General features: G+C 45.0%; 4 protein-coding genes across 12 annotated transcripts in view; 2 read left to right on the forward strand and 2 right to left on the reverse strand.

The window, feature by feature from the left end:
• LOC110535773 (heterogeneous nuclear ribonucleoprotein K) overlaps positions 1 to 2,364 on the reverse strand; it is a 17,023-nt gene extending 14,659 nt beyond the window's left edge. For 4 of the 7 annotated variants that reach the window (XM_021621027.2, XM_021621026.2, XM_021621025.2 and 1 more), the window contains exons 1-3: positions 2,247 to 2,364; positions 573 to 641; positions 307 to 460 (exon numbers count right to left, since the gene is read on the reverse strand). In XM_021621027.2, the coding sequence (XP_021476702.1) occupies positions 307 to 367 (61 nt within the window). In that variant the 5' untranslated portion in view covers positions 368 to 460; positions 573 to 641; positions 2,247 to 2,364. Of the gene's footprint in view, positions 1 to 306; positions 461 to 572; positions 645 to 2,246 lie in introns of all 7 variants that reach the window. The other 3 variants (XM_021621024.2, XM_036935572.1, XM_036935573.1) reach the window with 3 other exon arrangements.
• Positions 2,365 to 22,961: 20,597 nt separating this feature from the next.
• On the reverse strand, positions 22,962 to 53,398 carry LOC110535775 (solute carrier family 28 member 3). 2 transcript variants are annotated; one of them, XM_036935574.1, is made up of 17 exons: positions 53,255 to 53,398; positions 52,088 to 52,146; positions 51,892 to 51,983; positions 42,660 to 42,849; positions 42,371 to 42,515; positions 41,943 to 42,056; positions 41,594 to 41,671; positions 41,397 to 41,477; positions 41,076 to 41,156; positions 40,821 to 40,946; positions 38,500 to 38,630; positions 38,232 to 38,400; positions 37,899 to 38,096; positions 37,357 to 37,438; positions 36,944 to 37,042; positions 36,733 to 36,847; positions 22,962 to 23,327 (listed from the first exon to the last, which is right to left on the reverse strand). In XM_036935574.1, exons 1-17 carry the CDS (start codon positions 53,321 to 53,323, stop codon positions 23,213 to 23,215), a joined length of 1,944 nt encoding a protein of 647 aa, XP_036791469.1. In that variant the 5' UTR covers positions 53,324 to 53,398; the 3' UTR covers positions 22,962 to 23,212. The 2 variants fall into 2 exon arrangements, with proteins under 2 accessions (XP_036791469.1, XP_036791470.1); XM_036935575.1 differs by lacking the exon at positions 52,088 to 52,146 and having other exon boundaries at positions 53,255 to 53,357.
• Positions 53,399 to 62,924: 9,526 nt separating this feature from the next.
• Positions 62,925 to 73,184, forward strand: LOC110535777 (solute carrier family 28 member 3). The gene is made up of 7 exons (XM_036935576.1): positions 62,925 to 63,310; positions 63,410 to 63,578; positions 63,714 to 63,911; positions 64,372 to 64,453; positions 64,767 to 64,865; positions 64,962 to 65,076; positions 72,336 to 73,184. The coding sequence occupies exons 1-7, from the start codon at positions 63,213 to 63,215 to the stop codon at positions 72,379 to 72,381; spliced, it is 807 nt and encodes a 268-aa protein (XP_036791471.1). The 5' UTR covers positions 62,925 to 63,212; the 3' UTR covers positions 72,382 to 73,184.
• Positions 73,185 to 117,175: 43,991 nt separating this feature from the next.
• LOC110535778 (BDNF/NT-3 growth factors receptor) overlaps positions 117,176 to 133,538 on the forward strand; it is an 88,624-nt gene continuing 72,261 nt past the window's right edge. For both annotated transcript variants that reach the window (XM_036935577.1, XM_036935579.1), the window contains exons 1-12: positions 117,176 to 118,034; positions 125,333 to 125,407; positions 125,513 to 125,584; positions 126,082 to 126,150; positions 126,471 to 126,619; positions 128,326 to 128,462; positions 129,783 to 129,915; positions 130,107 to 130,409; positions 131,569 to 131,595; positions 131,827 to 131,838; positions 132,171 to 132,208; positions 132,551 to 132,650. In XM_036935577.1, coding sequence (XP_036791472.1) covers positions 117,820 to 118,034; positions 125,333 to 125,407; positions 125,513 to 125,584; positions 126,082 to 126,150; positions 126,471 to 126,619; positions 128,326 to 128,462; positions 129,783 to 129,915; positions 130,107 to 130,409; positions 131,569 to 131,595; positions 131,827 to 131,838; positions 132,171 to 132,208; positions 132,551 to 132,650 — 1,330 coding nt within the window. In that variant the 5' untranslated portion in view covers positions 117,176 to 117,819. The remainder of the gene's footprint in view (positions 118,035 to 125,332; positions 125,408 to 125,512; positions 125,585 to 126,081; positions 126,151 to 126,470; positions 126,620 to 128,325; positions 128,463 to 129,782; positions 129,916 to 130,106; positions 130,410 to 131,568; positions 131,596 to 131,826; positions 131,839 to 132,170; positions 132,209 to 132,550; positions 132,651 to 133,538) is intronic.

Raw genomic sequence — 133,538 nt, forward strand, 5'->3', positions numbered from 1 at the left:
GAAGCACTGCACACACTGACTGGTTCTCTGGATCTGCATTCAGTTGATGTAGAAATGATATACATGTAATACTAATAGCCCACTCATTGTCCTTACATATTAAAACTGCTCTGCACATATCTGGCAGCCTCAATTTAGGAATTGAAATGTTTATATTTTCGACCAGACTTTGATTATTAGTAAGTCTTAAACACAGGAGGGCATAAATCTTGCACCACGCCGCTTAAAAAATAACTACACTGTTCTTATTCATTTTCTAGATCAGTTACAATTATTTAATGAATACACAAAAGGATTACAACTCACCGTTTGTCTCTGTGTTGCTGAATGAGGTCTCTTTTTCTTGTTGTTCAATTTCTGTCTCCATTGTCGGCTAACACCGGGCAGGGTAGGGCAGGCACCTCGGTCCTGGGAGCAGGTAACAGCGGGGAGAGAGGAACGGGCACCTCTGTCTGACTGGCTGCGGATGGACATGGTCGAGAGAAAGAGATGAGATCAGGGTTTGGGGTTTTCAGAACTGACGAAACAAAGTACGACAGAGGAGAGAGACTAGACTGGTGACCAACACTTACCACTATTTATGGTGAGAAGATGGGCGTGTTATGGGCGGAACGAAACAAAGTCTCAGAGCTGCTGCGAACCTACTGAAAAAAGACAAAGGTTGATTAGCGGCATAAAAAAAACCTACTCAAGAATAATCGTATAACACACTGCTACGATTATAAAATTGTAATAAATTGTTCATAAACATTTGGCAATGAATGACAACATTCATAAAATTAAAAGGTGTGATGAGGAACAGCATTGATTCAAATGAATGTATTATCTTGAACTGGCCATATTCATTACAAAAAAAACATTTAAGAAGCAAACAGAGCAAAATTTGAATTTCTATTTGACATATTTAGGTAGGTTCCCTCCCTGTCTCGTTTAACAAACATTTTGCAGTAGAATTGGCTTAATGAATATGCCCCTGGCCTTTAATACAATTCTGAAGGCGACCAGAAGACACACGTACTGAATTGATGAGAAATAATGCACATTTAATATATTATTCTAAAGAAAGTCAATGCATGAGTGAAGTTACAAAACAGATTTATTTGATAATACGACGTGGCACAATGATATCGGAGTCGGGACAAAATGACAATGCAACGAGGGCTCATCTCAGAATCACCTCGCGCCGATAATTATCTTGATCGTAATTAAACAAATAGCTAGCTACAATCATACATTTGCTCATCTGGCATTATTTTTGGATTAATTGTGCGAGCTAGCCTACAGCGTTGATCCAATAATAGTCTAGGTGTGCATTCCCGTTAATACACTCGTGTCCCCCGTGGACCGGCTCGTACATAAAACATCCTCCATTCAAGCTGCAAGGCATCACATCCCTCCTTACCATTTTTAATAGCGAGCCGCCGGGAAAAATATGTGTAGTCTTACTGTAATCAAATACGTTTCGTTTAGGACGTTGCACACCACCATGGGTGTACCACATCCTAAATGGTCAGAAAATGGTGGTGGAAAATCTAGTTTTATTAAGACTACACATTCCCCCCCGGCGGCTCTCCTAGTTGAGGGAAATTATGCCTTTCCAAACTGAATGGAGGATGCTTTGTCTACGGGATGGTCCACCGGGGACAAGAGCATATACAGGGAATGCAATCAGTCCTAGACGACAGTGCCGTGGCGAATTATGGCGCCCACTATCGGCTGCCTAGGCCATACGTGCGCATACGGTTTGAGAAAACAACGTTTAGCTATTTATTAGTTCTCTGGTGTATACGAGAAAAACATAGCTCGCTAGCATATTGGGGAGCTACTTAGTTAATTCAGCTGGTGAAAGTATTTAGTAAAGGTGGCTAGCTAGTTAAGGTAACTAGCTAATGTTAACGTTACCTAACGACGTTAGCGGTTGGACTGCTACAGTAATATGTAGCTACTGTAGTTAACGTTAGTTAGGGACAAGAAACACAATCGTATAACTTAAGGATAAAGCTCTGAAAGCCATATCTAATTACACTTGATACATTTCTAAATTTAGCTGTGTAAGCTATGCTAGCTAGCCTGCTACACTGGATCGCTAACTACAATAATTAACCAGCTACTTTAGTTGTCTTAGTTGGAAATGGTATAGCTAGATACACGAATGCTTTCAAATGTGTTTGCTTATACCATCGCATCAACATGTAATTACGGACTTAGTCGTTGCAGAGATACATCGAAATGTGTGTAAAACAGACCTGCGCTACACCGTGTATCGTTGCTACTCCTTTTCGACCCTTCGCTGAGGAAGAACGCAAGAACAAAAATGGCTAAGTAATCATGTGTATCTGAAGAAAGAGGTAGCTGCTTCTATTGGTGGAAAGAGACATTGAATTGTAAATAAATAGCAATCATTGGATAACTCATTTGTCACTCACATAATGGAGGCGGGTCTGAAGAGAGTGTGAGTTCCCACCAATCTTCCGTACCGAAATAGTTTGGTTGACTTGCAGCAGTCCTTTACTTTCAGTCTTGATCATAATGTAAATACTTACTAGTTGTGTTCATATAGGGTTGTAGCTAGCTAATGCTATTATCGTTCTAACATGTAGATATATCACATATTTAGTGTGTTTCGCGCGAAGTCCAAAAATGATTATGGGAACCTTAGCACCACAAACATTTTGACTCTCCATGCCTCCAACTTTTGGCGCCTTGGCGATTCGCCAAAAAGCAGCTGCACTTGTACTTTGGGGCAGATAGCTACAATCATACAGAACTAACCCAAACCATTGTTACGTAAATTAAGGTTTATGACTATCACTCAATGAGTACGGTTACATGCACACAAAATATTTCGATTAAAAAGTATATATGCTTTCCAAGAAGAACAATGTCCCTAATAATACTGGTATATGGACACAAATGAAATCAGCCTACTACCTGATGGCACTGATAAATGCAGAAAATCTGCCAATCAAAATAAACGTTCAACACAGCAACCGTGTTATCTTTGGGAAGCATATTAGATTCTGAGTTCAGACTTTTAAAGTTTGCATGTGAAAAGTACTTATTAAGCAATGGTGTGTATTCATGGATGCCAAGGGAAGCCAGTCTTACACCAAAAATGACACACAAAAAACATAAAATAATGTATATTTCATCTCTGTGTTTTTGGAATTTTCCTTCAATTCACAAGAGGCTGAATGTATCTCACTGGAGACAGCATCCGAGCGAAACAGTGCCTTACGGTCTCTGTATGTCATGTGTAAGGCCATTTATCTGATTCTATCTGGTCATGAAGAGTATGACATTGTTGCCGCCCATAGCATTGAATGCAAGGGAAGCCAGCAAACATTTGGCCTCACTTGATTAAAAAAAGTAGAAAACAATAGCCAATCAGCATTGAGCTAAACTGAGCGAGCTCAACTGTGAATGGTCCTGGAGCCCAACTTAGCCATAGATGGGGATAGGGGTTTGGACTTGTGGTTTTACTTAATTCTCTGTACTGGCCAATGATTGTAATGGCGATTCTGATCTCACCATAAATTCCTACGGTACATTGTGCCCCTGGACTGAGAGGATGAAAGGTTAATATGTAGCTAGATGTAGAACGCTAACGTTAACTAGCTAACGTTGGCCATCAAAGAAGTTAGGCTAGCGAGCAAGCATTTTAGCCAGGTAGCCTAGGACAACAAAAAAATGAAAGCTTGTACTGTATGAGTCATAGACCGTTTCGTCAACATGAAAGATGGGAGTATGGGATTGGCATTTCTCTATAAGTAGGGTGAGTTTTTTTTTTCCTACTTGCACAAACACACAAATCAGAATGTGGACAGCATAGGTGATTTGATGATGTTGATGTTGAAAAGGTGCTGGAATAGTGGAGGCAGCTCCTGTTTTCTTTGCGACTTGCGGTAAATCTCCATGGTTCTAAATCAATAGTTGTTTAGTAGTCCAAAAATATCTGAAACATTAACTTGCTTGGGGTGGGTATAATTTGTGGAACGTTCTAACAACAATCTGTTCCAAAAACGTTAAAGTACAAGGATGTCAACAAACGCATACAAAGTAACATGATCAAGTCACCTAACGTTAGCTAAATAGCTGCCGAATAGGCAACAACTCACCACAAAGCTTATTCTTAATGTTTGCCAATAGGCTACCAGAGTGAGGACAGACATTTTTCGGAACCCGGTATCGTATTCTGCCGCTATACAACTTTGTATGCATTATTTGTTGGCAACCTTGTTATTTACAACGTTTTTGGAACAGATTCCTGTTGATTCGTTCCACAAATTATACCCGGGTTAGGGTTAAGTGCCAGCCATGCTGCTCTATTCTCGGTCAACTGTAATTAGCCTATTTCCCTCTTTGTGGCACTTGACCAAATGATTGGGCAGAAGTCCAGCACATCCCTACCAGGTAAAAAGGAGGCTGACAACCAGGAACCAGACGGAACCGCAGTGAGGCATCCTCCGCCTCTTACATAATTGCCTTGCTGCAGAGCCTGTGCTTTGAAAGCCTTGCAGATTCTGCACTCGGGTGCCCTTCATGCCACAAGGCCCTTGAGCTGGACATGGTGGACATCCCAGATGAGGACTGATTACCTTCCTCTGGATGAGCTTGACAATGTGATTTTCCAGGAGAGCCCATTCCAACAGCCAAACAACAGGAAGGACAATCAAAGGGACAACCTTTAGACGATGACATGGACTGCTTCTTTCCACCTGAGCCAAAAGCTTCTAGACAGGAGCCTAGACTGGATAGTACCTGAGTCAGAGAACAGGGAACAAGTCGACCCTTTGCGGAGAGTGTGACGATTGTGATGCTTGCTTCACCTCCATTTACCTACCTGTGTTTGCTGGAATAGAGTGTGAGCCCCTTGGGTGTGCTGGAGTGAGTGAGCGACGTGCATGTGAAAGCCTTCATTGTCACCCTGCAAGGGAACCTCAAATACAGTAAGGTGGAGTGGCGGGTCAGTGCTTCCATTTCGGACGGAACGGGTTACATGGATGTGGACCTCTCAGACCAGGTTCTGACGGGCCTGCTGGGGTTCTCAGTGACCAAGAAGCTGAAGCTGGACCTGGCCCAGATAAACGCACGGATGAAGGCGTGTTAGCAGGGCCTGGTGGACATGTGCTGTGTAATGACTCTGAGGTTGGACCCTGCTGACGTGAAGGCTGTGGTCCTCAAGGTTAATGCAGTCACAGAGGAGAGCTGCTGAGCCCTGGATGAGCGAGTGAAAGGTAGGCACGGGCGGGAGGACTCTGGGATGTGGACTGTGGAGGACTTTGATGACTGGGCTCTGGGGAATTTGGTGTTGTGACTGCCTTAGCTGTAAGTGGGTTTAAAGCTCTGTCTGGCCCTGAATCCACTGTCAAGTGTGCTTTACGATACCTCTGTTGTTAAGTTAATTCCTGCAGCCATTCGGCTACTCTTGATTAAAAGATTTTTGTTAAAATTATTCTGAATTCTGAAATGATCTTTTTGTGTGCGTAAAGAAACAAGCTTTATTACAGTATGAAAATACAGTATGTTTAAGAAGGAAGTTTTTGATAGTAGGTCTACTTTTGTATATTGTCTCTCACTGATGATAGATTATAATAACTTTTGCTAATGTATGACAGTATTTTATTCTACAATTTTGAAGTAATCAAATCTGAGTTAATGATTTTCTTTGTATCCTCTGTACTCAGAATTACTTTTCACAGTTCGGCCTTTACTGCAGTTTAGTCCATGTGGGCTACTACACAATGACACATTTTCAGTCATTTACAATACCTGCATTAATTTATGTGAGTAGTGGAGTGATGCTCAGGCCATGGGGAATCCGCTCTGTTCCCCGTAAAAAAAAACAACGGAGTAATAGTCGGCCTTTGCTTATTGCTATTCCGTGTTGTCCACACGCATTCATCTGACTTCATTAAGCCCTAATCAGGTTCAGCATTTGAAATTAGGAACCTGCATTGCATGTCATTAGCCTGTTATGAGTTAATGACTGTGCCCACTGTGGAAAGCGTGTTGTGCAGGGTAGTGAGAACCTATAGGCCTGGTGAATTATCTGCATAAGTAGGAGACGGGTTTGGTTGGGTGGGTGCATTACATGGCTGAAATTGTAGGCTGAAAAGTGGATACATATACAGTAGCACTCATTCAAGGGTTTTTCTTCATTTGTACTATTTTCGACATAGACTAATAGTGAAGACATAAAAACTATGAAATAACACATATGGAATCATGTTGTAACCAAAAAAGTGTTAAAGAAATCAAAATATATTTTAGAATTTAGATTCTTACAAGTATCCACCATTTGCATTGATGACAGCTTTGCACCCTCTTGGAAGACCCAGAGTTACCTCTGCTGCAGAGGATAAGTTCATTAGAGTTACCAGCCTCAGAAATTGCAGACGAAATAAATGCTTCACAGACACATCTCAACATCAACTGTTCAGAGGAGACTGTGTGAATCAGGCCTTCCTGGTCGAATTGCTGCAAAGAAACCAGTACACAAGGACACAAATAAGAAGGGTCTCGCTTGGTCCATGAGCAATGGATATTAGACTGGTGGAAATGTGTCCTTTGGTCTGATGTGTCCAAATTTGAGATTTTTGGTTCCAACTGCCGTGTCTTCGTGATAGGCAGAATAGGTGAACGGATGATCTCTGCATGTGTTGTTCCCATCGTGAAGCGTGGTGTGATGGTGTGGGGGTGCTTTGCTGGTGACACTGTCTGTGATTTATTTAGAATTCAAGGCACACTTAACCAGCATGGCTACCACAGCGTTCTGAAGCGTTACGCTATCCCATCTGGTTTGAGCTTAGTGGGACTACCATTTGTTTTTCAACAGGGCAATGACCCAACACAGCTCCAGGATGTGTAAGGGCTATTTGACCAAGAAGGAGAGTGATGGAGTGCTGCATCAGATGACCTGGCATCCACAATCACCTGACCTCAACCCAATTGAGATGGTTTGATATGGGTTTAACCGCAGAGGGATGGAAAAGCATCCAACAAGTGCTCACCATATGTGGGAACTTCTTCAAGACTGTTGGAAAAGCATTCCAGGTGAAGCTGGTTGAGCGATTGCCAAGAGCGTGCAAAGCTGTCATCAAGGCAAAGGGTGGCTACTTTGAAGAATCTCAAATGTAATATATATTTTGATTTGTTTAACACTTTTTTGCTTACTACACGATTCCATATGTTATTTCATAGTTTTGATGTCGTCACTATTATTCTACAATGTATAAAATAGTTCAAATAAAGAAAAACCCTTGAATGAGAAGGTGTGTCCAAACTTTTGACTGGTACTGTATGTCGATACATACTGTAAAGTGGATACATAGATGGTTGGCATGTGGTGCTTGCAAGAACATGGTGGTGGGTTTGTATCCCGCACAGGCCTTGTCTAGGCTATACTATGTGTCGACTGTTCGTCACTTTAATAGAATGTCTGCTAAATAACAATACCATATTAATGCATAAATACCTTGGTCTACAGAGCTTTTTCATGCCCTACTCTCTTCTTATTCATAATACATAAACTCTCTGGTACTATAACAGGTCATATTCAATAAATAGTCTGAACTTCAGAAAATAAAGACTTATGTCCTAGCAAGGCATCTTTCTCCTGTTTTAGGAAAAGAGTATGAGTTATTTGAGAAGAAACATGAGAAAATGTTTGACTGTGCTAATAGAGGCCATTTGCAATGTTTTTTTCCTTGATTTTACACCACCCCCTGCCCCACCCCCTCTTTCTGTTGCAGTCTGAAGGGGATAATCAAGGTAGGAGTTAAAAAGTGCCTTTTCGTTCTCCAGCGAGTTTGTATGTTCCCAAATTACAGGTGAGTGGTGGTGGGCGCCTGGGGAGACATTGTGCTCATTTCTCTAATGCTCGTGCCACGTGTAGTATACCCTTTTGGTCCTTTCGTTTTAGAGGAAAAATGTCCATCAGCAAACCAAACTAATACTCGCAGCTGTAATTTTCCTTCCCCTTATTAGACATGGGTAATGAAAAATCCACTTAGCTTTGTCTGAGTTCCATGAAGATCAGTAAATGGGTTTTTCTGCCGGAGCTGGCCCTGTTTGTGTTTTGTGTGTTCCCAAGTTAAAGATGCGTGCCAGTAGGGAATAGAAATGACCAGAAAATTGGTCTCACAAAACATTTGGTACATTATTTTATCCCGAGGTTGGATGGGATTGGTATTATTATGATCTAGCAGAGAGGGGGTTCAGGCAGAGGCAGAGCCATATCTCTCTATATGACTGACTCTGGGTTCAAGAGGTCAAGTTCCGTGATGCTTGTTCCTGGCCTCCGTTGGTCACATAATACAGTATTAGTCATGCTAATGATTAGGCCATCATGGGATTAGTTTGTAGTCACACTAAAAATCTGTATAATGTTTTATCTAATTGAAGGCGGAGGGTTTTGAGTTTGTTTTTGTTTACTATCATTGGACCTGAATAGTTTTTTTTTGTATTTACTATTTAAAGCTCAATGCAAACAGCTGACGATTTACAAATGTAGGACCAAAGGACACTTCCCACTGGCACACATTGGTTGAATCAACGTTGTGTCCACATAATTTCCAAGAGAATTACGTTCAACATCGTAGAATAGGCGTTGTGGTGTTTCATTATATAATTATTCTTGGCAAGGGCATAACTTATTTGTTGCAGTAAAGCACAGTAGGATGAAGTATATTGTATGTGTATTATTGCCATAGAAGATGATTGAAGTAGAACTGCCCAATGAATGGTGTACATGGAAAACTTCTGACGTTTTGTAGTAGCCCTCTACACTGTAACATTTTATTCAACATGCAACTGGCTGTAAAGGATGGTTTGTAATTTACAGAACGGTTACCTGGAGGAAAATTGGGGAGGGTCATGCTTTTTCAAGTTCAGTCAAGGCAAGGGTTTAGTGTTTTTTAAATATAGTCCAGGAAAGGGTCATGTAATTTATAATTAATTGATTTCATTTCTATATTTCACCGTTTTAGAATTAGTTGCTTGTTAAGCTATACAGTGCATTCAGAAAGTATTCAGACCCTTTAACCTTTTCCACATTTTGTTATGTTACAGCCTTATTCTAAAATGGATTAAGTAAAACATTTTCCTCGTCAATCTACACACAATACCTCATAATGATAAAGTGAAAAACAGATTTTCAGAAATGTTTGCAAACTGTTTGAAAATGAAAAATACAGAAAATAGTATTCAGACCAGTGGCGTACTTCAGCCGGGGTGGTCGCACCAGGGCTCGCTACGTACATGGGCCCGGTGACAGGCCCGGACCTGCGGCCCCCTATATAATTTGAATACCGCCCCACCATGCCCAAGTATCAATTGTTGAGGAGAATTTGAGGAGAAGATCTTTAAGGTAGGCTATATGATAAATGATCCCACTGATGGTTTCACCAACAAAATGTTTTTTTTTTTACACTACATAAGTTAGCATGATATTTTAGTGCATTGATGACAATAAATCAAATTAATTTGCTAAATAAATCATATTATTTCATAGTTTCAATACCGTGTTAAGATAATGAAATGCATTCTGGGATTCATTGTGCAAATACTCTCTAAAGTGTCGTTGTTTCTATCATCGTTTTAAGCAACAGTTGAGCTAGCTATCAAGAGACAATGGCCGGAAAAAAAAATAGAGTCGAGAATAGAAAATTATGGATTTAAAAATCAGCAACGTATCAACACAAAAGTGGAGCCCAAAAGAGGAAGGCCAAAAATGAGAAAGCAAAGGATGTATCAAAATTAGTTAAATTAGATTCCCTTTTCAAATGCAGTTCAAGTGCAGCCATTGCTGGCACAAGCAATCTAACGGGACCAGAAGTGGATGTAGGTTTATCAGCGCCAGCAGCAGCTTTTAGTGGGTCAAGTGAGCCAAGGTCAAGCTGTTCCATCCTGCCAGAAGAAGCAACTTTGACAGAGGAGGATACAGGTTGTCAGGTATCGGAGGATACGACCCTGAGCACAAGCCAGGCTGGACAAGCTGTCCCCAGGCTGGGCAGGGAGGAAGAGGAGCAGGGCGAGGCTAGAATCGTGACGGCTGAGGAAACAGGTGGAAGTGGGACAGACGGCCTTTTAACCTGTCCAACCTGTCCATTACGCAACAAATGTGGATGCAAAAGTTAAACTGCATGTTATTGCATTAGGATCGTAAGACTACTGACCCATTCCCAAGAGATGAAGAAAGGCGATGTTTTTCCATGTCGTATTACACCATTACAACTAAGGCTGGAATCAAATTACTACGTACATGGCTATGTTATTCGGCCAAACTAGATTGCGGGTATTGTGAGCCTTGCTGGCTGTTCGGAGATCGGAGTGCCCCTTTCTTCTCTGATGCGTGGGTGAATGGGGTGAGAGATTGGCGCCATCTAACATCTAAAATAGTGTGTCATGAGACATCCCAGATTCACATGGGTGCCTGTTTGGTATATGAAAAATGGAAGCTCAATGGCACTATTGACGAAGAAATGGAGAGAGGCGTGCAGTAACGCAGCAAATTTATGGCAACAGGTGTTGGAGCGCATAGTTAATGTAACTCTCACACTTGCACCATGTAATTTGGCATTCAGAGGGCACCGTGAAAAGCTGGGGCAGGCCAACAGTGGAATTTTCTCAGTATAATTGAACTTCTGGCATTTGCAGAATCTCAGTCCTCAAATCCAAAATGAGCTGATTTATATCTTAGGGAGAGATGCAGGAAGCCCCATTTTTTTTCTTTCTATTATTATGGACGCCACACCGGATGTATCCAAAGTAGACCTGTTAAGCCAAGTTTATTGCTATGTGCGAGTGATAAGGGATGCAAATAATGTCGCCACAGATCTGACCATCACAGAATCGTTTTGGAGCTTTCTAGAGACAGCTGACACATCAACAGCTGAGCTTCAACATACAATCCTAGGCAGCATAGAGGAAAATGGGCTGGATATTTCAAAATGTGGTGGGCAGGGATATGATGGAGCTGCTAACATCAGCGGGGTCTATTCGGGTGTACCGGACAGAATATCCGAAAAAGAGCAGCTTGCTGTTTATGTGCGAGTACAATTTTAGCCTGGATTTAAAAAAAATCTGAACCTGGCTTCAACAGTTTTATGATACTGCTGAACTGTTATACACCTTCTTCGGCCATAGCATAAAGAGGTCAATGCACAGGGCAGTCAGCCACCTCAAGGACATGATAGAGGTCCTGTCCGGAATCCGACAGGATTTTTGAGAAGGCCAAAGTCACCGCAGAGACCCTTGCCGACAAAATGGGGAGCTCAGAACGCATTTGAAGAAGGCGAGGCGTCATTTTGATGAGCTGTGCGAGGACGAGCGACTGTCTGATGGGTCGTTTTTAGTCAACGTCTTTAATGCAAACCTTGACATCGTTATCCACCAGCTGTCAAACAGATTTAATAGTCTGCGGGAAACAGTCTTTTTAACTCCATCCATCCCACTACCCTGGCCAATGCAGATGACGATGTGCTCTATGAGACCGCCAACCGGCTGGTTGAACATTACAGCAAAGATATATCAGCAAGCTTCCCTGGCCAATTACTCTATTTCAGGGCCTGTTTTAAGAAGGAAAAAGCATACTACAGTGAGAGAACTGGCCAAGATGCTCATTGTGGATTACAATTCAGTCACTGCTACATTTGGGCAAGTAGTTACAGCTAGTGCTCCTTTAATTAAATCATACCTGAGGAGCAGGATGGGACAGGAGAGACTGAGTGGGTTGGCCATTCTGTCCATTGAAAACATCAGGGCCAGAACCATGGATTTGAATGCCATAGTCAACGACTTCACAGAGCGCAAGGCCCGTCGAATGCCAATCAAATGAGTGAGTAAGCTTATATTTATACAGGGCAGGCCACCCAGACAGCCTATATAAATCAAGCTTTATTGAGATGAATTTACATTGCTTGTCAATCTACGACTATGCTCGTAATGTCTTTGGAACCATGTTCTGGTGCACGGCCGCTAAGCCATTTCATTGTCATCATAGCCTATACGTTTAACTAGGCTATAAATATAATAGTAAGCATATACACATCATATACTGTTAAAAGAGCATGCTGCCATTTACTCCAATACCTTGACTTTGTTGTCCTCAAGCCATTTTATCACAACTTTGGAAGTATGCTTGGGGGCATTGTCCATTTGGAAGACCCATTTGCAACCAAGTTTTAACTTCCTGACTGATGTCTTGAGATGTTGCTTCAATATATCCACATAATTGTCCTGCCTCATGATGCCATCTATTTTGTGAAGTGCACCAGTCTTTCCTGCAGCAAAGCACCCCCACAACATGATGCTGCCACCCCCGTGATTCACAGTTGGGATGGTGTGCTTCACGGTTGGGATGGTATTCTTCGGCTTGCAAAGCCTCCCCCTTTCCTCCAAACATAACGATGGTCATTATGGCCAAACAATTCTATTTTTGTTTCATCAGACCAGAGGACATGTGCAGTTGCAAACCGTAGTCTGGCTTTTTGATGGCGGTTTTGGAGCAGTGGCTTCTTCCTTGTTGAGCGGTCTTTCAGGTTATGTCGATATAATACTAGTTTTTACTATGGATATAGATAATTTTGTACCTGTTTCCTCCAGCATCTTCACAAGGTCCTTTGCTGTTGTTCTGGGATTGATTTGCACTTTTCGCACCAAAGCACGTTCATCTCTAGGAGACAGAACTTGTCTCCTTCCTGAGTGGTATGACGGCTGCGTGGTCCCATGGTGTTCATACTTGCGTACTATTGTTTGTACAGATGAACGTGGTACCTTCAGGCATTTGGAAAATTCTCCCAAGGATGAACCAGACTTGTGCAGGTCTACAATTGTTTTGAGGTCTTGGCTGATTTCTTTTGATTTTCCCATGATTTCAAGCAGAGGCACGGTGTTTGAAGGAAGGCCTTGAAATACATACACAGATTTGCCTCCAATTGACTCAAATTATGTAAATGCCAATTGTGCACCGACCTAAGAGACTCCCAATCACAGCGGGTTGTGATACAGACTGGAATCGAACCAGGGTCTGTTGTGAGACCTCTAGCACTAAGATGCAGTGCCTTGGACCACTGCGCCACTTGGGAGCACTTAAAGTGGTGTGTTATTGCTATTGGAATCCAGCTATAGTGAGGATACCCATCTTTTGGAAATTTCAATCACCCACAACCTGCATTGAGAATTACTGCCCGGGTAGGGAAGATTGATTATTGAGACTACCTAAATCATATGAACTGGAACAGCCATCTCAATAATGGGTGTGGTAATTCCAACTACTAACATATTGTTTAGTTTAGAAAAATGTATGTTATGTGTGTATGTGGCATAAGATTCATTAACCAATCAATGTACATACAAAAAAAACAGGTATTGGAACAAACAAATCTGAAAAACAACCTACAATAGAGCAAGCTGGGAAATATGAGGACGGGCATGGTTTTGAGTGCTTTCGAGCAAACATGAATTTGTCATTTTACTCAACAAGCTTATTAAAATTCAGCTCACTTCAAAGCAGAGTTTGTTGAGTAAACAAACTTGAACACATTAGCTAAAATTCTTGTCCTTCTGAAGTCCACTCAACTCACAGAATGGCGCTGATTAAGCAATTGGTTACGTTGGCTTTTTTACAGTGTAGTAACTAAGGCTTCAACCAGAAAAGCCATACAATCCATAATATGGTTTTCACCCACAATCTGAATTTCAGTCTTGAAACTCACTGGAATATAGCAGTCCAAACCAAACAATCTTACCTTAATCTCTCTCTCTTTCTCTCTTTATTTCTCTAAGATGGAGCCGACAGAGATGGTCACCTCTCTTCGGAGTCCTTAGGAAACTATGCAGTATTTTTTTAAATGTATTATTTGTTACATTGTTACCCCAGGAAGTCTTACGTCTTATTACATACAGCCAGGAAGAACTATTGGATATAGTTCAGGAATACGATTTTCCCGAAGCGGATCCTCTGTGGACAGTGGACAGTGGATCTAATCACAGAAGCCAACCCAAACAAACAACGGAGCCACAGAATGGGCAGACAGAGTGGCCTCCTGGTCAGGCTCTGTAGACGTGCACATCGCCCACCACTCCTGAGTATACTACTCACCAATGTCCAGTCTCCTGACAACAAGGTAGATGAAATTCGAGCAAGGGTTGCCTTCCAGAGAGACATCAGAGATTGTAATATCCTCAGTTTCACGGAAACATGTCTCTCTTGGGACATGTTGTCGGAATCAGTTCAGTGTCTCTTGAGGTTGAAGAGGCTGAATAAATTTGGCTTGTCACCCAAAACCCTGACAAACTTTTACAGATGCACAATTTTTGGCAAGGCCAAAAAGATCATCAAGGGCAACATCCACCTGAGCCACTGCCTGTTTACACCACTACCATCCAGAAGGCGAGGTCAGTTCAGGTGCATCAAAGCTGGGACCGAGAGACTGAAAAACAGCTTCTATCTCAAGGCCATCAGACTGCTAAACAGCAATCACTAACTCAGAGAGGCTGCTGCCTACATTGAGACCCAATCACTGGCCATTTTAATACATGGATCACTGGTCACTTTAAACAATACCACTTTAAATAATGCCACTTTAATAATGTTTACATATCTTACATTACTCATATCATATGTATATACTGTATTTTATACCATATATTGCACCTTGCCTATGCTGTTCGACCATCCATATATTTTTATGTACATATTTTCGAACTCCCCATTAGATTTGTGTGTATTAGATAGTTGTTGGGGAATTATTAGATTACTTGTTAGATATTACTGCACTGTCATAACTAGAAGCACAAGCATTTCGCTACAATCGTATTAACATCTGCTAATCATGTGTATGTGACCAATAAAATGTGATTTCACTCTCTCACTCTCTCTCTCCCTCCCTCCCTCCCTATCTCTCTCTCTCTCACGTGCGCTCTTGCTCTCTCTCTCTTTTTTGCTTCCATTCAGTGTTGCAGCTATGCGTAGTTAACCTTACCCAACTAATGGGAAAGCCTATTAGCCTCGGTGCGCTGAAAGAGCTACTATGACAGAGCCATGACAGCGCTACAATACAGACAGACAAAAACGTCTTCTTCTCCCTGACCCACTTCCAAGGCACAGTCAGTCCATTCTTTCACCATATGAAATAATTACGTCCATTTGAATATGTGCTATACGGGAAAGAAAAGATTTAGAGAATGGGTAATTAAGCATAAAAAAAGACAGAGAATACATTGGCCTCCACTTGTCCTTTCTTTAAATGGGAGAGGTCTGTCAAGCTCGTTAATTGGAAGGTAATGAAAATGGTATAAATCATGTTCATGTTGACCTGACACCACCTCAACCCCCCCCCCTTGCCTTCCCCATTCTGTGTTCACGTGCCTATGCGTGTTTATTGGTACTTTTTTATGTTTATTGGTTTAGATATTGCCTTTTATTTATGAGGCAGGATATGAATGAAAAGTAATCACCAGGAAACCATTGAGAAAACGATGAATTAAGGGAAATGAGGCCTCAAACTGAATAGTATGTGCGCATGTGAGTGCGTTAAAGAGCGAGAAAGCTATAGGAGATGGCGAAATAAAGGCCACATGAAAGGTTGAGGCGACAGAGCTCTAATCAGCGTCAATCAAGATGTCTTCCCATCTCTGACTTGCTGTATCCGAAACAATGAATGAAAGGTTGTTTGGCAGTTTTTTTCTGTCACCACAGCGATTAGCAGAGGATTAGGACAGATGTTCTCTAATTTGAAGGATATTTTTTGAGCTCACATTTTACCCAAGCCCTTCACAATAACACGTTGCCCATCTTTAAGAGTTCTCAGATTGACCGAAGTATGGCTGTGCAATGAAATAGTTTTTGATGTTAATTTTGGGATGCTTTGTTGCCCATGACATCCATACCTATGTGTGTTTGTGTCAGTGTGTTTAATTAACTGCATCCGTCTGCTTGTAACTTATTGTTTTCTGCTCACTCTAGCTGTTAAACCGCTTCATCTTCACCTGCTACTTTAACAATTGTAGATTGGTGATCTTCGGGTAGCTTGAAAAAGTATTTTGATGGTATTTACACTTTTTAAAATATATTTGCGTAAAATGTCAATGGTCATTTCACTGGTAAAAATAAATTAGCCTTGAACAATTTAAGCTAGACACACCAAACCGATTTTAAATGTGCTCTGACTAAACTTTTAGAATAACCCTGCTAATACTACTACAATAACATATTCCACTACCATCCACAAACTTTTAGTTTTATTTATTTAACTAGGCAAGTCAGTTAAGAACAAATTCTTATTTTCAATGACAGCCTAGGAACAGTGGGTTCAGTGGCTGTTCAGTGGCAGAACGACAGATTTGTCGTTCTGTCAGCTCAGGGGTTTGAACTTGCAACCTTCCGGTTACTAGTCCAACGCTCTAAACACTAGGCCACCCTGCCGCCCCAGTTAGAGACCTATCTGAGACCTTGCGATATTGTCTCCTTTGACCTTGAGTAGCCTACCATAAACATGCAATTTCCATAGTCTGTTCCTAGCAGAATAGGTCAACAAGGCTTTGCTGTGTCTCTGCTGATTTACACCATACCAGAGCTCTAGTTATTATGCATCCATGTTCTGTACTGTAATGCTACCAATGTGAATGAACCTTCAAGAAGATACCGGATGGTCGATCTCGTCTCTTGACTATAGACTGAAAAGGAAAACCTGCACAGTGTACAAGTGCCTTCCTTATTTTGAATCTCCTGATTTAATGGAATTGATCTAACCGTCTTCTAATTCAGTCACCTTTCCCCCCCCATGGTCCCTCTATCTATGGTCCTTCCAGTCTGGACTATAGCAGGTGTGGTTGTTAACAATGTTCTTAACAGCGAGGTACAAGGAGAAAGAACATAATGTCTACGAGTGTCGCACAGCTTTAACGACACAAGCCACCAGAGAGCCCCGCTGCTAATCACTAAATTGTCACCACACACCAGCACTCTTGTAAACAGCCAGCGCTCCGGCAACAGAGGTTAGGCTAGAGCGGCTAAATTATACCAACATAATTATGATCATCAGCATCTCCCTCTGTCAGAAACACAGTCACTCTGTCTAGAGACTTGATCCAGTTTTATTAATCTATTAAAATCGAAAATGTAACAGCTGGCAGCCAATAGTCTATCAATTATAATACATTATCATGCGCTTGCAAGTTCACTACCTGAGTTTTTTTTTATTAATAGGAAACGTTGGCACGTCTTGTTTAGGAAGTAGTCCCTTCTGCTGCGAGTACTTTTGTGTTTTAATATTTACACCATTTAACACCACTTTTTTTTATTACATATAAGGGGCAGCTTCCCAGACACAAGGCAAGCCTTGACATGGAATCCACAGGGGAAAAGGAAGGGAGGACTACCAAAAATGTCACTGGAGAAGTGACATCGAAGTAGAGCAGAAAGATTGGCTACCTCTGGAATGACTTGGTTTTTAATCCAGGACTGTGCCCTCTATGAATCTCTATGCTTTTTACCAAAACGGAATATATTTACTTATAAGTGATAGGTGAAAATTGCTTACAGTACCTAATTCACATATAAGCAATGGTATTTAACCTTATATTTTGGGTTATGACAGGGTAAGACAGTCAGTTATACTGAGCTCATACAATCTGTTATTCAAGAATCAATGGGGATTTAATTACCATTTTGAAGAACTGAAAATATCCCAGATTGTGCCTTTAAATGACACGTTTACATCCCTTACATTCAGACATGTGAGGCAGCAGGAGACTTAGAGCTGGATGCTGCATGGACTTGGTTAGAGCATTAGAGCCTACAGAGGCTTTTCGAAACAAACAAAATAGCAAGAGCACATGTCCTTCCAGAGGCACCAGATGCTCTTTACCAAGGCCTCAGAAACTAACATCTCTGATTTGAGGGAAACCTTTTTGAGAAATGTTCCTTTGCCGTAATTGAGATGCCTTTCAGACTGAAATCCAATTAATAAACCCGCACAAAATACAACCCCACAGTCATGGAGTAGGAGGGGGGAAGAAAATGAACTGGCTAATTGAATGGTTCTCCGCACGTGTTCCCTGAAAAGACTAGTGTCCACCCCCCCACCCCCACCCCACCCCCCATATACACACACACAAGCACAGAAACACACACATGGTCAGGCTTTGTACCTGCGTCAGAGCCTTCTACTATTCCAATACTCCTGAAAACAATTAGTTTCCTCTCTTATAGCCGTGTAGTGTAGTGTGGGGGAAGGACAGGCCACATTAACCTCCATCACTTCCTGGAGTTTGCGTGTGTGTGTGTGTGTGTGTGTGTGTATAGAGTACACACACACTACGGTGACTTTGTCCAAGGGCTGAGCGGAGGCAGAGGCAGTACAAGGCCGGAAGTAGTGGCTGCTGTATAACACCAGATTCAATAAGGAGTCTGAATTGACAATCAAACGCAAAAAAACGTAGAGAATGACGCACAAAATGGAGATGTGTATGTCCTGCTCCCCAAAAGGTTTCATGAGTAGAAACAAGAACAACAATACATGTTGCTACTTTACTAGCACATAGACCCAGTGGACCAACCTTAATCCCCAGACCTTTTTAGAGGTTTTAATATCCAATCTCTATTAAGATGTGCATTGAACAGGACGGATACAATAGATTGTTACCAGGTCCTAGACCCACATCCCCTCTCAAGTTAAGACATTGTTCTCCCTAGCCGAAAGCATCCTAATGCATCTTCAAGGGCTCTCGTCTCTCTCTTATGGACACCAGTTGCCATGGTGACGTTAGTAATTCAGCAGGAATATGGTTATATAGGTGCATTTTCACATTTGAACGCGTGGAAACATCTGGAATTACAGAATGCACTCCTTGTGCACTTTGAAATGCTTTTAAAATCATTAAACTGACTTTGCTCCAACCAATACTTTATAGCCTAAAATAAATGATATTTTTAGACAACTTGACCTGTAGCGCCCTTTGTAAAAATGTATACACAAAAACAACAACAAAAACCAGAGGCGTCCATAGAAGGGAACAGGGGCACGTACCCCCTCAGATTTGTCCTGTTTAAAAATGTGTTTTATTTATTAATTAAATATAAATTATTTCTGTGTCATAATACTAGCCACTTAGTAATTTTATGAAGTTGGCTTTAGCTAGCCCAGATAGATGCCCCTTCTCCCAACCTCATAACTAGCTACCAAGAAGCCATTTCAGGCTATCGATCAAGTTAGAGAAGCTAGCTTGTCTAACTCAGGGCTCTCCAACCCTGTTCTTGGAGAGCTACCGTCCTGTAGGTTTTTTCGCTCCAACTCTAACGTAGCGCACCTGATTCAAATAAAAAGCTGGTTGGTAAGCTGAATCAGGTTAGGTACAACTGGGGTTGGACTAAATACCTACAGGAGGGTAGCTCTCCAGGAACAGGTTTGGAGACCCCTGGTCTAACTATCTTAGCTGCCTGTAGGCAAGGTTGGTAGACTTGGTAGAAAAGCAAGCAATGACTAAATGTACTGAATAAGACTCAAATGTATTTCAGTCTTTTACACAGATTTTAGCAGGCATGCCGAACGCATATTTTGTATCTTTAAAAAAAGAACCACCAGTTCGGAGGATACAGACAGCTCAAGAGGTATGCTTTGATATGCATATAATATATATATATATATATATATATATATATATATATATATATATATATATATATGTTTTACATAGTGAAACATAATGATTATAGGGGGGCTTGCCTAACCTTACAGTAGAAAGCTGAGTGCCGGTGCATTTATAGGCAGTCAGACACGCCGTAACCCGGGCTTTGGAATACACACATCTAATCAAACTAAGGTGATACAGGGAATTGCAAATGCCATGCAGTAGGCAGAACAAACACACAGCAGTATCTACATGGGGCAAATAAATGTAAATAATTAACATTTCATATTTATTTTTATGCCGCTATATTGGCTGTCCAATGCATTTCCCCCGTGGGGACAATAAAGTATATCTTATCTTAAAATCATAATGAATAAAAACATACATTTATCTGAAATGTGGCATAGAGATGAGAGACAATCTTGACACTGAACTAACTAGACTCTTGTGTTTTGAATTACATCCATCCTTCTGTTTAGGCACATGGGATTCTCCAATATAATTTTGTATCAAGCTCCAATGCCACTGAACACGGCCATGCAATTAAGTGTCAACAACCTCTTATACATCAATTAAGGTTGGTTCAGGATAATTATGAAGTAGTAGGCACTACACAAATCATTGTGTTGTTTATCAATATTTTAATTGCCTGTTTGACAAATACAAACAAAAGTGAATAGAACACAAAAAAAAAGAAGGTATTTAGCCTACAATATGGTGCATAAATGTCTCTTTGCATTTGTCACCTTACCTGCACACATCACTTTGTAATGCAGCAGTATTAAAGGCCAAGTGCAGTCAAAATGCTGTTTTTTGTGTCTCTATCATATTGTACAACAGTGGATGAAACTAGCACTGTAGAAGTGTGATAAAAATGTCATCCGTGTTATTTCCTGATAGTTGCTGCTGGTTACAAATCCAAACTACACAGGACCTTCCAATCAGCAGGTTAAAAGACCAATAACAAAGAGAGTTCCTAATCTCGCTGCCAAAAACAGCTCGTTTTCAGTTTCCCCCTCCACACTCAAAACACTCCCAGACAGTCCTAGCAAAATTCTTGCTTGAGAAAGTTTTTTTTTTTGCTATAAAAGCCATTTTTGCACATTTTAATGGAAATCTATTACAGTAAGGTTAATTGTTGCCCAGAAATGATTTAATAGTGATATAAAAATGGCTGCATTTGGGCCTTTAACAAAGAAAAAAACAGTATACTTATTTAACCGCATGCTGCATTTGTAATAATAGGTAAAACCAATCAGCCAAGCAGTTTGGTAAAACATTGAAATGGTAGGCCACCCATGGCTTTACACTTTGCAATAATGGCACCAAGAGCTTAATTGGCTTAGTTATACACTTATTATAATCCAAAATATTCAACCCCAGATACTTAGACAATAACTCATGTGGCAGGTCGCAAGTAAAAACCATGCTAAACAGTACACAACAAAATAGCCTATACAGCAAAGGTCGGATGATACCATGAGAATGTAGTGTAACTACTGGCCTACCTAGACCATGTACATCTGTACCATTAGACCTCAGTCTTTTTCCTACTTCCCAAAATACACACACTGAACACAAAACTGTTGTTGCCATTTTTTTTCATCAGCTGAAATAAAATATCCCAGAAGTTTTCCATACACACAAAACCATATTTCTCTCAAATTTTGTGCACAATTTTTTTTATAGACTTGTTTCTGAGCATTTCTCCTTTGTCTATATAATCCCGCCACCTGAAAGGTGTGACATATCAAGAAGCTGCTTAAACAGCATGATCATTACACAGGTGCACCTTGTACTGGGGACAATAAAAGGCCACTCTAAAATGTGCAGTTTTGTCACACAACACAATTCTACAGATGTCTCGGCCGCACAACCACAGACCATGTGTAACCACACCAGCACAGGACCTCCACATCCATGTGGCCACTGGCATGCTGGAGAAGTGTGCTCTTTACAGATGAATCCTGGTTTCAACTGTACCTGGCAGATAGCGTGTATGGGGTCGTGTGGGCGAGCCGTTTGCTGATGTCAACGTTGTGAACAGAGTGCCCCATGGTGGCGGTGGGGTTATGGTATGGGCATGCATAAACTACGGACAACGAGCACAATTGCATTTTATTGATGCCAATTTGAATGCACCGAAATACCGTGACGACATCCTGAGGCCCATTGTCGTGCCATTCATCTGTTGCCATCACCTCATGTTTCAGCATGATAATGCACGGACCCATGTCGTAAGGATCTGTACACAATTCCTAGAACCTGAAAATGGCCTAGTTCTTCAATGGCCTGCATACTTACCAGACATGTCACTCAATGAGCATGTTTTGGATGCTCTGGATTGATGTGTACGACAGCCTGTTCCAGTTCCCGCCAATATCCAGCAACTTCGCACAGCCATTGAAGAGGAGTGGGACAGCATTCCACAGGCCACAATCAACAGCCTGATCAACTCTATGCGAAGGAGACGTGTCGCACTGCATGAGGCAAATGGTGTTCACACCAGATACGGACTGGTTATCTGATCCATGCCCCTACCTTTTCTTAAGGTTGCTTTTATATTTTTGTTCAGTGTAAGTGGCTTCTCTCTGTTCTCTGTGACTATCTTTCTTTGTCCCCGTTTCCCTCCCATCCTATTTCCTTCCCTCAACTCCCTAAACTATTTGTACTATTCTGTTTGTCTGCATGTCCACTCACACACGTTTGTTTTACTCTCCTTGTAGGGACCAAACAATTGATTCCTATTCAAAATATCCTATTTTTCCCTAACCTCTAAACCTAACTTTCACCATAACCTTAATGGTAAACCTAACCCTGAATCTAACCCCTAAGCCTAGAATAGCCTTTTTCCTAGAGGGGCAGCACCAAAATGTCCCCACTTGTCTGAATTGTCCTTGATTTACTATCCTTGTGAATAGTTCTGGTCCCCACAAGGATAACAAAACACAAAAAACACACACACACACAAAATGCACACAAACAAATCCAATAACTTCAGGAAGTTATGGAGGTCAGTGTGGCCTGTCCTTCCCCCACACTACACCACACAGCTATGGGAGGGGGAACTAATTGTTTTCTGGAGAATTTCAATAGTAGAACCATATTAGGAATTAGAATACATGGGTACAAAGCCTGGCCATGGGGAACAAACAGACAGACTGACCCCTGGTCAGCTGACTTGGTCCAAAAACACACATGTATACCAAAAGAGATTGCTGTAGTGCCACCATGTGGTCACAAGCTATATAGGTCTCAGGAATGAATGAATAAAATATAGTATTACAAATAATTCATCTAAAAATAGCAGCACTCTAATGACATCAATATGAAACACACTTTCAATGCTCTGAAATATCTTTAATATCTTTACATTTAGAAAAAACATGTAATTGTAAATGTCATGTAATTTCATTACAAACGTTCTCAAAATGGACAACTTAAACTGTATCAGGATCTTTACACTTGACTTGTGACAAGAAAGAGGTCAGGGTGCTTCCATTCGCCATGCTCCTCTTTCCATCCTTTTCTGTCCATCCTCTGCTCTCCATTCTTTTCTCTGTCCTCCTCCTGCCTCTCAGGGGACCAGGCTGCAGTTGAAGAGTGGGGAGGACAGGATGGTGCAACAGCCATTGAGAGAAGCCATACTGAATCTTCCTTCCAGAGTCATGTTAGAAGGGCTAACTAGCACACTGGGACACACACACACACACACACACACACACACACACACACACACACACACACACACACACACACACACACACACACACACACACACACACACACACACACACACACACACACACACACACACACACACACACACACACCCACACACAGTGGTTTAGCAAGGTTGATAGTACATGGACACACACACACACACACACAGTGGTTTCGCAAGGTTGATAGTACATGGACACACATACAGTGCCTTGCGAAAGTATTCGGCCCCCTTGAACTTTGCGACCTTTTGCTACATTTCAGGCTTCAAACATGAAGATATAAAACTGTATTTTTTTGTGAAGAATCAACAACAAGTGGGACACAATCATGAAGTGGAACGACATTTATTGGATATTTCAAACTTTTTTAACAAATCAAAAACTGAAAAATTGGGCGTGCAAAATTATTCAGCCCCTTTACTTTCAGTGCAGCAAACTCTCTCCATAAGTTCAGTGAGGATCTCTGAATGATCCAATGTTGACCTAAATGACTAATGATGATGAATACAATCCACCTGTGTGTAATCAAGTCTCCGTATAAATGCACCTGCACTGTGATAGTCTCAGAGGTCCGTCAAAAGCGCAGAGAGCATCATGAAGAACAAGGAACACACCAGGCAGGTCCGAGATACTGTTGTGAAGAAGTTTAAAGCCGGATTTGGATACAAAAAGATTTCCCAAGCTTTAAACATCCCAAGGAGCACTGTGCAAGCGATAATATTGAAATGGAAGGAGTATCAGACCACTGCAAATCTACCAAGACCTGGCCGTCCCTCTAAACTTTCAGCTCATACAAGGAGAAGACTGATCAGAGATGCAGCCAAGAGGCCCATGATCACTCTGGATGAACTGCAGAGATCTACAGCTGAGGTGGGAGACTCTGTCCATAGGACAACAATCAGTCGTATATTGCACAAATCTGGCCTTTATGGAAGAGTGGCAAGAAGAAAGCCATTTCTTAAAGATATCCATAAAAAGTGTTGTTTAAAGTTTGCCACAAGCCACCTGGGAGACACACCAAACATGTGGAAGAAGGTGCTCTGGTCAGATGAAACCAAAATTGAACTTTTTGGCAACAATGCAAAACGTTATGTTTGGCGTAAAAGCAACACAGCTGAACACACCATCCCCACTGTCAAACATGGTGGTGGCAGCATCATGGTTTGGGCCTGCTTTTCTTCAGCAGGGACAGGGAAGATGGTTAAAATTGATGGGAAGATGGATGGAGCCAAATACAGGACCATTCTGAAAGAAAACCTGATGGAGTCTGCAAAAGACCTGAGACTGGGACGGAGATTTTTCTTCCAACAAGACAATGATCCAAAACATAAAGCAAAATCTACAATGGAATGGTTCAAAAATAAACATATCCAGGTGTTAGAATGGCCAAGTCAAAGTCCAGACCTGAATCCAATCGAGAATCTGTGGAAAGAACTGAAAACTGCTGTTCACAAATGCTCTCCATCCAACCTCACTGAGCTCGAGCTGTTTTGCAAGGAGGAATGGGAAAAAATGTCAGTCTCTCGATGTGCAAAACTGATAGAGACATACCCCAAGCGACTTACAGCTGTAATCACAGCAAAAGGTGGCGCTACAAAGTATTAACTTAAGGGGGCTGAATAATTTTGCACGCCCAATTTTTCAGTTTTTGATTTGTTAAAAAAGTTTGAAATATCCAATAAATGTCGTTCCACTTCATGATTGTGTCCCACTTGTTGTTGATTCTTCACAAAAAAATACAGTTTTATATCTTCATGTTTGAAGCCTGAAATGTAGCAAAAGGTCGCAAAGTTCAAGGGGGCCGAATACTTTCGCAAGGCACTGTACATACAGCACATGCCCTTTTGCACCTTGCAGCCCTCCTTTTATTTAACACGAACATTCCATTCCATTAGTTTTAGCTACACTTTCTGAATTGACCTTGTGGCAGCTTCCACAATATTGGATGATTTTTTAGATCCCGATCCCGTCCGGATGTCACAGAGTGGCTACAGATTATAGTGGGTGTATCGACAACGAAAAGTGAGCAGCTGATTGGCAGAGTGTCATGTTCGTTAGCATAAATATCGGACCAAGGTATGTTGAGTTCCACATTATTTTAATGATAAAGTGAAACTTAACAAAGACAAAAAACAAATAAACAATAAACTAACAACGAACCGTGACTACAGAGATGCTACGTGCAATAACTCAAACAATATCCCATAACACACAGGTGGACAAAATGCTACTTAAGTATGATCCCCAATTAGAGACAATGATAGCCAGCTACCTCTAATTGGGAATCATACTAAAACACCAACATAGAAAAAACAAACTAGAACCCCACATAGAAAAATTTAACTAGACTTAACCCCTAGTCACGCCCTGACCTACTCTGCCATAGAAAACAAAGGCTTTCTATGGTCATGACGTGACACAGAGTCGAGTGTTATGTGCAGGAAGTTATCCCCTTTCTGTTAAATTTTCGGATGAGCCGAGGAACCTTTCAGGTAATTTGCATGTCTAAACAGCCTCTGTGTGTTGATTAAAGTAGCCTAAATAAAGTTTATCTCAAATGATGTAGCTAACTATCTAGGGGCGCAACTTTCACTGGGGTCGGGGGGACATTACCCCCCCGCACATTCAGAAATTGCAATAAGCCCCCCCCCCCCCCCCCAGTTTTATAATTGCGCTGTGATACAAAACATGACTCCGATGTGCTTTAGGACCATGTGGACGCCTAAGAGCAGTCAAGTAGGCTGTTTTCCGCCTTCAGCCATCTGGATTTAGGACCGCACAGACACCACGGAGTATGTAGACATGCTATATGAATGGCTGGCATATAGGAAAGCACAGGAGAGATGAACAGAGGCAGCTGCTGTCCGTGTTGCACTTTTTCTCTGATTTGTAAAGCAAGCAGAGCAGAAACTGGCTACTCTTTAGTTGATCAATCTAGCTGGCAAGGTAACTGCTGTTTGACAGAAAAGTACAGCTTGTACTGTAACTGACATACTACGTTAGTTAATGTTTCATACCATCTCGACTGATGTGAATTAACTACTAGCAGCTAGTTAGTAGCAACCACAGCCAGTTCAGCTCTAGCTAGCCTCTTGGTATTTGTCAGGTAGCAGTATCTATCAGCTGTTGTGTGTATGGAAATGTTTTGTAGCCTTTGTTTTGTCCTGTTTCAACAGAAGTACATTTGATTATGTATCATGGTACCATTAGTTAGCAGAGCTAGTCAAAAGTTAGCTAAGGTTAGCTAGCTAGCTCACTAACTTAAGCTATTATTTTTGCCTCAATCACACGAGACCTGAATCAAACAATGAAATCAGCAGCCAATTGACTGAAGACTGATGTTTTCTGTTGTTTTTTTCAGCTCAATGTGAGTTTTTAGTAGTCAGTATAGCAATGTAACGTTAGTGATCTGTTAGTTTCTCTAGCTAATTCCCTACATTTCACACAGACACAGTATAAACAGCTCTACAGGCGTCACTGTCATGGTGCACATGTCTTAGCAGGATGAGATGGTGTCCCTGCAGGGTCAGACAGACAGGGATGACCACTCTACAGAGCTCAGTGTCACGCCCTGGTCTTAGTATTTTGTGTTTTCTTTATTATTTTGGTCAGGCCAGGGTGTGACATGGGTTTATTATGTGGTGTGTTTTGTCTTGTTTTTTTTGTAGGTATTGGGATTGTGATATAGTAGGGTTATCTAGAATAGTCTATGGCTGTCTGGAGTGGTTCTCAATCAGAGGCAGGTGTTTATCGTTGTCTCTGATTGGGAAACCATATTTAGGCAGCCATATTCTTTGAGTGTTTCGTGGGTGATTGTTCCTGTCTTTGTGTTTGTTTGCACCAGATAGGCTCAGTCACACTGGTTTTTTCTTTTTTCCTTGTTTTGGAAGAGAAGAGAACGTGAGCCGGGTGCGCCATTCTCCTTGCGGAGATGGTGCAAAATACATCAACACGGTCGGTCCCTGGGATTGGGCTGGCCAACACGATTCGGTTTGCTTGGAAGGAAAAGGAGTTGGAGCCTTTAGGACGGGAAACTTTTGGAAGGACAATATTGATGGGGATTCTAAAGCTGACGGTGAAGGACGTGTTTTGTTTCCAAGGCAACTCGTTGGAGGGTCCATACGACGTGGCACTACATACAGAGGAGAAACACGATGATATCCTGAGAAGGGCAAGAGCAGTGGGAGGTGAGAGGCCGATGAGCCACTATGAAATAACAAGCCTGGCGAGGAACAACTTTAGGGTTGTAACTGTCAACATTTACAACCCATACGTTAAGGACGAAGAGGTGAGGGCCTTTCTGGGGAGATACATGGATAACGTCTCCTCAGCAAGGCACCTTAAAGACTCCCTTGGGTTTTGGAATGGGAGGAGAGGCTTCCAGGCCCTCCTCAGGGAGGACCCAAAGGGACATGGTGGCTACCTCCATCCTCCTGCTATGTTCTCCCTGGGGGCTGACAGGGGGACGTTGTTTTATGCACGTCAGCCTCCATTTTTGCAGGCGCTGTATGGCCTATGGCGAAGGATTGTGACGAGCCTAAGGCGTGCCACGGGTGTGGCTCGTTAGCACACCTGTGGCGGGGGTGCCCGGCTCGTCAGAGGTCATACGCATCTGTGGCTGGGGGGGGGAGCAGGAGCGGAGGATGGGGGAAGAAGAGGAGGGGAAGGAAGAATGCCTCATGACCAGAGTACAGGTCCAGAGGGGATGGTCGCAAGGAAGGAGGAGGAGCAAGAAGTGGCGGATGGAAGAGAGAAGGAAACGGAAGGCACGGGAGTAGGAGAACCAGGAAAAGCGGCAGAAGAAGGCAAGCGAGTGGAGGAGCATGAGAGAGAAGAAAGCGAGGGAGGAGTGGTGGAGAAGGAGATGGTGGAAGAGCAAGTGGAGTGGGGGGAAAGTGCCCTGGTGGAAGAGATGAGGGGTATGGTGGAGGAACTGGCGGGGGGGGGGAGGGTGGTATCTCTCCACTGCCGCCATCACCAAAGAAGAGAATGAAGAGGAGGGTGCGATTGGCCGACAGTGAGAGGGAGAGGATGGTCAAGAGAGTGATGGGGGTGGGAGAAACCTCTGGGTTGTTGCTGGTTTCCCCAGGCCCTCAACTTCTGTTGGGTGGGGACACACCTAACAAGTCTCAGGACTGGGTGCAGGAGGAGGTGGGGAGTTTTTTGTTTGGGGACTCAGCCTCCCCTATTTTTTTCCAAAACAGCTGCAGCGCTGGGGAGGGGGAGGAGTGTGGGGGTAGACCCAGGGTGCAGGGCACCCCGGAGCCAAACACTATTCCTGCATCCTGGGTTGGTGAGATGGAGGAAGAGGGGGGGACGTCGGGAGTACGGATGGTGTTATCACCGGTAGACATGGAGCAGGGGAGCATCGGGTGAGTCTCCTGTTTTTGTTTTTTTCTGTCTGCGTTTAGAATTTGAGTGTATTACATGTTTTTATTTTATTCTTTCATGGGGTCTAATTTTACTTTTGTTAGTTTAAATGTAAGGGGTTTAAGGGATTATGTTAAGAGGAGGGCGGTTTTTAGTTATTTGGAGGGTGTGGGGTTTGATTTTTGTTTTTTACAGGAGGTTCACCTGAGGGATGGAGGGGATGTTAGTAGGTTTAAGAAGGAGTGGGACAAAGGGGAGTCGGTTTGGGGTATTGGGGGGGTGCACTCATTGGGGGTAGGGATTTTGTGTGGGCACAGGGAGGTAAAAGTGGAGGGTTCTTTTGTGGTGATGCAGGGGAGGGTTATAGGGGTGGATGTCACGATAAGGGATTGTAAATTTAGATTAGTGGTGGTGTATGGCAGACATGAGGGAGATGGTGGACTGTCTGGCGCCCCTGTGTGTCACAAATAGGAAATTAGTGATAGGGGGGGATTTTAATACAGATTTAGGAATAGGGGGGGATAGCAGTGCAGGCGCCATCACCGGGCTAATGGCTTGCCATGGTCTGGTTGATGGTGGTCTGCACACTACTCCGAAAATGGCCGGTCCTACATGGCGCAACTCCAGGGGGGGGTAAGTTGTCTGGGCGGCTGTTGCCTGTTTTCTTTTCGGATCACGACGGGGTGCTCCTGCAGGTGGGGTTGCCAGTCTGCCTCTTTGGTAGGGGGTACTGGAAGTTAGATCGGGATGTGCTGGAGGAGCAGGCTTTTGTTGACGGGTTTTTTGGTTTCTTTTGGAGGCTTGAAGGCCTCCGGTCCATGTGCGAGGGGGTGTTAGAGTGGTGGGAATTAGTTAAGGTGAGGATTAGGGCTTTTATAATAGGTTATTGCAAGAGGAAAAAAAGGGAGGAGAGGAGGGAGGTGGATCGTATCCAAAGGTTAATTGAACTCAAGTACGAGGCAGGCAACCTCGGCGGGTCGTTTGACTGGGAGAGATCCACAACCCTAAAGGCGCAGCTCAGGGAGTTGCAGGAGCGGAAGGCTTGAGCTTTCCTGGAGCGTGCGCATAGTGGCTTTCTAGAACACAATGAGACTTGTTCTGCTATGTTCTTTAAGTCGGTTAGGGCCAGACAGAGTAGGAAGGTAATGCATGGTGTTAGGGAAGAAAATGGTAGTATAGTTAGAGAACCAGAGGATATGGTCAGGGTGACAACTGATCATTTCCAAGGTTTATTTAAGGAAAGGGAAATAGATGTAGAGCAGGGAAATGTGTTTTTAGAACACTTGTCCAGGCGGTTGCCGGAGGACATTAGAGAAGTGATGGAGGCCCAGATTTCACTAGAAGAGGTTGAGAGCGCTCTTAGGAGGATGGGAAAAGGGAAGGTGCCTGGGATGGATGTGCTGCGGCTGAGTTTTATCTCAAGTTTTGGGGTATACTTGGACCAGTGGTCCTCGAAGTCTTGAAGGCCATCCTTGAGACGGGGGTCCCGGGGGGATCAATGGCTGTTGGTGTGCTGTCACTTTTATATAAGAAGGGGGAAGTAACAGACCTTGGCAACTGGCGGCCGTTGACCATGCTGTGTGTAGATTACAAGCTACTTGCAAAGGTTTTAGCAGACCGGTTGCGCACAGCCCTTCCCTACGCCGTCCATGAGGATCAGACGTGCGGGGTAGAGGGCCGCTCTGTTAGATGGAACCTACAGTTAATCAGGGACTCCATCGCTTGGTTTGAAGATAGAGGACTGCCTTTAATGGTAGCAGCGCTAGATCAGGCGAAAGCCTTTGATCGCGTGAATAGATCCTTTTTATTCAGAGTGTTAGGTCGATTAGGATTTGGGGAGAAGTTCATAGGATGGATTCGTACATTATATGTCGGAGCGGGGTGCCGAGTTAGTGTAAATAGTCACTTGGGTGACGTTTTTGACCTCTCGTCTGGGGTCAGGCAGGGGTGCCCACTCTCGGCTCTCCTCTTCGTTCTGTACATGGAGCCTCTGGGGGCTGCCATTAGGTCAGACACAGGGGTGGAAGTCTTGTTGATCCCTGGAAGTGATGGGCTGCGTGTTAAGATGACGCAGTACGCCGACGACACTTCCTTGCTGCTGTCCAAGGACTCGTGCCTGACAAGGTCCCTTGCCATCTTTGGGGATTTCACCCGAGCGTCGGGAGCAGTTCTGAACCATGCAAAGTCTTCCGTCTTTCGGACGGAAGTTTTTCGGAAGATGGCGCGGTAGAACTGATGTGCCCGGGGGGTTATCTCTCTGTGAGGGGGCCCTGAGGATTCTCTGGGTCCATTTTGAGACCTCCGGCTCAGCGACGCTAAACTGGAACATGCGTATCGCAGTGGTACAGAGGAAGCTAGCAATGTGGAAGGCTAGGTATTTGTCTTTTATGGGCAAAGTCCTGGTCCTAAAGGTGGATGTGTTGCCGTCTCTTTTGTATTTGGCGTACATCTACCCATTGCCGGCTTGTCTGAGGAGGCCTCTAGTGAGGCTTGTGTTTCAGTTCATGTGGAGTGGCAGGTGCGAGTGGGTCGCCAGGGCACGCATGCTCTGTCCCATCGGGGAGGGAGGTAGGGGGGTACCACATTTCCCCCTCAAGCTGGAAGCAATTTTTGTTTCTTGTTAACGGAGCTTGCTCATCCAGTGATACACCCGTCCGGTTACCTCCTGCGGGTGTTCTTCTCGTATCAGGCGAGAAGCGTAATGGTGTGGTCTAACACGGGTCCTCGGGCGGAACAGCTGCCGTGGCACTTTGGTCATGCGGCCAAGTGGCTGCGTGCGCACCCTGAGGTTGAAGTTGCCCGAGTAGGTTTAGATCACAGGCACCTGTACGAGGAGGTCAGAAAGGCAGGGAGTCCGGCGCCTGTAGTGGGCATCTCGAAAGTGATCTGGGAGGGAGTGCAGGCGCGGATTGTGACAACAGGCTCAAGGTCCTGAATTGGTTGAGCCTCCATAAGTGCTTGCCGGTACGTTCCATCATGTACCGATATAGTTTGGTGCAATCCCCCACCTGTCCAAGATCCTCTTGTGGCAGGGAGGAGACTGTGCGCCATGTCTTTTGGAACTGTGCCTTTGCCGGAGTGGTATGGGCTAGGGCACGGGTGTTGTTAGGTTTGGCAAGGGGGGATTTTGTATTGACGTGGGCCAGGTTAGCGAGAGGTGTACTGAGAGCGAGAGGGACGGATAGGGACAGGTTTCTGCTCTGGCTTCTCATGAGTCTCTTTAAACGGGGGCTGTGGGAAGCCAGGCAGAACATGGTGAAGAGAGGGAGAGATTGGGGGGTGGAAGGGATAGTGAGGAGGGTGGAAGGAGATTTGAGGGGGAGGATGAAGAGGGAGGAGAGGAAGTGGGGGCAGCATGCTGCCCGGGAGAGGTGGAAGGGGGATTTAGGGCTGGGTGTCATTTAGATTTGTAAGGGGATAGATTAGGGACGGGGAGATAGGGAAAGGTAGTTTGTAGGATGACGGGGAGGGAAGATGCTCCCCTGAGGTTTTGTTTTGGGTTTTTGTTTAGTTAAATTAAAACACCATTATTGAAGTATGAATGAAAATTATGAGTTGTAAAGAATGAATGGTATCGAATGTAATTAATTATTTTTTCTAAAAAAAATAAAAAATAAAAAAATAGGTTGTTTCGGTTTTCACGTTACGTTTATTGTTTTTGTAATGTTCGTGTTTATTCGTTTATTAAACATGTATCAAAATTACCATGCAGCATTTTGGTCCGATCCTTGCTACACCCCCTCTTCAGAGGAGGAGATACAAGAAAACCGTAACAGAATCACCCACTACAACAGGACCAAGTGGCGTGGTGACAGGCAGGAGCAGCGAAATCCGGATTTCTGGACATGGGAGGAGATATTGGATGGAAAAGGACCCTGGGCACAACCTGGAGAATATCAAAAGAAGAGGCGGCGAAGGCAGAGAGGCGCTGGTATGAGGAGGCAGCACGGCGACGCGGATGGAAGCCCCAAAAATGTATTGGGGGGGAGGGCTCACAGGGAGTATGGCTACGCCAGGTAGGAGACCTGCGCAAACTTCCTGTGCTTACCGGGGGGCTAGAGAGACCAGGCAGGCACCGTGTTATGCTGTGGTGCGCACGGTGTCTCCAGTGCGGGTACATAGCCCGGTGCGGTACATACCAGCTCCTCGTATCGGCCGGGCTAGAGTGGGCATCGAGCCAGGTAAGGTTGGGCAGACTCGGTGCTCAAGAGCTCCAGTGCGCCTGCACGGTCCGGTCTTCCAGTACCACCTCCACGCACCAGCCCTCCGGTGGCAGCTCCCTGCACCAGGCTTCCTGTGCGTGTTCTCGGCCCAGTACCACCAGTGCCAGCACCACGCACCAGGCCTTCAGTGCGCTTCACCTGTCCAGCGCTGTCAGAGCCTTCCTCCTCTACAGCGCTGCCGGAGTCTCCCGCCTGTGTAGCGCTGCCAGAGCCTTCCTCCTCTACAGCGCTGACGGAGTCTCCCGCCTGTCCAGCGCTACCAGAGCCTTCCTCCTCTCCAGCGCTGCCGGAGTCTCCTGCCTGTCTAGCGCTGCCAGAGCCTTCCTCCTCTCCAGCGCTGCCGGAGTCTCCCGCCTGTCTAGCGCTGCCAGAGCCTTCCCCCTCTACAGCGCTGCCGGAGTCTCCCGCCTGTTCAGCGCATGGAGCATGGAGCAGCCAGAGATGCCAGTCCGCATGGAGCAGCCAGAGATGCCAGTCCGCATGGAGCAGCCAGAGATGCCAGTCCGCATGGAGCAGCCAGAGCCGCCAGTCCGCATGGAGCAGCCAGAGCCGCCAGTCCGCATGGAGCAGCCAGAGCCGCCAGTCCGCATGGAGCAGCCAGAGCCGCCAGTCAGCATGGAGCAGCCAGAGCCGCCAGTCTGCCAGGATCCGCCAGATCCGCCAGTCAGCCAGGATCCGCTATTCAGCCAGGATCTGCCAGAACTGCCAGTCAGCCAGGATCTGCCAGAGCCGCCAGTCAGCCAGGATCTGCCAGAACCACCAGTCAACCTGGATCTGCCAGTTCCATTAACCTGCCTGAGCTTCCCCTCAGTGCTGTGCTTCCCCTCAGTGCCGAGCTACCCCTCAGTCCCGAGCTACCCCTCAATCCCGAGCTACCGCTCAGTCCCGAGCTGCCCCTCAGTCCCGAGCTGCCCCTCAGTCCAGTGGGGTCCTTGGTGAGGGTTACTAGGCCAAGGTTGGTGGCGAGGGTCGCCAATCAAAGGACGCGATACAAGGGGACTAAGACTTTGTTGGAGTGGGGTCCACGTCCCGTGCCGGAGCCGCCACCGTGGACAGACGCCCACCCGGACCCTCCCCTATGGGTTTAGGTGTGCGGCCGGGAGTCCGCACCTTGGGGGGGGGAATGCAAGGAATACAGTGTAGCTTGTATTAAAGGGGCTTGAAAACCTGTTGTGTGTGTGTGTGTGTGGCTGGCTGAGAAATGCGCTGTAGACCTTGTTTGATTTATTAGACCATGCATATTAATTTTCTTTTCTGGTCTTAGTTTTGGTCTTGGTCTTGTGTTTTCTTTATTATTTTGGTCAGGCCAAGGTGTGACATGGGTTTATTATGTGGTGTGTTTTGTCTTGTTTTTTTTTTAAGGTATTGGGATTGTGATATAGTAGGGTTATCTAGAATAGTCTATGGCTGTCTGGAGTGGTTCTCAATCAGAGGCAGGTGTTTATCGTTGTCTTTGATTGGGAACCATATTTAGGCAGCCATATTCTTTGAGTGTTTTGTGGGTGATTGTTCCTGTCTCTGTGTTTCTTTGCACCAGTATAGGTTGTTTCAGTTTTCACGTTTATTGATTTTGTATTGTTCGTATTTATTAGTTTATTAAACATGTATCAAAATTACCACGCTGCATTTTGGTCCTCCTCTCTTTCACCGCAAGAAAACCGTAACACTCAGGTACATTTTGGAGTATATTATAACAATCCGTGAATGGATACAAAGTTCCATCTTGAGTTGATGGTGACAGGAGTCTCATCAGGGTCAGGCAGCCAGGGAAGACCAGTCAGTGATGGAGCTGAGGTGAATTTTTGTAGATACAACACTTTATTTTCTCTGTGCAGCAAACACCGGACAAGCAAGAAGCTTCAAACTATTTTAAGGCAGTCTGACAAACCTCTAAAGTTGATTTCCAAACTGTAACAAGGGTTGATATAGGCTTTTCCTGATGACACACAACAAGTAAAACAAAAATGTGAGGAAGACCTGGGAGACGCTATTGATGATAATGAATGGATGGATGAATGGATATGTTTGAATTCCCAGTCATGAATGGATATGTTTGAATTCCCAGTCATGTTTATATCATCCCAGACATAAATGACTGCTGTTTAAGACCATCCATAGAACGTACTATATGCCAGGGAAACTGAATATCATGCACACAAATGTAACTATTCTGCTGGAGGTGTAAAACACAAACACGGGACCTGTTTGCAGACAGTGCATTTGGAAAGTATTCAGACACCTTGACTTTTTCCACATTTTGTTACGTTACAGCCTTATTCTAAAATTGATTGAATTGTTTTTTTTTCTTCTCCTCATCAATCTACACACAATACCCCATAATGACGAAGCAAAAACTGTTTTTGAAATTTGTGCAAATATATAAAAAATATTACATATGTATTCAGACCCTTTACTCAGTACCATAAACAATTAATGAACATGCACCTGTGGAATGGTTGTTAAGACACGAACAGCTCACTGACAGTAGGCAATTAAGGTCACAGTTATGAAAACGTATTACACTAAAGAGGCCTTTCTACTGACTCTGAAAAACACCAAAAAAAGATGCCCAGGGTCCCTGCTCATCTGCGTGGATGTGCCTTAGGCATGCTGCAAGGAGGCATGAGGACTGCAGATGTGGCCAGGGAAATAAATTGCAATGTCTGTACTGTGAGACGCCTAGACAGTGAGATGTCTTTTTTTACTGAGTTTATATTATTCAGAAGGCCCCTTATCTAGCAACAGTTACCACAAAGGGAAAATAATCAAAATGTAAAAATGTGAAAGTATGATGTAAAAGCACAATGTAGTCATTGTGAACAGTAAGCCCATGATGAACAATACACAACTGTATCGTTGCTAATTGCCTCTGTGTAACAGTGGTGAAGGGCAAACCTGTAAGATGACAGAATCCAATATTTCTTTGTTTTTCAGATATTGTGTGAGGAACTCAACCCTCTGGTTCCCTGCAGAGGAGAACGCCTGAGGGATCACGTGTTGGCCTCTCTGTGGCTGTTGGCAAACCAGGAGAGTTTTTGTGGTGTGGCCTACCGCTTTGGCCCAAACGCAGGACAACAGGCTGATTTCGTGAGACATTTGAAGGACAGTGTGGCACAGCCATCAACTGATGGGCCAAACCGGCCGGATGCTACAGATGATTTTGTGAGAAGGCAAAAAAAAAAACGTACATAGTTTTTCGCTGGGATTTTTTACATTATTATGCTAATTAGATTTCTGCGGGCCGCAGACATCGACTCTAGGGTATATTATTAAGGCAGACTTCTAAAACGGAATTGAGTGAAGTAGCAGCGAATAGGGCTGTGTTGAATGATGAACAACTAATGAGCACGGAGAGCTTTTGAAGTTTGAAGAAATTAACTTATAGCCTTTCTTTCAGTCTAATAAGGGCCATTCACTTAATTTTTTAGCTTTTCGCTAGCTTTTTGTAAGTAGTTAACTGCTCTCCTCCATGTTCAGCTGGAATTTAGCCCGAAAGGATATGATTAACGTCATTGGTTAAAGATATGACATTGAATATCAGATCTCAACAACAATTGAAGTGTTTAACCCCACCAGTACCACATCTGTATGTTGTCATGACTGCAAAAAAGACAGTGACTGAAATACTGGACATATCCATTTTGTTGTTTTAATTTGATAAAATGCGGGACATAATTGTTTGGTAGTGGGACGTGGGACAAAGGGCCAAAATGCGGTACTGTAACACACAATCTGATGGTCACCCTACCCCCGCCAACAAACATGCACACTGGTCGTACCTGTGGTAGAGCTCAGTACAGCAGGTGAGGAGCTGAGTGCTGTTAATGACTAATGTGGAGTTGAACTCTTCCTTCAGGAAGTCTTCACACAGCAGCTCTGGGATATACAACATACCTGGGAAGACACACAAACACACATACAACCATGACGTCACCACCGAGGATAATGCATGGTGACAAGTTTATAACGCACAATGTTTTTGGGGTTTACCTGCGATGCACGCTGTCATGAAGCATGCCACCGTGCCTGAGATAAGAGCTCTGATGGCACACCTGGAAATATCACCCCTCCGCTCTGGGGCCATAGCCGCTATAGCAGGTAACGTTACAAAAACGTTTGAAGAAACACTACATCAACCATTCTGCCACAGTACAGCCACAACACTCCAATGAACAGAGACCGTGTTACAGCAGGACAACATTGCAATGGTTTAACATACAGTAAAATCTTTGAGAGAACCTCACAAATGAAACCTAATTCTTTCAAAATCAAAGTGGTGTCTCAACAATACTATAATATCAATAGGGACAAAAACACACTGCATTTGGAGTGCCCAGGGGCGAGGGGCGAGGGGCTAGAGGTTGATTTGAGATCCAGGATAGGACAGATGTGGCTTGACTCACAGAGGCCTCCGATCATCACACCCACAGAGCTGATGTTCGCGAAGCCACATAGAGCATACGTCACTATGGTTTCAGAGTGGACCTGGGGAACAGAAAACAACCTGGGTCTAAGTCTTTAGATATATATTCAATATGCAACAGCCAATCGTCATCCATGCAATACGCAACAAGCCATTAACATTACACGTGCAAAAGTGAAATTACCATAAATGATATGCACAAAATGTATCTGTTACTGAAGCACACAATGTTTCTTCACCAAATACAAGCAAATGCAACGATAAATCCTTGATACAGAGAGCACTCGTAATATCAGATCGGACTTGATAATATCAGAACTGATTTAGTGATTTAGTGGTCCAAAAATATTTCCACCATTTATGGAGAGTTTGATGTAGACCAATCATATTTGAAAACTTGAATAAAGAAAGTAGTCTCTGTGTGTTTGTCTGTCCGTCCGTCTGTCTATCTAGGAAAAAACAGATAGCCAAATATCAATTCAGTGCCCGTATTACCACTTAGTGACCCCTGACATCACTCACAGATAGGTACTGCTTAACGTCATCCACGTACTCTGGGCCTCTGTCCTCTCTCCTCTTGATGAGTTTTGCCAACCTCTCATAGGCCACAAACTCATTGAAGAAGGTCTTGTAGCCAATCAGCTCACCCACCATGAAGCTGTCCTCCCAGGCCACACCCATCAGGAAGGAGAAAGGCATGAATACGTACGAGCAGATGATCTGTCAATCAGAGAGAGAGAGAGAAAGAGAGAGGGACAGAGTGTCTTAGAGAATCATTGATTTCTATCCAGCTTGTATTTAGTGTGTCTCTGTGTCTGAGTGCTTCTATGTACATGCACACTTGTGTGTCCTCACAGAGAAGCTGAGCTGGGGGTAGTTGAACATGTTGCCCAGCCATGACAGAGCGGCATTGAGGAAAGCGAGCAGGGCCAGGAAGGCAATGAGGTTGACAGCGATGTTGGCCACCAGGACAATAGAGGAGGACGCTCCGCGAGACGCTGCCTCCAGCAGGTTACTGCCCTCCCTATACAAAACCAGAAAAGACACTCAGGCTCATATTCATTAGGCAGACATTGGTTCTTGTGTGCATACATGCGTGTATGTAGGTGTGTCAGTGTCTCACCCTGTCTCCAGTTTGAGGCCTTTCTTGGCTGTGACTTTGGGGGTCTCTGTCTCTGGCCAGAAGGTTTTGGCGATAGCCAGGGAGGCCGGGGCTGACATTACGGAGGCTGTCAGCAAGTGGGATGCTTCAATCTGTATGTGTGTGTGTGTGTGTGTGTGTGTGTGTGTGTGTGTGTGTGTGTGTGTGTGTGTGTGTGTGTGTGTGTGTGTGTGTGTGTGTGTGTGTGTGTGTGTGTGTGTGTGTATGTATGTATGTGTGTGTGTGTGTGTGTGTGTGTGTTGGGGGGTATATGTGTCGAATGTGAGGGGTAAGGAAGAGGTGGAGCTCAACATTTTAAAGGCCCAGTGCAGTCAAAAACATGAATTCCCTGTGTTTCATATACAGTGCATTGGGAAAGTATTTAGACCCCTAGAATTTTTCCACATTTTGTTAGGTGACAGCGTTATTCTAAAATTGATGATAAAATAAACAATTTAATAATCAATCTACACGCAATACCCCATAATAACAAAAACAGGTTTTTAGAAATATCACTTTTACATAAGTATTCAGACTGTTTACTTCTGAAGCACCTTTTGCAGCAGTTACAGACTCATATCTTCTTGGGTATGACACTACAAGCTTAGCACCCCTGTATTTGGTGAGCTTCTCCAATTATTCTCTGCAGATCCTCTCAAGCTCTGTCAGGTTGGATAGGGAGCGTTGTTGCAAAACTATTTTCAGGTCTCTCCAGAGATGTTAGATCGGGTTCAAGTCCGGGCTCTGGCTCTGGGCCACTCAAGGACATTCAGAGACTTGTCCTGAAGCTACTCCTGCATTGCCTTGGCTGTGTGCTTAGGGTTGTTGTCCTGTTGGAAGGTAAACCTTCTCCCCAGCCTGAGGTTCTGAGCGCTCTGGAGCAGGTTTTCACCATGGATCTCTCTGTACTTTGCTCTGTTCATCATTCTCCCAGTCCCTGCCGTTGAAAAACATTCCCTCAGCATGATGCCGCCACCACCATGCTTCACCGTAGGGATGGTGCCAGGTTTCCTCCAGACGTGACGCTTGACATTCAGGCCAAAGAGTTGGTTTCATCAAAGAATCTTGGTTTCATCAGACCAGAGAATCTTGTTTCTCATGGTCTGAGAGTCCTTTAGATGCCTTTTTGGCAAACTCCAAGCGGGCTGCCATGTTAATTTTACGTCTGGTCACTCTACCATAAAGTCCTTATTGGTGGAGTGACCATCGGGTTCTTGGTCACCTCCCTGACCAAGGCCCTTCTTCCCTAATTGCTCAGTATGGCCAGGCTGCCATCTCTAGGAAGAGTCTTGGTGGTTCCAAACTTCTTCCATTTAAAAATTATGGAGTCCAGTGTGTTCTTGGGGACCTTCAATGCTGCAGAAATATTTGGTTACCCATCCCTAGATCCCAGAGACAATCCTGTCTCGGAGCTCTACGGACAATTCCTTCAACCTCAAGCCTTGGTTTTTGCTCTGACATGCAGTGTCAACTGTGGGACCTTATATAGACAGGTGTGTGCCTTTCTAAATCATGTCCAATCCATTGAATTTACCACAGGTGAACTCCAATCAAATTGTAGAAACATCTGAAGGATGATCAATGGAATCTCATTTTGATCAATGGAAACTCAAGCTCAATTTCGAGTCACATAGCAAAGGGTCTGAATACTTAGGTAAATAAGTTATTTCTGTTTTTAATTTTTAATTAATTTGCTAAAGTGTAAAAAAAAATGTTTTTTGCTTTGTCATTATTGGGTATAGTGTGTAGATTGCTGAGGATTTTATTGTATCCATTTTCTATTAAGGCTATAATGTAACAAAATGTCAAAAAAGTCAAGTGGTCCGAATACTTTCCGAAGGCACTGTATTTCACAGCTATAAGGAAGGTGAAATCTTAGTGAGTCATTATATAAGTGGATTATTCTACATTTAGAAAAAAATATAAGTAATTTCAAGCCTTATTCATACAGTTCTGTTGATTTGGAAATGTCAAATTTGAAATTGTATTTCCTATTTTTACTGTGTACATGAGCTTGTTTGACTACACCAGAAAGGTGAGATTTTAACCTTTCTTGGAGTATGCAGCCTTACTAATGATTGTTTATGGCCCTCTCCTGATAAATATTTACTTTTGGGGATTACATAGATTACATTTAGTTACATTTAAGAGACACACAGTATGGATAAGCAAAAGGTCAATTGGGTGAGAGTTCAGTTGTGTCTTTGGTAGAAAACAAAGGTTTGAAATTGTTTATTGACTTTCCTCCTCTTCTCTCTCCTCCTGCCTCCCCTCCTCCCCTCCTCACCCCTCTTCCACCTCACCCCAAAAGAGATGAAGGCTCCCAGTACACTGCCAGCGATGGTGGAGAACCCTCCTGTCATCACGGCATGGATCTCTGACAAGGTCAGCTGGGAGATGTACGGACGAATCAAGAGTGGAGATTCTGTCTGTGTGTGAGAGAGAGAGAGAGAGAGAGAGAGAGAGAGAGAGAGAGAGAGAGAGAAATACTCCTTTGCTTGACTGTCATGGATTTCTCTTTTGCTGCCTAGCACATCTGTCACTCATACTATTCTCACCTGTCCCACAAATATGTTGCCAGCGGCGACCATTGACTCTGTGGGAGAAGTTCCCATAGTAATCTGCATTATGAAGCCCACCTGGAGGTATGCACAGACAAACATAAACAATGGTGCGAACGTTTCTGTGCCAAAATGATACTAAGGTATGAAATAATAATGCTGGTTACATGAGCAGATATCGGGGGGAACGTGTCCCCCTGTCCCCCGGTAAATTACAACCTTGATACAGTACTATGTGGAGGCTGGATCATCCTTGTCTAATTTAGTCACTTGTATGATGGCTGAACACGATTTTAACGTATGTGATGTTATGAATACCTTGAGGATGAGCCACTGCATGAAGCCAAGGTGGTAGAGCATAGAGATGACAGTGCTGAAGAACACTACAATAGGCAGAACCTGAAAGCAGAGAATAAAAAAATAACGACAGTGTTGGGTTTCTGTCTTTTCTTTTCTCTTCATGTCATTTTCTCACAGTCTCTCACGTATACAGACATACTCATATGACCCTGTACCTGGAACGCAAAGAAGTGGTCTGTGTATTTGTCGCCGAACACAAACCTAGAGCCGGTGTCAGCGTAGGACAGAAACACCTGGGTGAGAGAGGAGAGATGTTTCAACACAGACTGAACTAATGAGGTCACTTTCTTAACAGGTCTACTCTACTGTATATCTGCTACGGGTGCTGGGACAGGGGACAGGGTAATGTGATTATGCTGATGAGAGTGACATTAGCAATGTGGTCCAAATGAAAACGAGGGCCTTTGTGCTGGCTAATATTTGTAATATCAATGATCCAATTGATGTACATTTTGCCCTCTGCTTGACTTTCCCTGGATAGTACACAGTAGATGTATATTATACCTCCACTTGATGGCCCAGCCAGTCTACAGCGGTGAATCCTGCTTTGGTTCTGAGGATGATGAGTCCAAACAAGAACTGTAGCGCCACACCCCACAGTAAAGTCCGCCATGACACCTATAACACACATACACACACACACACACACACACACACACACACACACACACACACACACACACACACACACACACACACACACACACACACACACACACACACACACACACACACACACACACACACACACACACACACACACACACACGCGCACACACACACGGGTAGACACACGCACAAGCATACAGGCTTGCAGGGAGCACACACATAAACATACACCCACCAGGTCACTCAGAACTATAGCGAATGGTCTTTGGAACGATACAGCGTGGACACATTAGGGGTGTTTGTGTTTTGTTGGTTTGCCATACCCTGAATGGGTTCCTTGAGAACACCAGCATGAGCATTACGAAGCAGAGGAGTCCGGAGAAAGAGACTAGCTGCCGCGACCCCTGTTTGGCCGTGTCAAACACCAGCCAGCACACCACTGCCACCAGCAGCAGCACACACACCACCCTGCACCGACAGACAGACCAACCGGAGGTAAGAGAGCAGAGGGACAACCACAAGGATCACCAAAAGGACCACGCATGCAGGAAAATGTTCATATTATACGGAAAAGAGAGAGAGTGAGAAGGAGAGAAAATGCAGTTCTCCCACCATTTGACCCAGAGCCAGTGTGTGTTGAGGGTGTCCCTGGCGGGTTGCAGGGCGTCCCAAAGGCGTTGTCCGTAGCGGCCCATCAGCCAGTCCCACAGAAGAAAGAAGACAGCCAGCAAGGTCACCACCAACAGGGCCAGAGCACGCTGCAAATTCAGCACGCATGCCGCGATCACCACGGCAAAGTAACCTGAAACACATACAGGCTGTGTCTGAAATTGCACCTTATTCCCTATTGAGTAGTACTTTTTATCATTCGGGGTATTAACATACTGTAAGTATAGTAGAATACACAACATGCAATTTAAAAACTTGGTAGCGCATCAGGTGTTTTCCTTGACCTTTTAACAGGCACTCTTATCTGGAGCAACTAGGGTTAAGTGCCTTGCTCATGGACACATCAACAGATTTTGACCTTGTTGGCTCTGGGATTCAAACCAGCTACCTTTCGGTTACTGACCCAACGCTCTTAACAACTAGGCTACCTGCCACTCTCTTGATATGTCAGTCACTCAGTTAGCCTGTGTCAGCTAACATTTGATTTACAATGTGGTAATTAATGAAAAGATTGTCTTCAATAACTTTAATTTCACAGAAGAGTAGCCTCGATAGGCATCATTGGGCTGCCATTAAACGTGTTAACTCAATCATCGTAATTTACACAGGCAACATTTCCAGTCAATTTAGTGAGCTAGTAGCCTACCTGTCACGTCCTGACCTTAGTTCCTTTTTCATGTCTCTGTTTTAGTTTGATCAGGGCGTGAGTTGGGGTGGGCATTCTATTTATTTCTGTGTTTGACCTGGTATGGTTCCCAATCAGAGGCAGCTGTCGATCGTTGTCTCTGATCTCCAGGTTCTCCCGCCTGTCCGGCACTTCCAGAGTCTCCCTCCTGCCCGGAGCTGCCGGAGCCGCCCGTCTGTCAGGAGCTGCCGGAGCCACCCGTCAGTCAGGAGCTGCCGGAGCCGCCCGTCTGTTAGGAGCTGCCGGAGCCACCCGTCAGTCAGGAGCTGCCGGAGTCGCCCGTCTGTCAGGAGCTGCCGGAGCCGCCCATCAGTCGGGAGCTGCCGGAGCTGCCCGTCAGTCAGGAGCTCCCGGAGCCGCCCGTCTGTTAGGAGCTGCCGGAGCCGCCCGTCATTCAGGAGCTGCCGGAGCTGCCCGTCAGTCAGGAGCTACCGGAGCCGCCCGTCTGTTAGGAGCTGCCGGATCCGCCCGTCAGTTAGGAGCTGCCGGAGCCGCCCGTCAGTCAGGAGCTGCCAGAGCCGCCAGTCAGTCAGGAGCTGCCGGAGCCGCCCATCAGTCAGGAGCTGCCAGAGCCGCCCGTCTGTCAGGAGCTGCCGGAGCCGCCCGTCTGTTAGGAGCTGCCGGAGCCGCCCGTCAGTCAGGAGCTGCCGGAGCCGCCCATCATTCAGGAGCTGCCGGAGCCGCCCGTCAGTCAGGAGCTCCCGGAGCCACCCGTCTGTTAGGAGCTGCCGGATCCGCCTGTCAGTCAGGAGCTGCCAGAGCCGCCCGTCTGTTAGGAGCTGCCGGAGCCGCCTGTCAGTCAGGAGCTGCCAGAGCCGCCCATCTGTAAGGAGCTGCCGGAGCCACCCGTCTGTTAGGAGCTGCCGGAGCCGCCCGTCTGTTAGGAGCTGCCAGAGCCACCCGTCATTCAGGAGCTCCCGGAGCCGCCCGTCTGTTAGGAGCTGCCGGAGCCGCCCATCAGTCAGGAGCTGCCGGAGTCGCCCGTCTGTCAGGAGCTGCCGGAGCCGCCCGTCAGTCGGGAGATGCCGGAGCCGTCCGTCAGTCATGAGCTACCGGAGCCGCCCGTCTGTTAGGAGCTGCCGGAGCCTTCGTCAGTCAGGAGCTGCCGTAGCCGCCCGTCTGTCAGGAGCTGCCGGAGCCGCCCGTCTGTCAGGAGCTGCCGTAGCCGCCCGTCTGTCAGGAGCTGCCGGAGTCGCCCGCCTGTCCGGCGCTGCCGGAGTCTCCCGGCCCGCTGCAAGGGTCCCCAGTCCGAGGGCGGCGGCGAGGGTCACCGCTCTAAAGGCGCCACTTATGTGGGCCAAGATGGTGGAGTGGGGTCCACGTCCTGCGCCACCCAGACCCTCTCCTATGGGTTTAGGTTTTGCAGCCACTGTCACGTCCTAACCTTAGTTCCTTTTTTATGTCTCTGTTTTAGTTTGGTCAGGGCGTGAGTTGGGGTGGGCATTCTATGTTTTGTAGTCTAGGTTTTGTATTTCTATGTTTGGCCTGGTATGGTTCCCAATCAGAGGCAGCTGTCGATCGTTGTCTCTGATTGAGAACCATACTTAGGCAGCCTGTTTTCCCACTATGGTTGTGGGTAGTTGTTTTCTGTGTCTGTGTTGTACCATACAGAACTGTTTTGGTTTTCATTTATTTCTCTTGTTCTTTTGTTTTCAGTGTTCATTGCGCATTGGTCCGATATTTCCTACTCCTCCTCAGAAGAAGAGGAAAACCGTTACACTACCAAGCTGGCTTGACACCATACTAACGTCAGATCAGCTGGTCTGATCAGTTTATTCCGCTGTTCTTTTTGTTGTAAACACAGTTATTTTCACTCGGAGCTCCCGTTAGTTGCATATTAAGAAATCCGGCAGTAACCGGCAGGTGAGCGTTATGTTCTGCCTGTTCATTGCAATGCACCCATTGTTATTATACAATTGTAGGCTGCTTCACGGAAGGATGATGACTCCCTATAGAGCCAGGAAATATCCTCCTTTATGTCATGGTGCAGCTAAAACCACTTGGTGCTGAATGGGTCTAAAACTATAAAGCTGGTGGTAGTCTTCAGGAGGAAGAACGAAAGCACATCACCTGTGATCAATAATGGGGCTCACCTAGAGATGGTGATAGATGACAAGTTGCAGTGGAGAGAGAATACCACCATGGTTTTTAAAAAGGCTCAGAAAAAGGTTATTCTTTTTAAGGAAGTTCAGATCCTTTGATGTCTGCCCAAAAACATTCAAAATGTGTTTTTGATAGTGTTGTGGCTAGTGTTCTGTTCTACAGTGTGATCTGCTGGAGGGGTGGGTAACATCACTCGGGATGATGCCAACAGTTTTAACAAAATCTTGGGAAGGCTGGATGTGCCATCGGCACCCACCTGGACAATCGAGGACCCGCTTACCCAGGATAAGCGGATCCTCGAGAAGCTCAGGAGCATAGAGGCCAACATTATCCACCCCCTTCACAGTACTTGCTTGTAGAATCACAGTGCGATGACAGATTTATTTGACCTAGATGCAAAACAGACGTTTCCACAGATCTTTTTTTACAGATTTTTTTTATACGAGTGGATGCGGATCCGACTTTTCCTTGACCTTTCTTCCCGATAACTAAAGGTACGAGAGAGCCTGCGCATGTGCAAGATTGTTTACGTAGCTACTGCTCACTCTGCTGCCACTTCCCCCTCCTTCCTCCCCACGGGGATGATCAGACGTCTTTGCCTGGTGTAGTTTGACATGTTGTACAATAGACATGATCGACATGTTGAACAACAAAAACAAAGAAGTTATGTAACAGTAGGCTATTGCAAACATAAGAACAACACGAACAGGCAGTTTAAATAAGAATCGAAGCCTTTTTTTCAATTTTTGCCTAAAATGACACCCAAATCTAACTGCCCGTAGCTCAGGACCTGAAGCAAGGATATGCATATTTTTGATACCATTTGAAAGGAAACACTTTGCAGTTTGTGGAAATGTGAAATTAATGTAGGAGAATATAACACGTTAGATCAGGTAAAAGGTAATACAAAGAAAAACATTTTTTTTTGTACCATCATCTTTGAAATGCAAGAGAAAGGCCATACTGTGTTATTCCATCCCAGGCGCAATTTAGTTTTTGGCCACTAGATGGCAGCAGTGTATGTGCAACGTTTTAGACTGATCCAATGAACCATTGCATATATGTACAAAATGCTGTATCAAGACTGCCAAAATGTGCCTAATTGGTTTATTAATAAATGTTCAAGTTCATAATTGTGCACTCTCCTCAAACAATAGCTTAGTATTCTTTCACTGGAATAGCTACTTCAAATTGGACAGTGCAGTTAGATTAACAGTAATTTAAGCTTTCTGCCCATATCAGATGTTCTGGGAATGTTTTTTGTTACTTACAACCTCATGCTAATCACATTAGCTCAACCGTCCCGTCCCATCAGGATCACCGGTCCCGTAGAGGCGAAGTAGCGATTCAAGTTATTTTTTTCAGGGGGGAGTAGGCTACATACAGCTATTGAGGCAAGCGATTTAGATGGCATATCAAAACACAAGCAAGACACAGACAGGCAGTCATATAGAGATGTATGTTCTTTCTTCCCCATCATTTCAAACATTGGCAAAGAAGTGGGCGAAAAGCATTCAAAGTAGTAGTGTTATTTTTCAGCAACTCAGGCGAGGGTATGGCAGTATAAAGATGACATCACAAATGGACAGGTGTTTAGAGCGTTGATTGACTATGCCCTGCTTTGTGCTACTCCAATATCCTTAGTTACAACAGACAGAGAAGATCCTAAATGAACCTACAAAATGTATTCATTTTTGCAATGTCCGTTCAAATAGCCACCGGCTTTTTAATTCTGCTATTCAGACATATGAGGCAGTTTGCTACTTGATCATGTCACTCAAATTGGTTGAGAAGAGGGTGAGCAAAGGGAGAAACGTGAAGGGGTTGAGCAACAGATGCTTAAGAAACATGAAGGGATGGGGAGTGTGAGCAGCAGCTACAGTGCCTTCAGAAAGTATTCATATTGCTTAACTTATTCCACATTTTTGTTGTGTTACAGCCTGAATTCAAAATCGATTAAATATATTTTTGTCTTATTTATTTACACACAATTCCTCACAATGACAAAGTGAAAACATGTTTTTTGAAATTTTTGCAAATGTATTGATAATAAAATACATTTTTGTATCATTTACATAAGCATTTTACAATATTTTGTTAAAGCACCTTTGGCAGCGATTACAGCTGTGAGTCTTTCTGGGTAAGTCTAAGAGCTTTCAACAACTGGATTGTGCAACAATTGCCCATTATTCTTTTCAGAATTCTTAAAGCCCTCACAAATTGCTTGTTGACAATTGCTAGACAACCATTTTGAGTACTTGCCATGGATTTTCAAGTGGATTTAAGTCAAAACTGTAACTCGGGCACACAAATCCAATGTCTTATTGGTAAGAAACTCCAGTGTAGATTGGGCCTTGTGTTATTTTTTTAATATATTTAAAAAAAATAGTCCTCAGTATTGTGTATAACTCCATTCCATTTATTTTTTTCTATCTTGAAAAACTCCCGTCCTTAACCATTACAAGCATACCCATAGCATGGTGCAGCCACCACTATGCTTGAAAATGTTGAGAGTGGTACTCAGTAATGTGTTGTATCAGATTTGCCCCCCCAAAAACAACTTTGTATTCAGGAATAAAAAACTTAATTGCTTTGCAAAATGTTTTGCAGTATCACTTTAGTGCCATATTGCAACAGAGGATTAACGTTTTTTTATTCTGTATAGGCTTCCTTCTTTTCACTCTGTCAATTAGGTTAGTACTGTGGAGAAACTACAATGCGGTTGATCCATCCTCAGTTCTCTCCTATCAGAGCCATTAAACTCTGGAACTGTTTTAGTCACCATTGGCCTCATGGTGATATCCCTGAGCGGTTTCCTTCCTCTCCGGTAACTGAGCTAGGAAGGACGTCTGTATCTTTGTAGTGACTGGGTGTATTGATGCACCATCCAAAGTGTAATTAATAACTTTACCAAGCACTAAGGGATCTTTTTTTTTTTTTTACCAATAAGCGTCCTTCTTTGCAAGGCATTGAAAACGTCCCTGGCATTTGTGGTTGAATCTGTGTTTGAAATGCACATCTCAACTAAGGGACCATACAGTTAATTGCATGTGTGGGGTACAGAGACGAGGTAGTCATTCAAAAATCATAAAAAAAACCTCTAAAAGTCTAAGCCTATATGGAATTGTTTTAAAATGGTCATACCATGGATCATTTAGCAGTTTGATTTGGAATTTTAGGACCTGTAGGTATAAAATATATATACACAGTATATAACTCCACATATCTTCTTTGTAAAAGGTTTAAACACTGTTTCCCATGCTCAGTTTGGTCGGACAGTCACCTCTTGGCAGAGTCTGGGAAATTGTTTTTACCCTTCACCAGATATATGCCAGCTTTAACATGCACGTGGAGCAGCATGTTAAAGCAATTCACAACACACACAAGGTCAGCAAAAAAAGAAACGTCCTCTCACTGTCAACTACGTTTATTTTCAGCAAACTTAACATGTGTAAATATTTGTATGAACATACAATTCAACAACTGAGACATAAACTGAACAAGTTCCACAGACATGTGACTAACATGAATGGAATAATGTGTTCCTGAACAAAAGGGGGGGGGGGGGGGGGGGGGTCAAAATCAAAAGTAACAGTCAGTATCTGGTGTGGCCACCAGCTGCATTAAGTACTGCAGTGCATCTCCTCCTCATGGACTGCACCAGATTTGCCAGTTCTTGCTGTGGGATATTACCCCACTCTTCCACCAAGGCACCTGCAAGTTCCCGGACATTTCTGGGTGGGAATGGCCCTAGCCCTCACCCTCCGATCCAACAGGTCCCAGACGTGCTCAATGGAATTGAGATCCGGGCTCTTCGCTGGCCATCGCAGAACACTGACATTCGTGTCTTGCAGGAAATCACGCACAGAACAAGCAGTATGGCTGGTGGCATTGTCATGCTGGAGGGTCAGGATGAGGGAGGAGGATGTCTTCCCTGTAACACACAGCGTTGAGATTGCCTGCAATGACAACAAGCTCAGTCCGATGATGCTGTGACACACCGCCCCAGACCATGACGGACCCTCCACCTCCAAATCGATCCCGCTCCAGAGTACAGGCCTCAGTGTACTGCTCATCCCTTTGACGATAAAGGGACTGCACCAGATTTGCCAGTTCTTGCTGTGGGATATTACCCCACTCTTCCACCAAGGCACCTGCAAGTTCCCGGACACCTCCAAATCGATCCCGCTCCAGAGTACAGGCCTCTGTGTAACGCTCATCCCTTTGACGATAAATAAAAATCCGACCATCACCCCGGGTGAGACAAAACCACAACTCGTCAGTGTAGAGCACTTTTTGCCAGTCCTGTCTGGTCCAGCGACGGTGGGTTTGTGCCCTTAGGCAACGTTGTTGCCGGTGATGTCTGGTGAGGACCTACAAGCCCCCAGTCCAGCCCCTCTCAGCCTATTGAGGACAGTCTGAGCACTGATGGAGGGATTGTGCATTCCTGGTGTAACTCTGGCAATTGTTGTTGCCATCCTGTACCTGTCCCGCAGGTGTGATGTTCGGATGTACCGATCTTGTGCAGGTGTTGTCGCACGTGGTCTGCCACTGCGAGAATGATCAGCTGTCCGTCCTGTCTCCCTGTAGCGCTGTCTTAGGCGTCTCACGTACTGTGAGAACATTGCAATTTATTGCCTGGCCACATCTGCAGTCCTCATGCCTCCTTGCAGCATGCCTAAGGCACGTTCACGCAGATGAGCAGGGACCCTGGGCATCTTTTTTTGGTGTTTTTCAGAGTCAGTAGAAAGGCCTCTTTAGTGTCCTAAGTTTTCATAGCTGTGACCTTAATTGCCTACCGTCTGTAAGCTGTTAGTGTCTTAACGACCGTTCCACAGGTGCATGTTCATTAATTGTTTATGGTTCATTGAACAAGCACGGGAAACAGCGTTTAAACACTTTACAATGAAAATCTTTGAAGTTATTTGGATTTTTAAGAATTATCTTTGAAAGACAGGGTCCTGAAAAAGGGATGTTTATTGTTTTTGCTGAGTTTATATATTGAATTGGGCCTTTAATACTTTACCCCATAGAAACACATTGAAAAGACATTCATGAAATACAAAACAGACAGTCAAAAAATAAATCATAAGGAATAAGGTTTTTAAGTGTCTTTCCTATATCTAGGATATATAAGAAAGCTAAGGAAATATTTTAGTTTTTTTAGTTGACATATTTATCCCCTTGTTGGCACAAATCTACCTCCATACTTCCAATCATTTTTTACACTGGTTACCTTCAGACGAAGAACCTTGCCACTTGAGGGAGTCAGAGCAAAATTGAGAACACCATCGTGTTTGTTAGAGTCTCATTTTTCCATAGAGTGGTCAAACTCTTCGGACGCAACGGATGTTGTTTTCTTGAGAAGACCGATTTTCTGGATGTCTCATGGTCTGACTATTGACGCACTGGTGCATCAATAGACACTTAAGGACACTATTACAGCACACCGAGTGAGTCCACGCAATTTATGTGACTTGTTACGCAAACGTTTACTCTTGAATCTATTTAAGCTTGCCATAACAAAGGGGTTGAATACTTATTGACTCAAGACATTTCAGCTTTTCATTTGTAATACATTTTTAATTCAGGCTGTAAACGCAACTAAGTGTGGAAAAAGTTGAGGGGTGTGAACGCTTTCTGAAGGCGCTGTAGGTAAAAAAAATGTGAAAGTGATTCCGATCTTTAGCTCTTGGGGGGGGGGGGGGGGGGGGGGATCAAGGAGAGCCTCTGCCCTTTTAAAAATATTATTTGACGATGTTCTTCTTTTAGTGTCTGTGTGTCCTTTGTTGTGTTTTGATTGGTGTTACATGTATTGGCTGGTGTAATGAAATGTCCCCTTTAGGGGATTATTAAGGTGCTATTTTACACAACAAAAGGCAAGTTAGTACTGTTAATGTTTCCCCTAATGGGGAAACTTGGTGAGATAATGTTCAGAGAATGCTTTATGGGCAAGTTGTTGAAAGGTTTCTTTCTCTAAATACATGTTTGCCAATGAGTAATGTGGAGCAAGTGTGAAAATCGCAGCCAAGTCTTTGAAAGGCTTTGTCTCCTACGTGGGTTTACAAGTTGATAAACTTTCCAAGCAGTATCCTCAAATTGCAGTGTAATGATAAACCCTACTCTGAATCTGAACTTTTATAAACTGTAAAAAAAAAACGTATATTGAATTTTGGATGATAAGTGTGTTAGACGTGTTGAGTCACATTTATTGATGGATGACTGTTGCAGGAAACACCCAGACTCCACATTGAAGTGATAGAAATTCCCATGTAATTACAGGAAATGTAACCATCAAACACCAAATACAGTATCCACTAACAACTATACTGTTTAAACAGCTCATTACATGTCAGACTGGTCAGAGGCCTGTATTAATTTTTTTACCTGCAGCCAAGACAATGCCCAACACCAGCCTGATCCTAGTCCTGTGCTCCTCCAGATATCGGTGGATCCCTTCCATTCTCTTTTCCAAGAACCTGGAGGGATATCAAGCAGTACATACACTGTCACTTAGGGCTGACTTAGTGTAATTTTGAGGAATTGCTTGAAAATAAGTTACAATTGACAAAACCATAGAGACCTTTTCTTTAGCTCCTCTGATGGCCGATGAGCAACTTCTACATAAATGCAGATAGAGTCCTGTGACAGACAGACAGACAGACAGACTATAATACCCAGAACTTTGTATGTCAGGTGCAAAAGGTATATTGTTAATGATGTGCAAATAGTGGGGTTATTGTAGCTGGTAAATGACATTATGGGCCTGTGAACTCCAAATTTTAGAGGTGCAGCGCTTGCGCTTGGCAACCTTGTTGGCAATTCAAGTCTTGTAAACAGACTTGGATATAGGGAAGTATAGTCTGTCTGAATGTTCACTCTCACTGTGTATGTGCAACAGGTAAAACAAATATTATGCAATCACATGTGTGATTTGTTTGCACATTGTGAGTTTAATCTCGTGTTGAGTTTATTATTAATCTGTTCAAGAAAAACTTGTTTTTCATCGATTTCTCGTAATGATTTCCAGTAACTTTGGATGGGGAGAGCACATCACCTTCTGTCCCCATTCAGAACCCACATATTTTAGGCAGAAGTTGTTCTCCCTTAGTCTGTTTCTGCTCTCTTGTCAATTGTTGTTCACCAATTGTTGTTCTGCAAGAGGTAGCAGGTAGCCTAGTGGTTAGAGCGTTGGACTAGTAACTGAAAGGTTGCAAGATTGAATCCCAGAGCTGACAAGGTAAAAAGCTGTCGTTCTGCCCCTGAACAAGGCAGTTAACCCACTGTTCCTAGGCCGTCATTGAAAATAAGAATTTTTTCTTAAGTGACTTGCCTAGTAAAATAAAAGAGAGCAAAACAGACTGGCACCCAGGCTATTTCTTCTATTGTTTGAGAACAAACCCACACTCCTCTCTATCAGAGTTTATCTCTTTGAAATGTAATTGATTTCAGACAGTGAATGGAGTGTCACAGGAAGTGAAAGAGTAAACAATTGAACATGAGTGCATGAAAAACCTCATTTTAATCATCCACACACTCATCCAAGGATTGCACACACATAGCACCAGAGTAGTACATTATATTGAATGAGAGAAAGGGTCAGCAAGTGAGTAGCATTTAAGTCTACAGTGAGTGGATATCGAGAATTGTGATTGTGCATTCATCTGTGTCTGTTTGTGTACCTGCACATCTACCTGTGGATGTATGTTTCTAGTGTGTTTGTCGAGTATGAGGATGTGTGTACCCTTACCTGAGAGTGGAAGGCCTGGTTGTCCAGCCCATTTCTCTGGCTATTCTCTGATAAACCATTCAACTCCATAGTAAACACCGACTGACTGCAGGTAGGCAGGAATCTCTCTTATAGGAGACCTGCGCCCGCCTATTAGAATTCTTTACTGCAAACAGGGGTGCTTGTGTGTATGTGTGTGCGCGCGTGTGTTTCAAGTTCAGTTAGCTTTAGTTTAACTACCAGATGTATTTATTTTTACTTTCAGGATTTTATATAAAATAAATACAATAATAAAACATATATATATTTTTTTAATATTTTTTTTAACTAGAATGACGAAGCTGTAAAACATTATCCAAAATATAATAAATACTGTTTGTGTTCAATATGAGGGTTTCAGCATGAAAGATTCTACCAGCTCTCACAGTCTCACGTTAGAATTAGAAGTTGTTCCAAATGTCACATTTTGAAGTGTCTAAAGTTGAGTTTAGGCATTAACTCCACATTTTTATGGTTATGGTTAAGATCAGGCATTAACTCCAAATTCTTAAGGTTAGACATTAACTCTAATTGGTTAAGGTAAGGGTGAAGGTTTGGGATACAATATCAAAAACAACTTTCTACAGCTGGATTTGAACTTACAACCTTTGGAATCAGAGGCAGAAGTGTATGTCTATTAGAGGTCGACCGATTATGATTTTCCAACGCCGATACCGATACCGATTATTGGAGGACCATAAAAGCTGATACCGATTAATCGGACAATTTTTTTATTTATTTATTTGTAATAATGACAATGACAACAATACTGAAGGAACACTTATTTTAACTTAATATAATACATCAATAAAATCAATTTAGCCTCAAGTAAATAATGAAACATGTTCAATTTGGTTTAAATAATGCAAAAACAAAGTGTTGGAGAAGAAAGTAAAAGTGTAATATGTGCTATGTAAGAAAGCTAACGTTTCAGTTCCTTGCTCAGAACATGAGAACATATGAAAGCTGGTGGCTTCTTTTAACATGAGTCTTCAATATTCCCAGGTAAGAAGTTTTAGGTTGTAGTTATTATAGGAATTATAGGCCTATTTCCCTCTATACCATTTGTATTTCATTAACCCTTGACAATTGGATGTTCTTATAGGCACTTTAGAATTGCCAGTGTAACAGTATAGCTTCCGTCCCTCTCCTCGCTCCTCCCTGGGCTCGAACCAGCAACACAACGACAACAGCCACCATCGAAGCAGCGTTACCCATGCAGAGCACGGGGAACAACTACTAGAAGGCTCAGAGCTAGTGACGTTTGAAACGCTATTAGTGCGCGCTAACTAGCTAGCCATTTCACTTCGTTTACACCAGCCTCATCTCGGGAGTTGATAGGCTTGAAGTCATAAACAGCGCAATGCTTGGCGCACAACGAAGAGCTGCTAGCAAAACGCACGAAAGTGCTGTTTGAATGAATGTTTACACGCCTGCTTCTGCCTACCACCGCTCAGTCATTTCATTAATAAGGCCATTTTTTTCTTGAACTAAAACTCATGGACAATATGGACACAGATACACATTGAGAATTTTTTTTTTATATGCATCATTTTTGTAAAAGTTATTCAAGTTTAAATGAGCAAAAATACCATATAGATTGCCAATTAATTACCATAATTACAGATAATGTATTGTAACTTGGATAAACTACAGGTAGTTTTGCAACCCTAGTTCCATTGTTTTAAGAGGGCCTTTCCTTCTATAGTCAAGGGGTCTGAATCCTTTCCGAATGCACCGACTTTTTACACATTTTGTTACAACATTATTCTAAAATGTATTAAATAAGAAAAGTCCTCAGCAATCTACACACAATACCCCATAATGACAAAGCAAAAACAGGTTTACAAATTTGACGAAATTAATTAAAAATAGAAAGCAGAAATACCTTATTTACGTAAGTATTCAGACCTTTTGCTATGAGACTCAAAATTTAGCTCAGGTGCATCCTGTTTCCATTGATCATCCATGAGAAGTTTCTTTAATTGAATTGACCATAGGTAGAATCCAATCAAGTTGATTGGACATGATTTGGAAAGGCACACAACTGTCAATAAAAAAGTCCCGTAGTTGACAGTGCATGTCAGAGCAAAAACCAAGCCATGAGGTTGAAGGAATTGTCTGTAGAGCTTCGAGACAGAATTGTGTCGAGGCACAGTTCCAGGGAAGGGTACCAAAAAAATTGAAAGTCCCCAAGAGCACAGTGCCCTCCATCACTCTTAAATGGAAGAAGTTTGACACCACCAAGACTCTTCCTAGAGCTGAATCTGATCGAACATCTCTGGAGAGACCTGAAAATAGCTGTGCAACAACTCTACCCATCCAATCTGACAGAGCTTGAGAGGATCTGCAGAGAAGAATGAGAGAAACTCCCCAAATACAGGTGTGCCAAGCATGTTGCTTCATACCCAAGAAGACTCGAGACTGTAGTCACTGCCAAAGGTGCTTCATCAAAGTACTGAGTAAGGGGTCTGAATACTTATGTAAATGTGACATTTCAGTTTTTTTAAATGTATAAATTTGGAAAAATGCCCAAATTCAAAATGGATTAAATATATTTTTTCTCACCCATAATGACAAAGAGGAAATATGTTTCGAATATTTTGCAAATTTATTTCTATGTTTTGTAGTTAAAAAAAATGAGAAGGCAAGTGTTTCCAATGACACCATCGGTGTGTATCATGTGATTTTAACCAAATTGGTTGATGATGTCAATGGAAACATCCATCTCCATCCTTCTCCTTTTGTAGATGTTGAGGTGGTGCTGGAGTTGGAAATGTCTCTAAGTAGCCTTTATACCAAGTTTTGTCATGTGCACAAGTACAGTGAAATGCCTTACTTGCAAGCTCTTTCCCAACAATGCAGTAATCAATATCAGTAGTATTATAAAATACAGTAAAGTAGGACAAAAACACACAAGAAATAGAAATAAGAAGAACACAAGAGTGTATGTAAGCTACTGTATATACAGTGTCAGTTCCAGGGTCATAGTCAATACCATATTTACAATGTGCAGGGACACTTGAGTGGTAGGCATAGATACAGTGCATTCGGAAAGTAAGACCCCTTGACCTCCTACACATCCCGCGACGCCACAGCCCCACTCCAAAACTGATCAAAATACAAAAAATACCCCATAATGACAAAGCAAACACCACTCTTTGGAAATATTTGTAAATGTATTAAAAATAGATCTGAAATGTAACATTTACATAAGTACCCAGACAACCTCACTCAGCACTCTGCCGAAGCACCCTGGCCGCGACCACAACCTCGAGTATGTCCCCAGCTTCTATCCCCAAGCAATAAGACTGCTACATAGCTAACAAAACGTTAACACTGACTATTGTATTTACCCTTATATATATTTTTTTTTCACTGACACTATGCACACTCACACACACTCAAACTCCAACACACACACACAACACACACTCACATACAATCATTGTATACGCTGCTGCTACTCTGTTCATCATAAATCCTGATGCCTAGACACCTGCATTGCTTGTTGTTTGGGGTTTTAGGCTGGGTTTCTGTATAGCACTTTGTGACATCTGCTGATGTAAAAAGGGCTTTATAAATACATTTGATTGACATACAGTGGGCGAAGGTTCACCTTCCAACAGGTCAATAACCCTAAGCACACAGCCAAGACACCTTAGGAGTGACACCGGGACAGGTCTCTAAATGTCTTTGAGTGGCCCAGCCAGACCTCGGACTTGAACCCAATAGAACAACTCTGGAGAGTCCAGAAAATAGCTGTGCAGCAAAGCTCCCCATCCAACCTGACAGAGATTGAGAGAGGACAAACTCCTCAAATGCAGGTGTGTCAAGGTTGTATTATAATGTATTTATATTCTTGGCCATGTAGTGTAGTTCACACACAAAAAATCCCCTTGCTGTCTCAGATATTCTAATATCTAATATGCGATTGGTCCATCAGTTCATTATAAAGCCATTATGGTCCCTGACGCCAGCATCTAATCGTAATGTGCATCTAGATTAGTCATAGTTTTACTATTGAAAATGTTTCTGACATATCTTTCCGACCTGGTAAAGGGAATGTAACGAAAGAGTCTATTGATGGAGGAGATTTCTATCACTGAATTTCTACTGTACCTTCGGGGGGGTTTCGGACACTTTGACTTTTTCCTCATCGATCTACATGCGGTGCCCCATAATGATAAAGCAAAAACAGGTTTAAAAAAAACCCACTGTTGTATTGCATTTGCATGGGTGTTCTGACCCTTTACTCAGTGCTTTGTTGAGGCACCTTTGGCAGCGATTACAGCCTCGAGTCTTCTTGGGTATGACGCTCTCAACTGGTTGTCTGTTGAGCAGCTCACAAAAGAACGACAGTGGTCGGGTAGGTAGGAAAGACGTTTCAATTTAAGATATCTAACAGTAAATGCTAAGTCAACAATGGGTATGCAAACCAGATATTTTAAAACGTTTTGTCTGAAGTCTTGGTTAAATCTTTGCGATGCGCAATTTAGTCAGGCGCTGTTTGAATGACATTTTGAAAATGCTTTCCCAAAAAACCTTCCCGATTAGGCTACAGTAAATGTTGACTGCAAAGTAGACCTACCTGGCAGAATGATATCATTATTATGTATTGTAGCCTAGGCTACAGAAACACCACTAGCCAAAAACAATTGTCTCTTGCTAGGTGTGCAATTTAATTAAAGGGCAGCTACAGTCTGTGATTTCTCTCTGAGGTGCACTGTCTGTCAACAAGTGGTGCTGGCAGGCTTAAATAATAAATTAATGTCAAGTCAATTGCACTAAATTGTTGTTCTTTTTGTTTTTACTGTCACAGTTTACCATGAGGTGTAAAAAATGACCAACCAAAATCTGTAAGTAGTACTTAAGTAGTTTTCTGACCAGATATTATTATGAATGTTTTCTACAATACAAACCTTAAACCTACAAACCACAGCATACAAACAAACATCAACGATATCACACCAGCCCAGACCCAACCGCTCACACCCTCATCTCCAGCGCCCGCATCAGCGTTAGGCAGAGATGGGTAATAAGCTAACACAAGAGATCCACATAGCACGTTGGGGCGATAAAACAACGGAAGCCCATTCATTTTCAATGAAGGAAGTGAAGTGGGTGATGCAAGCATGGGCGAGGGACGTAAACAGGGCGGGACCCAAGTTGGAATAAACTGAACTTTATTATAATACTCTGCGACATCGCATCTTGATTGACCAATCGAAGCTCCCTATAGTTTCCAACCCCTGCTGGATTGGCTGTTGATACCTAGCACTACCTATCTTGCTTGATATCTTGCTAGCACAACATGAGGGCGAAGATGGGGTGGCTATCCGATATGGTGGCTTTCCCGCAGTCAAATGACCAAATCGTCCTCTAGTGGCCTCATGGGTGGAACGTTTTTAATATTTTTAAAATCAATCAACATTATAGATTAAAAAACAGCCCAAAATCTGGTGTGTCTATGTCAAAGGGTTCAGTTATATTTCAGTCTTCAGTGATTTATATAAAGTGTAATATTAGGATGCAAACTCAAAATGTAATACATTTCAACTCTACATTGGACATGGTGAAGGTTTCTTTTTCTTCAGCCCATAACCATGTGTATGAGGTGTATACTTTTGTTTCAAAGTATATTTGTTTAAGACTAACAAGAAACACTGTGTGACCCTGATTTAGCCCACTGCAATAAAAGGTTGTCATGTTTTTGAGGAACTAGTACATTTCTAGTTACTCTAAGTGGGCTGTACTTGTACTCTTAATCAAGTAATTTCACAAGGAAGGAACTGACTTTTTACTGGGTTCATTTTACCAAATCACTTCAGTGACATAGATGTATATTATTATATATTATGTCACAGGGCTTGACATACAGGGCTGCCCACTGACCCAGGGAGATTTAGGAATCCCTCCAGGCCAGTCAATCATCCACATCAGTGACCCAGTTGGACGGTAATGCTGTTTTAAATCTAGACTTCATAATTGATGAAAAAACAGATGGCTTCCCGAAGCTGTTAGTTCGTTATGCCGATTATTTAGGCTATCACACACACGCAGCACAGCTTGAGGGGAATTGGCTATCATCTGGCAGGCAGCAAGAGAGCGCAACTCTTAACTGCTTGTCCGTTGAACAGCTCACAAAAGAACGACAGTGGTCGGGAAGGTAGGAAAGACTTTTCAATTTATGATATCTAACAGTAAATGCTAAGTCAAAAAAATGGGTATGCAAACCAGGTATTTAAAAAGGTTGGTCTGAAGTCTTGGTTAAATCTTTGCGATGAATAATTCAGTTGTTCATGCTCTGTTTGAAGGACATTTCCCCCCCCAAATTCTGATTTGATGATGATTCGTATCAATCATGTCAGCATTTATTTTACAAACTCTGCCAGGTTATGTCTGTAGGCTCTGTAGGCTACGTCACTGTACATTGTAGCTTTGGCTACAGAAACACTACTAGTAGAGGGAGACAAGATGGCATCGCTGTGAGAGGGAATGTTTTCTCGCTTGTCCAAGCAACTTTGAGGGTTAGGTGTTTAACAGTCTAATATTGGCTATCAATGTGGCGAGAAACTAACAATAACTTGTTTTAACTACATAGGTCAAGTTTGGAGTTAGTTTTGGTCAAGTTGAATGGGAAGAACTTGGTCGAAGATGGAATATCCAAGTCTCACTGTCACGTCTACTCCCGCTCCTCCCCTCCGGTGTTCTACGTCGCAGGTATACTAACCACAGGTCCTGGGAACAATCATTACACGCACCTGCACATCAGTCACACCTGGACTCCATTACCTCACTGATTACCCCCCTATATCTGATACTCCCTTAGATTATTTCCCCAGTCAGTATTGTTTTTGTGTTTCATGTCCATGAGCTACTCGTGTTTGTTATATTGTTCGATGTTCCGTTTATTATTAAACTCAACACCTGCACTTGCTTTCCGACTCCCAGTGTATACGTTACAGAATACTGACTCCAACAATGGACGCAGCAGGAAAACAGAATATCTCCCAGACGGTCGACGAACAAGGACACCTTGTACATCAACACCATGACCAGCTGGCACAACTGGAGACGGCTATGGAGGAGGATCTTCGCAGTGTGCAACGTCTCAAACATGCCCGGGAGGCGTTGTCATCAACTAGCGGAGGATGCAGCCAAGAGGCCCATGATCACTCTGGATGAACTGCAGAGATCTACAGCTGAGGTGGGAGACTCTGTCCATAGGACAACAATTAGTCGTATATTGCACAAATCTGGCCTTTATGGAAGAGTGGCAAGAAGAAAGCCATTTCTTAAAGATATCCATAAAAAGTGTTGTTTAAAGTTTGCCACAAGCCACCTGGGAGACACACCAAACATGTGGAAGAAGGTGCTCTGGTCAGATGAAACCAAAATTGAACTTTTTGGCAACAATGCAAAATGTTATGTTTGGCGTAAAAGCAACACAGCTGAACACACCATCCCCACTGTCAAACATGGTGGTGGCAGCTTCATGGTTTGGGCCTGCTTTTCTTCAGCAGGGACAGGGAAGATGGTTAAAATTGATGGGAAGATGGATGGAGCCAAATACAGGACCATTCTGGAAGAAAACCTGATGGAGTCTGCAAAAGACCTGAGACTGGGACGGAGATTTGTCTTCCAACAAGACAATGATCCAAAACATAAAGCAAAATCTACAATGGAATGGTTCAAAAATAAACATATCCAGGTGTTAGAATGGCCAAGTCAAAGTCCAGACCTGAATCCAATCGAGAATCTGTGGAAAGAACTGAAAACTGCTGTTCACAAATGCTCTCCATCCAACCTCACTGAGCTCGAGCTGTTTTGCAAGGAGGAATGGGAAAAAATGTCAGTCTCTCGATGTGCAAAACTGATAGAGACATACCCCAAGCGACTTACAGCTGTAATCGCAGCAAAAGGTGGCGCTACAAAGTATTAACTTAAGGGGGCTGAATAATTTTGCACACCCAATTTTTCAGTTTTTGATTTGTTAAAAAAGTTTTAAATATCCAATAAATGTCGTTCCACTTCATGATTGTGTCCCACATGTTGTTGATTCTTCACAAAAAAATAAAGTTTTATATCTTCATGTTTGAAGCCTGAAATGTGGCAAAAGGTCGCAAAGTTCAAGGGGGCCGAATACTTTCGCAAGGCACTGTATATAATGACTCACTAAGATTTCACCTTCCTTATAGCTGTGAAATACAGTGCCTTCGGAAAGTATTCGGACCTTTTTTGACATTTTGTTACGCCTTAATAGAAAATGGATACAATAAAATCCTCAGCAATCTACACACTATACCCAATAGTGACAAAGCAAAACGTTTTTTTTTACACTTTAGCAAATTAATAAAAAATTTAAAACAGAAATAACTTATTTACCTAAGTATTCAGACCCTTTGGTATGTGACTCGAAATTGAGCTTGAGTTTCCATTGCTCAAAATGAGATTCCATTGATCATCCTTCAGATGTATCTACAATTTGATTGGAGTTCACCTGTGGTAAATTCAATGGATTGGACATGATTTAGAAAGGACACACCTGTCTATATAAGGTCCCACAGTTGACAGTGCAAAAACCAAGGCTTGAGGTTGAAGGAATTGTCCGTAGAGCTCCGAGACAGGATTGTCTCTGGGATCTGGGGATGTGTAACCAAATATTTCTGCAGCATTGAAGGTCCCCAAGAACACACTGGACTCCATCATTTTTAAATGGAAGAAGTTTGGAACCACCAAGACTCTTCCTAGAGATGGCAGCCTGGCCATACTGAGCAATTGGGGAAGAAGGGCCTTGGTCAGGGAGGTGACCAGGAACCCGATGGTCACTCCACCAATAAGGACTTTATGGTAAAGTGACCAGACGGAAGCCACTCCTCAGTAAAATTAACATGGCAGCCCGCTTGGAGTTTGCCAAAAAGGCACCTAAAGGACTCTCAGACCATGAATAACACGATTCTCTGGTCTGAAGAAACCAAGATTCTTTGATGAAACAAACTCTTTGGCCTGAATGTCAAGCGTCACGTCTGGAGGAAACCTGGCACCATCCCTACGGTGAAGCATGGTGGTGGCGGCATCATGCTGAGGGAATGTTTTTCAACGGCAGGGACTGGGAGACTAGTCAGGATCGAGGGAATGATGAACAGAGCAAAGTACAGAGAGATCCATGGTGAAAACCTGCTCCAGAGCGCTCAGAACCTCAGGCTGGGGAGAAGGTTTACCTTCCAACAAGACAACAACCCTAAGCACACAGCCAAGGCAATGCAGGAGTAGCTTCAGGACAAGTCTCTGAATGTCCTTGAGTGGCCCAGAGCCAGAGCCCGGACTTGAACCCGATCTAACATCTCTGGAGAGACCTGAAAATAGTTTTGCAACAACGCTCCCTATCCAACCTGACAGAGCTTGAGAGGATCTGCAGAGAAGAATTAGAGAAGCTCACCAAATACAGGGGTGCTAAGCTTGTAGTGTCATACCCAAGAAGATATGAGTCTGTGACTGCTGCAAAAGGTGCTTCAGAAGTAAACAGTCTGAATACTTATGTAAAAGTGATATTTCTAAAAACCTGTTTTTGTTATTATGGGGTATTGCGTGTAGATTGATTATTAAATTGTTTATTTTATCATCAATTTTAGAATAACGCTGTCACCTAACAAAATGTGGAAAAATTCTAGGGGTCTAAATACTTTCCCAATGCACTGTATATGAAACACAGGGAATTCATGTTTTTGACTGCACTGGGCCTTTAAAATGTTGAGCTCCACCTCTTCCTTACCCCTCACATTCGACACATATACCCCCCAACACACACACACACACACACACACACACACACACACACACACACACACACACACACACACACACACACACACACACACACACACACACATACACACACATACAGATTGAAGCATCCCACTTGCTGACAGCCTCCGTAATGTCAGCCCCGGCCTCCCTGGCTATCGCCAAAACCTTCTGGCCAGAGACAGAGACCCCCAAAGTCACAGCCAAGAAAGGCCTCAAACTGGAGACAGGGTGAGACACTGACACACCTACATACACGCATGTATGCACACAAGAACCAATGTCTGCCTAATGAATATGAGCCTGAGTGTCTTTTCTGGTTTTGTATAGGGAGGGCAGTAACCTGCTGGAGGCAGCGTCTCGCGGAGCGTCCTCCTCTATTGTCCTGGTGGACAACATCGCTGTCAACCTCATTGCCTTCCTGGCCCTGCTCGCTTTCCTCAATGCCGCTCTGTCATGGCTGGGCAACATGTTCAACTACCCCCAGCTCAGCTTCTCTGTGAGGACACACAAGTGTGCATGTACATAGAAGCACTCAGACACAGAGACACACTAAATACAAGCTGGATAGAAATCAATGATTCTCTAAGACACTCTGTCCCTCTCTCTTTCTCTCTCTCTCTCTGATTGACAGATCATCTGCTCGTACGTATTCATGCCTTTCTCCTTCCTGATGGGTGTGGCCTTGGAGGACAGCTTCATGGTGGGTGAGCTGATTGGCTACAAGACCTTCTTCAATGAGTTTGTGGCCTATGAGAGGTTGGCAAAACTCATCAAGAGGAGAGAGGACAGAGGCCCAGAGTACGTGGATGACGTTAAGCAGTACCTATCTGTGAGTGATGTCAGGGGTCACTAAGTGGTAATATGGGCACTGAATTGATATTTGGCTATCTGTTTTTTCCTAGATAGACAGACAGACGGACAGACATACACACACAGACTACTTTCTTTATTCAAGTTTTCAAATATGATTGGTCTACATCAAACTCTCCATAAATGGTGGAAATATTTTTGGACCACTAAATCACTAAATCAGTTCTGATATTATCAAGTCAGATCTGATATTACGAGTGCTCTCTGTATCAAGGATTTATCGTTGCATTTGCTTGTATTTGGTGAAGAAACATTGTGTGCTTCAGTAACAGATACATTTTGTGCATATCATTTATGGTAATTTCACTTTTGCACGTGTAATGTTAATGGCTTGTTGCGTATTGCATGGATGACGATTGGCTGTTGCATATTGAATATATATCTAAAGACTTAGACCCAGGTTGTTTTCTGTTCCCCAGGTCCACTCTGAAACCATAGTGACGTATGCTCTATGTGGCTTCGCGAACATCAGCTCTGTGGGTGTGATGATCGGAGGCCTCTGTGAGTCAAGCCACATCTGTCCTATCCTGGATCTCAAATCAACCTCTAGCCCCTCGCCCCTCGCCCCTGGGCACTCCAAATGCAGTGTGTTTTTGTCCCTATTGATATTATAGTATTGTTGAGACACCACTTTGATTTTGAAAGAATTAGGTTTCATTTGTGAGGTTCTTCAAAGATTTTACTGTGTGTTAAACCATTGCAATGTTGTCCTGCTGTAACACGGTCTCTGTTCATTGGAGTGTTGTGGCTGTACTGTGGCAGAATGGTTGATGTAGTGTTTCTTCAAACGTTTTTGTAACGTTACCTGCTATAGCGGCTATGGCCCCAGAGCGGAGGGGTGATATTTCCAGGTGTGCCATCAGAGCTCTTATCTCAGGCACGGTGGCATGCTTCATGACAGCGTGCATCGCAGGTAAACCCCAAAAACAGTGTGCGTTATAAACTTGTCACCATGCATTATCCTCGGTGGTGACGTCATGGTTGTATGTGTGTTTGTGTGTCTTCCCAGGTATGTTGTATATCCCAGAGCTGCTGTGTGAAGACTTCCTGAAGGAAGAGTTCAACTCCACATTAGTCATTAACAGCACTCAGCTCCTCACCTGCTGTACTGAGCTCTACCACAGGTACGACCAGTGTGCATGTTTGTTGGCGGGGGTAGGGTGACCATCAGATTGTGTGTTACAGTACCGCATTTTGGCCCTTTGTCCCACGTCCCACTACCAAACAATTATGTCCCGCATTTTATCAAATTAAAACAACAAAATGGATATGTCCAGTATTTCAGTCACTGTCTTTTTTGCAGTCATGACAACATACAGATGTGGTACTGGTGGGGTTAAACACTTCAATTGTTGTTGAGATCTGATATTCAATGTCATATCTTTAACCAATGACGTTAATCATATCCTTTCGGGCTAAATTCCAGCTGAACTTGGAGGAGAGCAGTTAACTACTTACAAAAAGCTAGCGAAAAGCTAAAAAATTAAGTGAATGGCCCTTATTAGACTGAAAGAAAGGCTATAATTTAATTTCTTCAAACTTCAAAAGCTCTCCGTGCTCATTAGTTGTTCATCATTGAACACAGCCCTATTCGCTGCTACTTCACTCAATTCCGTTTTAGAAGTCTGCCTTAATAATATACCCTAGAGTCGATGTCTGCGGCCCGCAGAAATCTAATTAGCATAATAATGTAAAAAATCCCAGCGAAAAACTATGTACGTTTTTTTTTTTGCCTTCTCACAAAATCATCTGTAGCATCCGGCCGGTTTGGCCCATCAGTTGATGGCTGTGCCACACTGTCCTTCAAATGTCTCACGAAATCAGCCTGTTGTCCTGCGTGTGGGCCAAAGCGGTAGGCCACACCACAAAAACTCTCCTGGTTTGCCAACAGCCACAGAGAGGCCAACACGTGATCCCTCAGGCGTTCTCCTCTGCAGGGAACCAGAGGGTTGAGTTCCTCACACAATATCTGAAAAACAAAGAAATATTGGATTCTGTCATCTTACAGGTTTGCCCTTCACCACTGTTACACAGAGGCAATTAGCAACGATACAGTTGTGTATTGTTCATCATGGGCTTACTGTTCACAATGACTGCATTGTGCTTTTACATCATACTTTCACATTTTTACATTTGGATTATTTGCCCTTTGTGGTAACTGTTGCTAGATAAGGGGCCTTCTGAATAATATAAACTCAGTAAAAAAAGACATCTCACTGTCTAGGCGTCTCACAGTACAGACATTGCAATTTATTTCCCTGGCCACATCTGCAGTCCTCATGCCTCCTTGCAGCATGCCTAAGGCACATCCACGCAGATGAGCAGGGACCCTGGGCATCTTTTTTTGGTGTTTTTCAGAGTCAGTAGAAAGGCCTCTTTAGTGTCCTACGTTTTCATAACTGTGACCTTAATTGCCTACTGTCAGTGAGCTGTTCGTGTCTTAACAACCATTCCACAGGTGCATGTTCATTAATTGTTTATGGTACTGAGTAAAGGGTCTGAATACATATGTAATATTTTTTATATATTTGCACAAATTTCAAAAACAGTTTTTGCTTCGTCATTATGGGGTATTGTGTGTAGATTGATGAGGAGAAGAAAAAAAAAACAATTCAATCAATTTTAGAATAAGGCTGTAACGTAACAAAATGTGGAAAAAGTCAAGGTGTCTGAATACTTTCCAAATGCACTGTCTGCAAACATGTCCTGTGTTTGTGTTTTACACCTCCAGCAGAATAGTTACATTTGTGTGCATGATATTCAGTTTCCCTGGCATATAGTACGTTCTATGGATGGTCTTAAACTGCAGTCATTTATGTCTGGGATGATATAAACATGACTGGGAATTCAAACATATCTCTCTCTATCCATTCATTATCATCAATAGCGTCTCCCAGGTCTTCCTCACATTTTTGTTTTACTTGTTGTGTGTCATCAGGAAAAGCCTATATCAACCCTTGTTACAGTTTGGAAATCAACTTTAGAGGTTTGTCAGACTGCCTTAAAATAGTTTGAAGCTTCTTGCTTGTCCGGTGTTTGCTGCACAGAGAAAATAAAGTGTTGTATCTACAAAAATTCACCTCAGCTCCATCACTGACTGGTCTTCCCTGGCTGCCTGACCCTGATGAGACTCCTGTCACCATCAACTCAAGATGGAACTTTGTATCCATTCACGGATTGTTATAATATACTACAAAATGTACCTGAGTGTTACGGTTTTCTTGCGGTGAAAGAGAGGAGGACCAAAATGCAGCGTGGTAATTTTGATACATGTTTAATAAACTAATAAATACGAACAATACAAAAACAATAAACGTAACGTGACGTGAAAACTGAAACAACCTATACTGGTGCAAAGAAACACAGAGACAGGAACAATCACCCACGAAACACTCAAAGAATATGGCTGCCTAAATATGGTTCCCAATCAGAGACAACGATAAACATCTGCCTCTGATTGAGAACCACTCCAGACAGCCATAGACTATTCTAGATAACCCTACTATATCACAATCCTAATACCTTAAAAAAAAACAAGACACAACACATAATAAACCCATGTCACACCCTGGCCTGACCAAAATAATAAAGAAAACACAAAATACTAAGACCAGGGCGTGACAGAACCCCCCCCCAAGGTGCGGACTCCCGGCCGCACACCTAAACCCATAGGGGAGGGTCCGGGTGGGCGTCTGTCCACGGTGGTGGCTCCGGCACGGGACGTGGACCCCACTCCAACAAAGTCTTAGTCCCCTTGTATCGCGTCCTTTGATTGGCGACCCTCGCCGCCGACCTTGGCCTAGTAACCCTCACCAAGGACCCCACTGGACTGAGGGGCAGCTCGGGACTGAGGGGCAGCTCGGGACTGAGCGGTAGCTCGGGACTGAGGGGTAGCTCGGCACTGAGGGGAAGCACAGCACTGAGGGGAAGCTCAGGCAGGTTAATGGAACTGGCAGATCCAGGTTGACTGGTGGTTCTGGCAGATCCTGGCTGACTGGCGGCTCTGGCAGATCCTGGCTGACTGGCAGTTCTGGCAGATCCTGGCTGAATAGCGGATCCTGGCTGACTGGCGGATCTGGCGGATCCTGGCTGACTGGCGGCTCTGGCTGCTCCATGCTGACTGGCGGCTCTGGCTGCTCCATGCGGACTGGCGGCTCTGGCTGCTCCATGCGGACTGGCGGCTCTGGCTGCTCCATGCGGACTGGCGGCTCTGGCTGCTCCATGCGGACTGGCGGCTCTGGCTGCTCCATGCGGACTGGCATCTCTGGCTGCTCCATGCGGACTGGCATCTCTGGCTGCTCCATGCGGACTGGCATCTCTGGCTGCTCCATGCGGACTGGCATCTCTGGCTGCTCCATGCGGACTGGCATCTCTGGCTGCTCCATGCGGACTGGCAGCTCTGGCTGCTCCATGCGGACTGGCAGCTCCATGCGGACTGGCATCTCTGGCTGCTCCATGCGGACTGGCATCTCTGGCTGCTCCATGCAGACTGGCATCTCTGGCTGCTCCATGCAGACTGGCAGCTCTGGCAGCGCTGAACAGGCGGGAGACTCCGGCAGCGCTGTAGAGGAGGAAGGCTCTGGCAGCGCTAGACAGGCGGGAGACTCCGGCAGCGCTGGAGAGGAGGAAGGCTCTGGCAGCGCTAGACAGGCAGGAGACTCCGGCAGCGCTGGAGAGGAGGAAGGCTCTGGTAGCGCTGGACAGGCGGGAGACTCCGGCAGCGCTGGAGAGGAGGAAGGCTCTGGCAGCGCTAGACAGGCAGGAGACTCCGGCTGCGCTGTAGAGGAGGAAGGCTCTGGCAGCGCTAGACAGGTGGGAGACTCCGGCAGCGCTGTAGAGGAGGAAGGCTCTGACAGCGCTGGACAGGTGAAGCGCACTGAAGGCCTGGTGCGTGGTGCTGGCACTGGTGGTACTGGGCCGAGAACATGCACAGGAAGCCTGGTGCAGGGAGCTGTCACCGGAGGGCTGGTGCGTGGAGGTGGTACTGGATAGACCGGACCGTGCAGGCTCACTGGAGCTCTTGAGCACCGAGCCTGCCCAACCTTACCTGGCTCGATGCCCACTCTAGCCCGGCCGATACGAGGAGCTGGTATGTACCGCACCGGGCTATGCACCAGCACTGGAGACACCGTGCGCACCACAGCATAACACGGTGCCTGCCCGGTCTCTCTAGCCCCCCGGTAAGCACAGGAAGTTTGCGCAGGTCTCCTACCTGGCGTAGCCATACTCCCTGTGAGCCCTCCCCCCCAATACATTTTTGGGGCTTCCATCCGCGTCGCCGTGCTGCCTCCTCATACCAGCGCCTCTCTGCCTTCGCCGCCTCTTCTTTTGATATTCTCCAGGCTGTGCCCAGGGTCCTTTTCCATCCAATATCTCCTCCCATGTCCAGAAATCCGGATTTCGCTGCTCCTGCCTGTCACCACGCCACTTGGTCCTGTTGTAGTGGGTGATTCTGTTACGGTTTTCTTGTATCTCCTCCTCTGAAGAGGGGGTGTAGCAAGGATCGGACCAAAATGCAGCGTGGTAATTTTGATATTCATCACACTAGTTGACTGTCCCTTATATACTGTCTTCAGCATTAGTGGATTCCGGTGCCACGGGGAACTTTATTTACCAGACCCTTGCCTCCTCTCTTAACATCATCTCATACCCTCTCTCCTCTCCTCTCCTTTCCCGGTTCAAGCCTCGATAGTCGTCCATTAGGATCCGTAACTATCACCCAACCACTCACCCTCACGTGGAGTCCATTCATCTGGAGAACATCCCCTTCTTCATCACCAGCGCACCAGTACACAAGATCATCCTTATGGGGGGGCGCCAACCCAGACAGGATGACCACATCAGTGACTCAACCCACTCAGGTGAGACGCACCCCCCCCAGGGACGGCATGAGAGAGCCCCAGTAAAGCCAGTGACTCAGCCCCTGTAATAGGGTTAGAGGCAGAGAATCCCAGTGGAAAGAGGGGAACCGGCCAGGCAGAGACAGCAAGGGCGGTTCGTTGCTCCAGAGCCTCTGGTCACCCTCCCACTCCTGGGCCAGACTACACTCAATCATATGACCCACTGAAGAGATGAGTCTTCAGTAGAGACTTAAAGGTTGAGACCGAGTTTGCGTCTCTGACATGGGTAGGCAGACCGTTCCATAAAAATTGAGCTCTATAGGAGAAAGCCCTGCCTCCAGCTGTTTGCTTAAAAATTCTAGGGACAATTAGGAGGCCTGCGTCTTGTGACCGTAGCGTACGTGTAGGTATGTACGGCAGGACCAAATCAGAGAGATAGGTAGGAGCAAGCCCATGTAATGCTTTGTAGGTGTAGCAGTAAAACCTTGAAATCAGCCCTTGCTTTGACAGGAAGCCAGTGTAGAGAGGCTAGCACTGGAGTAATATGATCACATTTTTTGGTTCTAGTCAGGATTCTAGCAGCCGTATTTAGCACTAACTGAAGTTTATTTAGTGCTTTATCCGGGTAGACGGAAAGTAGAGCATTGCAGTAGTCTAACCTGGAAGTGACAAAAGCATGGATTAATTTTTCTGCATCATTTTTGGACAGAAAGTTTCTGATTTTTGCAATGTTACGTAGATGGAAAAAAGCTGTCCTTGAAATGGTCTTGATATGTTCTTCAAAAGAGAGATCAGGGTCCAGAGTAACGCCGAGGTCCTTCACAGTTTTATTTGAGACGACTGTACAACCATTAAGATTAATTGTCAGATTCAACAGAAGATCTCTTTGTTTCTTGGGACCTAGAACAAGCATCTCTGTTTTGTCCGAGTTTAAAAGTAGAAAGTTTGCAGCCATCCACTTCCTTATGTCTGAAACACATTCTTCTAGCAAGGGCAATTTTGGGGCTTCACCATGTTTAATTGAAATGTACAGCTGTGTGTCATCCGCATAGCAGTGAAAGTTAACATTATGTTTTCGAATGACATCCCCAAGAGGTAAAATATATAGTGAAAACAATAGTGGTCCTAAAACGGAACCTTGAGGAACACCGAAATTTACAGTTGATTTGTCATAGGACAAACCATTCACAGAGACAAACTGATATCTTTCCGACAGATAAGATCTAAACCAGGCCAGAACTTGTCCGTGTAGACCAATTTGGGTTTCCAATCTCTCCAAAAGAATGTGGTGATCGATGGTATCAAAAGCAGCACTAAGGTCTAGGAGCACGAGGACAGATGCAGAGCCTCGGTCCGATGCCATTAAAATGTCATTTACCACCTTCACAAGTGCCGTCTCAGTGCTATGATGGGGTCTAAAACCAGACTGAAGCATTTCGTATACATTGTTTGTCTTCAGGAATGCAGTGAGTTGTTGCGCAACAGCCTTTTCTAAAATTTTTGAGAGGAATGGAAGATTCGATAGTTTTTTATATTTTCTGGGTCAAGGTTTGGCTTTTTCAAGAGAGGCTTTATTACTGCCACTTTTAGTGAGTTTGGTACACATCCGGTGGATAGAGAGCCGTTTATTATGTTCAACATTACACTCTCCCGTAGGTGCCGGCAGCCATAGAACAGCCCCGGGGGGCCCGGTTATTTATCAAACTGGACCTGTAGAGTGCATACGATCTCATCCGCATCTGGGAGGGGGATGAATGGAATACTGCATTTAGCATGATGCCTGGTCACTACGAGTTCTTGGTGATGCCATTTGGTTTAGCCAATGCTCCGTCAGTGTTCCAGGCAATCGTTAACGAGGTGTTCAGGGACATGTTTGGACACCAGGAGGAGGTTGTGTACATCGATGACATCCTGGTCTACTCGGCTACCCTAGAGGATAACATCACTCACGTTCGAGCAGTACTGGAACGACTCTTGGCTAACCACCTGTTCCTCAAGGCTGAGGAGTGCCAATTTCATCAGAAGGCTGTCTCCTTCTTAGGCTACCAAAACTGTCCCCAGGGAGTGAGGATGAAAGACAATAACCTTATTGATGCGGTCAGGTCATGGCCAGTGCCAACCACCTTAAAGGGGTTACAACGGTTTTTGGGGTTTTCCAACTACTACCGCCGTTTCATCAGGAACTTCAGCTTAGTCACCGCCCCTCTCACCTCTCTCCTCATGGGTGGTCCCCGTAGGTTGGTGTGGAGCCCAGCAGCCGACGTGTCCTTCCGTCTACTCAAGGGATGTTTCACCTCTGCCCCATTGCTCAAACACCCAGGTCCCACGATCTCCTTTGTGGTGGAGGTGGATGCTTCAGAGGTGGGCTTGGGGGCAGTTCTATCTCAAAGACGGGGTAATCCACAGAAATTGTATCCGTGTGCATATTACTCTAAGACACTGTCCCCTGCAGAGAGGAATTACAACGTCAACGAGGTGACGTGTAGGTTACAGCTTCCCAGTGACTACCGTATCTCACTATCTTTTTATGTCTCCCTTTTCAGGTCGGTGGTTCCTGGTCCCCCATCAACTTGGGAAACGAAGATCTGATGGACCCCCTCGCAATGTCATCCTGCGCTTCACTATGCGCCACCACAGGGACACCATCTGGAAAATGGCCAAGGGCAACAAGTTTCTGGACGAGAAGAAGCTCCGCATCAAAGAGGCTCTGATACCGCAGGATCGGACAGCCAAGGAGAAACTGTGGCCGCTTATATAGAAGGCATGACAAGAGGGAAAGCAGGCTGGGTTCAAGGGCCCAAACGCGTTCTTCGAAGGAAGAAAGATTACTGGTTACTGATTACTGATGACATGAACCACACTTGAACTGTGAGTACTGCCAAGAGTACATTTACTGTACTGCCATGGGTAAATTTACAGTTTGAAATACAATTGATGAACACTTGCCAACTAAAAAATTGAAAAAAGGGATTTGTTATCCTGTTAACCACCGCTACATCAGCTGAGCATTGTTGAGCACTGTCAAGGTTCACTGTTTTATTGTTCACATTACTACATATGTTATCTAGTTTGTGTCTTTCTTTTTTTAATGCAGGAGTTTGTTTTCAACTCACTCAATATCGTTAGTCTGAATGCTAGGGGTTTGAGAGATCTTACAAAAAGAAAAGTCTTATTTTTACATTGTAAACACAGTAACTTTCATGCCCTGACCTTAGAGCCTTTTAATGTCTCTATTTGGTTTGGTCAGGGTGTGATTTTGGGTGGGCATTATATGTTCTGTTGTCTATGTTTTTGTATTTCTATGGTTCTCAATCAGGGACAGCTGTCTATCGTTGTATCTGATTGGGAATCATACTTAGGCAGCCTTTTCCCCTTTTGTCATTGTGGGAAGTTGACTTTTGTTAATAGCACTATAGCCCTGTAAGCTTCACGGTTGTTTCTTTTGTTGTTTTGTTGGCGACATTTTAAATAAAAGGAAAATGTACGCTCACCATGCTGCACTTTGGTCTACTTCTTTCGATGGCCGTGACAGTAACGCAGATTTTGTCTTTATTCAGGAACTAATTCATGTGAAAGTGACGTGAAATTTTGGAAGTCACAATGGGGAGACATGGCCTATTTCAGTCATGATTCAAACCATTCTGCTGGTGTTTTGACACTTATCCACAAGGTTAAAGGTGACATTCTAGAATCCACATCTTCACAGGATGGGAAATGAGTCGTAGTAACTGTTCAAATGTGTATTTTATAATGTGTGCTCCAAATAAGACCCTTTTTGCCCAACTTACCAGAAAATGACAAGATTTACCCAACAAATACTCAGAGGCTTTTCTAATTATTTCAGGGAATTTTAATGAAACATCTGACTCTGCTGATCGTTTTCCTCCAAGAATGAGTTAAAGCTCTCAAAATAGCAATATTGTCACAACATTATGCAAGGATCTCTGTCTGATGCCTGTCGTGATTTCAATCCGGATCCAAAGGGTTATACCTGGACCAACAACTATGTCACGGAAATATAGAATAGATTTATTCCTAATTTCCCCCATTTTGTTACAATTTGTTAGAGATGTAGATCTTCAGTTGGCTCCCTTTTCTGATCATCGTTTGATTTCCCTGAATTTCCAGGCTACTAAAAAATCGAAAGGTATTCGAGGATAATGGAAATTTAGCCACACACTACTTAAAGATCCTATTCTCATTGGAAACATCAAATTGTTAGCCAAAGATTTTTTTGCAAGAAAAGACTTGGGTCATGGAAGTAGATGGGAATTCTTCAAATATAAAGTCAGAGTTGAAGCCATTAAACATGCTGAAGCACCTAAGAGAGAAAGATTTAATGAGCAAGCGTGACAGTTTTCTAAAGAAAGATCATCTATCTCAAGAGTCTGTATTTAAATCTTTAGAATTAGAACAGCTTTACATGGATTTGGCAAAGGGTGCCTTTGTCAGATCAAGAGCTAAATGGATTGAAAAAGGGTTAGAAACACTTATTTTTTGCACTTGAAAAGAGAAACCAGAAAATAAAATCTGTCACAACTTCCGCCGAAGTCGGTCCCTCTCCTTGTTCGGGTGGAGTTCAGCGGTCACCGGCTTTCTAGCCACCGCCGATCCACTTTTAATTTTCCATTTATTTTATCTTAGTCTTACACACCTGGTTTCACTCACCTAATTACCTGTTTATTATTTAACCCTCTGTTCCCCATGTTTGTTTGTGAGTGATTGTTTATTGTAATTCGGTCCATGTTTGTGGGCTATCATTGTTGCCTTGTGTATTTGTATTTTTTTAGTAAAGTACCTTATTACTCATACCTGCTGTCCTGCGCCTGACTCCCTACACCAGCTACACATAGGACTGCTACAGAATCACTCACCCGAAGAATGGAGTCAGCAGGACCAGACGCCCTCCCAGTTGCAGTGGAGGAACGCGTTTAGCAGCACGCGGCCATGTTGCAACATCTGGGCACAGCCATGGATCGCGTGCTGCAAAGGATGGATCGTTGGGAGAGAGGAGGAGGTTTTCCAGCGCCTCCACCAGCGCCACTACAACAGGTCCCACTGTCCACTCCTCTTCCACCTGGTCCCAGCAGGATTCGACTTGTGCTCCCGAGGGAGTATGATGGGACGGCTGCCGGATGTCAGGGGTTTCTACTACAGCTGGAGCTCTACCTGGCGACCGTCCACCCGGCTCCTTCGGGGCGTGAGAGTGTGTCCACCCTTGTCTCCTGCCACTCAGGCAAAGCCCTCGAGTGGGCCAACGCCGTATGGAGTGAAGTAGACCATAGCAGAGTTCACCCGCCGAACGTCTGTTTCACCTGAGGCAGGGAACGAGGAGCGCACAGGATTTTGCCTTGGACTTCTGGACCCTGGCCACCAGCATGGGATGGAACGTCAGGGCCCTGATCAATCATTACAGGTACAGTCTGCTCGAGGACGTCCGTGGGTAGTTGGCCTGCCGAGACACCACCCTCAAATTGGACCAGCTGGTGGACATGTCCATCCGGCTGGACAACCTGCTGACTGCCCGCGGACGTCCGGATCGGGACCTGTCAGTTCCATCCCCCAGCACCTCCGCTCCGACGCCCATGGAGCTGGGAGGTGCTGCACGTAGGGCGACTGGAGGAGGGGCCATTCCCTGCACCATCTGTGGCCTCAGAAGGCACACTGCTGGTCGGTGCTGTGGGGGTTGCTCAGGGAGTCGAGGTAGCAGGCAGGGCACTATCGTATCACCCCAGGTGAGTCGGTACCAGGCTCACCCAGAGCCCCCTGTTGCTCACATGTATGTGTTTATTTAATTTCCTGAGTTTTCCCCGCATTCCCAGCATAAGGCGCTAGTAGATTCAGGCACACCTGTGGATATGCCCTTCCCTGTGCTTGCCCTAGATAGTCGACCATTAGGGTCAGGGCTGATTAGGGAGGCCACCGCTCCACTTGACATGGTTACGCAGGAGTGTCACAAGGAGAGAATCAGTCTCTTCCTTATTGATTCTCCTGCGTTTCCCGTGGTGCTGGGCCTACCCTGGTTGGCCTGTCATAACCCCACTATTTCGTGGCAACAGAGGGCTCTCAAGGGGTGGTCACGAGAGTGCCCAGGAAGGTGTGTGGGGGTTTCCATCGGTGCGACTACGGTGGAAAGTCCAGACCAGGTCTCCACCGTGTGCATCCCCTCAGAATATGCCAATTTGTCTCTCGCCTTCTGTAAGAAGAGGGCGACTAAATTACCACCCCATCGATGGAGGGATTGTGCGATAAATTTCCTGGTAGACGCAGCACTTCCCAGGAGTCACGTGTATCCTCTGTCACAGGAGGAGACGGCAGCTATGGAAACATATGTCTCCGAATCCCTCTGGCAGTGATACATTCGCCCCTCCACTTTACCTGCCTCCTCAAGTTTATTTTTTGTGAAGAAGAAGGATGGGGATCTGCGCCAGTGTATTGACTATCGAGGGATCAATCAGATCACAGTGAGCTACCTGCTGCCTCTCATCGCCAGTGCGATCGAGTCAATGCAAGAGGCGCGCTTCTTCACAAAACTGGATCTCAGGAGCGCTTACAGCCTGGTGCGTATCCGGGAGGGGGACGAGTGGAAGACGTCATTTAGTACCACCTCAGGGCATTATGAGTACCTCGTCATGCTTTACGGGTTGATGAATGCTCCATCAGTCTTCCAGGTCTTTGTTGACGAGATTTTCCTGGAACTGCATGGGCAGGTTGTAGTGGTGTATATCGACGACATTCTGATATATTCCGCTACACGCTCCGATCATGTGTCCCTGGTGCGCAGGGTGCTTGGTCGACTGTTGGAGCATGACCTGTACATCAAGGCTGAGAAATGTCTGTTCTTCCAACAGTCCGTCTCCTTCCTAGGGTACCGCATTTCCACTTCAGGGGTGGAGATGGAGAGTGACCGCATTTCAGCCGTGCGTAATTGGCCAACTCCCACCACGGTAAAGGAAGTGCAGCGGTTTCTAGGGTTTGCCAACTACTACCAGAGGTTTATCCGGGGTTTTGGTCAGGTAGCAGCTTCCATTACCTCACTGCTGAAGGGGGGACCGGTGCAGCTGCAGTGGTCGGCTGAGGCGGACAGGGCTTTTGGTCACCTGAAGGCTTTGTTTACCTCGGCTCCACCGAGAAGAGGCTCAGCCCGGCGGAGCAAAAATATGATGTGGGGGACCGGGAGCTGTTGGCTGTTGTCAAGGCTCTGAAGGTGTGGAGACATTGGCTTGAGGGGGCTTAACACCCTTTTCTTATCTGGACTGACCACCGCAATCTGGAGTATATCCGGGCGGCGAGGAGACTGAACCCTCGCCAGGCAAGGTGGGCTATGTTTTTTACCCGTTTTGTTTTCACTCTATCCTACAGACCAGGTTCCCAGAACGCTAAGGCAGACGCACTGTCCCGGATGTTTGACACAGAGGAGCGGTCCATGGATCATACTCCCATACTTCCAGCCTCTTACCTGGTGGCACCGGTGGTGTGGGAGCTGGACGTAGACATCGAGCGGGCATTACGCACAGAGCTCACTCCCCCCCCATTGTCAAGCTGGGCTTCTGTACGTTCCGTCTGTTGTCCGCGACCGGTTGATCTATTGGGCCCACATGTCACCCTCCTTTGGTCACCCTGGCATCGGGCGGGCGGTGCGTTGCCTTAGTGGGAAGTACTGGTAGTCCACCTTGGCCAAGGACGTGAGGGTTTATGTTTCCTCCTGCTCGGTGTGCACCCAGTGCAAGGCTCCCAGGCACCTACCCAGAGAGAAGTTACAATCCCTACCCATTCCACAATAGCCGTGGACTTCTTCACGGATCTTCCTCCCTCACAGGGCAACACCACGATTCTGGTCGTTATGGATCGGTTTTCTAAGTCTTGTCGTCTCCTCCCTTTGTCCGGTCTCGCTACGGCCCTACAGACTGCGGAGGCCCTGTTTACACACATCTTCTGGCACTACGGGGTGACTGAGGACATAGTTTCTGATCGGGGTCCCCAGTTCACGTCCAAGGTCTGGAGAGCGTTCATGGAACGTCTGGGGTCTCGGTCAGTCTCACCTCAGGCTTTCACCCCGAATGTAACTGGCAGGTGGAGAGAGTAAACCAGGATGTGGGTAGGTTTCTGCGGTCACATTGCCAGGACCGGCCGGGGGGGTGGGCGGCTGTGAAAGCTACCTTTGCCACATTCAGAATTATATCCCTGTAATTGAGGATGATTTCCACTCAGTTTGTGATTCACCTGTGTCAATGGAAGAAATTAGAGAGGCCCTGAATTCAATGAAAAATGGGAAATCACCTGGCTCTGTTGGCCTGTCAGTTTAATTCTATAGGCAGTTTTGGGAGTTACCAGAATACCCTATTTTTTATGTTTCAAGATTTCATTGAAAATGGTCTCCGCTATGAAACAGGGCCTGATTTCACTGATTCCGAAGCCTTATAAAGACCCTTCTCTCATTGACAATTGGAGATTGACAATTGGAGATCATTATAAATGCGACTCAAACAGGATTTATGAAGGGCCGTCACATAAACTCCAACATTCGTTTAGTCTGGACCTCTTAGATTATTCAGTTGCAATTGATTCAGATGCTGTTGTCTTATTTTGGGACTTCTGCAAAGCCTTGACATGAAATTCTCTTTCGGTCTCTTAAACTTTTATCACAGTGTTTTGCATGTTTTACAAAGATATAAATAGTTCTGTATTACTAAACCTTAATGCATCTAAAATATTCAGTATCAACAGAAGTGTATGGGATGCCCGATTTCACCGTTTTTATTAATTTTGGTAGTGGAACTTCTATCACTAGATATTCTGAATTATGCAAATCTGCATGGTTTATCCATTTTTAACAGACTGGCTGGATTAAAACTGAACTCTGATGATAAAGAAATAGAAAATATTTCAATTTTTACTAAAGTGTCATTATATTCCTGAAGATTACCCACTAAATTGCCTAGGTGTAAAGCTCTGTCATGACATTGGCCTCTTTGGGTATAGCAAGCCCATCCCCCTCTCCCTGCCTCCCATTGCCTCCTTCAACTAGGCTGCTGTGGTCAGAGGCCGTAATTTCCTGAGAAAACCTCATGGACACAGTTATAGAGAGTAGTTTTTCATGGAGACAAAGGAAATCCTTCCACCTCACAGAACTTGAGGTACGAACAAATTTCATGTTCCGGAGAAAGTGTAAAAGATCGGTGAAGAATCTAGCTACGAACTGGTCCGTTTGTCACAACTTGGGAAGCTCATGGGAGACGGTGTGGCCACATTACCATAACGCTGTTTATATAATAGCCCCAGATATAAGGTTTACATCTAATTGTTGTATAAGATGAATGAGTGAGTATGATACTGTTTACACAATTTTACAATGTGATTTTGGACTGTTTAATGAAGGAAAACTCAAAAAGGAAATTGGATTTGAACTAAATCAGAGGACCGCCCCTGAGCCCAGTTAGGGTCAGACATCCTGGGACTGCCCTGCCATTTGGAATAAAACCCAACTTTGAGAAATTATCACCAGACCAAGCTTACCTCAATTACGAGATGGCTAAAGGTGTAGACCATTGCTGAATCTTTTTAACCATACCACGTGGTTAAACTCTTAAACTATCGATACCGACAGAATAAAAACAAGTCTTTGACACTGATTACTAGTCTGCAGCTAGGAATTCGGCATCATTGAACGCAAAGAACGACATCCACCGAAACATCCATTCTATAACGAATGTCACTCTGAACAATCCCCTCTAAACACAACCGAGAGAGAGAGGGAGAGAGACGGTCAATTCTACAAAAGAAATGAACTTTTCACCAGCGATCAAGACGACACACTGAGCGTGACATGTATTGTCATGTTGTGTCTCTGCCGCTCGTTCCTCACCCAGTGTGATATTGTGTTTTCTCTCCAGCCCAACACTTACGCCAGGAGCACTGCTCGTGTCGCCTACGTCATATCTCTCCTTACTGGACGGGCTCGTGAGTGGGGCACGGCAATCTGGGAGGCAAGGGCTGAGTGTACTAACCAGTATCAGGACTTTAAGGAGGAGATGATACGGGTTTTTGATCGATCTGTTTTTGGGGACGAGGCTTCCAGGGCCCTGTCTTCCCTATGTCAAGGCAATCGATCCATAACAGACTACTCTATTGAGTTTCGCACTCTTGCTGCCTCCAGTGGCTGGAACGAGCCGGCCTTGCTCGCTCGTCTTCTGGAGGGTCTCCGTGCAGAGGTAAAGGATGAGATTCTCTCCCGGGAGGTTCCTTCCAGCGTGGATTCCTTGATTGAACTCGCTATTCGCATTGAGCGACGGGTTGATCTTCGTCACGAGCTCGTGGAAAGGAGCTCGCGCTCTCCGTTGCCCCCCTCTCCGCATCACTACCATCTTCCTCTGCCGGCTCGGGAGCTGAGCCTATGCAGCTGGGAGGTATCCGCATCTCGACTAAGGAGAGGGAACGGAGAATCACCAACCGCCTCTGTCTCTATTGCGGTTCTGCTGGTCATTTTGTCACTTCATGTCCAGTAAAAGCCAGAGCTCATCAGTAAGCGGAGGGCTACTGGTGAGCGCTACTACTCCTGTCTCTCCTTCAAGATCCTGCACTACCTTGTCGGCCCATCTACGCTGGACCGGTTCGTCAGCTTCCTGCAGTGCCTTAATAGACTCTGGGGCGGAGGGCTGTTTTATGGACGAGACCTGGGCTCGGGAACATGACATTCCTCTCAGACAGTTAAGGGAGTCCACGGCCTTGTTCGCCCTGGATGGTAGTCCTCTCCCCAGGATTCAGCGTGAGACGCTACCTTTAACCCTCACTGTTTCTGGTAATCATAGCGAAACCATTTCTTTTTTAATTTTTCGTTCACCTTTTACACCTGTTGTTTTGGGCCATCCCTGGCTAGTTTGTCATAATCCTTCCATTAATTGGTCTAGTAATTCTATCCTCTCCTGGAACGTCTCTTGTCATGTGAAATGTTTAATGTCTGCTATCCCTCCTGTTTCCTCTGTCTCTTCTTCACAGGAGGAGCCTGGTGATTTGACAGGGGTGCCGGAGGAATATCACGATCTGCGCACGGTGTTCAGTCGGTCCAGGGCCACCTCTCTTCCTCCACACCGGTCGTATGATTGTAGTATTGATCTCCTTCCGGGAACCACTCCCCCCCGGGGTAGACTATACTCTCTGTCGGCTCCCGAACGTAAGGCTCTCGAGGATTATTTGTCTGTAGCTCTTGACGCCGGTACCATAGTCCCCTCCTCCTCTCCCGCCGGAGCAGGGTTTTTTTTTGTCAAGAAGAAGGACGGGTCTCTGCGCCCCTGCATAGATTATCGAGGGCTGAATGACATAACAGTGAAGAATCGTTATCCGCTTCCTCTTATGTCTTCAGCCTTCGAGATCCTGCAGGGAGCCAGGTTTTTCACTAAGTTGGACCTTCGTAACGCTTACCATCTCGTGCGCATCAGGGAGGGGGACGAGTGGAAGACGGCGTTTAACACTCCGTTAGGGCACTTTGAATACCGGGTTCTTCCTTTCGGCCTCGCTAACGCTCCAGCTGTCTTTCAGGCATTAGTCAATGATGTCCTGAGAGACATGCTGAACATCTTTGTTTTCGTTTACCTTGACGATATCCTGATTTTTTCACCGTCACTCCAGATTCATGTTCAGCACGTTCGACGTGTCCTCCAGCGCCTTTTAGAGAATTGTCTTTTTGTGAAGGCTGAGAAGTGCACTTTTCATGCCTCCTCCGTCACATTTCTCGGTTCTGTTATTTCCGCTGAAGGCATTAAGATGGATCCCGCTAAGGTCCAAGCTGTCATTGATTGGCCCGCCCCTAAGTCACGCATCGAGCTGCAGCGCTTTCTCGGCTTCGCGAACTTCTATCGTCGTTTCATCCGTAATTTCGGTCAGGTGGCAGCTCCTCTCACAGCCCTTACTTCTGTCAAGACGTGCTTTAAGTGGTCCGTTTCCGCCCAGGGAGCTTTTGATCTCCTCAAGAATCGTTTTACATCCGCTCCTATCCTTGTTACACCTGACGTCTCTAGACAGTTCGTTGTCGAGGTTGACGCGTCAGAGGTGGGCGTGGGAGCCATTCTTTCTCAGCGCTCCCTCTCTGACGACAAGGTCCACCCATGCGCGTATTTTTCTCATCGCCTGTCGCCGTCGGAACGTAACTATGATGTGGGAAACCGCGAACTGCTCGCCATCCGGTTAGCCCTAGGCGAATGGCGACAGTGGTTGGAGGGGGCGACCGTTCCTTTTGTCGTTTGGACTGACCATAGGAACCTTGAGTACATCCGTTCTGCCAAACGACTTAATGCGCGTCAGGCGCGTTGGGCGCTGTTTTTTGCTCGTTTCGAGTTCGTGATTTCTTATCGTCCGGGCTCTAAGAACACCAAGCCTGATGCTTTATCTCGTCTCTTCAGTTCTTCAGTAGCCTCCACTGACCCCGAGGGGATTCTCCCTGAGGGGCGTGTTGTCGGGTTGACTGTCTGGGGAATTGAGAGGCAGGTAAAGCAAGCGCTCACTCACACTCCGTCGCCGCGCGCTTGTCCTAGGAACCTTCTTTTCGTTCCCGTTCCTACTCGTCTGGCCGTTCTTCAGTGGGCTCACTCTGCCAAGTTAGCCGGCCACCCTGGCGTTCGGGGTACGCTTGCTTCCATTCGCCAGCGTTTTTGGTGGCCCACCCGGGAGCATGACACGCGTCGTTTCGTGGCTGCTTGTTCGGTCTGCGCGCAGTCCGGTAACTCTCCTCCTGCCGGCCGTCTCAGGCCGCTTCCCATTCCCTCTCGACCGTGGTCTCACATCGCCTTAGATTTTGTCACCGGACTGCCTTCGTCAGCGGGGAAGACTGTTATTCTTACGGTTGTCGATAGGTTCTCTAAGGCGGCTCATTTCATTCCCCTTGCTAAGCTTCCTTCTGCTAAAGAGACGGCACAAATCATCATCGAGAATGTTTTCAGAATTCATGGCCTTCCGTCAGACGTCGTTTCGGACAGAGGTCCGCAATTCACGTCTCAATTTTGGAGGGAGTTTTGCCGTTTGATTGGGGCTTCCGTCAGTCTCTCTTCCGGCTTTCACCCCCAGTCTAACGGTCAAGCAGAACGGGCCAATCAGACTATTGGTCGCATCTTACGCAGTCTTTCTTTTCCAAACCCTGCGTCTTGGTCAGAACAGCTCCCCTGGGCAGAATACGCCCACAACTCGCTTCCTTCGTCTGCGACCGGGCTATCTCCTTTTCAGAGTAGCCTCGGGTACCAGCCTCCGCTGTTCTCATCTCAGTTCGCCGAGTCCAGCGTCCCCTCCGCTCAGGCTTTTGTCCGACGTTGCGAGCGCACCTGGAAGAGGGTCAGGTCTGCACTTTGCCGTTATAGGACGCAGACTGTGAGGGCTGCTAATAAGCGTAGAACTAAGAGTCCTAGATATTGTCGCGGTCAGAGAGTTTGGCTCTCCACTCAGAACCTTCCCCTTAAGACGGCTTCTCGCAAGTTGACCCCGTGGTTCATTGGTCCGTTCCGTATTTCTCGGGTCATTAATCCTGTCGCAGTTCGACTTCTTCTTCCGCGAGACCTTCGTCGCGTCCACCCGGTCTTCCATGTCTCCTGTATCAAGCCCGTTCTTCGCGCCCCCGCTCGTCTTCCCCCCCCCCCCCCCCCATCCTTGTCGAGGGCGCACCCATCTACAGGGTCCGCAGGATTTTGGACATGCGTCCTCGGGGCCGTGGTCACCAGTACCTCGTAGATTGGGAGGGGTACGGTCCTGAGGAGAGGAGTTGGGTTCCCTCTCGGGACGTGCTGGACCGTGCGCTGATCGAGGATTTCCTCCGTTGCCGCCAGGTTTCCTCCTCGAGTGCGCCAGGAGGCGCTCGGTGAATGGGGGGGTACTGTCATGTATTGTCATGTTGTGTCTCTGTCCTTTCCTTTCACCCTGTCTCCCTCTGCTGGTCGTATTAGGTTACCTTTTCTCCCCCGCTTTCCCCCAGCTGTTCCTTGTCTCCTCTGACTACCTCATCCACCCCTTTTCCCACCTGTTCCCTTTTTCCCTCTGATTAGGTCCCTATATCTCTCTCTGTTTCTGCTCCTGTCTTTGTCGGATTCTTGTTTGTTGTGTTTCATGCCTGAACCAGACTATCGTCATGTTTGCTGTAACCTTGTCCTGTCCTGTCGGATTCTTGTTTGTTGTGTTTCATGCCTGAACCAGACTATCGTCATGTTTGCTGTAACCTTGTCCTGTCCTGTCGGAATCTGCCGGTCTATCTGAGCCTACCTATGTTTGGTTATTAAAGAAGCTCTGTTTAAGTTAATTCGCTTTTGGGTCCTCATTCACTCACCGTAACAGAGCGTAGATATATATATTGATTGCAATTGTTCCTGACTGAGTGAGCGTTCATGTGTAAGGATTAGCATTTCAATTGTTATAGTTATCACTTTGTAGTGACTTCTTAGTCGACCCCCACTCCACTCCCCCTCTTGTCTAACAAGCCGCCATGCCGGTTCAGCCCACTAGGGCACATTCTCCTATCATTTCATGTAACCACAGTTACCATGTTTGTTTGTTTGTTTATGCATTTCTGTGAATTACTTAGTTAGTAATAAATAAATTATTTAAGACAATTGATGTATGGATGACTCATAGTGAAGACTGGGTTTGTGCAGATAACCAACAATGTACGACGTTTGGAATGAGACTAACGTGAGGTACAGTAAATAATTCATTAATTCAAAGACTAATTGATCAGATAAAATATCTGAAAGTTATTTTAGGAAATGATAATGTCACGCGGGACTAGGTGGGTGCAGGAATCAGACGCAGAGAGAGTTTCACTGGGGTTAAGTGCTTTTACTAAGGCACACAAAATAATAAGCCTAACAAATACAGGGCGCGGACATACAACGAGACAATCCAAAAACCACAGGGTGCCAAGTTTAAGAGAAGAAAATCCGCCACTACCTAAAATGCACACACGTAACATAAAGACAATCCCGCACAAAACAAAGACGGGTCTACCTACTAAATATAGGGGAGCTCATTAAACCAAACAACAGAAACACAGGTGAAACTAATAAGACAAAACAAACAGACAAACGAAAAAGGGATCGGTGGCGGCTAGTAGGACGGTGACGACCACCGCCGAGCACCGCCCGAACAGGCAGGGGAGCCAACTTCGGCGGAAGTCGTGATAGATAAACTTTTTAATCTGAATATTTTTCCTTGGTGCCCCAACTTCCTAGTTAATTAGTTACGTGATTAATCAGTTGATCGCGCAGTAACTAATTAAAGAGAATCTTTGATAAAAACTATCAGTCTTCAGTTAATGATAGTAAAGACACGACAGCTCTTTCGTGGAATAATTCAGACATAACTGTAAGGAATAAGTAATTGTTCTAACCCTAGGTGGCATGAGAGGAATATGGACTTTTTAACGGGGTTAATATTCTTGCATATGAACAATTTATAACATTGAATGAGTTCCCAATACCTTTCAGAGTTTATTTCTGTGATCAAAGCCATTCCCAGAGGTCTAACTACACTAATGACAACTCATCTTAGCTTTGGTGATGATCACAGAGTTTATCCAGAACTCAGTTTGGAAGGCGTGGGTTTACTTGAGAAATCTTGTTGTAATAAAAACACAAGACAAATTTTCCACCGCAAGTTTAAGATGCTTAGCCATTGTTCTCTTTCTTACATTTTGTCTTAACAAGAGATGGTCACTATTGTTTTACAGTATACTGGGATCCTTGATTTATTTTGCATGGGCTACGATCAAACAATAGCCTGTGTTCGTAAACTGAATCCTCTGTCTGGATATTTTTTCATTTATGATCTAGCCAGGTCATTTACATTGGTGTCAGAAGTAAAAGCTTAGATAAAAGTTAGCCAGCTAGCTAGCTGACTACTGTGGCTAGCAAATATTACGTGGAGAACAGGGGTTGAAAATGCTTAGATGGATTCTGAAAGCGAAGGAGGAGGCAGGAGCCGATTATGGCTAAGGACGTCGGAGGATCTGGCCGAGGAGATCGCCAGGGCCGATCACCAGAGCACAGAGGCCGCTTGAGAGTGACCACTAGAAGGATGGCGGCTGAAGTGGGCATGGGTGCTTTTGCGACTGGGCTTCACGCGGATTCTCTACTCTCTCCTACGGAGCTGCGTACACAGACCCAGCTAGCTCATCCTGAGCTCGTGTGGGCTGGGGCTTCAGCTGGGGTTTCGGTGGGGGTGCATGGAGACACACCAACTATGTGGGCTATGGTGCAGCCCAGAGCCGGAAAAGCTTGCATGGGTGGCTGAAATGACTGAACTCATTCATGCTGTGTCGCTACAGGTGGCACGAAACACATGCCCTGGTCCCATGGTCTGCTGGGGGTGTGGCCAGCCAGGCCATCTACACTGGTATTGCCCCATGTCCCCCAGAGCTCAGGGAAACGGCTTGTGGTCCACATAGACAGGGCAGTGCAGACCCCTGACTCTTTTTCTCAACCACCACCATCTTCAGGGGGAGCCCACCGGCATGGATGGGGGAGCAAGGCTCCACTTCCCCAAGAAGCAGACGAGTGCAAGCAGATGGAGACTGTTGTTGTGGTGGGCCAGATCTGTGTTGGGGACGTTTGTCATGTCCCTGTCACTGTGGAGGGGGTGCCCTGCTCTACCCTGGTGGACACTGGGTACAAAGTAATCCTGATGAGGCCGGCTATTGTGCCAGGTTGGACTCAGTTTGAACCGACAACTGTGCAGCTCTGCACAGTCACAGGTGAGCTGGCACTCATGAAAGGGAAGGGAATAATGACTCTGACAGTAGGGAGCAAGACTGTGCGTCATCCTGTGTGTGACTTTTACCCAGCCCCTCTGTCACCTATGGTGTTCTCCACTAACAGAGGACACTGGCAGTTCAAGGTCCAGTGCTTCGGGCCTGTGCAACGCTCCAGATACTTTTGAGCGTATGACGGACAGGGTGCTGGATGGCATTCCCCCATAGGAGTGTCTGGTATACCTTGACAACATCCTGGCCCATGTGCCAGTGCTGTAGGGTAGAGCCAGTGAGGAGAGGTTCAGCTGAGACCACCGCTCTCACTCGCAACCAAAGGTTAGTGGTCAAAGTTTGAGAAACTGTGGTTGGCTGATGGCATGCTACAGCGGGTATGGAAGGAGCCAGCTACGGGAGAGGAAAGGTGGCAGGTGGTGGTCCCAAAAGCACTGCGGGAGGCTTTGCTCTAGGGCACTCAAAAATCCTCCGCCGCCTCTGTCAGGGCTCTTCCTGGGGGCAGCACAAGAGGGATGTGGGGGACTTTTGCCCCCCGCTGTCACAACTGTACAGCGAACAAGGGCCCTCCAGGCCATTCTCATGCTCAGCTCCAACAGCTCCCATTTGGGGCTCCCATGGAGAGGGTGGGAGTGGATGTGGTTGGGCTGTTCCCCACCACAGACAGTGGAAACTGCTGGGTGCTCACGGCCATGGAATATTTCACAAAATGGACTGAGGCCTATGCTCTGCCTGACCAGGAGGCAGAGACCATCGTCGACGCCTTGACAACAGGGATGTTCAGGAGGTTTGGAAAAACGGAGTCCATCCTCAGCTACCAAGGTAGAAACTTTGAGTCCTGTGTGTTCGCCACCATGTGTGACAGGAAGCCTGGTGCAGGGAGCTGTCACCGGAGGGCTGGTGCGTGGAGGTGGTACTGGATAGACCGGACCGTGCAGGCTCACTGGAGCTCTTGAGCACCGAGCCTGCCCAACCTTACCTGGCTCGATGCCCACTCTAGCCCGGCCGATACGAGGAGCTGGTATGTACCGCACCGGGCTATGCACCAGCACTGGAGACACCGTGCGCACCACAGCATAACACGGTGCCTGCCCGGTCTCTCTAGCCCCCCGGTAAGCACAGGAAGTTTGCGCAGGTCTCCTACCTGGCGTAGCCATACTCCCTGTGAGCCCTCCCCCCCAATACATTTTTGGGGCTTCCATCCGCGTCGCCGTGCTGCCTCCTCATACCAGCGCCTCTCTGCCTTCGCCGCCTCTTCTTTTGATATTCTCCAGGCTGTGCCCAGGGTCCTTTTCCATCCAATATCTCCTCCCATGTCCAGAAATCCGGATTTCGCTGCTCCTGCCTGTCACCACGCCACTTGGTCCTGTTGTAGTGGGTGATTCTGTTACGGTTTTCTTGTATCTCCTCCTCTGAAGAGGGGGTGTAGCAAGGATCGGACCAAAATGCAGCGTGGTAATTTTGATATTCATCACACTAGTTGACTGTCCCTTATATACTGTCTTCAGCATTAGTGGATTCCGGTGCCACGGGGAACTTTATTTACCAGACCCTTGCCTCCTCTCTTAACATCATCTCATACCCTCTCTCCTCTCCTCTCCTTTCCCGGTTCAAGCCTCGATAGTCGTCCATTAGGATCCGTAACTATCACCCAACCACTCACCCTCACGTGGAGTCCATTCATCTGGAGAACATCCCCTTCTTCATCACCAGCGCACCAGTACACAAGATCATCCTTATGGGGGGGCGCCAACCCAGACAGGATGACCACATCAGTGACTCAACCCACTCAGGTGAGACGCACCCCCCCCAGGGACGGCATGAGAGAGCCCCAGTAAAGCCAGTGACTCAGCCCCTGTAATAGGGTTAGAGGCAGAGAATCCCAGTGGAAAGAGGGGAACCGGCCAGGCAGAGACAGCAAGGGCGGTTCGTTGCTCCAGAGCCTCTGGTCACCCTCCCACTCCTGGGCCAGACTACACTCAATCATATGACCCACTGAAGAGATGAGTCTTCAGTAGAGACTTAAAGGTTGAGACCGAGTTTGCGTCTCTGACATGGGTAGGCAGACCGTTCCATAAAAATTGAGCTCTATAGGAGAAAGCCCTGCCTCCAGCTGTTTGCTTAAAAATTCTAGGGACAATTAGGAGGCCTGCGTCTTGTGACCGTAGCGTACGTGTAGGTATGTACGGCAGGACCAAATCAGAGAGATAGGTAGGAGCAAGCCCATGTAATGCTTTGTAGGTGTAGCAGTAAAACCTTGAAATCAGCCCTTGCTTTGACAGGAAGCCAGTGTAGAGAGGCTAGCACTGGAGTAATATGATCACATTTTTTGGTTCTAGTCAGGATTCTAGCAGCCGTATTTAGCACTAACTGAAGTTTATTTAGTGCTTTATCCGGGTAGACGGAAAGTAGAGCATTGCAGTAGTCTAACCTGGAAGTGACAAAAGCATGGATTAATTTTTCTGCATCATTTTTGGACAGAAAGTTTCTGATTTTTGCAATGTTACGTAGATGGAAAAAAGCTGTCCTTGAAATGGTCTTGATATGTTCTTCAAAAGAGAGATCAGGGTCCAGAGTAACGCCGAGGTCCTTCACAGTTTTATTTGAGACGACTGTACAACCATTAAGATTAATTGTCAGATTCAACAGAAGATCTCTTTGTTTCTTGGGACCTAGAACAAGCATCTCTGTTTTGTCCGAGTTTAAAAGTAGAAAGTTTGCAGCCATCCACTTCCTTATGTCTGAAACACATTCTTCTAGCAAGGGCAATTTTGGGGCTTCACCATGTTTAATTGAAATGTACAGCTGTGTGTCATCCGCATAGCAGTGAAAGTTAACATTATGTTTTCGAATGACATCCCCAAGAGGTAAAATATATAGTGAAAACAATAGTGGTCCTAAAACGGAACCTTGAGGAACACCGAAATTTACAGTTGATTTGTCATAGGACAAACCATTCACAGAGACAAACTGATATCTTTCCGACAGATAAGATCTAAACCAGGCCAGAACTTGTCCGTGTAGACCAATTTGGGTTTCCAATCTCTCCAAAAGAATGTGGTGATCGATGGTATCAAAAGCAGCACTAAGGTCTAGGAGCACGAGGACAGATGCAGAGCCTCGGTCCGATGCCATTAAAATGTCATTTACCACCTTCACAAGTGCCGTCTCAGTGCTATGATGGGGTCTAAAACCAGACTGAAGCATTTCGTATACATTGTTTGTCTTCAGGAATGCAGTGAGTTGTTGCGCAACAGCCTTTTCTAAAATTTTTGAGAGGAATGGAAGATTCGATAGTTTTTTATATTTTCTGGGTCAAGGTTTGGCTTTTTCAAGAGAGGCTTTATTACTGCCACTTTTAGTGAGTTTGGTACACATCCGGTGGATAGAGAGCCGTTTATTATGTTCAACATTACACTCTCCCGTAGGTGCCGGCAGCCATAGAACAGCCCCGGGGGGCCCGGTTATTTATCAAACTGGACCTGTAGAGTGCATACGATCTCATCCGCATCTGGGAGGGGGATGAATGGAATACTGCATTTAGCATGATGCCTGGTCACTACGAGTTCTTGGTGATGCCATTTGGTTTAGCCAATGCTCCGTCAGTGTTCCAGGCAATCGTTAACGAGGTGTTCAGGGACATGTTTGGACACCAGGAGGAGGTTGTGTACATCGATGACATCCTGGTCTACTCGGCTACCCTAGAGGATAACATCACTCACGTTCGAGCAGTACTGGAACGACTCTTGGCTAACCACCTGTTCCTCAAGGCTGAGGAGTGCCAATTTCATCAGAAGGCTGTCTCCTTCTTAGGCTACCAAAACTGTCCCCAGGGAGTGAGGATGAAAGACAATAACCTTATTGATGCGGTCAGGTCATGGCCAGTGCCAACCACCTTAAAGGGGTTACAACGGTTTTTGGGGTTTTCCAACTACTACCGCCGTTTCATCAGGAACTTCAGCTTAGTCACCGCCCCTCTCACCTCTCTCCTCATGGGTGGTCCCCGTAGGTTGGTGTGGAGCCCAGCAGCCGACGTGTCCTTCCGTCTACTCAAGGGATGTTTCACCTCTGCCCCATTGCTCAAACACCCAGGTCCCACGATCTCCTTTGTGGTGGAGGTGGATGCTTCAGAGGTGGGCTTGGGGGCAGTTCTATCTCAAAGACGGGGTAATCCACAGAAATTGTATCCGTGTGCATATTACTCTAAGACACTGTCCCCTGCAGAGAGGAATTACAACGTCAACGAGGTGACGTGTAGGTTACAGCTTCCCAGTGACTACCGTATCTCACTATCTTTTTATGTCTCCCTTTTCAGGTCGGTGGTTCCTGGTCCCCCATCAACTTGGGAAACGAAGATCTGATGGACCCCCTCGCAATGTCATCCTGCGCTTCACTATGCGCCACCACAGGGACACCATCTGGAAAATGGCCAAGGGCAACAAGTTTCTGGACGAGAAGAAGCTCCGCATCAAAGAGGCTCTGATACCGCAGGATCGGACAGCCAAGGAGAAACTGTGGCCGCTTATATAGAAGGCATGACAAGAGGGAAAGCAGGCTGGGTTCAAGGGCCCAAACGCGTTCTTCGAAGGAAGAAAGATTACTGGTTACTGATTACTGATGACATGAACCACACTTGAACTGTGAGTACTGCCAAGAGTACATTTACTGTACTGCCATGGGTAAATTTACAGTTTGAAATACAATTGATGAACACTTGCCAACTAAAAAATTGAAAAAAGGGATTTGTTATCCTGTTAACCACCGCTACATCAGCTGAGCATTGTTGAGCACTGTCAAGGTTCACTGTTTTATTGTTCACATTACTACATATGTTATCTAGTTTGTGTCTTTCTTTTTTTAATGCAGGAGTTTGTTTTCAACTCACTCAATATCGTTAGTCTGAATGCTAGGGGTTTGAGAGATCTTACAAAAAGAAAAGTCTTATTTTTACATTGTAAACACAGTAACTTTCATGCCCTGACCTTAGAGCCTTTTAATGTCTCTATTTGGTTTGGTCAGGGTGTGATTTTGGGTGGGCATTATATGTTCTGTTGTCTATGTTTTTGTATTTCTATGGTTCTCAATCAGGGACAGCTGTCTATCGTTGTATCTGATTGGGAATCATACTTAGGCAGCCTTTTCCCCTTTTGTCATTGTGGGAAGTTGACTTTTGTTAATAGCACTATAGCCCTGTAAGCTTCACGGTTGTTTCTTTTGTTGTTTTGTTGGCGACATTTTAAATAAAAGGAAAATGTACGCTCACCATGCTGCACTTTGGTCTACTTCTTTCGATGGCCGTGACAGTAACGCAGATTTTGTCTTTATTCAGGAACTAATTCATGTGAAAGTGACGTGAAATTTTGGAAGTCACAATGGGGAGACATGGCCTATTTCAGTCATGATTCAAACCATTCTGCTGGTGTTTTGACACTTATCCACAAGGTTAAAGGTGACATTCTAGAATCCACATCTTCACAGGATGGGAAATGAGTCGTAGTAACTGTTCAAATGTGTATTTTATAATGTGTGCTCCAAATAAGACCCTTTTTGCCCAACTTACCAGAAAATGACAAGATTTACCCAACAAATACTCAGAGGCTTTTCTAATTATTTCAGGGAATTTTAATGAAACATCTGACTCTGCTGATCGTTTTCCTCCAAGAATGAGTTAAAGCTCTCAAAATAGCAATATTGTCACAACATTATGCAAGGATCTCTGTCTGATGCCTGTCGTGATTTCAATCCGGATCCAAAGGGTTATACCTGGACCAACAACTATGTCACGGAAATATAGAATAGATTTATTCCTAATTTCCCCCATTTTGTTACAATTTGTTAGAGATGTAGATCTTCAGTTGGCTCCCTTTTCTGATCATCGTTTGATTTCCCTGAATTTCCAGGCTACTAAAAAATCGAAAGGTATTCGAGGATAATGGAAATTTAGCCACACACTACTTAAAGATCCTATTCTCATTGGAAACATCAAATTGTTAGCCAAAGATTTTTTTGCAAGAAAAGACTTGGGTCATGGAAGTAGATGGGAATTCTTCAAATATAAAGTCAGAGTTGAAGCCATTAAACATGCTGAAGCACCTAAGAGAGAAAGATTTAATGAGCAAGCGTGACAGTTTTCTAAAGAAAGATCATCTATCTCAAGAGTCTGTATTTAAATCTTTAGAATTAGAACAGCTTTACATGGATTTGGCAAAGGGTGCCTTTGTCAGATCAAGAGCTAAATGGATTGAAAAAGGGTTAGAAACACTTATTTTTTGCACTTGAAAAGAGAAACCAGAAAATAAAATCTGTCACAACTTCCGCCGAAGTCGGTCCCTCTCCTTGTTCGGGTGGAGTTCAGCGGTCACCGGCTTTCTAGCCACCGCCGATCCACTTTTAATTTTCCATTTATTTTATCTTAGTCTTACACACCTGGTTTCACTCACCTAATTACCTGTTTATTATTTAACCCTCTGTTCCCCATGTTTGTTTGTGAGTGATTGTTTATTGTAATTCGGTCCATGTTTGTGGGCTATCATTGTTGCCTTGTGTATTTGTATTTTTTTAGTAAAGTACCTTATTACTCATACCTGCTGTCCTGCGCCTGACTCCCTACACCAGCTACACATAGGACTGCTACAGAATCACTCACCCGAAGAATGGAGTCAGCAGGACCAGACGCCCTCCCAGTTGCAGTGGAGGAACGCGTTTAGCAGCACGCGGCCATGTTGCAACATCTGGGCACAGCCATGGATCGCGTGCTGCAAAGGATGGATCGTTGGGAGAGAGGAGGAGGTTTTCCAGCGCCTCCACCAGCGCCACTACAACAGGTCCCACTGTCCACTCCTCTTCCACCTGGTCCCAGCAGGATTCGACTTGTGCTCCCGAGGGAGTATGATGGGACGGCTGCCGGATGTCAGGGGTTTCTACTACAGCTGGAGCTCTACCTGGCGACCGTCCACCCGGCTCCTTCGGGGCGTGAGAGTGTGTCCACCCTTGTCTCCTGCCACTCAGGCAAAGCCCTCGAGTGGGCCAACGCCGTATGGAGTGAAGTAGACCATAGCAGAGTTCACCCGCCGAACGTCTGTTTCACCTGAGGCAGGGAACGAGGAGCGCACAGGATTTTGCCTTGGACTTCTGGACCCTGGCCACCAGCATGGGATGGAACGTCAGGGCCCTGATCAATCATTACAGGTACAGTCTGCTCGAGGACGTCCGTGGGTAGTTGGCCTGCCGAGACACCACCCTCAAATTGGACCAGCTGGTGGACATGTCCATCCGGCTGGACAACCTGCTGACTGCCCGCGGACGTCCGGATCGGGACCTGTCAGTTCCATCCCCCAGCACCTCCGCTCCGACGCCCATGGAGCTGGGAGGTGCTGCACGTAGGGCGACTGGAGGAGGGGCCATTCCCTGCACCATCTGTGGCCTCAGAAGGCACACTGCTGGTCGGTGCTGTGGGGGTTGCTCAGGGAGTCGAGGTAGCAGGCAGGGCACTATCGTATCACCCCAGGTGAGTCGGTACCAGGCTCACCCAGAGCCCCCTGTTGCTCACATGTATGTGTTTATTTAATTTCCTGAGTTTTCCCCGCATTCCCAGCATAAGGCGCTAGTAGATTCAGGCACACCTGTGGATATGCCCTTCCCTGTGCTTGCCCTAGATAGTCGACCATTAGGGTCAGGGCTGATTAGGGAGGCCACCGCTCCACTTGACATGGTTACGCAGGAGTGTCACAAGGAGAGAATCAGTCTCTTCCTTATTGATTCTCCTGCGTTTCCCGTGGTGCTGGGCCTACCCTGGTTGGCCTGTCATAACCCCACTATTTCGTGGCAACAGAGGGCTCTCAAGGGGTGGTCACGAGAGTGCCCAGGAAGGTGTGTGGGGGTTTCCATCGGTGCGACTACGGTGGAAAGTCCAGACCAGGTCTCCACCGTGTGCATCCCCTCAGAATATGCCAATTTGTCTCTCGCCTTCTGTAAGAAGAGGGCGACTAAATTACCACCCCATCGATGGAGGGATTGTGCGATAAATTTCCTGGTAGACGCAGCACTTCCCAGGAGTCACGTGTATCCTCTGTCACAGGAGGAGACGGCAGCTATGGAAACATATGTCTCCGAATCCCTCTGGCAGTGATACATTCGCCCCTCCACTTTACCTGCCTCCTCAAGTTTATTTTTTGTGAAGAAGAAGGATGGGGATCTGCGCCAGTGTATTGACTATCGAGGGATCAATCAGATCACAGTGAGCTACCTGCTGCCTCTCATCGCCAGTGCGATCGAGTCAATGCAAGAGGCGCGCTTCTTCACAAAACTGGATCTCAGGAGCGCTTACAGCCTGGTGCGTATCCGGGAGGGGGACGAGTGGAAGACGTCATTTAGTACCACCTCAGGGCATTATGAGTACCTCGTCATGCTTTACGGGTTGATGAATGCTCCATCAGTCTTCCAGGTCTTTGTTGACGAGATTTTCCTGGAACTGCATGGGCAGGTTGTAGTGGTGTATATCGACGACATTCTGATATATTCCGCTACACGCTCCGATCATGTGTCCCTGGTGCGCAGGGTGCTTGGTCGACTGTTGGAGCATGACCTGTACATCAAGGCTGAGAAATGTCTGTTCTTCCAACAGTCCGTCTCCTTCCTAGGGTACCGCATTTCCACTTCAGGGGTGGAGATGGAGAGTGACCGCATTTCAGCCGTGCGTAATTGGCCAACTCCCACCACGGTAAAGGAAGTGCAGCGGTTTCTAGGGTTTGCCAACTACTACCAGAGGTTTATCCGGGGTTTTGGTCAGGTAGCAGCTTCCATTACCTCACTGCTGAAGGGGGGACCGGTGCAGCTGCAGTGGTCGGCTGAGGCGGACAGGGCTTTTGGTCACCTGAAGGCTTTGTTTACCTCGGCTCCACCGAGAAGAGGCTCAGCCCGGCGGAGCAAAAATATGATGTGGGGGACCGGGAGCTGTTGGCTGTTGTCAAGGCTCTGAAGGTGTGGAGACATTGGCTTGAGGGGGCTTAACACCCTTTTCTTATCTGGACTGACCACCGCAATCTGGAGTATATCCGGGCGGCGAGGAGACTGAACCCTCGCCAGGCAAGGTGGGCTATGTTTTTTACCCGTTTTGTTTTCACTCTATCCTACAGACCAGGTTCCCAGAACGCTAAGGCAGACGCACTGTCCCGGATGTTTGACACAGAGGAGCGGTCCATGGATCATACTCCCATACTTCCAGCCTCTTACCTGGTGGCACCGGTGGTGTGGGAGCTGGACGTAGACATCGAGCGGGCATTACGCACAGAGCTCACTCCCCCCCCATTGTCAAGCTGGGCTTCTGTACGTTCCGTCTGTTGTCCGCGACCGGTTGATCTATTGGGCCCACATGTCACCCTCCTTTGGTCACCCTGGCATCGGGCGGGCGGTGCGTTGCCTTAGTGGGAAGTACTGGTAGTCCACCTTGGCCAAGGACGTGAGGGTTTATGTTTCCTCCTGCTCGGTGTGCACCCAGTGCAAGGCTCCCAGGCACCTACCCAGAGAGAAGTTACAATCCCTACCCATTCCACAATAGCCGTGGACTTCTTCACGGATCTTCCTCCCTCACAGGGCAACACCACGATTCTGGTCGTTATGGATCGGTTTTCTAAGTCTTGTCGTCTCCTCCCTTTGTCCGGTCTCGCTACGGCCCTACAGACTGCGGAGGCCCTGTTTACACACATCTTCTGGCACTACGGGGTGACTGAGGACATAGTTTCTGATCGGGGTCCCCAGTTCACGTCCAAGGTCTGGAGAGCGTTCATGGAACGTCTGGGGTCTCGGTCAGTCTCACCTCAGGCTTTCACCCCGAATGTAACTGGCAGGTGGAGAGAGTAAACCAGGATGTGGGTAGGTTTCTGCGGTCACATTGCCAGGACCGGCCGGGGGGGTGGGCGGCTGTGAAAGCTACCTTTGCCACATTCAGAATTATATCCCTGTAATTGAGGATGATTTCCACTCAGTTTGTGATTCACCTGTGTCAATGGAAGAAATTAGAGAGGCCCTGAATTCAATGAAAAATGGGAAATCACCTGGCTCTGTTGGCCTGTCAGTTTAATTCTATAGGCAGTTTTGGGAGTTACCAGAATACCCTATTTTTTATGTTTCAAGATTTCATTGAAAATGGTCTCCGCTATGAAACAGGGCCTGATTTCACTGATTCCGAAGCCTTATAAAGACCCTTCTCTCATTGACAATTGGAGATTGACAATTGGAGATCATTATAAATGCGACTCAAACAGGATTTATGAAGGGCCGTCACATAAACTCCAACATTCGTTTAGTCTGGACCTCTTAGATTATTCAGTTGCAATTGATTCAGATGCTGTTGTCTTATTTTGGGACTTCTGCAAAGCCTTGACATGAAATTCTCTTTCGGTCTCTTAAACTTTTATCACAGTGTTTTGCATGTTTTACAAAGATATAAATAGTTCTGTATTACTAAACCTTAATGCATCTAAAATATTCAGTATCAACAGAAGTGTATGGGATGCCCGATTTCACCGTTTTTATTAATTTTGGTAGTGGAACTTCTATCACTAGATATTCTGAATTATGCAAATCTGCATGGTTTATCCATTTTTAACAGACTGGCTGGATTAAAACTGAACTCTGATGATAAAGAAATAGAAAATATTTCAATTTTTACTAAAGTGTCATTATATTCCTGAAGATTACCCACTAAATTGCCTAGGTGTAAAGCTCTGTCATGACATTGGCCTCTTTGGGTATAGCAAGCCCATCCCCCTCTCCCTGCCTCCCATTGCCTCCTTCAACTAGGCTGCTGTGGTCAGAGGCCGTAATTTCCTGAGAAAACCTCATGGACACAGTTATAGAGAGTAGTTTTTCATGGAGACAAAGGAAATCCTTCCACCTCACAGAACTTGAGGTACGAACAAATTTCATGTTCCGGAGAAAGTGTAAAAGATCGGTGAAGAATCTAGCTACGAACTGGTCCGTTTGTCACAACTTGGGAAGCTCATGGGAGACGGTGTGGCCACATTACCATAACGCTGTTTATATAATAGCCCCAGATATAAGGTTTACATCTAATTGTTGTATAAGATGAATGAGTGAGTATGATACTGTTTACACAATTTTACAATGTGATTTTGGACTGTTTAATGAAGGAAAACTCAAAAAGGAAATTGGATTTGAACTAAATCAGAGGACCGCCCCTGAGCCCAGTTAGGGTCAGACATCCTGGGACTGCCCTGCCATTTGGAATAAAACCCAACTTTGAGAAATTATCACCAGACCAAGCTTACCTCAATTACGAGATGGCTAAAGGTGTAGACCATTGCTGAATCTTTTTAACCATACCACGTGGTTAAACTCTTAAACTATCGATACCGACAGAATAAAAACAAGTCTTTGACACTGATTACTAGTCTGCAGCTAGGAATTCGGCATCATTGAACGCAAAGAACGACATCCACCGAAACATCCATTCTATAACGAATGTCACTCTGAACAATCCCCTCTAAACACAACCGAGAGAGAGAGGGAGAGAGACGGTCAATTCTACAAAAGAAATGAACTTTTCACCAGCGATCAAGACGACACACTGAGCGTGACATGTATTGTCATGTTGTGTCTCTGCCGCTCGTTCCTCACCCAGTGTGATATTGTGTTTTCTCTCCAGCCCAACACTTACGCCAGGAGCACTGCTCGTGTCGCCTACGTCATATCTCTCCTTACTGGACGGGCTCGTGAGTGGGGCACGGCAATCTGGGAGGCAAGGGCTGAGTGTACTAACCAGTATCAGGACTTTAAGGAGGAGATGATACGGGTTTTTGATCGATCTGTTTTTGGGGACGAGGCTTCCAGGGCCCTGTCTTCCCTATGTCAAGGCAATCGATCCATAACAGACTACTCTATTGAGTTTCGCACTCTTGCTGCCTCCAGTGGCTGGAACGAGCCGGCCTTGCTCGCTCGTCTTCTGGAGGGTCTCCGTGCAGAGGTAAAGGATGAGATTCTCTCCCGGGAGGTTCCTTCCAGCGTGGATTCCTTGATTGAACTCGCTATTCGCATTGAGCGACGGGTTGATCTTCGTCACGAGCTCGTGGAAAGGAGCTCGCGCTCTCCGTTGCCCCCCTCTCCGCATCACTACCATCTTCCTCTGCCGGCTCGGGAGCTGAGCCTATGCAGCTGGGAGGTATCCGCATCTCGACTAAGGAGAGGGAACGGAGAATCACCAACCGCCTCTGTCTCTATTGCGGTTCTGCTGGTCATTTTGTCACTTCATGTCCAGTAAAAGCCAGAGCTCATCAGTAAGCGGAGGGCTACTGGTGAGCGCTACTACTCCTGTCTCTCCTTCAAGATCCTGCACTACCTTGTCGGCCCATCTACGCTGGACCGGTTCGTCAGCTTCCTGCAGTGCCTTAATAGACTCTGGGGCGGAGGGCTGTTTTATGGACGAGACCTGGGCTCGGGAACATGACATTCCTCTCAGACAGTTAAGGGAGTCCACGGCCTTGTTCGCCCTGGATGGTAGTCCTCTCCCCAGGATTCAGCGTGAGACGCTACCTTTAACCCTCACTGTTTCTGGTAATCATAGCGAAACCATTTCTTTTTTAATTTTTCGTTCACCTTTTACACCTGTTGTTTTGGGCCATCCCTGGCTAGTTTGTCATAATCCTTCCATTAATTGGTCTAGTAATTCTATCCTCTCCTGGAACGTCTCTTGTCATGTGAAATGTTTAATGTCTGCTATCCCTCCTGTTTCCTCTGTCTCTTCTTCACAGGAGGAGCCTGGTGATTTGACAGGGGTGCCGGAGGAATATCACGATCTGCGCACGGTGTTCAGTCGGTCCAGGGCCACCTCTCTTCCTCCACACCGGTCGTATGATTGTAGTATTGATCTCCTTCCGGGAACCACTCCCCCCCGGGGTAGACTATACTCTCTGTCGGCTCCCGAACGTAAGGCTCTCGAGGATTATTTGTCTGTAGCTCTTGACGCCGGTACCATAGTCCCCTCCTCCTCTCCCGCCGGAGCAGGGTTTTTTTTTGTCAAGAAGAAGGACGGGTCTCTGCGCCCCTGCATAGATTATCGAGGGCTGAATGACATAACAGTGAAGAATCGTTATCCGCTTCCTCTTATGTCTTCAGCCTTCGAGATCCTGCAGGGAGCCAGGTTTTTCACTAAGTTGGACCTTCGTAACGCTTACCATCTCGTGCGCATCAGGGAGGGGGACGAGTGGAAGACGGCGTTTAACACTCCGTTAGGGCACTTTGAATACCGGGTTCTTCCTTTCGGCCTCGCTAACGCTCCAGCTGTCTTTCAGGCATTAGTCAATGATGTCCTGAGAGACATGCTGAACATCTTTGTTTTCGTTTACCTTGACGATATCCTGATTTTTTCACCGTCACTCCAGATTCATGTTCAGCACGTTCGACGTGTCCTCCAGCGCCTTTTAGAGAATTGTCTTTTTGTGAAGGCTGAGAAGTGCACTTTTCATGCCTCCTCCGTCACATTTCTCGGTTCTGTTATTTCCGCTGAAGGCATTAAGATGGATCCCGCTAAGGTCCAAGCTGTCATTGATTGGCCCGCCCCTAAGTCACGCATCGAGCTGCAGCGCTTTCTCGGCTTCGCGAACTTCTATCGTCGTTTCATCCGTAATTTCGGTCAGGTGGCAGCTCCTCTCACAGCCCTTACTTCTGTCAAGACGTGCTTTAAGTGGTCCGTTTCCGCCCAGGGAGCTTTTGATCTCCTCAAGAATCGTTTTACATCCGCTCCTATCCTTGTTACACCTGACGTCTCTAGACAGTTCGTTGTCGAGGTTGACGCGTCAGAGGTGGGCGTGGGAGCCATTCTTTCTCAGCGCTCCCTCTCTGACGACAAGGTCCACCCATGCGCGTATTTTTCTCATCGCCTGTCGCCGTCGGAACGTAACTATGATGTGGGAAACCGCGAACTGCTCGCCATCCGGTTAGCCCTAGGCGAATGGCGACAGTGGTTGGAGGGGGCGACCGTTCCTTTTGTCGTTTGGACTGACCATAGGAACCTTGAGTACATCCGTTCTGCCAAACGACTTAATGCGCGTCAGGCGCGTTGGGCGCTGTTTTTTGCTCGTTTCGAGTTCGTGATTTCTTATCGTCCGGGCTCTAAGAACACCAAGCCTGATGCTTTATCTCGTCTCTTCAGTTCTTCAGTAGCCTCCACTGACCCCGAGGGGATTCTCCCTGAGGGGCGTGTTGTCGGGTTGACTGTCTGGGGAATTGAGAGGCAGGTAAAGCAAGCGCTCACTCACACTCCGTCGCCGCGCGCTTGTCCTAGGAACCTTCTTTTCGTTCCCGTTCCTACTCGTCTGGCCGTTCTTCAGTGGGCTCACTCTGCCAAGTTAGCCGGCCACCCTGGCGTTCGGGGTACGCTTGCTTCCATTCGCCAGCGTTTTTGGTGGCCCACCCGGGAGCATGACACGCGTCGTTTCGTGGCTGCTTGTTCGGTCTGCGCGCAGTCCGGTAACTCTCCTCCTGCCGGCCGTCTCAGGCCGCTTCCCATTCCCTCTCGACCGTGGTCTCACATCGCCTTAGATTTTGTCACCGGACTGCCTTCGTCAGCGGGGAAGACTGTTATTCTTACGGTTGTCGATAGGTTCTCTAAGGCGGCTCATTTCATTCCCCTTGCTAAGCTTCCTTCTGCTAAAGAGACGGCACAAATCATCATCGAGAATGTTTTCAGAATTCATGGCCTTCCGTCAGACGTCGTTTCGGACAGAGGTCCGCAATTCACGTCTCAATTTTGGAGGGAGTTTTGCCGTTTGATTGGGGCTTCCGTCAGTCTCTCTTCCGGCTTTCACCCCCAGTCTAACGGTCAAGCAGAACGGGCCAATCAGACTATTGGTCGCATCTTACGCAGTCTTTCTTTTCCAAACCCTGCGTCTTGGTCAGAACAGCTCCCCTGGGCAGAATACGCCCACAACTCGCTTCCTTCGTCTGCGACCGGGCTATCTCCTTTTCAGAGTAGCCTCGGGTACCAGCCTCCGCTGTTCTCATCTCAGTTCGCCGAGTCCAGCGTCCCCTCCGCTCAGGCTTTTGTCCGACGTTGCGAGCGCACCTGGAAGAGGGTCAGGTCTGCACTTTGCCGTTATAGGACGCAGACTGTGAGGGCTGCTAATAAGCGTAGAACTAAGAGTCCTAGATATTGTCGCGGTCAGAGAGTTTGGCTCTCCACTCAGAACCTTCCCCTTAAGACGGCTTCTCGCAAGTTGACCCCGTGGTTCATTGGTCCGTTCCGTATTTCTCGGGTCATTAATCCTGTCGCAGTTCGACTTCTTCTTCCGCGAGACCTTCGTCGCGTCCACCCGGTCTTCCATGTCTCCTGTATCAAGCCCGTTCTTCGCGCCCCCGCTCGTCTTCCCCCCCCCCCCCCCCCCATCCTTGTCGAGGGCGCACCCATCTACAGGGTCCGCAGGATTTTGGACATGCGTCCTCGGGGCCGTGGTCACCAGTACCTCGTAGATTGGGAGGGGTACGGTCCTGAGGAGAGGAGTTGGGTTCCCTCTCGGGACGTGCTGGACCGTGCGCTGATCGAGGATTTCCTCCGTTGCCGCCAGGTTTCCTCCTCGAGTGCGCCAGGAGGCGCTCGGTGAATGGGGGGGTACTGTCATGTATTGTCATGTTGTGTCTCTGTCCTTTCCTTTCACCCTGTCTCCCTCTGCTGGTCGTATTAGGTTACCTTTTCTCCCCCGCTTTCCCCCAGCTGTTCCTTGTCTCCTCTGACTACCTCATCCACCCCTTTTCCCACCTGTTCCCTTTTTCCCTCTGATTAGGTCCCTATATCTCTCTCTGTTTCTGCTCCTGTCTTTGTCGGATTCTTGTTTGTTGTGTTTCATGCCTGAACCAGACTATCGTCATGTTTGCTGTAACCTTGTCCTGTCCTGTCGGATTCTTGTTTGTTGTGTTTCATGCCTGAACCAGACTATCGTCATGTTTGCTGTAACCTTGTCCTGTCCTGTCGGAATCTGCCGGTCTATCTGAGCCTACCTATGTTTGGTTATTAAAGAAGCTCTGTTTAAGTTAATTCGCTTTTGGGTCCTCATTCACTCACCGTAACAGAGCGTAGATATATATATTGATTGCAATTGTTCCTGACTGAGTGAGCGTTCATGTGTAAGGATTAGCATTTCAATTGTTATAGTTATCACTTTGTAGTGACTTCTTAGTCGACCCCCACTCCACTCCCCCTCTTGTCTAACAAGCCGCCATGCCGGTTCAGCCCACTAGGGCACATTCTCCTATCATTTCATGTAACCACAGTTACCATGTTTGTTTGTTTGTTTATGCATTTCTGTGAATTACTTAGTTAGTAATAAATAAATTATTTAAGACAATTGATGTATGGATGACTCATAGTGAAGACTGGGTTTGTGCAGATAACCAACAATGTACGACGTTTGGAATGAGACTAACGTGAGGTACAGTAAATAATTCATTAATTCAAAGACTAATTGATCAGATAAAATATCTGAAAGTTATTTTAGGAAATGATAATGTCACGCGGGACTAGGTGGGTGCAGGAATCAGACGCAGAGAGAGTTTCACTGGGGTTAAGTGCTTTTACTAAGGCACACAAAATAATAAGCCTAACAAATACAGGGCGCGGACATACAACGAGACAATCCAAAAACCACAGGGTGCCAAGTTTAAGAGAAGAAAATCCGCCACTACCTAAAATGCACACACGTAACATAAAGACAATCCCGCACAAAACAAAGACGGGTCTACCTACTAAATATAGGGGAGCTCATTAAACCAAACAACAGAAACACAGGTGAAACTAATAAGACAAAACAAACAGACAAACGAAAAAGGGATCGGTGGCGGCTAGTAGGACGGTGACGACCACCGCCGAGCACCGCCCGAACAGGCAGGGGAGCCAACTTCGGCGGAAGTCGTGATAGATAAACTTTTTAATCTGAATATTTTTCCTTGGTGCCCCAACTTCCTAGTTAATTAGTTACGTGATTAATCAGTTGATCGCGCAGTAACTAATTAAAGAGAATCTTTGATAAAAACTATCAGTCTTCAGTTAATGATAGTAAAGACACGACAGCTCTTTCGTGGAATAATTCAGACATAACTGTAAGGAATAAGTAATTGTTCTAACCCTAGGTGGCATGAGAGGAATATGGACTTTTTAACGGGGTTAATATTCTTGCATATGAACAATTTATAACATTGAATGAGTTCCCAATACCTTTCAGAGTTTATTTCTGTGATCAAAGCCATTCCCAGAGGTCTAACTACACTAATGACAACTCATCTTAGCTTTGGTGATGATCACAGAGTTTATCCAGAACTCAGTTTGGAAGGCGTGGGTTTACTTGAGAAATCTTGTTGTAATAAAAACACAAGACAAATTTTCCACCGCAAGTTTAAGATGCTTAGCCATTGTTCTCTTTCTTACATTTTGTCTTAACAAGAGATGGTCACTATTGTTTTACAGTATACTGGGATCCTTGATTTATTTTGCATGGGCTACGATCAAACAATAGCCTGTGTTCGTAAACTGAATCCTCTGTCTGGATATTTTTTCATTTATGATCTAGCCAGGTCATTTACATTGGTGTCAGAAGTAAAAGCTTAGATAAAAGTTAGCCAGCTAGCTAGCTGACTACTGTGGCTAGCAAATATTACGTGGAGAACAGGGGTTGAAAATGCTTAGATGGATTCTGAAAGCGAAGGAGGAGGCAGGAGCCGATTATGGCTAAGGACGTCGGAGGATCTGGCCGAGGAGATCGCCAGGGCCGATCACCAGAGCACAGAGGCCGCTTGAGAGTGACCACTAGAAGGATGGCGGCTGAAGTGGGCATGGGTGCTTTTGCGACTGGGCTTCACGCGGATTCTCTACTCTCTCCTACGGAGCTGCGTACACAGACCCAGCTAGCTCATCCTGAGCTCGTGTGGGCTGGGGCTTCAGCTGGGGTTTCGGTGGGGGTGCATGGAGACACACCAACTATGTGGGCTATGGTGCAGCCCAGAGCCGGAAAAGCTTGCATGGGTGGCTGAAATGACTGAACTCATTCATGCTGTGTCGCTACAGGTGGCACGAAACACATGCCCTGGTCCCATGGTCTGCTGGGGGTGTGGCCAGCCAGGCCATCTACACTGGTATTGCCCCATGTCCCCCAGAGCTCAGGGAAACGGCTTGTGGTCCACATAGACAGGGCAGTGCAGACCCCTGACTCTTTTTCTCAACCACCACCATCTTCAGGGGGAGCCCACCGGCATGGATGGGGGAGCAAGGCTCCACTTCCCCAAGAAGCAGACGAGTGCAAGCAGATGGAGACTGTTGTTGTGGTGGGCCAGATCTGTGTTGGGGACGTTTGTCATGTCCCTGTCACTGTGGAGGGGGTGCCCTGCTCTACCCTGGTGGACACTGGGTACAAAGTAATCCTGATGAGGCCGGCTATTGTGCCAGGTTGGACTCAGTTTGAACCGACAACTGTGCAGCTCTGCACAGTCACAGGTGAGCTGGCACTCATGAAAGGGAAGGGAATAATGACTCTGACAGTAGGGAGCAAGACTGTGCGTCATCCTGTGTGTGACTTTTACCCAGCCCCTCTGTCACCTATGGTGTTCTCCACTAACAGAGGACACTGGCAGTTCAAGGTCCAGTGCTTCGGGCCTGTGCAACGCTCCAGATACTTTTGAGCGTATGACGGACAGGGTGCTGGATGGCATTCCCCCATAGGAGTGTCTGGTATACCTTGACAACATCCTGGCCCATGACATCTCCTTCCAGTCAGCCTTAGGGGCGCTACGGTGTGTGCTGGAGAGCATGGCTGTCGCAGGCCTGAAGCTCCACCTCGAGAAGTGCCACTTCATGAAGAGAGAGGTGTCCTTCTTTGGCCACCAAGTGGGTGAGGAGGGTATCCGCACCATGGAGGACAAAGTGGGGGCTGTCTGAGACTGGCCCACCCCCTCCGACCAGCGTCAGCTGAAGAGCTACCTGGGCCTGGCCTCGTACTACAGGAGGTTTGTACGGGGCTTCTCAAGCGTCGCTGCTCCCCTGAACCGCCTACTGCCGAAATACAAGGTCTTCACTTGGACAGTGGAGTGCAAGGAGGCTTTCAACACCCTCAAACATGCACTGATCGAGGCCCCTGTGCTCACCTCCCCTGACCTCACTTTGCCCTTTATCCTGGACACAGACGCGAGCAATGTGGGCATGGGTGGGGTGCTGGGCCAGAAGGGGAGAGAGCGGTAGCGTACCTCAGCAAAACAGTCAACAAACATGAGTGCCGCTAATGTGTCACCCGGCTGCTCCTCGCTGTTGTGGCTTCCATCAAACACTTCAAGTACTATCTGGATGGCCTGCCTTTTACTGTAAGGACTGACCACTCTGCTCTCCAGTGGCTCATGTCTTTCAAAGAGCCAGAGGGGCAGGTGGCACGCTGGTTGGAGGAGCTTCAGCCGTTCGACTTCACAGTGGTGCACAGGGCAGGGGCACGTCACTCCAACGCCGACGCCATGTCCCGTCGGCCCTGTACTGCAGACAGGTGCCGTCCCTGTGAGCGGAGAGAGGCCCGTAAGAGAGAGCTGTGTGCGCAGGAGATGGGTCTGGGCCACAGTATGTCGGGGGAGCGGGCTTGTCTGCTGTGAGCGGCAGACTGTCGACGTGGCTGAATGTGGGCAGCAGCAGGGACGGGACACAGACCTACAGCCAGTGCTGTAGGGTAGAGCCAGTGAGGAGAGGTTCAGCTGAGACCACCGCTCTCACTCGCAACCAAAGGTTAGTGGTCAAAGTTTGAGAAACTGTGGTTGGCTGATGGCATGCTACAGCGGGTATGGAAGGAGCCAGCTACGGGAGAGGAAAGGTGGCAGGTGGTGGTCCCAAAAGCACTGCGGGAGGCTTTGCTCTAGGGCACTCAAAAATCCTCCGCCGCCTCTGTCAGGGCTCTTCCTGGGGGCAGCACAAGAGGGATGTGGGGGACTTTTGCCCCCCGCTGTCACAACTGTACAGCGAACAAGGGCCCTCCAGGCCATTCTCATGCTCAGCTCCAACAGCTCCCATTTGGGGCTCCCATGGAGAGGGTGGGAGTGGATGTGGTTGGGCTGTTCCCCACCACAGACAGTGGAAACTGCTGGGTGCTCACGGCCATGGAATATTTCACAAAATGGACTGAGGCCTATGCTCTGCCTGACCAGGAGGCAGAGACCATCGTCGACGCCTTGACAACAGGGATGTTCAGGAGGTTTGGAAAAACGGAGTCCATCCTCAGCTACCAAGGTAGAAACTTTGAGTCCTGTGTGTTCGCCACCATGTGTGAGAGGCTGGGAATGCACAAGACCCGCACTACTCCTCTCCATTCTTTAAGTGATGGCCTTGTGGTGCGCTTCAACAACACACTTGGACAGCAGCTGGCAGTCGTCTCTGCCAAACACCAGCGTGACTGGGACAAGCACCTGCCCATGGTCCTCATGGCATGCCGCCACGATGTCCAAGACTCCACCTCCTGCACGCCTGCCCTCCTCATGCTGGGGAGAGAGATCCACACCCCTGCAGAGATTCCCAGGGGGAGAAAGGTGGCACTGCACCGGGACAGGTTAGCCCCATACAGAGGGGCCTCTTCTGCCTAAACCCCAGGGACCCCCACAATCCCCCCCTCTGGCAATGACATTTCCCAAGCACCCACACTCAGGCACCGCAGACAAGGCTCCAGACAGCCCACTCACCCAGTCTTCCTTCCTATGTCACTGAGTGGTTCCCCAGAGCCACGGGCTGTATCCCATGTTTCCTCATCCCTGTCCACCAAGTCCCTGCCTTCATACCCTGGGCCCCAGAGGAGCATCCATTACCCTGGACTGAGCCCCCTGTTCCACATCTGGACACCCTGCTCCCATCACGGCCACGCAGGCAAAGGAGACATCCAGGTCGCTTCAGAGACTTTGTTTGTTCCCTTTGTGGTGGTGGTGGTGGTGGTGGTGGTGCTGTTTGTTTGTTGTTCGTTTGTTGTGTTGTACTTACCAGTACCCAGTGTTCATGGGGTCCGACATGCCAGTCAACCTGCTATCTGCCAGCCTCGGGAGGGGGGGCACCGCAAGTTTAAGACCATGCTTAGCCATTGTTCTCTCTCCTACGTTTTGTCTTGACAAGGGATGGTCATTGTTGTTTTATACTGGGATATTTGATTTATTCGCCATGGGCTACAGCCAAACAGTAGCCTGTGTTGGGTTGGGTTAATAAACCGGGAATTCGTGAACTCAAGCCTCTGTCTGACATTTGTTTATTTATTACCTAGCCAGATCCTTACAACATGTTACTATTGTTCCACTTTGGTGCATTTAACTATATGTCGCAAGTAAAAGCCCTGGGTGGCGAGTTGATACAATTCCAAGTCTGGAAGGTTAAAACCACCGTCAGACTTAGGGAGATGTAAAACTTTCCTTTTTAATTCTATGAGTTTTATTTGCTCATATAAAGTCTGTTATGACCAAGTATACTTTTTTAAAGAATGTCTTCAGTGGGATAATTGGTATTACTGAGAATAAATATAAAGACTTTAGGAGCCATGCCATTCTGAATAACTGTATTCTACCTGTAAGATTTATGGGAAGATTGTTCCATTTAATTAGATCTGCTTTCATATAGTTAAGTAATGGGATTAAGTTATCTTTATATATTGTTGTTTATTGTCACTTACTGTATTAAGACCGCTAGGTATTTGATATTTTTTTGGTCCACTGTAGATCATGAGTTATTATTTTTCTTAATGCCTTAATTTCATTTTTATTTCCACGTTAATCTTATATCTTGAGATTTTAGAGTATTCTGAAAATATTTTTAGACGGGCTTTGACTTTTCAATATTGGTCAGGTATATCAGGAGATCATCTGCAAATAGGTTTAGTTTATATTCATGTTTACCAATACTGATATCTGTTAAGACGCACCCATCCTGTTAGCGGGATCATTTTCATCAACATCCTCTGAATTGCAGCGCGCCAAATTCAAATTAAATCACTAAAAATACTTAATTTTCATAAAATCACAAGTGCAATATAGCAAAACACAGCTTAACTTGTTGTTAATACACCTGGTGTGTCAGATTTCAATAAAGCTTTTCGGGCGAAAGCATAACAAGCGTTTATGTAAGAACATCTCTCTCAGTAGAGAAAATATTACAAACAGCTAGCAGCCAAGTAGATTGGACAACGAAAGTCAGAAAAGCAATAAATTCAATCGCTTACCTTGGATGATCTTCAGATGTTTGCACTCACGAGACTCCCAGTTACACAATAAATGTTCATTTTGTTCCATAAAGATTATTTTAATATCCAAATATTTGTTTGCCGCGTTATGTTCAGAAATCCAGAAGCTCGAGCGGTCACGACATCGCAGACGTAAATTCCAAATAGTATCCGTAAAGTGCGTAGAAAGTCAAATGTTTTTTATAATCAATCCTCAGGTTGTTTTTACAATGTAGAATCGATAATATGTCAACCGAAATGTAGCTTCTTCCATAGGCGAGAGAGAGAAAATGGCCGTTGCGCATGAAAACCTCTGCTGGCACCCAGCCATCCACTGACGCGATGGGTTCTTTCTCGCTCATTTTTCAAAATAAAAGCCTGAAACTATGTCTAATTCACATTTTGAGGAAGCCATAGGAAAAGGAATCTGGTTGATATCCCTTTAAATGGAGGCAAGGCATCCAATGGAACAGAGAGTTTTCAGGAAAAACAGCACTTCCTTGTTGGATTTTCCTCAGGTTTTCGCCTGCAATATCAGTTCTGTTATACTCACAGAGAATATTTTGACAGTTTTGGAAACTTTAGAGTGTTTTCTATCCTAATCTGACAATTATATGCATATTCTAGTTTCTGGGCCTGAGAAATAGGCAGTTTCAAATGGGTACGTTTTTTAGCCAAAAACAAAAATACTGCCCCCTACACTCAAGAAGTTAAATTTGGGTCCTGTCTAATTTTTTGGGTCCTGTCTAATTTTTGCATGCAGTTCAATTGCCAGCTCAAACAGGAAGGGGAAGAGAGGACATCCCAGTCTTGTTCCCCTTTCTAAAGCAGTTAATCAGATAATGTATTATTTGTGTATTTTTTTGCTTTAGGACATTTATATAAGATTTGTATTTAATTTAAATGATTTCAGCTGGAAAGTTGAAATCTTCCAAGATTTTGAATAGAAAGGGGCATTCAAGATGGTCGAAAGCATTTTCGGCATCAACAGCCATTATTAATATATCTATATTTAGTTTTTTAGCGTATTAAATTGAAACATGTTCTTGTATTTGTTTGAAGTTCTAAATTGAGTGACGTGTGTTGTCTTTTGTATAAATAGGGGCGGTACCTTGTCCCAAAATGTTAATTAGAATTCTATGGGAAAGCCGTCCGTTCCTGTGGCTTTTCTCCTCGTGAATGTTTTAACAGTGTCTGATATTTATTTTTGGGTGATCTCTGTTTTAAGTGATTATTTTTTTGTCCTATGATAACTCTGATGTATATAGATTTTCATAGAAGCTTTTAAAATTGTAATTAATCGCATTGGACTTCCTAATTAATGCATCTGTATTAAATTATAACTAGTTTGGCGTGTATTTGTTTTGTGAGGGCTGCGAGATGTTTACCAGGTTTATTTGCCATTAAGTAGTATGCTTTATTTGAGTTCAACATGTAGTTGTTGACTCTTCAAAAGTAAAGTATCATATTCCTGCTTAAGTTCTAACATTTTATTTTCTTCTTTACCTAGTAAAGATTTTTTATGGGCTTTTTCTATGATATTGATTTATTTTTTATTTCTAACACAGATTTAACTTTTGCTTAGTATGAGATTATCATTCCCCTAATGTACGACTTAAAAGCATCCCACATTATATTGGGGTTCGGCTTTTCTCTGTCCTCTATGTTTACATTTGTAATGTTTTTTATTTTTTATTCTGTCGTTAAGTGTATTTTCTGTTGGTGTAATTAAGCATGATACCGAAGAATTATCAAATATCACAGATATTTTTGAACACAGTAAATTCTTGAGTGCATATTTCGATAATGTCCATTATTTATGTCCAAGTAGCTACTTTTGTTAGCGCGTTTAGTACACAAATCCAAACGCTCGTGCAGGTCCATCCGAACGTCGGACGAAAACTTCAAAAGGTTGTATTACAGGTCGAAGAAACTTGTCAAACTAAGTATAGAATCAATCTTTAGGATGTTGTTATCATACATCTTCAATAAAATTCCAACCGGAGAATTCCTTTGTCTGTAGAGAAGCAGTCGCTATCATGTGAATTGCGCATGACCAGGACCTGGCTCTTTGCCAGACATCTGACTCATTCAGCTCTCATTCAGCTCGACAACACAGTAGAAGCCTCATTCAAGTTTCTAAAGACGGTTGACATCTAGAGGAAGCCCTAGGAAGTGCAACTTCATTCATATCCCACTGTGTGTTCAATAGGGGCTGGGTTGAAAATCGACCAACCTCAGATTTTCCACTTCCTAGTCACGTTTCGTTGTTAGTTTATTGATTTATAGTTTTGTTTTTGCTAAGTTTCACTTCATAATAAATATGTGGAACTCAACATCCGCTGTGCCGGATCCAGCAGAAGAAGACTCCGACCATGGAGCAGGACTGGACGCCGTGTTTGGACTGGACATGGCCGGATCCACGGGATGAGCGGTTTCTTCGTCCCGCACCAGAGCCGCCATCGATGCTGGCGTATCTGCGAGCTGAGTGGGTACTTCGCCCCGCACCAGAGCCACCACCGACACTAATCACCCCCCCTACCCTCCCCATTTGGTTTCAGGTTTTGCGGCCAGAGTCCACACCTCTGGGGGGCCTGACCATAGAGAGTCTTTGTTTCTCTATGGTGTAATAGGTCAGGGCATGACTGGGGGGTATTCTAGTTTATTATTTCTATGTGGGGTTCTAGTTTATTTTTTCTATGTTGGTAATTTGTATGATTCCCAAATAGAGGCAGCTGGTAATCGTTGTCTCTAATTGGGGATCATATTTAGGTAGCATTTTCCCCATCTGTGTTTGTGGAATATTATTTTGTGTTTTGTGCATGTGCACAACGTAGTCACATTTCGTTGTTAGTTTATTGATTTATTGTTTTGTTTTTTCTAAGTTTCTCTTTATAATAAATATGTGGAACTCAACATCCGCTGCGCCTTGGTCCGTCTCTCCACACGAACGTGACAGGTAGTTAGAGGTCGCTTTGTGAGCCAATGCTAACTAGTGTTAATGCAATGGCTGGAAGTCTATAGGTATGTGCTAACATGCTATAAACATGCTATGAAATATGTACAATATTAACAGAGCTCTCTTCCTAGGCTACCTCATGGTGTCATGGCAACCACGAAACCAATATATACAGTACCAGTCAAAGGTTTGGAAACACCTACCCCTTCCGGGGTTTTCCTTTATTTAACTATTTTCTACATTGTAGAATAATAGTGATGACATCAAAACTATGAAATAACACATGTGGAATCATGTAGTAACCAAAAAAGTGTTAAACAAATCAAAATATATTTGAGACTCTTCAAAGTCGCCACCCTTTCCCTTGATGACAGCTTTACACACTCTTGACACTCTCTCAACCAGCTTCCTGATGAATGCTATTCCAACAGTCTTGAAGGAGTTCCCACATATGCTGAGCATTTATTAGACACCCAGTGATGATTTAACAATGAAAAGACTCCTTGGGGGCTTTAAGAAGTGACCATTTCAGCAACAAGTCTGACTGTTGTTTAGATAGTATTGGTTGACTGATACTGAACCCAAAACATGACCAATTAATAATTTATTCCAGATCATAAAGTTAGTACATCATTCCTGAGTCGACCTATTAGAATAAAGGTCAAGCCAAAACATAATACATTAGCCATTGTGCCATCATTGCTGTACAATTCACTTCCTCCCAAATTTTTTAGCGCTGTGACCCACCTAAAGTCTCTCATGACTCAACATGTCAACACAACCACTGAAATAATGCCATACTGTCTAATATGCAACAACAACAATGCTTCTAGGCAGGACTGGACTATAACCAGCGGGTCCCCTTCCACCATTTGTGAAACGGTGAAGTAAGCACTGGAGAGCTATATTTACCATTGTAAATGGTTAAAAAAACAGACTGAAACAGTGAGGGACTTCCTGGTATTGTCCTCAAAATATATATATTTTTTTACATTTTCCATTGTGTGCCCTTATGAACACTGCCCTGATCTGAAGGGATTAGAGAAGTGAAAGCAACATGGCTGAGATCCAGCTTGTTTCAGAGGCCAGGAAAGGAAGATTGGCATAGACAAACCTTGACAGATATTGATCTGCAGTGTCATGAGTAGTTAAGTATGCCTACTACACCCAAGTTCATTTTAATAACACCACATCAAACACCAGAAGGTTTAAATGAAATTTGCTGCAATGGATAATTGGGCAAATATCACCTTAAAGTCTGCATAGAAAAAAATGAAGGACTCTGAATGAATGAAACAAACAATAAAATAAGATTTTCATCATTATCTTAATATATTACACTATAGTGCCTATATGAACCATTAATATAGATATTAAGATCTTACTTTAAATAAATATTGGATATTTGTGTCACTCATTGGATGCAGCCACAAAGACAGCCATAGCTTCAGGACAATAGCCTACAATGTTTTTTCTTATCCATTGAGCTACTGTGTGGGCATGCATTCTTGCTCAATGACCACAGAGGGGCAGTACATGATTTGTCTTTAATACCATGGCGATAAGCTAGCTTTGAAATAGACTTGATTTCCCAGTACAAGCTGTAGGCCAATTTTGGGGGGATAATACCACAGACGGAGGGGAAGTCAGTTATAAGCAAAGCCATACATGGCATATTTTCAAACAATTTTGCGAATTAACTAACTAGAGCTGTTGTAACTAGCCATTACAATGAAAAGGCTAATGGGCCTACTGCTTATCTACATGATATTCGGTTTACCTATGTTTACCAATCGATTGTTATCCCGTTGGATGATTAATGTGGACTATTTTCCCTGGAGTATTTGACAGAGTAATTGGAAAAGACGTTTAAGGTGTGGGGAGCCGGCAAGCACCAACTCAATTAAACCAGTTCCGGTGCAATAGCCACAGACCACTAATAAAACGTCCCACAATTCCACTCTAACGCTTTTCCATTTCACTCACTCACACCTCGTCCCTCCACACACAAACTCTCCTCTATTTCCTATAGGCCTTCTACGCCATAATATTAACACGACTTTAAACTGCTCTGTAGCTCATCCCAAGCAAGGTGAGAGAGGGTTAAGTGCACTGGCGCCAAATCTTATGATAGGTCCAGGCGGGCGTGTCCCTATCATCACATGGCACATCATTTTGAAGCATACAACCAGAGAGGAAGAGGCAAAGCGAGTGTTTACTCCTCCCAACATCTTTCCATGAAAATAAGACCATGAAGTGAAACATTTTTGTGTGAAGGTCAGTCAGCCAGTGTCGAATTTGATCAACAAAAAAATGTAGTTGCTAATTTGCTACCTGAGACTTATTTGATCAAATAGACATTTCATCGTGGTTATTAGGTTGTTGTGAATGCACTGATTTAAAGTGGAAGCACCGGATATTTCGGAAACTAAAAAAGAATAGGACTTTATCTCAGAGTTGTTTGTACCTGTTGTTCACATGCGTATCTGCCCTCTCATTGGCTGAATAGTCCCACCTTATCTCGCATCCTCCCCCACTGCCTTACATCAAACAGCACAGTGCTTCCATCTTTGAGGACATTTATTTCCATTGTTAGAGCGGTCACTCAACAATCTTGTCAATATAATAGATAATCTGTGGTGTAACAGCATGTACCATGGTCTATAGGGGCTATATCATGTGTAAACATATTGGTACTTTTGGATTACTATTACAGTGTTATTTGGTTGTTCATTTGATTTGTTCTGACATTACTTGATTCCTTGTTTTCAAAAAAAGAGATTAATGTGTACTTTGGCATGTAATGCATTGTTAGGAGCTAGTAACATAAGCATGTCACTGCACCCGCTACAACATCTGCTAAGCTGTGTATGTGACCAATAAACTTGTATTTGATTTGATATGCACACCGTGCTTTGCTCAACCTCAATTTGGAGACACCCCCATAGATTTGTAGAGACAGATACACCTCAGTAATTAGGCATATGCTCCTCAATGCAGACATAGGCTACATGTTGTGCGTCAGTGCGCACGTCACATCCTATCCTCACATGGGGAGAACGCGCGACTGAGAACTGGTGTGTGTGTGCGTGCGTGTGTGTGTGTGTGTGATGTGGCAACCCACTCAGCCCGGACAGACACTGACACTTTTTGTTGTTTATGTTTGGTTCAGATTTTGTCCCATCCTGTAATGAACTATACTGTAATCTACTGTATTCTACTCAACTGAATTAAACTACTGTGTAGCACTGTACTGTAATGTGCTCTACTCTACTGAATAAAACTCTACTGTCCTGTAACATACCATCAGTGCATTCAACTAATGTATTGAAACAACAACTTATCGCAGTCATAGCAAGAAAAAAATATTTAAGTAACCGTTACTGGGAATGTTATTGTAGTTGAAGTGGTCTGTTTAGTTAATTCTGTAGGTTGGACCACTTTGAACATCATCACTGACAGTTTTAAAGCTTTTAAAAAAGCTTACATAAGTGCATGTGACAGACGGGAGCGATAATAAATATGCTATGTTGCAATCTTCATTTGGCTCCTCTTTCCTATATTAAATAGATTTAACAATATTTATTTTTGACATAATGCTTACTTAATTGAAAATGTACAGTGACTTCAGAAAGCTTTCACACCCTTTGAGTTTTTGCCTAATTTTGTTGTGTTACAGCCTGAATTTAAAATGGATTAAATTGCGTCTTTTTTTTGGTCACTGGCCTACACACAATACCCCATAATGTCATTGGAACTTTGTTTCTTGAAATTTTTACAAATTAAAAAAAAATGAAAAGCTGAAATGTCTTGAGTCATTAAGTTCAACCCCTTTGTTAAGGCAAGCCTAAATAAGTTCAGGAGTACACATTTCCTTAGTCACATAATAAGTTGCATGGACTCACTCTGTGTACAATAATAGTGTTTAACGTGATTTTTGAATGACTACCTCATCTCTGTACCCCACACATACAATTATCTGTAAGGTCGCTCAGTCGAGCAGTGAATTTCAAACACACATTCGACCAAAAAGACCAGGGAGTTTTTCAAATGCCTCATAAAGAAGGGCACCCAAATGGGTAAAAATAAATAAAATCAGACATTGAATAACTAATTGACAAGTGAAAAGAAGGAATCATGTACAGAATAAAAATATTCCAAAACATGGATCCTGTTTGCAATAAGGCACTAAAGTAATACAGCAAAAGAAATTGCAAAGCTATTAACTTTTTGTCCTGAATACAAAGTGTTTATGGGGGGGCAAATCCAATACAACACATTACTGAGTACCACTCTCCATATTTTCAAGCATATTGGTGGCTGCATCAGGTTATGGGTATGCTTGTAATCTTTAAGGATTGGGGAGTTTTCAGGATACAAAGAAATGGAATGGAGCTAAGCACAGGCAAACTCCTAGAGGAAAACGTGGTTCAGTCTGCTTTCCACCAGACACTGGGAGATGAATTCACCTTTCAGCAGGACAATAACCTAAACACAAGGCCAAATCTACACTGGAGTTGCTTACCAAGAAGACAGTGAATGGCCGAGTTACAATTTTGACTTAAATCTACTTTCAAATCTATGGCAAATCCTGAAAATTGTTGTCTAGCGATGATCAACAACCAATTTGACAGAGCTTGATGAATTCTGAAAATAATAATAGGCAAATGTTGCAGAACCCAGGTGTGGACAGCTCTTAGACTTACACAGAAAGACTCACATCTGTAATTGCTGCCAAAGGTGCTTCTACAAAGTGTTGAATCAGGGGTGTGAATACTTACATAAATGTGACATTTCTGTATTTAATTTTCAATACATTTGCAAACATTTCTAAAATCGCGTTTTCACTTCGTCATTATGGGAATTGTGTATAGATGAGAGACAGAAATATGTAATCCATTTTGAATTCAGGGTGTAACACAACAAAATATGAACAAAGTCAAGGGGTGAATACGTTCTGAAGGCACTGTATGTATAGTGGAAATTTGACCATACAGTCAATTACCAAAAAATATATATATTCAACATCTGTAGGCTAAATGACCTCTTTTCAGTTTCATTCAGAGCCGAAAATTAACCAGATTTAAACATCTGGAAAATACATATTTTTAACGTTTAATTTAGAACCTTAACTTAACTTAGCTTTTAGATGTATTTTCAATGTCCCTCCATTACAGATGACATGTTATTGATTCACTACATGCCGGGTGAAATATTTATGGTTATGAAATGGAGCATAATGATTTAATAAGGTGATGGAGGCTGGTACACGGCGACTAAAGAGGGAATGATTGGTGACTGAGAGTAGTGCCCTTATACCCCGCTGTGCCAGTGGGATAAGTCAAATGTCATTGACGCAGATGCACATCTGCGTTGTCATTTAGTTTTTTAATTAACACATGATTTTCTATTCGAATACACTCTGGCTGTAAACCTAGTCCCGTATTTCTCATGCCCGATGTTATGCTATTTGTCCATTATAGCCTAGAAGGACACCACCGCATCTCGTCCGACCGAGACACATCGAGACACATCTCGTCTCGTTCTAAACACAAGACCGCCGGTGAATGACGGGGAGGAGAGCCCTTTAACCCCTGGCCATCTGGAACAATCAGCGTGGAATCGGAACTAAAACAATGGCTGGAGGGCGTATTCTTGACGGCGATCTATAACATGCTGTATGTTTTGATGTTGGTTGGCCTACCCGCGCCGCCTCCTCCTCGGTGCACTGCTTGAACAACCCAACAATAAACGGTGTGCGCTTTCGGCTCCGTTGTCTCTGTTCATTATCTATTCATCCACGGCTCTGCCTCTGGCAGACCTGCACAGGACATAGGGGTTTGTGTGGAATTATAAGTGCCAGTGTCATCTGACTGAGGGAGAGAGAGAGAGGGAGAAAGAGAGAGAGAGAGAGAATCCTTGGCATACACACACGTCGGTGTCTCAATGTGAATTTGAGTGACTGGCTGGATTCTTGTGGAGACGAACGGAACGGATAAACCCATTTTCAGCATCTCACCCATTTGCGCGGAGAGCGGCTGGTGCCTGCTCGTCTGGATTGAGCATTTGACTGCGTCTCTTTCTGCTGGAGCTTGGTTTATCCAAGCCGTCCCTGGTCGGGCATGGAGGGAGCCGAGATGAGCGCCTTTCGGAGGGGTAGTGGGGTGTTTCTGTTCGGGTTGTGTTGCGTACTAATGGGACTGTGGAGGCTCGGGGCCGCCTGCCCCGCGTCCTGCTCCTGCAGCGGGACCAGGGTCGCCTGTGTGGACCAGGAGCGGGGTATCATGGCTTTTCCCGTGTTGCAGTCGGAGCTGGAGATGGACAACATTACCGACATGTGAGTCACTGTCCATGATCCATCAACGGACCCAACATACAGGCCTCGGCCTATGACAGATGTGTCTTCCACGAAACGAGTGCCTTTTGAGTCACTTTGATATTTTAAGTAGCAATTGTGCAACAATATTGAATCGTAAAAGCCTATTATATTAATTCAATTGCCCTTTAATATAGACCACATGAGAATTCAATACATCTGAATTGTGACATGTCCTTCCATGCACCCTCTATGACTTCTAGGAAGATTTGCATCCACATAATCCCAACATTTCTAAAACATGTCATCATCATTGCACAACTCTAGTTATGCTGTTTCTCTGACAGTCATTTCTGAAGATTATTATGTGATTCATTTACACCTGTCCCTCATTTTAAGGTAAACCCTATTAAATGAACTGAACTCTCATTTTAATGTCGTGAAACTGTTCCTTTGTAATACATCCTATAGTCAAACCACAGTGTAAAAGCAGGTGAGCTAGTTCTACTCTTTTTTTTGGCCACGTTCTGGTGTTTTGTGAACATGTGCTTTTTATGACAGAATGTTAAAAGGAGGGGAAATCCAACGTTTTAAAAAAAATCAGGTTACACTATTCAAAAGGCACACCATTGGTGGAATGACCAGACATAACCTTCCTAATCGGCACACGATAAAGAAGTGAAAAAAGCCTATGCGTTTTAGGCTATCAAGGAGTAGAATTGAAGGTTCAATCGAATGGCCAATTCTCAGTCAAAAGTTGGGCTATTTGAATTGGCTATAAAACGTATTTTATATTTTTGCAGCAGTGATGTTAGGAAAATAAATGTGTGTGTGTGTGAGAGAGAGAGAGTGTGTGTGTGTGTGTGCGGGTACACGCGCTCGAGTGTATATGTCAGTGTGAGAGCGGTGGGGACTACTGAACCGCGAGGGAGACTGTTGTGGTGCTATCGGTACCGATCGACGCTCCACGGTGGCTCCGGGAAGAGGTGTAGTCCTAATCCCGCAAATATTTGCAAGGACAATGGGCCCGAAAGCCTACAATTATATATTCAGATTTGTTTTGCATCTATTTTGAAAAATAGAGTAGAGTAGACTAAATTAATTTCCACACACGTTTCAGAGCTGAAGACAAACAGAGAATCAAAAGTAGAGCATGCTGAGGAATGCTGAGGACATGGTGTGAGCATCTCTTTGTCAAGACCATAGCATACCCTTTGATGCATAGCCTCTATTTCAAAAAGTTATATATTTTAACTTTATTTAACTAGGCAAGTCAGTTAAGAACAAAGTTTTATTTACAATGACGGCCTACCGGGGAACAGTGGGTTAAATGGCTTGTTCAGGGGCAGAACGACAGATGTTTACCTTGTCAGCTCAACCTTTCGGTTACTGGCCCAACAGCCTAACCACTTGGCTACCTCGCGCTCTATTGTAAGGTTACAGTGTAAACATATGCAAAAAGCATATACACGTTTAAAAAATGTTTTGTTGATAAAATATTGAATACATGTATTTATATGGAATAGACGACTGTTAAAAATGACAACAAGTTGACGACTGGAGTTAGGGCCTATCCTATATGTTGACAATCATCACTCCATTTGTGAAATTTGTATTTTCAAACTACCTTGACAAAAGTCTTCATCAAAAACTCCCATCACGGAAAAACACCTAAACATTCAATGCTTGAAAGGGGACTTACAGATAATTACATGAGGTAGTCATTCAAAAAAACGTTAAAAGTCTAAGCTTTTGGGGTGGTTGGGGGGTGTCTACTAACCTGACATATGGAATTGTTTTAAGATGGTCATACCATGGATCCTTTAGCTATTTGATTTGGAATTTTAGGACCCCTGTAGGTGAGAAACAAAAGAAGAAACCCGCACACTGCTCTTGCTAGTATCACTGCTCTTTAATAAGCTTAACTATCGGCCATTTCCCCTATAGGTAAAAAAAAATCATCAGAAGGAATAAGGTTTTGAAGTGTCTCTCCTACATCTAGGAGATATAACAAAGATCAGGAAATATATATATTTTTCGGACATACAGTGCATTCGGAGAGTATTCAGACCCCTTGACTTTTCCCACATTTTCTTACATTCCAGCCTAATTCTAAATTGAATGAAATTGTTTTTTCCCCTCATCAATCTAATGACAAAGCATAAACAGGTTTTTATACATTTTGCAAATGTATAAAACATTTTAAAATGAAATATCACATTTACATAAGTATTCAGACCCTTTACTTAGTATTTAGTGATTACAGCCTCGAGTCTTCTTGGGTATGACGCTACGAGCTTGGCACACATGTATTTGGCAGGTTTCTCCCATTCTTCTCTGCAGATCATCTCAAGCTCTGTCAGGTTGGATGGGGAAAGTTGCTGCACAGATATTTTCAGGTCTCTCCAGAGATGTTAGATCAGGTTCAAATCCAAGTGGCTGATTATTTATTTAATCAGTTTTAGAATGAGACTGTAACGTAACAAAACAGGCTATCGTACACGTCAATCCAGAGCATCCCAAACATGCTCAATGGGTGACGTGTTTGGTTAGTATGCAAGCCATGGAAGAACTGGCACATTTTCAGATTCCAGGAATTGTGTACAGATCCATGTGACATGGGGCCAGTGCATTATGATGCTGAAACATGAGGTGATGGCAGTGGATGAATGGCACAACAATGGGACTCAGGATTTCATCATGGCATCTCTGACCATTCAAATTGCCATTGATAAAATGCAATTTTGTTGGTTGTCTGTAGCTTATGCCTGCCCATACCATAACCCCTGCAACCATGTGGCACTCTGTTCACAACTTTGACATCAGCAAACCCCTCGCCTGGTACAGTTGAAACAGGGATTCATCCATGAAGAGCACACTTCTCCAGCATGCTAGTGGCCATCGAAGGCGAGCATTTGAAGTCGGTTACGATGCCGAACTGCAGCCAGTCAAGAAACTGGTGAGGATGACCAGCATGCGGATGAGCTTCCCTGAGACAGTTTCTGACAGTTTATGTAGAAATTATTCAGTTGTGCAAAACCACAGTTGTCCTGGTGGCTAGTCTCAGAGGATCCCGCAGGTGAATAAGCCGAGTGTCCTGGGCTAGCATGGTTACACATGGTCTGCGGTTGTGAGGCCGGTTGGACGTACTGCCCAAAAGACATTGAAGGTGGCTTATGGTAGAGAAATGAACATTACATTATCTGTCAACAGCTCTGGTGGACATTCCTGCAGTCAGCATGCCAATTTCACGCTCCCGCAATACTTGAGACATGTGTGCATTGTGTTGTGTGAAAGAACTGCACATTTTAGCACGGCCTTTTGATGTCCCCAGCACAGGTTTCACCTGTTCAATCATCATGCTGTTTAATCAGCTTCTTGATAAAGGAGAAATGCCACTAACAAGAATGTAAACAAATTTGTGCCAAAAATCTGAGAGATATACGTTTTTTTTTTTGTTACCTCTGCTGCAGAGGATAAGTTCATTAGAGTTAACTGCACCTCAGATTGTAGCCCAAATAAATGCTTCACAAAGTGCAAGTAACAGACACATCTCAAATTGCTGCAAAGAAACGACTACTAAAGGACATCAATAAGAAGAAAAGACTTGCTTGGGCCAAGAAACACGAGCTATGGACATTAATTAGACCGGTGGAAATCTGTCCTTTGGTCTGATGAGTCCAAATTTGAGATTTTTGGTTCCAACCGCTGTGACTTTGTGACACGCATAGTAGGTGAATGGATGATCTCCGCGTGTGTGGTTCCCACCGTGAAGCGTTGAGAAGCAGGTGTGATGGTGTGGGTGTGCTTTTCTGGTGACACTGTCAGTGATTTATTTAGAATTTAAAGCACACTTAACCAGCATGGCTACCCCAGGATTCTGCAGCGATCCGCCATCCCATCTGGTTTGCGCTTAGTGGGACTATCATTTGTTTGACCAAGAAGCAGAGTGATGGAGTGCTGCATCAGATGACCTGGCCCCACAATTATCTGACCTCAACCCAATTGAGATGGTTTGGGATGAGTTGGATGACAGAGTGAAGGAAAAGCAGCCAACAAGTGCTCAGCATATGTGGGACCTCCTTCAAGACGGTTAGAAAAGCATTCCAGGTTAAGCTGGGAATCATGTAGTAACAAAAAAGTGTTAAACAAATCAAAATATATTTTAGATTTGAGATTTTTCAAAGTAGCCACCCTTTGCCTTGATGACAGCTTTGCAAGGCAAAGGGTGGCAACTTTGAAAAATCTAAAATCTAAAATATATTTTGATTTGTTTAACACTTTTTTGTTACTACATGATCCCATATGTGTTATTTCATCAATCAATCAAATGTATTTATAAAGCCCTTTTTTCATTAGCATAAATCCGGCCTAAACCCCCAAACAGCAAGCAATGCAGATGTAGAAGCACAGCGGATAGGAAAAACTTCATAGATAGGCAGGAACCTAGGAAGAAACCTAGAGAGGAACCACACTCTGAGGGGTGGCCAGTCCTCTTCTGGCTGTGCTGGGTGGAGATTATAAGAGTACATGGCCATTTAAAGCCAAATTGTTCTTCAAGATGTTCAAACGTTCAAAGATGACCAGCATGGTCAAATAATAATCACAGTGGTTGTAGAGCGTGTACCGCAAGAGTAAATATCAGTTGGCTTTTCATAGACTAGCATTCAGAGGTCGAGACAGTAGGTGCGGTAGAGAGAGAGAGAGTCGAAAACAGCAGGTCCGGGACAAGGTAATGTAGCACGTCTGGTGAACAGGTCAGGGTTTATTATCCACAGGCAGAACAGGAGCAGCACTACGACCAGGTGGACTGGGGACAGCCAGGAGTCATCAGGCCAGGTAGTCCTGAGGGATGATCCTAGGGCTCATGTCCTCCGGGAGGGAGAGAGGGAGAGAGAGAGAATTCGAGGGAGCATACTTAAATTCACACAGGACACCAGATATGACAGGAGAATTACACCAGATATTACAGACTGACTCTAGCCCCCAGCACATACACTATTGCAGCATAGATACTGGAGACTGAGACGGGTGGGTCGGGGAACACTGTGGTCCCGACCGACAATACCCCTGGACAGGGCCAACCAGGCAGGATATAACCCCATCCACTATGCCAAAGCACAGCCCTAGCACCACTAGAGGGATATCAACAGACCACCAACTTACTACCATGAGACAACTTACTACCCACAAAGATCTCCTCCACCACATGTGCCTGAGGGGGGGTGCAAAACTGGACAGGAAGATCACGTCTGTGACTCAACCTACTCAAGTGACGCACCCCTACAAGGGACAGCATGGAAGAGCACTAGTAAGCCAGTGACTCAGCCCCCGTAATAGGGTCAAAGGCAGAGAGGGGAGCCGGCCAGGCAGAGACAGCAAGGGCAGGTCGTCGCGCCAGTGCCTTGCCGTTCACCTTCATACCCCTGGGCCAGACTACACTCAATCATAGGACCTACTGAAGAGATGGGACTTCAGTAATGACTTAAAGGTCCAGACCAAGTCTGTCACAGGGATAGGCAGACCATTCCATAAAAATGGAGCTCTATAGGAGAAAGCCCTGCCTCCAACTGTTTGCTTAGAAATTTTAGGGACAATAAGGAGGCCTGCATCTTGTGACCGTAGCGTACATGTAGGTATGTACGGCAGGACCAAATCGGAGAGATAGGTAGGAGCAAGCTCTTGTAATGCTTTGTAGGTTAGCAGTAAAACCTAGAAATCAGCCCTACTCTTAACAGGAAGCCAGTGTAGAGAGGCTAGCACTGGAGTAATATGATCAACTTTTTTGGTTCTTGTCAGGATTCTAGCAGCCGTGTTTAGCACTAACTGAAGTTTATTTAGTGCTTTATGCAGATAGCCGGAGTGTAGAGCATTGCAGTAGTCTAATCTAGAAGTGACAAAAGTATGGATTAGCTTTTCTGCGTAATTTTTGGACAAAAAGTTTCATATTTTTGCAATGTTACGAAGATGTAAAAAAGGTGTCCTTGAAATATTATTGATATGTTCGTCAGAAGAGAAATCAGGGTCCAGAGTAACACCAAGTTCCTTCACAATTCTATTTGAGACAACTGTAGAACCATCAAGATTAATTGTCAGATCCAACAGCAGATCTCTTTGTTTATTGGGACCTAGAACTAGCATCTCTGTTTTGTCCGAGTTTAAAAGTAAAACATTTGGCACCCTCCACTTCCTTATGTCTGAAACACAGGCTTCCAGGGTAGGCAATTTTGGGGATTCACCATGTTTCATCGAAATGTACAGCTGTGTGTAGTCCGCATAGCTGTGAAAGGTGACATTGTGTTTCTGAATGACATCCCCAAGAGGTAGAATATATAGAGAAAACAATAGTGGTCCTAAAATGGAACCTTGAGGAACGCTGAAACTTACAATTGATTTGTCAGAGGACAAACCATCCACAGTGACTTACTCATATCTTTCCGAACGGATAAGATCTAAACCAGGCAAGAACTAGTCCGTGTAGACCAATTAGAGTTTCTAATCTCTCCAAAAGGATGTGGTGATCGATGGTGTCAAAAGCAGCTCTAAGGTCTAGGAGAACGAGGACAGATGCCTTGGTCTGACCCAGATTGAAGCATTTTGTATACATTATTTGTCTTCAGGAAGAGACAGTGAGTTCATAGTTTGGATGTCTTCACTATTATTCTACAATGTAGGAAATAGTACAAAAAAATAAAGAAAAACCCTTGAATGAGTAGGTGTGTCCAAACTTTTGACTGGTACTGTATATTTTATTTCACCCTTTTTTTTGTGCTCACAAACCTACTTCCATACTTCCATAACATTTTGAAACTGGTACCGGGTCATAGAACATTGTGGGGGTCATAGAACAAAACGAGTCTCCCCTTTCCATAGTCCGGTCATATTATTTTGTCGCCCAAACTGTTTGGATGCTGTAGTCAGAAGTTGGCACATTCACAGTACCGACTTCAGACGAGTCCTGTGGGGCTTGTTGGGGTCGTGTTAGTTTGTAGGCCAAACCATTTTGGACGCTGCCGACGTTTTCACGAGAAGACCGATTTTCGGGATGTCTCCTGGTATGACAAACAGAGCTGTAGCTCTGCCACTTTCCACAGCAGATGTGAAAGGCTGACATAGGCTGATGCAGTGGATTGAGATGCAACTCATACGAACCCCCCCCCCCCATGTCTCTAGCTTTTAAAAATTATGTTAATTACGTTGGCGCACGGGTACGTCGAGCGACTCTTAAGGATGAATATCTGTTGAAATGTGTATCGGTTGTTCAGTGGGCCTGCTACTTCTGTTAACTAACCTATTTTTCCCAATTTCATTTTTGACAGATATATTGCAAACCAAAGTAGCTTCTCGTCCATCAATGACAAAGACCTGCATTATTACCGGAACCTCACGAATCTGTAAGTCTTTTATGCTATGTGATGTCTTATACTTGTGGTCATGATGGGGCCCAGATTGTCAACTAGTGCAGAATGATCATGTTTTTGTGTGTATTTGCTTTGCAGAACTGTGACTAACAGCCGGCTTACCTATGTATCTCGACTGGCCTTCCAGAACAACCTCAAGCTTCAGTATCTGTGAGTGGCTTCTACAGGCCTAAGGCAACATTTATCTCAATGTGAAGGCCAAATTAGAGTTCTTACAAAAATAATTGTTGACTGTCAGACAGACAACCCATTGGGAAAAAACTGATTGAATCAACATTGTTTCCATTTAATTTCAATCAAAAAATTATACGTGATAACATTGAATCAACGTGGAAAACTGATTGGGTTTGAAAAAAGTCATTAAAGTAAGTATTATTAAAGTAAGTATCATTAAAGTAAGTATCATTAAAGTAAGGGAATTTCATGTTTTTTTAAACTTTTAACCTAAATCCAATGACATGGTGGCATGTTTGGTTGATTTCACGTTGAATTCACGTTAGTTAACAACTCAACCAAATGCAAATCAAAACTAGATGTAGAACTGACATCTGTGCCCCGGGGCAGTTGTTGGAAGGGTTGTACAGTTTAGAATTTATTTTGGATATTTTTTTTCTCGCATTGTCAATAATGTTAATTCTGATTGACAGGAATTTGAAAGACAACAACCTGTCATCTCTGTCTTGGAGGATATTTCGACATTTAAACATATCAAATCTGTGAGTTGCTTTTTAAATCAACTGTATTCTGTCTAATACTCGTCTGTCTCTGTCTCTGTCTTTCTCTCTCTCTCTTTCTCTCTCTCTCTCCCTACCTCTCTCTCCCTTTTTAACTTTCCCCCTCTTTCAGCAGTGTTTTATGTACCCCCGATTGACAATGTGTCATCATGGATCCCCCCAAAAAATTTGAGTGTGTGTGCACGGATGTGCTCATCGGTTTGTGCTTATACGTGTGTTTATGTGTGCATGTGTGTGTGTGTGTGTGTGTCAGTGTCCGTGTGTGTGAATCGACACTCAGCGCTGTGTTTCTGTCTGTGTAGGATTCTTTCAGGGAACCCGCTGCACTGTTCCTGTGAGAACATATGGATGAAGCTGTGGCTGGGAGAGGAGGCCGATGCTCAGGACCTCCAATGTACAGCGGAGGGGGGCGGGAGGAAGCCCCTGACCAGGCTCAAGCTCCCTCACTGCAGTAATGGCCCCACTTGATTTGTTTTTATTGAAAATGTATCCTTCCCGTCCTGATAATGACCCCCCCCCCCCTCATCCCCCTCCCGCCCCCCTCTTATGTCAGAGCGGTCTTACTGTCAGAGACAGAGAGATAATGGTCATAATGGAGAGTGGGCAACGCTGGACTTGGGAGATCCAGTATCAGCAGAGAGAACTTATGTCACGGACAGTCATTCTTTAAAGTGTCTCGCTTGGAACAACATGCCCTCGTTAGTCATACCCAGAGAGTCAACGCCCTTCCAACCCTAAACTCAATAGTTTTCGGGCATTGTTTACTTTACAGGCTTTCCGTAAGAGCTCATATTAAGATTCTAAGACGTAACTCTTCTTGAGGTAAGAAAACAGTTAAGGTTGGGTGAAAATGTCAGAAAACTATCCCTTTACTGGGCTTTTCTGAATAAAGGAAGCTGTCCTTAGATTCACATGCTGTATCCTAATGTGAAATTTGCCCATTATGAGTACCCACAAACCAAAGCTGGTCTAGGACCAGTTTCCCCCTTCCACTCAGTAACTCTCACCAGTCTGTATTAACACAAAGGAACCTGGGCCTGTACTAGTGCGCTCTGGGGTACAGAGGAGGCTATATAATGACATTGATAACACTTATTGATCCGGCTGCCCAGCCTCCACTCCATTAGGATGCTATTTTCACCTTCGCCACAGTTACGTGCGGGCCCCTGGAAAGATGGCAGGGGGACCCCGTTGTATGAAGACGACACACGGGAGAGGCCGATGCCGCATGGCTGCCAGCCAGCCAGAAACACTGAGTACCCTGCAACCCCCCTTTCTCTCAGTCATTCTCTCTGTTGTTCCCTCTCACTCTCTCTTGACCATCTCTCTCCCAGGGAATCTCTCCGCCATTTTCAGTGAATCTCTCTGTTCATCTCTCCCTCTCTCTCTCTCTCTCTCTCTCTCTCTCTCTCTCTCTCTCTCTCTCTCTCTCTCTCTCTCTATCATACTGTACTATATGAGCTCCACTGCTCAGTGCTGTAGTTTTCATGTGTTGGATGCAGAGGTTATCTGAGGCCAAGATATAGTCTTCACTGCTGCCTGTCAGTATTTATATTGGAGATGTTGATGCTGATAGTTTTACTGGTGTCTAAAACTGGTTTCAACCAGTATACAACCATTGCAACCAGTTTAGCCCACGGGGTGTTTTGTTAAAGATGGACACATTGTAAAGGTATACTGTGCCAGCTGGCAGTGCTTGTAAGAGAGTTGCATAAGATGGTAAGGGCTGATATTGCGCTCTGAGTGCTGAAATTAATAGTTTTCTGGGTTTTAGAATGATTGAGAGGGTTGCCATGCTGTTAAGAGTCTTGGCGACGTCCCTGAGTGGAGATAAGAGATCTGTCCATTTCATCAGCCAGGACTTTCGACAGACATTGGCCCTTTTTCGCCAGACGCTCCCATGCCATTGACCACGTCTAAGAGGCAGCCAAGCTTCTGATTGGACACATAGTCAGGTCACAGTCAGGTCACAGTCCCCTCCCCTCCAACGTCTGTTGTGTTGTTGTCTCCCTTTAGAGAGGCTCCAGACAGAGTCCAATCGATTTTATCGGAGTTGCGAGACACATGGAGTTGTAATCTGTGTGTGACCATTGCCGTGTGTGTGCTGTGATTTTTAACTAAGATGGCATTGAATCTCCCCTTCGTTGTCGTTGGCAGTGGTTCCCATGGCGACTCTGAGCCCGTCCAAGGTGATGGTGCAGGAGGGTGCTGATGTGGTGCTGACATGCAACACCTCCGGAGAGCCCTCTCCTGAGCTCATCTGGAAAATGACCCCACTCATCTCCTACTATGAGGTCAGTCACCACGCCACCCCCCACCAGAAAGCCCATGGCCCCGGCTCAAATTGGTCTCGGGTCAAAAGTAGTGCACTATATAGGGAATAGGGTACCATTTTAGACACACCCATGAGTAGGGCCAGGAGTTTTACTGACCACATGACCTGACCAAGAAACAGATTTTTTCATGGTCAAGTAAAACTCTTGGCCCTACCCATCAGCAGGTGCAAAAATAAGTGTTTCGTGGTCAAGTAAAACTCCTGGCCCTACCCATCAGCAGGTGCAAAAATAAGTGTTTCGTGGTCAAGTAAAACTCCTGGCCCTACCCATCAGCAGGTGCAACAATAAGTGTTTCGTGGTTAAGTAAAACTCCTGGCCCTACACATCAGCAGGTGCAAAAATAAGTGTTTCGTGGTCAAGTAAAACTCCTGGCCCTACACATCAGCAGGTGCAAAAATAAGTGTTATTTATTTCAAGCTGGAATCTTTAATGGTGAAACTGCCACGTCTGTTTGCGACATTACAACAGCAAATAAGTTACTGCAAACAATGAACACTGTTATTTCCCCTCTGACATCATTGCAAACGCGGTAGAACAACAGAAATGTACTGCAATTTTCTTTGCACCACGTTGTGCGACGCTCCTCACCTCCGCTTCATCAACTAAAAATAAACGACAACGGCGGTGGTGCTGTTTGCCCTACTGAAGATTCCATCTTTAACAGCAAAGTTGATGAGAAGACTGGATCCAAAATATGCAAAAATGCAGAAAAATTCTGAAAATGTTTTCACAAAAAGAATTAACTTGAAAAACAAACTTACTTGGCCAATAGCAAAATTACCTCAAGTTGAGGAGGACTAAAGCAAACCGTCTCAAACACAGGGCAAAACGTCTCAAACACAGGGCAAAAGGCCTATAAACTCACACACGTGAGTATATGGCAGAGCTATAGCAACAGCGTGTTACCTAGACAAGCAGCTGAATGAGGTGAACAGGGATCCTACCTCATCTGGCATATTGCAGATCTTTTAACACCATGGATTTTAACACCAATTATTCACTAGTATTGGCCTATAATGGTACTTGCTAATCTAGCTGTGTAACACCATTTGTTTAGCATAGGTTCTCATACAGAAGAGATGGCACGATGTCAAAGAATCAACAACTACTAGGGAAGGATATCTGTTTATAAATGGTAAAGCATGATCATACAATATCACTAACAACCAGCAACAGGTATTGTGTTTGCGAAAGAAATAACTGTTGATGTGTTAAAGCATTGGTCATGTGGGTGAGATGGGTACCTGACTCACTGTGTCTCTGTGTGTTCTTCTGCAGATTGAGACCTCGGGCCAAGTGTCTGAGCTCCATCTCTATAACCTCTCCTCCCTGGACAACAACTGTAAGATCACCTGCAGTGCTGGGAACATTGTGGGAGAGAATGAGTCCACAGTCCTCCTCAACATCCTCTGTGAGTTCCAAACATGACTCACATCTCTAGGCAAGAGGGGGAAAGAATGAGAATAACACCTGCCTTAACTAGTTCCCCCTTCTTTTCTCCCCGTTATGGCTTCTCCTTCTATCTGTCTCACTCATTCACTCACTCGCTCACTCACTCCCTCACCCCCTAACTCACTCTCTCTCTCTCTCTCTCTCTCTCAGTTCCCCCTAACATCAGTAAGTTGAGTGATGCCTACCAGGACCACCACTGGTGCATCCCATTCAGTATGTCTGGGAACCCAAAGCCCGAGCTCCGCTGGCTGTTAGACGGGGAGCCAGTCATTGAGGGACCCTACATCATGACCATGATCCATGACTTCTCTGAGAGGGAGTACCACGGCTGCCTTCAGCTGGATAGCCCCACACACATCAACAACGGACCGTACACCCTGCTGGCCAGCAACAAGTACGGACAGGACCGCAAGACCGTCAATGCCCACTTCATGCACAACCCCTTTGAGGGAGGTATGTGTTGTGTAGTGTAACCACTCTCTGAATCCCAATTAAACCCCTATCCCACTTGTGTCATTCTGAGAGAATTGGATAGTCTGCAATATGGCAACAACTCCACCTGGCCTATCAAATGGTAAGATGGAGCTACAGTATTACCATATTGTTTACATCTATCTCCAATCCTCTCAGATCTACTGAAGTTATTAGGGGGAGGGGCTAGGGGTCAAATTTCACATATGACGCGTGTCAAACTGAATTCCTAGAGAGCCGTGCGTCTGCACATTTTAAAACTGTAATTATACTGAAAAAAATGTAAATGCAACAAAATAAAAGATCCCAGAAATGTAACATATGAAAAAAAAACATATTTCTCTCAAATTGTGCACAAATTTGTTTACATCCATGTTAGTGAGCATTTCTCCTTTGCCAAGATAATCCATCAAGCTGACATGTGTGGCATATCAAGAAGCTGATTAAACAGCATAATAATTACACAGGTGCAACTTGTGCTGGGGACAATAAAAGGCCACTCTAAAATGTGCAGTTTTGTCACACAACAGAATGCCACAGATGTCTCAAGTTTTGAAGGTGTGTTCAATTGGCATGCTGATTGAAGGAAAGTCCACCAGAGCTGTTGCCAGAGAATGTAATGTTCATTTCTCTACCATAAGCCGCCTCCAACGTCGTTGTAGATAATTTTGCAGTACGCCCAACCGGCCTCACAACCGCAGACCATGTGTAACCATGCCAGCCCAGAACCTCCACATCCGGCTGAGACCATCCACCTGGACAGCTGATGAAACTGAGGAGTATTTCTGTCTGTAATAAAGCCCTTTTGTGGTGAAAAATGAATTCTGATTGGCTGGGCCTGGCTCCCGAGTGTGTGGGCCTATGCCCTCCCAGGCCCACCCATGGCTGCGACCCTGCCCAGCCATGTGAAATCCATAGATTAGGGCCCAAGGAATTTATTTCATTTGACTGATTTCCTTATGTGAACTGTAACTCAGTACAATCGTTGAAATTGTTGCATGTTGCGTTTATATTTTTGTTCAGTATATTTTCAATTGGTGTCCAATTATAGACCTACAGTAGACAAGCAGGTGAGCGGAGTTCTTATCTAATCTATTACCTTTATTGATTAATCAAGTACTTTTTGTATTTTACCCAACAGGAACAGTGACAGAACCTCTTTACTATGGTGAGTTGCTGTTCAAATATTTACGTGGAAAATTGACTGTCTAAATTACTGATTGAACTGTTTAGCAATAACCAAGGTGCTTTCCTTTTATGATGTCCTGACACCTGAGGATTATTGACTTGAGAAATGCTTTGGAAACTGATTTCTGAGCTTTGCGTTTTGTCTCATAAAGTGTTAGTACTTTCTTTTCTCTTTCCTCTCCTCGTGTCACACTGTCTCTGGGCACCACAGACCCAACTACAGGTATAGTCACAGTCCCTTCACATTACCTATTCACACAGCGGAGCTTTCAAAGCACACAGGCCTATGTCACTCTGACACACTCATAGAGGGAACACTTTACTTGAAAGGGTACCTTCATAAGGACTTCATAACCCAACCCATACATACTGCATTCGTGAACAGCAATGTTTATGCCAACAACCGCAAGCCATAATACAAATATTCTTATTAAGTCCTTATGTAGGCACCCCTTCAACTAACGTGCTACCCACACGGGCAGGCATATTTGATCAACGACTTTTGAAATGAGGGATACTTTAGCATCTGCTGTCTTCTCTTCTCTTTGAAAACAGACGACACACCCCTAGATCCACCGGAAGACAGAGTTGCTGTAAGTCACACTCCAAGACACCTCGTTGCGCACTTGTGTTGTGTTTTGTGTTTTGTGTGAGCCTTAGAACTGTTCTGGGAGCAGTGCTGTTGTGGGAGCTAAACATTTGTGTTTATATCCTATGTTTTAATGTGGTATGTTTCACCGGGACTATTGTTATTAATAGTACCATATAGTGTGTTTATAGTTGACAGTATGTTTAAGTTTTATACATTTCTATGTCATGTTTCTATATGGTTGGTGTCATATGTGTCTCGGTGCTGGTAGGCTACACGCTGCGGCACAATGTGTTTCAGAGTGAGCTGTGGTGTTCCTAGCTCAACAGCTGTGTCATTCCCTCAGGTGTACGTGGTCGTAGGGATTGCAGCAGTAGCCTTCACGGGTTTCCTCTTGATGCTGGTCATCCTAAAATTCGGGGGGAACTCAAAGTTTGGAATCAAAGGTACAGTAAGTCCCTTTACACTGTAAACTACTGTAACCTATGTCAATCGCTAGCATAGAAAGACCGGGGCTTTCTCTCAAATCTGAAATGGCAGCCTATTCCCTAAATAGTGCACTTCTCTTGGCACTGGCACTGCGTAGGATGTAGGGTGCCATTTGGGATAAAAGCATAGGGTGGGGTCTGAATGGTGGTAAAGAGGTACTCAGATGTTGCTGGTGAATAACATGCATGTGGATGTCAGTGATCCGTCTCAATGTCTCATTGTGTCTTGTTCCACACTAATCATCCCGCAAACCTTTATTGCGCATTCCAAATAGAAAGATAACGGTGCACTGTGGCCCACCTCTGTCTTTACTGATGCTGTTGTCGTCTAACGCGAGTTGTTGTCCAACTTACCTAAGAGGATTTCGATACTAACCGACATGAGCAGAAACAGTGGAGGGGTCAACTCACTCTCACTCAAATCTCTTAGTTTGTACTAATACTGAACCAAACTGGAAAATGATATGAGGATCAAAGTGTGACTATGGCATTCTAAAAGCACTTTTGAAAGCACTATCCTGAAATCCTCTCTCTGCAATGGATTGAATCCTGACCTGAGTGTGTATGAGTGTGTGTGTTTTTGATAAGATAGTCTATGTAGGAATCTGGGAAGACCACAGCTGCCTCAGTATAGCCTGTTATTTCGACACTGATTGGTTTATTGCCCCTCTGAGGGTGACAGGTGTGAAAGAAAGCTGTAGAGTAGGACAGTGGTGGTGTCTCCTTTCTTCTGCGGAAGTGGAGGATGAGGTTCCACTGGAGGCGTCGATTGCTCTCCTCCCTCTCAGCGCCTTCCCTCGCAGTGCATACGTGCATACGTGCATACATGTACAATATGTGTGCATA

Source organism: Oncorhynchus mykiss, chromosome 11 (assembly GCF_013265735.2).
Source record: "Oncorhynchus mykiss isolate Arlee chromosome 11, USDA_OmykA_1.1, whole genome shotgun sequence".
Taxonomy (NCBI): domain Eukaryota; kingdom Metazoa; phylum Chordata; class Actinopteri; order Salmoniformes; family Salmonidae; genus Oncorhynchus; species Oncorhynchus mykiss.

Excerpts from the sequence above, each read along its gene's own strand:
- LOC110535775 (XM_036935574.1), bottom strand. The coding sequence starts at position 53,323 with ATGGAGTTGAATGGTTTATCAGAGAATAGCCAGAGAAATGGGCTGGAC. Across the intron at positions 51,984-52,087 it reads TCAGAGGAGCTAAAGAAAAG|GTTCTTGGAAAAGAGAATGG; the intron begins GTCTCTATGGTT and ends ATATCCCTCCAG. Across the intron at positions 42,850-51,891 it reads GGGCATTGTCTTGGCTGCAG|GTTACTTTGCCGTGGTGATC; the intron begins GTAAAAAAATTA and ends TATGTGTTTCAG.
- LOC110535777 (XM_036935576.1), top strand. The coding sequence starts at position 63,213 with ATGTCAGCCCCGGCCTCCCTGGCTATCGCCAAAACCTTCTGGCCAGAG. Across the intron at positions 63,311-63,409 it reads GGCCTCAAACTGGAGACAGG|GGAGGGCAGTAACCTGCTGG; the intron begins GTGAGACACTGA and ends GGTTTTGTATAG. Across the intron at positions 64,454-64,766 it reads TGTGATGATCGGAGGCCTCT|CGGCTATGGCCCCAGAGCGG; the intron begins GTGAGTCAAGCC and ends TACCTGCTATAG.